General features: G+C 47.0%; 1 protein-coding gene across 1 annotated transcript; it reads left to right on the forward strand.

Annotated features, from left to right (window-relative positions):
• Positions 1–57,744: 57,744 nt before the first annotated feature.
• LOC118848204 (phosphatidylinositol 3-kinase regulatory subunit gamma) lies at positions 57,745–121,550 on the forward strand. The gene is made up of 10 exons (XM_036757017.1): positions 57,745–58,093; positions 101,417–101,528; positions 102,914–103,012; positions 107,077–107,257; positions 107,784–107,909; positions 112,452–112,594; positions 114,677–114,853; positions 115,237–115,311; positions 115,721–115,891; positions 117,280–121,550. The coding sequence occupies exons 1-10, from the start codon at positions 57,946–57,948 to the stop codon at positions 117,476–117,478; spliced, it is 1,431 nt and encodes a 476-aa protein (XP_036612912.1). The 5' UTR covers positions 57,745–57,945; the 3' UTR covers positions 117,479–121,550.
• The last annotated feature ends 9,166 nt before the right edge of the window (positions 121,551–130,716 follow it).

The following is a 130,716-nucleotide window of genomic DNA, read 5'->3' on the forward strand; positions in this document are numbered from 1 at the left end:
AATACAGGTATACAGGTATACAATACCTTTCATGAAATAGAGAACTTTCAAGTATTCCTGATGAAAAGACCAAAGCTGAGTAGGAAATTTGACATTCAAACACAGGACTCAAGAGAAGCATAGGAAGGTAAACATGAGTGAAAAATCATAAGGGATTGAAAACAGTTTAAACTGTTTACATTCTTCTATGGAATATGATACATGTAATCCCTCAAAAGTTTATCATCACCAGGCATCTTAGAGGAAGTCTAATTAGGTAGAGGGTCTAATTAGACAGAAATTCTATTTTGTTTGAATGATCTGAAAAGAAGAATGGAAGAGTGAGGAAGAGGAATGCCCTGGGAGAGAGGGGAGGGGAGAGAAAAAATAGGAGAAATTATCTCATACAAATGGGGCACACATTAAGGGGTAAAGGATAGTTTATACAATGGAGAGTATACTGGGGGTCGGGGGGTACACTTAAACCTCACTCTCATCCAAACTGGCTAAAGGAGGGGAGAATAGACATACACACAAAGTTGTGTACAGAAATTCATCTTACCCAACAGGGAAGTAGGAGGGAAAGTGGTGGACCAGATGGATTTACAAGTGAATCCCACCAAAAATGTAAAGAACAATTAATTTCAATCCTACATAAACTATTTGGAAAAATAAAGAAGGGATCCTGCCAAATTCCTTCTATGACAAAAATGTGGTCTTGATACCTAAACCAGGGAGAGTAAAAATTGAGAAAGAAAACTAAAAACCAATTTCCCTAGTTAATATTAATACAAAAAATTTTAAATAAAATGCTAACAGGAAGATCACAGCAATATATCACAAAGATCATACCCTGAGACAAGGCTACATTTATACAAGGAATTCAGGAGTGGTTTAATATTAGGAAAAATATAAGTATATTTAATCATATTAATAATGAAAACAACAATAATTATATGATCATTTTAATAGATGTAGAAAAACCTTTTGACAAAACACCCATTTCTACAAAAAACAAAACACTAGAAGCCATAGGAATAAATAGAGCTTTCCCTAAAATGATAAGTAGTGTCTATCTGAAATCAAGAGCAAACATCTGTAATGGGGATAGGCTAGAAGCCTTTCCAGTAAAAAAAGGGGTGAAGCAAAGATGTCCATTATCACCATTACTATTCAATATTATACTAGAAATGCCACCTATAGCAATAAGACAAGAACTGGAAATTGAAGGAGTAAGTATAGGCAAAGTGGAAACAAAATTAACACGTTTTTTGTTTTTTTTTTGGCAGGGCAATTGGGGTTAAGCGACTTGCCCAAGGTCACATAGCTAGTACGTGTCAAGTGTCTGAGGCCACATTTGAACTCAGGTCCTCCTGACTCCAGGGTCAGTGCTCTACTCACTGAGCCACCTAGCTGCCCCTAAAATTAACACTTTTTGCAAATGATGAGGTAGTTTACTTTGAGAATTCCAGAGATTCACCTAAAACACTAATTGAAACAATTCAGCAAAATTGCAGGATATAAAATAAACACACACAAATCATCATCATTTCTGTATATTGCTAATAAAACTCATCAGGGAGAGACAGAAAGAGAAATTCTGATTTAAATAACCATGGACAATGTAAAATATTTGAGAGTCAATCTGTCAAGACACAAAACAAAATTCTATGAAACCAATTACAAAACATTCTTCATACAAATAAGGACAGATCTAAATAATTGGAGAAATATTAATTGCTCATGGGTAGGTCAGACCAATATAACAAAAATGACCATGCCACTTAAATTAGTTTACTCATTCAGTGACATGCTAATCAAACTACCAAAGAATTGCTTTATAGAGCTACACAAATGATAACAAAGTTCATCTGGAGGAACAAAAGGTCAAGAATACCAAAGAAGTCAATGGAAAAAAATGTGAAGTAAGGGAGCCTAGCAATACCAGAAGTCAAACTATAGTACAAAGTTGTAATCATCAAAACAGTTTGGTACTGGGTTAAAAATAGAGAGGTTGATCAGAGGAACAGATTAGCTATACAATATACAGAAGCAAATGGGTGCACTAATATACTGTTTAATAAGCCCAAAGAGTCAAACTATTGGGGCAAAACTCACTATTCAACAAAAACTGTTTGGAAAACTGAAAAACAGTGTAGCAGAAACTATGTTTAGACGAACATCTCACACCACATAACAAGTTAAGCTCAAAATAGGTACATGATTTAGACATAAAGGGTGATATTTTAAGCAAATTAATGGAGGATGGAAAAAATTACCTATCAGATCTATGGATAGGGGAAGAGTTTGTGACCAAATAAGAGATAGAGAAGTTTGTGGGAGCTAAAATGGATAATTTTGACTATATAAAATTTAAAAGTTTTTGCCTATATAAAGCAATGCAACTAAAATTAGAAGAGAAGCAGGAAACTGGGGTGGGGGGGATCTTTGAATTAAGTTTCTCTGATACAGGTATCATTTCTAGGATATATAGAGAACTGAGACAAATTTATAAGAATAAGAGCCATTCTCCAATTGATAAATGGTCAAAAGACATAAATAGGCGATTTTCAGAGGCAGAAATCAAAGCTACTAATAGCCATGTCGAAAAAAAATACTCTAAATCATTAATAATTAAAGAAGCACAAATTAAAAGAACTCTGAGGTACCACTTTACGCCCATCAGGTTGGCTAGGATGACAAAAAAGGAAAATGACAAATGTTAGAGGGCATGTGAGAAAATAGGCATATTAATGCACTGTTGGTGGAGCTCTGAACTCCACCAATCTGGAAAGTAATATGGAAGCATATCCAAAAAGTTATTAAACTATGCATACTCTTTGACCTAGTGATACTATTACTAGGTCTATACTGCAAATAGATCAAATAAAGAGGGAAAGGACTCATATGTACAAAAATATTTATAACACTTGTTTTTGTAGTGGCAAAGAATTGGAAACCAGAGAATCCCATCCAAGAAATGGCTGAACAAGTCATGGTATACAAATGTAATGGAATACTATTGTGCTGTAAGAAATTATAAAGAGGATGGTTTAAGAAAATCCTGAGAAAACTTGTATGAACTGATGCAAAATGAGGCAAGTGGAACCAGAACAGTTTATACAACAGCAGCAATATTATAAAGATAATTAACTTTGAAAGACCTAGGGACACCGATCAACACAATGACTCACTATAATTCCAAAAGACTGATGATGAAATATGCTAAGAAACCTTCATATAGAGAGCTGATGGACTCAATACAACATTAAAGCATGTTTTCTTCCTTCCTTCCTTCCTTCTTTCCTTCCTTCCTTCCTCCTCCTCCTCCTCCTTTTTCTTGTTCTTCTTCTTCTTCTTCTTCTTCTTCTTCTTCTCCTTCTCCTTCTCCTTCTTCTTCTTCTTCTTCTCCTTCTCCTTCTCCTTCTTCTTCTTCTTCTCCTTCTCCTTCTCCTTCTTCTTCTTCTTCTCCTTCTCCTTCTCCTTCTCCTTCTCCTTCTCCTTCTTCTTCTTCTTCTTCTTCTTCTTCTTCTTCTTCTTCTTCTTCTTCTTCACAGGGGTAATGCAGGAATTTTTTTCATGACCATACATATTTCTAATGGGTTTTGTTTTTCCTGACTTCTCCATGGGTGGGGTAGAGAGGAAGAGGAAGGGAAAGAATTTGGAACTGAAAATAAAATTGATTTTTTAAAAAAAGATCACTCGATTGGAACAGTTACCTGCACTTCTAGAAGACTAGAAAATGAAGAAGGAGGCAGGTTGTGAAGGGCTTTTAATACTAGAGGATTTTATATTTGATCTTAGAGGTAATAGTGAGTGATTGGAATTTATTGACCAGAGTGGAGGTGGGGTGATAGGTTTAAATCTGCATTTTAGGAAGATCAATTTGATGCTGAGGGGAAGATTGATTGGAGTAGGGAAAGACTTGAGATAGGATACCAACCAACTGGCCATTGCAATATTCCAGGTGTGAGGTGATAAGGTGCTGCACAAGGGTGGTGGCAACGTAAGTGGAGAGAAGGAGGCATAGAGATGTTACAAATTTAGAAATGATAGGACTTGACAACAGATTGGATGGTGATAGATGAGAAGAAATGAAGGGTAAAGGATAACATCTCTGTTACAAGAATGGGTGACTGAGAGGATGGTGCCCTGGACAGCGATAGTAAAGTCAGGAAGAGAGGAAGGTTTTGGTGAAAAGATAATGAATGAGTATTGTTTTAGACATGTTGAGTTTATGGGACATCTAGTTCAAGATATCAAAAAGGCAGTTGGAAATGTGAGAATGGAGGTCAGTAGAGAGGGTAGGGTTGGATTAGTAGATATTAAGAGTTATCTGCATAGACATGAGAGTTGAATACATGGTCACTGATGATCCCAGGTGCTTTAGGGTTGTTTGAGACTAGGTGGACCCTGATTTATGGAGTTGTAAGAGTCTTTGCTGTGTCTCAATTGCCTGGCCAGTACCGAGAGCATAGCCTGGGGTTATCTTCTCAAGTGAGGATTAAAGGGCTCCCCAATGACAGAGTTATTGCTTTGCATTTTAGGGATTCCACATGTGAGCGCTAACTCAGATTATTAGGGAAGGGAGATTCCTATCTAATGCACTGAGATCTTAACATGGAAAAAAGGCTTCAGTTATGAAAATTGCTCTGTATAAACATGTGAACGCATGTATACATTCTCTAGCAAGCTGTACCGGTTCATTTGCATTCCCCAGAGGAAGGATGCGCCCTGAAGGCACAGAATTCTAAGAAACCTATGTGTCCTTATGCACATCATTAGAAGGGTCCTAGAAACCACAAACGAGACACTGAAATGAATTGCAGCAGTCAGTGTTTAAGAGGTCCTAAAGGCAGTCCTGCTTTGGTCCAAACTGCTGCTGGGCACAGAGGCCCAGGACTGAGCTTGTCAAGATTTCCAGCACCTCAGACAGCGACAAGAGCAGCTCCCCCTATGTCCGTGCAGGTCCATGCAGGGCCCCTCAGTGAGGACACTGCCTAGGAGCACCTGGAAGCCTTGTGCTTGGGGAGACATTGCGACTGAGTGGAGACACTCAGGACCTCAGCTGGAATCTTGTCTCAGCTGCCTCCTACCAGTATGACCTTGTTCCAGTCTTTTTTCTATTCTAGGTCTCCCCTTCACCAACAGCAAAGTGAGGGGGCAGAATTAGCTATCTCCTAGGTTCTTTCTGGCTCTAGATTCAGTAACCCCTAATGTGGTGAGGGGACTGGAGGCTAGATCATACGAGGATCCAACAAAAGAACTAGGAATATTTAGCCTGGAGAAGAGAAGACCTAAAGTAGATGGCATAGCTATCTTCAAATATGTGAAGGACTGGTTTGTTGGTTTGTTTGTTTTTGAGAGTGGTGGCTTCCTCTCTTTCCTTTTTCAAAAAAATTTTTTTTCTCTTAGCAAGTCAAAGGAACCTGTGGATATTTGGTGCTAACAGGATCCAGAAATTCTACTGCATAGGCATACCCTCTAAAAGACAGATACCAACATTTCCACGAATGAATGAAAAGATGTTTATTAAATGCTTACTATGTGCCAAGCACTGTGTTAAGCATTAGGGATACAAACATAGCAAAGAAGACAGTCCCTGCCATCGAGGAACCTATATTCCAGAAAGGGGAAACTACAAGTATAGAAGAAAGGGGACCAGGGAAGGGTGCTTTGGTTTAAAAAGTCACAAAAGTGGCAAATGGAGGCATAAGAGAAACTAACGCACTCTTTCCAGTAGCAGCAGCTCCAGAGACTGTCAGGACCTGCTCAGGATGAGACACTTTATCCAGCTCTTGAGGACTGAGCCTCCTAACATTTGGTTGGGCTGGTCCTTGAATACCAGATATAACATTTCTTTTTGGCCTCAGAATCACAGAATCTCAGAGGTGGAAGAGACTTCAGTGACATCTTTTGTTGTTTTTGTTGAGTCATTTTCAGTTGTGTCTGACTCTGTGACCCCATTTGGGTTTTTCTTGGCAAAGATACTGTAGCAGTTTGCCATTTCCTTCTCTAGCGCTTTTTGCATATAAGGAAACTGAGGCAAATAGGGTTAAGTGACTTGCCCAGGTTGGATATAACAATTATCTCTGTGAATGTGAATGAGAATGAGACAAACTCTTCTATAAAATTCAAGAGAATAGCAACATGGATTAAAAAGCCAACTATGACAATATGTTGTTTACAAAAAACACATTTGAAACGCAAAAGATTCACATAGAGTTAAATTGAAGAACTGGAGAAAAAATCTATTATGCTTCAGCTGAGCTAAATACACAAGGATAGCAACCATACACCCAATAATATAGCACCTAAATACTTAAAGGAAAAGTTAATTGAATTGGAAGGAAAAATTAATAGTAAAACTATAGTACTGGGAGATCTTAATGTATCCCTTTCAGATCTAGAAAAATTTAATTAAAATATAAACAAGAATGAAGTTAAGGACCTGAATAGAACTTTAGAAAAATTAGTGATAATAGATTTCTGGTGATTAATTAATGGGAATAGAAAATAATTTACATACTTATATTGTTCCTCTTTCTTTCTCCAAGAGGACTAACGACACTATGATGTGATGGGTGATATCTTGACTTTTGCGGGAATTAGATTTAAGTGAGGCAGAATTGCACAAAGTAATCAGCCTTACTCTCTCTTACTAAGTTATCAAAGTCCAATGGCAAGACAAAAGTCAAGATGACTGGTGATAGCCAGATAAGCAATGGATGATCTTGGCACTTTTGATGTCTGACCAAGCTCTAAAGTTCTACAGGCCTGCTTCAGCAGCCTTCATGGCCATTGGAACAAATTGTTCTCCCCCAAATACTCTGCCTGGGAGGAAGTCTTCGCTTGTTTGGGGTAGACATCCCCCTAACTCACTGATGATTTGAGCCCTGTCAGTTACCTTCTATCTGATTAAGCCTGTCTGCCAGAGACACTTTTACCTGGGTGTGGCCACTGAGCATATTATAGTTTCTTGAAGCCACAGGTGACAGGTGGACACCAAAGGTGGATGAGAAGTCCTGAAAACAGCTCAGCCATCTCTCACACCAGAGGTGCCAGTCCTCCCTGAGGACCCTATGCGCCCCTACATGCTTCTAACCTGTCCATGGCACCTATATGAAAATTGACCAGGTGGTGGGGCATAAAGGCTTCACCAAAAAATGGCAAAAAGCAGAAATACTAAACATATCACTTACTGATCTTAATGCAATTAAAATTATGTTCAATAATGGGCCTTTGAGGAAAGAGTTTAAAATAACTAGAAGAAGCTAGATAACAATTCTAAAGAACTAATGGTTCAAAAAACAAATTACGGAAACAATAGAAAATTTCATCAAAAATTGAAAATAATAAGGCAACATATAAAAATTTATTAAATGTAACTAAGGGGGAAATTTAAATAGTTTTATCACCAAAATAAAGAAAGAAGAAATCAATGAATTGAGCCATCAATTTTTTAAAAAGACATTACCAATAACAAACAAAACAAAAAATAACAAAGTATAAATTATGGAAATTAATGAGATTAATGAAATTGAAAGCAAAAGACCATTGAATTGTTAAAATAAAATTCAGAGCTATTTTTTTAGAAAAGCTAATAAAGTTGATAATTGATAAAATAGCTAATCTTATTTTTAAAAAAGAGAGGAAAATAAAATCATTTATATCAAAAATAAATAAGAATTTACAACAATTAAAGAGAAAATAAATCATCAGAAACTATTTTTCCAATTATATGCTAAGAAAATTGATAATTTAGAGTAAAAATTATACTTACACAAATACAAAATACCCAGATTAACAAAAGAAGAAATGGACTATTTAAATAATCCGTTATCAGAAAAAGAAATTGAACAAGGCGCAGATAAATTTACAAAGAAAAATCACCAGGCCCAGATGGATTTGCAAGTGAATCATATCAAACATTTTAAAATTTAATTTAAATTTTAATTTAATTAATGTTTAAAAATTAATTCTAATACCTCATAAACAAACCTCATAAAATATTAAGAAAAGAAGGCACCCTTCCAATCTCTTTCTATGATACAAATATTGCCTTGATACCCAAGCCAGGAACAAAACAAAGCAGAGAAAGAAAGAAAGAAGCTATATGCCAATATCCTTAATGAATAGTGATGCAACAATTTTAAATAAAATACTTATAAGTGGGCTACTATAACAACATATTAAATTATACACTATGATCAATTTGGGTTTTTCCTGGGAATGCAGGGCTAGATCAACATAAGGAATATTGTAAATATAATAAACCACTTAAATAATATAAATAATAAAAAATATGCTGATATCAACAGATGCTGAAAAGACTTTTGACAATATCTAACAGTAATTTTTATTAAAAACATAGAAATCATAAGAATAAATGGACCTTTTCTTAATGTGGAAAATAATATCTAAATCCGAAAGCAAGCATTATATGTAAAGGATAAAGTTATAGGCCTTTCCAGTAAGATGGGGGTAAACCAAGAATTCCCATTCTTAGCATTACTACTTAACAACAATAAGACAAGAAAAAGAAACTAAGGAAATAAGCATAGGAAAAAGGGAAACCAAATTATTATCTTTGTAGATGATATGAAAGTGTATTTAGCCAATGTTAGAGTCAACTAAAAATAAATTGAAATAATTTCAGCAAAGTTTAGAGTATATCAGATAAATCCACATAAATCATTAATATTACAACATACAACCAACAAAGCCCAGTAGGAAGAGCTAGAAAGAGTAATTCCATTAAAAATGATGGTAGCATTTCTATCATGATTAGGCCAGGAACTACATGAATCTAACTATAAAAAATTCTTTACGGAAATAAAGACCTACCAAAACAAATGGAGAAACATTAATTGCTTGTGGATACATAAAGCCAATAAAACAAAAATAACGATACTGACTAAATTTACTTATTCAATGCTCTGCCAATCAAACTCCCATAAGAATATTTTATAGACCTAGAAAAAAATGCTAACAACATTCATATGGAGGAAAAAAGGCCAAGCATCTCAATAGAAATTGGGTTTCTAGCAACACTTCACATCATACACCCAGATAAATTCCAAATGGGTACATGATCTCGATCTAAAAAGTCACATCATAAACACATTAGAGGAGCAAGGAAGAAATTATCTTTCAGATCTATGGGTAGGGAAGGAATCCATGACTAGTGGAAGAGCAGATTACAAAAGGTAAAATGGACAATTTTTATTACATAAAATTAAAAAGTTTTGGTCCAGGCAAATCTAATTTAGCAAAAATTAGGAGGGAAATGGGTAACTTGGAAAAACACAGTTCCTCTGGTAACAGTCTAGTAACTGAGACATACAAGGAGCTGATTCAAATTTATAGAATGAAGAGCCATTCTCCAGTAGATAAATACACTTAATAATAACTAAAATCATATAGTACTTTAAGGTCTCCAAAGTCTTTTATATACATTATTTCATTTTGACTTCACAACAACCCTAGGAGGGAGGTGTCATTATTATCATCCCTATTTTATAGATAAGGAAACTGAGGCTAGAAGTTAAATGACCGGCCCAAGGTCATACAACTGTTATGTATGTTAGGAAGGATTTGAACTCATGTCTATTCTGATTCCAACTCTAGCAGTCTTACCTACCACACCACCTAGCTGCCTTAAAATCATACTAAAAAGATAGGAACAAAAAGATATAAACAGGAGAGGAAGAAATCCAAGCTATCAACAATCTTATGAAACAATCTCTAGGACACCAATAATTAGAAAAATGAAAATTTAAAAAATTTTAAAGTTATATCTCACATTCTTCAGATTGGCAAAATTGACAAAGGAGGAAAATGACAAATGCTGGAGGGGATGTGGGAAAACAGGCACAATAATGCCCTGTTGGTAAAACAGTGAACCCAGTTTGGAATGATATCCTCAAAGTTACCAAACTGCCCCTACCCTTTGACCAAGCACTGCCACTTACTAGGCCTCTACCCTCAACATCAAAGAAAGAGGAAAAGGACCAAATGTAGAAAAATATTGATAGCATCTCCTTTCATGGCAGACAAAAATAGGGTGTGCTATTGGGGAATAGCTAAACAAATTATAATGTATAATAGAATGTTATTGTGTCACAAAAATGATGAAATGGGCAATTTCAGAGAGCAGAACCAGGAGGATAAATTATAAAGTGATAAAAAAAATTATAGAGAAAAATAGCTTTGAAAGACTTCAGGACTCTGATCAGTAAAATGATAGACCAGGAGCCCAGAGGACCGAAGGTGAAACTTCCACTGACCTCTTGACAGAGAAAAGATGAACTTAAAAGGCATTTTTGGATATTGCTAATATGGAAGTTTATTTTGCTTGGCTATGCAGTTATGTATAGAAGGGTGTGTGTGTGTGTGTGTGTGTGTGTGTGTGTGTGTGTGTGTGTGAGAGAGAGAGAGAGAGAGAGAGAGACAGACAGACAGACAGACAGAGAGACAGAGAGGAGAGGGAGACAGAGAGAGACAGATTTTAATTTGATCAATAAGGAAGTAGGGTGTGGGATAAATTAATTTTTTAAAAATTTGTTACTCAACAAATAAAAATGATGAACTATCCTTAAAAATCAACCAGTTAACAAGCAATTATTAAGTGTTCTGTGCCTCAGCCCTAAAATTCACACAACGGAAGTGCCCTCCCGCCTCTCCTTGAATGACTCCTCCCAGAATCTCCAGTTTTACGGAGAATGCTCCACTCAGCTGTGGCTCATTCCTCTCCAGGTAGCCTCCAATTTTTCTTCATACCATACTCCTGTGCATGACTCCCCAATCCTTATTCTGCTTCCTTCTATACACTGTCTTCCCGTTAGAATCTAAGCTTCTTGAGGGTAGAGATTCTCTTTCTTGTTGTATTTGTATCTCCAGCCCTTGGCTGGTACCTGGCACAAGGTCAACTCTTAATAAGTGCTTGTCAACTTTACTTGCCAGACACTGCTGGGTGGTGCAGCAGTCAATGCCCATGAGGAGCTAACATCCTTGGAGGGGATGCAACGTGTTCACAGAAAAATACATCCAGGATACAAATACAAAATGTCCAGTGATTTGGGGGATGGGAAGGTGTGAATGAACAGCTGGGAAAGTCAGGAGGTAGCACTTAACTTGACCCTTGGAAGGTGTCAAGGAAGAAGGAAACAGTCTTTGGGCAGCAGTTTAAGCAAAAAACATAGAGGTTGGAGGTGGAATGTCATGGGCAGAGAACAGCAAGGAAGCTTGCTGGAATCTAGAGAGTGTGTAAGGAGAAAGAAATGTGTTATCAGCCTAGAAAGATGACCTGGAGGTATATTGGAAGGCCTTGGCACTTTAACCTAAAAGCAATTGGAGGGCACTGAAACTAGGCAGTTCCAGGCTCTGACTTGTGCTTTTCTTGGCAGCTGGGTGGAGGGTGGATTGGAGAAGGCAGAGACTTGAGGCTAGGAGACCAATTAGGGCAAGAGAAGTAATAAGACCCTGGAATAGGGTAATGACTTCATGGATGAAGAGAAGGAGACCCATAGGACACATGGAGGTGACGAGTCAGCAACTGATCGATTAAGTGAGCAGGAAGAGCTGAGGATGAGTCTGACATTGCCAAGCTGGTTAAAGGGAAGATAAAATGGTAGCCATCACAGAAAGAAGAAAGTTAAGCAGAGGACTGTGTCCTGGGGGGAAAAGATATTAAGTTCTTTTTAGGACATATCTGGCAAATGGTCATCCAGATTTTGCTTGAGACCTCCAATAGCTCTACAATTATTTTCAGGAAGTTTTTCCTTATATTGAGCCTAAATCTTCCTCTTGCCATTACTTTCAATCAATCAATAAACATTTATTAAGCACCTACTATGTGCCAGGCACTGTGCTAGGTACTGGGGATACAAAAAGGGGCAAAAGACAATCCCTGTCCCAAAGAAGCTTACAATCTACTGGAGGAAGTAGACAACATGATAAAAACTATGATCTAACAAGCTATAAATAGGATAAAGAGAAAATAATTAACAGAGGATTCTGCCTTCCGGAGTCAAGCAGGCTAAGTCCAACCTATCTTCAACATGGCAGCTCATTAGATGTCCCTCCTAAGTCTTCTTTTTCTCCAAGTGAAATGTTCCCAGGACCTTCAAATTGATCCTTATATAGCACCCCCTCAAGGAAGCCTCCCCGCCCCCAACTTGCATTTGTAGGTTGGGTCCCCTGGGGACAACCACCCTAGGTTCAAGGTACCCTCTGGGTCTGCACCCTGAAACCTTTGCTCCCACGTGCAAAGAGGCACATCTGTGGCCCTAATGCTGCAGCTAGACATCACAGTCTCTGCTGGATGCCCTTTTATTGTTCAGTCCTAGTTATCCCTGGCTCCAGCTTCCAGCTGCGATCAGCCGATGCCTTTGTCTAATGTATTGCTACACATTTGCAGAAAGAACCGGCTTCCACACCCCAGAACAGGAAGGCATCTCTGCTCTGGGGCCTGCTATCCGCTGGGTAGGATTCCAGCTCCAGGAGCCACACTAGACTCCTGTCCCCAATCCAACGGACTCCATTGCATGGTTGGACTCCTCCAGCTTGTTTCTGGCTGGGTACGGCATCTTCTACAGCAATGTGCTTCTGCTGCCAGACCCCATTGCTGGCCGGGGGGGGGGGGGGAGGGGGAGGGGAGGGGACGGCCCACACAGGAAAGAGAGAGAAATTCCTTCCATCCTTTAATTGTGCTCTGAAAGAGGCGCAAGGGAAAAGGGGCCACATTACCTTGTTGACTCTGAGTTTCCAGTTCACTAAAATCCTCAGATCTTTTTCTGTTACAAACTAACCATGCCTTCTATATCTTGCACTTTAGGAACTGATTTTTGAACCCAAGTCACCAAGCATTTATTAAACACTACGTGCCTGGCACTTTGCTAAGCACTGGGGATACAAAGCAAGGCAAAAGACAGGAAAGATTGGGAGGGGGAGGTCAGAAAGGGCTTTGAGCACCAAACAGGCGGTTCTGTATTTTTGCATTGTAATATTTTGTACTGTAATACTCAGCCCTGTTAAAAGTTACCTTGTTAGATTCAATTCTGCATGGTAGCCTGCCAAGATAGTTTTGGATCCTGATTCCATTGTCCAATGTTTTAGCTACTCACTCCCTAGCTCCATGCTATCTGAAACTTTGATAAGTATTCCAATTGGTCACCCAAGTAATTGATAAGAAATATTAAACACCCCAGGACCAAGCACAGATTCTTAGGATATCTAGTAATAAAAAGTAATTCTAACAGCCTGAATTAATGTAGCACTCTAAAGTTTGCACAATGTTTTACAAATTTTAATACTCACAACATCCCTGGAGGGGTCAGTGCTGTAATTAGTCCCATTTCAGAGATGAGGAATTTGAGGCAGACAGGTGAAGTGACTCAGACAAAGAGGCTGAGACAGGATTCGAATGCAGGTTTTGCTGATTTGCTGGTTAGCACTCTAATTATTAAGCCACCTAGCTGCACTTAATTGGAAACTCCCTTCTAAGCTGACAATGAAACATTAAGGACTCCTGGCAGTTCACTTGGTTTTGTATTAATTTCATTGTGTTAGAGCCCACATCTCTCTTTATTTTGTCCATAAAACCGGACATCATCCAGGGGATTAGTTTTGCTTGTACTCATTTCATGCTAATCTATACCCACAGGTTCCGCCCCTCTCCCCCACTTTCTCTGCTTATCTAGTCAGGTTCTGAGAGTTTACTTAAATTGCTAATTCCTCTTTCTTTTATTTAAATAGTTACCTTGGTCTCCTCTCAGGCCCTGCCCAGTTAATTAAGTAGTTCAGAATCTTCTCTCCCCTTCTGCCTCACACAAAAGACATTGATTGATTCTCCAATAGAGGGTCAGGGGGTTTAGTTCAAGGGGTAAGTAGTTCAATACTTCATCTGATTTTTTATATTTACCTTAAATCTTTAGCTCTTGGGTCCTTTTTTATGCCTTGATGGTGCCTCTTCGTTCTTTCTATTGCCCCAAAGATCAATTTTTCTCTTTTTTTTTTTTTTTAAAAATCATAATCTACTGTTATAAGCATGACATAAGTGATTTTATTATTTACTGTTTTCTTAATAATCATATTTCCCTACATTTCATGTGCTTCTATGGTTTAAAGAATTTGCAAAATTAAAAATCTGCTATCCCCCCCCTTTTTTTTTCTTTATAGAAATGCCTCAAATGCCTGTCTTCTGTTGAACATCCATCTTTTCCCAAAGAGGATTGGGCTCAGGTTTTCAAATAAATCATTTGGGGCTGACAGCTAGAAGTCTTAAGCTTTTTAGAGTACAGTAGAATATTCGGTTCCCTCTGGCAATTTCTTGGGAGGGAGGAATAACATTGCTATTCAAATTACCTTCTCTTCATATTTGAAGGTCTTTCTCCTGGCCACTGGTAAAAATTTGTTGTTTGCCTTTGAAATTTAACCACTGCATCTCAGAGATTGAAATGTGTTTTTCTCCCTTCTGCCAGCAATCTGTGTGTTTTGTCTATGTTACTCCCCTACTGAATAAACTTCAATGGTTTTAAACAAAATTTAAACTCCCCTCTTTGGCTTTTAAAGCCCTTCACAATCTGGTCTCAACTAATCTTCCCAGCCTTGTTGGACATTATTCCCTTTCCTGTACTCAACCGTGTAGCCAAACTAGACCTCCACTCTCACCTGCTTCCAGACCCATCATTCAGCAAATTTCACAGCCTCCTTGTCCATGCTAACCCTGCCATCACCCCTGTGGACTTTTCTATTCCCACAAATAACTGTTCCATAGTTTGGCTCTTAGTTCATTCTATGACCCTCCTCTCTCCACCTCATCCTCCCTCCCCTATAACACAGGAGGTCACTCTTCTCCACCAAGGGCTCTCCCTCCAAGATCACTAAAACATAAATTTTGAGCTGAAAGAGAACTTAACAAACATTTCATCCAACCTTTCAACTTACAGATGAGGAAACTGAGGCCTAAAGATATGATGAAACTATTTGCCCAAAGCTAAAAGTACTGTACTAAGTAGTTGAGTCAAAATTTAAACTCAGAACCTCTGACTTGAAACCCAGGGCTCTGTACACTCAACCCACTAAAATGAATGAGTTCAACAAGGGCTTCACTAGCTTTTTCATCTTAGACCACCTGATGAGGTTTGGGGTTGCTGGGGACCCCAAAATGTCAGGGTATAGGGTGAGTCTGCCTAGAAAGAATTCAAGCACTCAAGCCTTTCATAGTCAATGTAGGAAGGTTTAGTAGTGTGGACTAGATTCCTAATGAATTTGCAGCTTGATGGGGGTGAGATTGATACTTATAGACAAAAAAAAGACTGTGAGAAGATCTGGATAGGATTAGGGAGTGGTAAATAGCCTGGGATGTGGGAAAATTCATGGACTGGACTGTTTTCAAAAACAAGGTCTTTTCCTTTCTAAGGGTTTGGGTCGCATCACCCCATCACACCCACCTCCACCACCACCACTACCCCTGATTATCATGAAGAAATTCAAAGCAGTAATATGCTCTAGCCCTTGTATTGCTTAAGAAACAGTGAAAAGAACCAGGTGGGAATATGGTCTAAAGAGAGACCCTCTTTCTTTAGACTTTCTGACTCTCAGTCAGAAGATCTGGGTCCTAATCTCTGGTATTGCCTTTCTGTAACTACTTAATGTCTCCATCAGTTAGAGAGTCAATAAGCACTTATTAAGCCCTCACTGTATGCCAGGCATTGTGCTAAGTGCTGAGGGTATGAAGAAAGGCAAAAATATGGGCCCTGCCTTCAAGGAGTTCACAGTCTAATAGAACAGATGACACAAAAATAACTAGGTGCATACCTAAATACATACATATACATATATATACATATATATATACATATATATAGTGTATATATAGAGATAGATGTGAATGTTTACGTAAATACAAATATTAGAGAAAAAGATAGAGAGAGAAGAGAGAGAGAATCACAAAGGGGAAGATAATAGCCTGATGATCTCATTGCCAGAAATGTCTTCCTGCCTCAGTCCGTCTTCCCTTCACATGTGTCAAAATGATCTCCCTAAAGCATGGGTCTGACTACATCACTCCCCTACCCAATAAACTGTAGTGGCTTCATCTTACCCCCAGGGTCAAATAAAAATTTCTCTGTTTGGCTATTTACCACCTGGCCCCTTCCTACCATTCCAGTCTTCTCACTCTCTGCTCCATTCCACATATACTCCCCTTTTCCACGGGCTGTCCTCCCTGCTTTGAATGTTTTTCCTCCTTGTCTCTGTTTCTTGGCTTCCTTCGAAACACAGCCCAGAACTGACCTCATTCTCCCACCTCCCACCCCATGCCTTCCTTCTTATTTACCCCCTATCTTGGATATACACAGTTGTTTGCATGTTATCTCCCTCATTAGACTGTAACCTCCTTGAGACTTTTCACCTTTCTTTATATTTCTAGCACTTACTGCAATGCTTGGCACATAGTAGGTGTTTAATAAATATTAGTTGACAATGATGGTGATGATGATGATGATGAGGTTCAGTGAAAGGTTTGATGTAGAAGGTGGGAGCTGAGTTGCTTCTTGAAGGATATCAGGAAATGGCAAACCACTCCAGTATCTTTGCCAAGAAAACCCCAAATGGGGTCATGAAGAGTCAGACATGACCAAAAAATGACTGAACAAAAATGCATCATAAACTTACGGTGTCCAAAACTGAACTCTTTCTCTTTCTCCCCAAACTCCTAAAATAAGAGACAGAGTGAGGAGGAAGAGCACTTCAGGCATGGGGGACAGCCAGGGCAAAGGGACGGAAAGGGGAAATAGAGTGCCATTTTCAAGGAACAGCAAGGGAGCCAATGTAGCTCGATTGCAGTGTGCATGGAAGGGAGTCAAGTGTAAGGAATCTGGAAGGGTAGAAAAGGTCCAAATTATGACTAATTTTGGAAACCAGCAGAGGAGTGAGAGGTTATGAGAGCCTGAAATAGGGTGGTGACTGAGTGGAGAGAAGGGGACTTAGACGGGAAATATTGTGGAAGCAGCAGTCATAAGACTTGGCAACAAATTACATATGCAGTAAGAGAGAGTGAGGAGTATGGAATGACACCAAGGTGGAGAGCCTGGGTGATCAGGAAAATGGTGGTGTCTTCCACCTGGGGAATGAGGAGTTTGGGGAGAAAGATAAAGAGTTCAGTTCTGGACAACTTAAGTTTATGATGCCTTTTGGTTCAGTCATTTCTCAGTCATGTCCAACTCTTCATGACCCCATTTGGGGGTCTTCTTGGCAAAGATATTGGAGTGGTTTTTTCCATTTCCTTCTCCAGCTCATTTTACAGATGAGGAAACTGAGGCAAGCAGGATTAAGTGACTTGCCCAGGGTCATACAGCTAGTAAATGTCAGAGGCTAGATTTGACCTCAGGTCCTCCTGACTCCAGGCCCAGTGTTCCATCTACAGGACCACCTAGCTGCCCCTTATGGTGCTCTATGCATCTCTATGATGATAATTGAGCCCTTGGGAGCTGATAAGATCCTCAAGTGACATAGCATAGAGAAAAAAGAGAAGATAGCCCAGAGCAGAGCCTTGGAAACCCACTTAGTGCTTCACCTGGATGAAGAAGGAGGAGTCAGATAGCTAGGAGGAGCACCAGGAGAGAGCGGTCACAAAAATCTAGATGGGAGAGAGCATCTAGAAAGACCCCTATTAACAGCATCCAAGGCTACAGACAGGCTAAGATGGGTGAGAATGGTGAAAAGGCCATTAAGAGACCTTTGCTTACTCTGGAGAGAGCAGTTTCAGTGGAATGAGGAGGTCAGAAGCCTGATTATTGAAGGTTGAGGAGACCAGGAGAAAAGGAGTGAAGAAGATAGGGGGAGAAGATAGATGAATAATGTAAAATTAGCAGGAGGGGAAAAGAGGGAATATGAATGGCCTCATTTTTGTGTGTGTGAAGAATGAGGCAAGGTCCTCCTCTAAGATCTGGTCACAGAGAGTGTTTGGGGAGGTTTGAGGAGAAACTGGAAGGTTTGGAACAGGCTGAATAGGACAGTTGGACAGTTGAATAGTGAACCCATAAGGGAGAAGTCAAAGGATTACCTTGCTGTGGGTGAGGGCCCAGTCGAGATTAGATAACATACAATAGAAGTATTGTTTTGTGATTTCCTACAGCTCCATTCTGCAGCTTTGTGAAAAGAAAGAAAAAAATGAAGAGGAGGAGGAGGAGGGGCAAAGGGCTCCAGAGAAGGAGACCATGTAGAATTAAACTGCCTCACCAAGGGATCACTTTAGGGAATAGAGGAGAGTATTCCCAGTAAAGGAGTGGTGGCTTGGGAAATAACTGAGGGATAGAAGGAATGGATGTCATAGTGAAGAAAAAGAACAGGTTTAGGGATTGTAAGACAGAGGAAGATGGAATGATCAAAGATTTTGATCATATCAGAGATTATGAACTTGGAAGTGGACACTTGTGGGTGATGGCAAGTCACAGGCTATGACCATCTCTGTGTGGGTTTGAGGTAGGATGGAGGAGTAGGTCATGAGTATCCAGTAGATTGAGGACTTGGGAGGTTCGGGTGCTTGAGAGAGCATCAGTTTGCATGGTGAATTCTGCTACTAATAGTGCAAGTGTTGGGGTGGAGACAAGACTGTGAGTCTTGCACTGAATGCATTGAGAAAGTTTTGGGGTAGCCATATGGTGTGATGGAAAGAGCTCCAGATTTGAAGATGGAAGATCCAGTTCAAATTCCAGCTCTGCCTTTCTCTATGTCACTGGGCATTTAATCTTCCTGGCCTCAGTTTCTTCATGTGTAGAAGTATTTGAAGGACTGTCATGTGGAAAAAAGACTTGATTTGTCCTGCTTGACTTTAGAGAGTAGAACTAGGAGCAATGGGTAAAAATAGCAAAGTGGAAAATATAGATTTGCTGTCATGAAAAATTTCCTAACGAGAATTGTCCCAAAGTGGAATGGTTTGTCTTAAGAAGTAATGTGTTATCTCTCAATGGATGCCTTCAAAGGCTCGATGAACTACATATTGGTTATGTTACTGAGTTAGTTACCTTTTGGGACATAAGTTAAAAATCATATTATTTTGAGATTAAAAGTAATACAAAGCTAGAAGAAAGAATAGAAATGAGAAGTAGATACGGCATACAATTAAAACAACTCTTATCCAACTTATTTACACAAGCTATCGAATGCAAATAAATGGGAATTAGAGGAAAGGATGCCAATGCTGAGCATGATAATTTTATGCAGAAGTTTCCTTTATGCAAAGCAATTGCTATAATGATGAAATTTTAAAAAAACTTTTAAAATAATTTTTGTCAGAAAACACTCAACCCATTTGTCAAGTACAGATTTACGGCAGCCAAAGTGACCACCAGTTTAGAATATTTGTTATTCAGTCAGTGTTCAATTGTGTCTGACTCTTCATGACCCTCTTTGGGGTTTTCTTGGCAAAGATACTGAAGCAGTTTGCCATTTCCTTCTCTATCTCATTTTACAAATGAGGAAACTGAGGCAAACAGGATTAAATGACTTGTCCAGGGTCACACAGCCAGAAAGTCTGAAGCTAGATTTTGAACTCAGAAACATGAGTCTTACTGACTCCAAGTCCAGCACTCTATTCATTGCACCACCTAGCTGCCCAGTTTAGAATATAGACTTGGGCTAAAACCTTATGGAGAAGGACAGTGAAAGAGCATGAACATTATCACTTCTTAAGACTGGGAGGGAGGGAATGGGGAGAAAAAGCAAATTTAAAGAAAGCTTGGGGAAGCCCCCAGCTAAGCAAAGTTGCACTAAAGGTATTTAAGGATGAGGTTGGAAAGAAGACAACAAACAGATGAAAGGTAGGAAAAGATCTGCAAAGATGTTTATAACAAACTCTCTACACTATCAAGGTAAAAATTGTCAACTCAGGGATGATTCCCTATTGAGAATTGGCTGAACAAACTGTGATCCACAAATGTGATGGAATATTATTGTGCCACAAGAAATGGCAAAATGGACCATTTCAGAGGAAACTGAGAAGACCTTTATGAGCTTCTGCAGAGTTAAGGGACCCAAATTAGCAGAACAATTTATACAGTGATAACGGCAGAGAGAAAAACAACTTCGAAAGACTTTAGAATTCTGATCAATGAAATAATAATCCCTTATATTTATCTAGAACTTACTGTGTGCCAGGCTCTTTACATTAATTATCTTACTTGATCCTCACTATCACCCTGGGAGGTGGATGCTATTACTATCCCCATTTCATGGATGAGGAAATTGAGGCAGAGGTTAAGTGACTTGCCCAAAGTCACACAACTGGTAAGTATCTGAATCCACGTTTGAACTCAGGTCTTCCTGACTCCAGGCCAGGTATTCTATCTAGCATGCCACTGAGGACTAAAAATGAAATATACCATGAATCTTCTGCCAAAGAGATGATGAATTTAAAACGCTGAAAGAGATATACATTTTCTGGCATAGCCAATATGGGAATTTATTTAAATGAACAAGGCATGTTTATGACAAGGCTTTGATTGTTCATTTTTGTGGTGGTTGTCATTGTTGTTGGGAGAGCATAGGAAGGGTTATCAATACATGTAAAAAATTTTAAATAATTTTTTACAAAAGAATATAAGCATCTTGAGTGTAAGGGCTACCTTGCTTTTTTGTACCTGTGTCACTACTGGTGAAAGTGATAAATGGCACATAGTAGGTGCTTATAAGAAAAATATTCTTTATTCATTCAGAATCATAAAATTTGGGAATTGTCAGGGACCTCAGTGACCATCTAGCCCAACCTGAAAGGAATCCCCATTATGATACATCTGACAAGTGGTTCTCTAACCTCTGCTTGAAGACCTACAAGGAGGAGAAACCTACCACATCTTGAGGCTATCAAGATTTCCCAAACCACGCCTCAATTGACTTCTTTGAAATTTTTGTCAATTGCTTCTGGTTCTGTCCTCTGGGGTCTTCATACAAGAGCCCTTCAAATACTTGAAGACAGCTGTTCCATCACCCACCCTTAGTTTTCTCTTCTCCAGGCTAAGCATGCCCAACTTCTTCAAATAATCCTAATATGACATGAACCCAAGGCACTCCGCTACCTTGTCTGCCCTTCTTTGGACTCTGACTGATCAATGTCCTACCTAAACCACTCTACCCAGAACCCAACACAAAATTCCACATGAGGTCTGATGAAGGCAGAGAACAATAAGCCCATCGGCTCCTTTTTTTGTTGTTGTTGGAGGGGAGAAGGCAGGGCAATTCGGGTTAAGTGACTTGCCCAAGGTCACACAGCTAGTGTGTCAAGTATCTGAAGCTGGATTTGAGCTCAGGTCTCCTGACTCCAGGGCAGGTGCTCTTAGTTGCCCCCATCAGCTCCTTTTAATACAGACTAAGATGATATTAGCTTTTTTGGCTATCACATCATATGCTGACTCACATGCAGTCCACTGAAACCCCCAGATCTTTTTAAAAATAACTGTTGTCTGTTCATATTTCTCCTATCTTATACTTGTCAAATCAACTTCTTGTAACCAAGTGCAAGACTTCAATCTTATCTTTATAAATTTCATCTTACTACGTTCAGCCCAAGTCTCTTTACAATCCCTGCCCTCAAGGAGCTTATATTCTAACAGAGGGAGACACCATATAGAGGGAAATGGTGGCCAGGGTGGGATATTTTGGTTGAGGGTGTTACAGGGATGGTGATTAGAGCCCACAAAAGAGCAGAATGATTCACTCTTCCCAGCAGCAGTGGTAGAATTGATGCGATTATGGTTCCAGAATTGGGAGGAGGGGAGAGAAGAGCAACACAGGAAGTATATACAGTGGTAAAGTAGCTGTCAAGGAGGTTGCTGGGCAGTAAAGTGAAGTACGATTAGAGCCAGGTTAGTCTGATTTAATAGGCCACAGGCAATTCCCACTTATCAGGACAATGGGTTTCCAGGGTGGGAGTTTTGGAGACGAAAGTGTTAAAGCCCTCAGAGCAGTGGTGTCAAACTCAAATAAAAATGGAGGCATATCTAAGGATCCCTGTGAGTCCCATACTGACTTAGAAAACTACATATTAATATTGTCTATGTTCTGTTGTATTTTTATTTTGTTACATATTTCCCAATTACACTCCAATCTGGTTGGAGCATTCTGGAGAACTGCTGCAGAGTCTTTGACACTTCTGCTCCAGAGCTTAGTCTCTCATCTGGCTGGCAAGGTGGCAGGGAAACTGGCAAGGACACGACCAGAGAGCATTTATTAAGTGCCTACTATGTGCCAGGCACTCTGCTAGTCACTGGAGACACAAACAGAAAGAATGAAACCGGACCTACTCTCAGTGCACTGCCCAGCACCTAGCAAAGTGCCTGGCACATAGAAAGTTCTTATTAAATGCCCTATTAATCTGTCTCTATCCACCTATTTTGATATTATGATTGGTTATTGCATTGACCAGAGTTTAAAATCTCTTAAGGATAGTTTTCCTTCTTATGATTTTCCTTCTCATTATCTTAGTCATTATATAATTCTTCTGGTTCTGCTCATTTCACTCTGTATCAGTTCACACAAATCTTCCCAGGTTCCTCTGAAGCCATACTCTGCTTCATTTCTTACAGCATTATAATATTGCATTGGTTGAGTTATTCTCCTGATGGGCATCTACTTCATTTCCAATTCTTCGTTGCAACGAAAGAAGCTGCTATAATTAATTTGTCCATATGGATTCCTTCCCTCTATCTTTAACTTCATTGGGGTATTTGCCTAATAGAGTAGTACCAAACCAAATGACATTCAGTTTGATGACATGGGGGGCACAGTTCCACACTGCTTTCCAGACTGACTGGACCAATCCACAATTCCACCAAGATCTTTCTTCACCAAGAAACATACTATTGAAGAAATGTCCTCCCTGTAGCTAGCCAGTGTCCAGGCTTTCAAGCTTTGGATGACCAATGTGGTCAGCCCTCAGACTGGGAAAGTTCCTTCTCAGAATCTCTCCACTCAGGCCCCTCCCATGTGCTTCTTTGGGGACTCTGTTCAATATCCTTGCTGTTCCAGCAGGGAAAGTCCATCCTTTGGAACTGGAGTTTCAGAAAAGAAACAGAAAGGCAGTAGACAGCAGTAGCTTAAGGTCCAGGAACATAAGGCCACCTGAGCAAACACATACAGCTTACCATGTACTTCTATAAGAAAGCCTCTTCTTTCACCTCACCCCCATTCCCAAACCCCCATTACCAAGACAAAGAGCTACTGTGCTCTGGCCTGAGAGTCCAAGGAACAGAGAAAAAAATATAATGAATCCCCTTTACAGGAAACAGGAGATGGATGGATCTCCTAATGGAAAATCACACTCCTAACTCCCAGGACTTCAGTGGCCCGCCATCTTGTAGTTAGCCTCAGTCACTAGGGACCAATCAGAGGAGCTCCTTGATTTTTTTCAGTAAGGTATCAGGACTCCACCAAGGGGGATGATCCTCATATGCCTCCAGGCAATAGTCCATGCCCTAGAAATTTAATGGAGACCTTATCCCATTGATCAGCCCCTCTTACAATGAAGATGGATGGACAGCCTATAGAACTGGTCCATCACTATGAATATCTCAGATGAACATTGCAAAAGGGCAGTGATCTGGGTCTAGAATTAAACAGGAAAGGAGAGTAGTTTTGATTGACTTTGGGAAACCACAGAGGTCTCTTTTTTTTTAATTTGCTCAAATGAATCTCATTTAGTTATTTACTTTCATTTTATTCTATTTTATTAATAATGCTAATTTTTTATATCACCTTTATTCCCAGATATATTCATTCCTCCCTGACCCAGTGATTCATCCCTTAAAACATACTTTTTTGGTATCCTCAGCACCTCGGACAGTGCCTGGCACATAGGCCCACTATAAAGACTTCTTGATTGAACACTGGTTTTGTTGTTTGTTTTGGGGGGTTTGTTTGTTTGTTTTTAAGAGAAAAAAGCAGTTCAGCCAAACCAACCAACACATTGACATATCTGATAGTATCCCCATAGCCTCCCACCTCTGCTAAGAAGACAAAAGAGGAACATTTTCTCAGTTCTTCTCCAAGGCCTTAGTAATGATCATTACTAAACATTTAATTACTTTTTTTTGGTATTTTAATTTTCATTGTTGCAGTCTTCATCTATATTGTTTTCTTTGTTCCACTTATCTCTTTGTACATCAATTCATAAAAATATTCTTATGCTTCTCCAAATTCATGTTCATAATTTCTAGTGCCATACTAATATTTTAATCAATCAATCAGTATTTATTAAGTGTGCCTATGTGCCTTGGCCAAAAATATTTCTGTGTGTATCCACTCCCTGTGTGTGCCCTGGCTATATGGATTCCTAGAGTGTGACTCTTCACACATGTTTCAGGTCACATGTATTCTGTACCCGTGTTCCTTGCCTACATGGCTTCTGGTCATAACTGTTTTTACATGTAGGGCTTCTATGTATGTTTCCTCATGATTTATCTTCTTTGAGTGTGTGTCCTCCCCCAATGTGGTGACCTGTGCACATGGGAATTTGGGAGAGGGAGGAAGAGAAGGGAAAAGTATCTTGTCACTTGCTTTGCTGTTTGATTAAATGTCTTGATTCAAACTATCAACCAATCAAAAAACATTTATTAAATGCCTATTATGTGCCAGGCACTAGGCTAAATGCTAGGGACACAAAAAGAGGCAAAAGACATTCCCTACCATCAAGGAGCTTATAATCTAATGTGGAAGACAACATGCAAACAAATATATACAAAGCAAATTATATAGAGGATTAATGAGAAATAATTAACAGAGGGAAGGCACTGAAATTAAGAGGAATTGGGAAAGGCTTCTTGTGAAAGAGGGGATTTTAGATGGGACTTAAAGAAAGCCAGGGAAGTCAATAGATGGAGTTCAGGAGGGACCTAATGGAACTTCTGGCTGGTTGATAAAAATAATCATCGTTAGGGGCTCATGAACTATGTGAGCTGTCCCAGAGAGTGTCTTGAATCCAGGCTGCCTTTTCTGGGAACCCACATGTGAGAGGAGATGCCCCAGGGCTACACTCAAGTGTGGGTTGGATTAGATGGCCTCTGAGGTCTGTTCTAGCTCTGAAGACTTGGGATTCTGGGATTCCTAGTCTATGATTCGTCACTGTCTAAAACCACTTATGAGATACTTATGTATGGCTGCCAATTATGGCCTACCTTATAATTATCTTTTTTCTTTTAAAATCCCACCTGTAATTCTGACTCAATAAGTCTGTCTTCTCTCCATCTACCTGTGGTCTGGGGCCCCTGCAGTAAGTGCATCTGTGGCTAGGGCCCCAGGTCTAACCAGGGTAATAAAGATCCCTTGGCACCAGGTGCCATTAAGTCACCCGGGATAGGTGCATATTACTGTCCACTTGCTTAATGCAAAACGTATCCATTGAACTGTTTAAAATCCTGGCCTTTGTGGCCCTTTAAGAAAAGCAACTTACACTCTCCATCTGTGGTGTCTGAGTTTCAAGACTAATTATTTTAACCTAGAGGGTGTAGACATCCCATAGACTCACAGAACAACTGAGGAAGGGTACATCAGGAGATCATAGGGATGGTGATTGGCAGTGTAGTGCATGGATGGCATGCTAGACCTGGATTGAGGAAGACCTAAATCCTAATCCTGCCTCAGATACTTACTAGCTGTGTGACCCTGCCCAAGTCACTCAACTTCTGAGCTTCCATATGAGATTTCCTTCTGAATTTCCTCCCAAAGGTACATGTCTAAGGTCACATAGGTAATAAGTAGCAGAGACGAGGTTCCACCTGGGTACCCCGAGTACAAATTCAGTGCCCTTTCCACCGGCCCACAGAGACATCCAGCATCTCTTCAACAACACTCACCTCAACAAGCTTGAAGACCTCTGGCAATGGGAAGCTCCCTACCCTGCTAGATAGCTCATACCACCTCGGGACAGTTGTCATTATTAGGAAGGTGTTTTATTTTTCTTATTTCAAGCCTAAATCCCCCTCTTCCATGTGACAGCCTTTGGGATACCTGCAGACAGCCCTCGTGTCCCTCCCGTCTCTCCCCTACTCCTAGTCTTCTTTTCTCCAGGCTAAACACTCCCAGTTCCTTCAACAGATTCTCACATGTGAAGGGGCTTGATCATTTGATGAAGTCACAGGGAAGTGAGTCCTGACGGCCTCTCCCCATGACCGTTGTTGAGGACGGCTTGGGTACGGCTTGGTTGGCAGGGGCATCAGTGCAAGGCACCCATGCACTAGCCTGATAAGAAAGGGGGTCAGTTAGAGAGGTGGCCCTTCTGATCCCTTCTCCTTTTCAGAGAAGTTTAGAGAGGACTGAATAGGAAGAATACACCAGGGTACTAAGGCAGGACTTTGAGGCAGCTAGGTGGCTCAGTACATACATACAGCATTAGGCCATGAGTCAGGTAGACCTGAGTTCAAATCTGACCTCAGGCCTCACTAGCTGAGGGACCTTGGGCATGTCACTTAACCTCTGTCTGACTCAATTTTCTTAACTGTAAAATGGGAATAATATCAGCACCTACCTCCCAGGGTCGTTGTGAGGAACAAATAAGATAGTACTTGTAAAGCTCTGCCTCTTCTCCTCCTCCTCCTCCTCCTTCTCTTTTTCTTCCTTCTCCTCCTTCTCCTTCTCCTCTTCCTTCTTCTCCTCCTTCCCTTCATCTTCTTCCTACTCCTCCTCTCCCTTCTCCTTCTCCTTCTCCTTCTTCTTCTTCTTCTTCTTCTTCTTCTTCTTCTTCTTCTTCTTCTTCTTCTTCTTCTTCTTCTTCTTCTTCTTCTTCTTCTTCTCCTCCTCCTCCTCCTCCTCCTCCTCCTCCTCTTTCTCCTCCTTCTACTCCTCCTCCTCCTCTTCCTCCCTCTCCTCTTCCTCCTTCTCATTTTTCTCTTACTCCTTGTTTTCATCTTCTTCCTACTCCCCTTTCTTCTTCTCCTTCTTCTTCTTCATCTTTTCCTCCTCTTTCTCCTCCTCTTCCTCCTCCTCTTTCTTCTCCTCCTCCATCTCTTTGTCTTCTTCCTACTCCCCTTTCTTCTTCTTCTTCTTTTTTCTTCATCTTCTCCTCCTCTTTCTCCTTCTTTTCCTCCTCCTTTGCCTTTTCTTCTTCTCCCTCCTTCTCCTCCTCCATCTTTTCTTCCTCTCCCTCCTCCTCCTCCTCCTCCTCCTTCTTCTTCTTATGATCATGACCATTATCATCATCATTATGCCACAAGGTCTCAGAACGTTGGCTGCCCCAAAACAGTTTCCTAGAGAGAAACAGGCCAAGTCCTCAATAAAAGCCCAGTCAACTCGTGTAGACAATCAGGGAACTCCCTTGTCTCCTTTTTCCTTCTCTCCTCCACACATGAGGGTTCACCAAAGAAGAGAAAACTCAGGAGGGACATCAGAACTCTCTTCAGGGATTCCAAGGCTGGAGCCTCTGGCCCCAGAAGGTAGGATTATGTGTGGTGGTGGTGGGAAGTTACTAAAAGGAAGATTTAGGTTTGATATCAGGAAGAGCATTTTAACATAACAAAAAACAAAAAAAAGGCTGCGCACCAGTAAGGGCTGTCCCAAAGGGGAATGAATGGCTGCTCCAGGTGGGAGAGGCGCCCTCACCCTGAGCTGAATGACCACTAGTTAGGATGCCTGCTCAGCTGTCAGGGGCACTAGGAGCTTCTGAGGTCACCTCTGGCTCTGGGATCCAGCCTTCTGGGATTGTACCTCCAAGTTCCATCAGCAGCCCAGCCAGACCTGGCCTCAGGTAAGTGTTTTGAATGAGATCCACTGGGGCTTCTGTGTGTATGTACATGTGTGTGGCCATGTGCATATCCACGTGCACGAGTGCAAGTGTGTGTCTCTGCGTGCTTATGTGCCACAGGGGGACCTTGGGACAGACAGCTGATGGCCAGACGTCCCTAAAAACAAGAAAAACTGAAACAGAAAATGCTGCGATTCCATGAAGGTCCTGGAGAGAGGGTTTGCCACACCCTAGACTTGGGATGGAGTAGAAAAACACCTGGACTGGAGGCAAGTGGCTTGGATTCCCATCTTGGGCCTCTTACCAGCTATGTGCCTTTGGGTGAGTCACTTAACTTGGGCTCAGTTTCCTCTTCTATAAAATGGAGCTAAGAGCAGCTAGGTGGCACAGTAGATTGAGGACCAGGCCTGGAGCCAGGAAATCTGGCCTCAGACACTTAGTAGCTGTGTGACCCTGGGCAAGTCACTTCATCCTGCTTGCCTCAGTTTCCTCATCTGTAAAATGAGCTGGAGAAGGAAATGGCAAAGCACTCCAGTATCTTTGCCAAAAAAAAAAACCCTCAAAAGGGGTCACATGGAGTCAGACACAACTGAAACTATTGAACAACGACGACCAAATAGAATCCTCAGATGGAGAGGAAACAACGTTAGGGATCATCCGGTCCAGGCCCCTGATTCTCTTGAGTAATAATGACATAATAGTGAGGAGGAGGAGGATTACAATTACACTGCTTTAAGGTGTCCAAAGCTCTTTAAACAAGTTATCTTCTTTGAACCTCACGACAATGCTGGGAGGTGGCTGCTATATTAGCCTCCTTTTACAGATGAGGACAGAGGCTAACAGGGGTGAGGGACCTGCAGGAGATCTTAAGTGATTTGCTCCAGGCTATACAGGTCGTGTATGAGTGTACCAAGGGTCAGATTTGAACTCAAGTCTTCCTGACTTTGAGTCGGCATTCTGTCTACCAAGTCACCCAGCTGGGTTTTACGGAATACAGCGACTCTTCTGAGGTGACCCAAGGTAAGCATTAGAGGCGAGATCCAGACCGAGCTCTCCTGACTCCTCGCCTTCAGAACACTTTCCATTACACTCCCCAGCTGCTGCCTCGTGGGCTGCGGTGAGAGAAGTCCCAGAAACCTCAAGGTGGACTGGAGACAGGCAGTCGAGCCATTCCTTAGCTTTGCATTCCTCTGCTCAAAGAACGGACCTGCCCTGGTGACACCATAGCTCATGAACAGACAGGGGGGTTGGGAAAAAGAAGAGGCCCAGAGACCTTAGCAAATAATTATCATAATAACACAGCACTGTTGGTTTTCATCTTCTGCCATCCTTATAAACATTAGCTAATGATTTAAGTGCTTATCCTGGTGGTGGTGAGGGCTGGAGGCGGCTGGAGGCTTATAACCGATGAGGCATCAGACGCTCTTTGGGGTCCTGATGGTTTGTCAGCAAGGGTCAGCAGGGGTCCGCACAGGGCTAAAGGGACAACCGATCTCACAGATGCTGCCCAGCTGGCTGGCAGGCCCACGGGTCAGCTGATGTATGAGTAATCATCTGACAAACACCCTATTCAACACTGGGACAGAGCAGCCTCCCTGAGAGTGTGTTATAGAGCTTCCCAGCACTGTGGGGATGACAGACACGTGGTCATCATTCCATGCCACCAGCACATTTCATGCCCCAGGCAGCATCTCAGTTCAAGCTCTGAGGCTGGGACGAAACTGACCGTGGTCAGAAATGGGATACAGGAATTGTGTTTAAGGGCCTCTTCATGTAGACACTCCCTTGGCTGTGAGTACCCTCAGTCTAAGGGACCGGTCCCAGCTGATCCTGCCAGGCAAACCAAGGAGGGTGTCCAGGTGGGTAGAAGTATTTCCACAGTTTTTAACTGTGGAAATTCACCTAAAAGAGCAAACCAAGCTTGAAAGTTGTCTCAGCCCCATACAGAGAATTACACGTTCCTGGGATCTCAGAACCAGGAGGGACTTCACTGAATTGCAAGGCTACTTGTACCTAAGCAGGGGGCCTGGGCCCTCACTGACTTTATAGACTGCTAACACTGAATTCTAGGTCTGTTCTCTATGGCCAAAGAGGATAAGACAACGGAGTCTAATGTTACATCCCCAGCTCTTACTTAGCTCAGGCTCAGAGTAAGTGCTTGATAAATGCTTACTGATTGACTGACAGATGGCAGCAAAAAGCACACTTGGGGATGAATTTAAGCTCTTCTACTGGTCAGGTGTGACCTCTCCAAGCCTAGGTTCCCTCATCCATAGAGAGACAGGCTTAGACTAAACCATCTCAGAAATCTCTTCCAGCTCTAAACCCATCGTCCTATAAGCCTAATTCTTCATCCATATGATAGCTCTTCAAATATTTGTGAACATTGCCCCAAATTACCACCCCAAGAATGAACCTGACTTTGGGATCAAAACTACCTACAATGAAGCTGCAGAACCCCCACCCACAAAACTTCCTATTGTTAGAGTAGCTATTAGAAGGCTTGACATAAGGCAACTTTTTCAAAGTAGAAAACATTGTAATATCAAGAAACCCCAAGCAGCAGATACAAGCAACATGGCGATCACTTTCTTTTTTTTTTTCTTTTGAATACCACTTTATTTTCCCCAATTACATGTAAAAGCAATTTTTAACATTCATTTTTTAAAAATTTTGGGTTCCAAATTCTCTCCCCCGCTTCCCTTCCCCTTCCCTAAGATAATTATCAATTTGATATAGGTTATACACGTGTAATCATGCAAAACATATTTCCATGTTAGTCATGTTGTAAAAGAAAACACAGACCAAAGAAACGCCACAAATTTGATTGGCATTCAGACTCCATCAGTTCTTTCCTTGGAGGTGGATAGCATTTTTCATCATGAGTCCTTTGGAATTGTCTTGAATCATTGTTTGTCGAGAATATTCATAGTTGATCCTTGTATGATATTGCTGTTACTGAGTGCAATGTTCTGGTTCTGTTCATTTCACTTTGCATCAGTTCATATAAGTCTTTCCAGGTTTTTCTGAAAGCATCTTGCTCATCATTCCTTATAGCACAACAGTATTCCATTACAATTATATACCACAACTGGTCCAATTGATAGACATCCCCTCAATTTCTAATTCTTTGCCACCACACACACAAAAAAAGTTGCTATAAATATTTTTGTACAAATGGGTCCTTTTCACGTTTTAAAAAATCGCTTTGGGATACAGATCTAGTAGTACTATTGCTGGATCAAAGGGTATGCACACCATTTTATAGCCCTTTTAACACAGTTCCAAATTGATCTCCAGAATGGTTGGATCAATTCACAACTCCTCCAACAGTGCATTAGTCTCCCAATTTTCCTACATCCCCTCCAACATTTATCATTTTCCTTTTCTGTCATATTAGTCAATCTGATAGGTGTGAGGTGGTACCTCGAAGTTGTTTTAATTTCCATTTTTCTAATCAGTAGTGATTTAGAGTATTTTTATGTACTTATAGATAGCTTTGATTTATTAATTCGAAAACTGCCTGTTCATATCTTTTGACCATTTATCAATTGGGGGATGACTTGTATTCTTATAAATTTGACTCAATTCTCTATATATTTGAGAAACAAGGCCTTTATCAGAGACGCTGGCTATAAAATTTTTTACTCCTTTCTGTCTAATCTTGGTTGCATTGGTTTTGTTTGTGCAAAACCTTTTTAATTTAATATAATAAAAATTATCCATTTTACATCTTGTAACACTCTCTATTTCTTATTTGGTCATAAATTCTTCCCTTATTTATAAATCTGGCAGGTAAACTATTCCATGCTCCCCTCATGGCCATCAGTTTCACATCAATGCCCAAAGTGCCCATTCCGTCCCAGCCTTTAGCTGCACCCCTCACTTTTCCAGGCCACTTCAAAGTGATGGACAGTGGTTTTGCTGCCATTATTTTTGCCCCTCTTTTCCCAATGCTAGAAGAGAAGAGACCACTCTCTCCTGGAGAGTAGTAGAAGACATTGTGACAATTTTTGGCATACAGATGGCCCTCCAAGCATGTGTCACAGAGACTCTCCATTGGCCATTTTCTTGTGTTTTCCCTAGACACCAAGATTTTTTAGCGGGGCTCTGTCCCCTGCCTGAATTTCTCGACAGCAAACTTAAGCATCATACCCAGTTCTACTTCCTAGCCAAGTCCTATTGAATTGAAGTCATGCCTATGGGGGAGGAGTACACATCCCCACATCTTCACTTGCCAAGACTCCAAAGCACAAATCAGTAGGCAGATGTGAGGTGAAGCCAGTGGCATCATTCCTGGTGGCATTATATGCATGTACTAGAAATAGAACATGTTGACTCTATTGAGTCTTTCACTCCAGCCTCAGGGTGTTCCATGTGTTCTGAAATGGGCAACAAAATAATCTTCCTAAAGCATAGGCAGGTCTGCCCATGTCCCTCCCTTGCTCAAATAATGTCAGTGGTGGCTGCTCTTAGTTCTGTGACCCCAGTGTAGGCTGGGTGAGTAATAAGTGGGTAACCCAGGCAGCTAAGTGGTGCAGTGGATAAAGTAACTGCCCTGAAGTCAGGAGATCTGAGTTAAAATCCAACCTCAGATACTTACTAGCTGTGTGACTCTGGACAAGTCACTTAACCCCTGTTTGCCTCAGTTTCCTCAACTGAAAAATGAGGATCACAATAGTACATACTTTGCAGGATTATGGTCAGGATCAAATGAGATAATATTTGTAAAACTTTTAGCCCAGTGCCTGGCATGCAATAGGCGCTAAACAAATGCTGATTCTCCCATGTGTGTGTGTGATCATTTAACCTTGCTAAGCTATGAAACTTCAAATGACTATCAAGGAATGAACCCTCTCTATGTTATGTTATTCAAGCTTAAGAGTTGATATTATGTGAGACGGTCAAAATAGCAAGCTTTAGAGCCTCTATCCCAAGCTAATAAATTTCCTAATTCAGTACTGACTCCATAGTTATGTTACATAGGCAATCAATTTCCTGTGGTTATGTAGTTGTCTTTTTTTAACAGTGGGAAAAGATACAACCAAGATGGTGAAAGAGTAGGAAGAAATACAGCTGAGCTCTACCCAACACAACCCCACAAAGATCTAGAAAATGCACCAAACTGAGTCCTGATCAGGAAAACCAAGGAAAAAATTGCAGTGAGTCATTCTTCTAGCTCAGATCAACGTAAGACAGACAGAGAAGTCCATGAACACTGGGGATGGGGTCTGTCCTGGAGGTTCACTGTCCAGTGCTCAGGACGCGAAAGAAGAGCTAGGCTACACCCCAGGACAAGAGAAGTTACCAAATCCAGACTGGGGAACTCCAACCTTGTGCAAAGCACTGGAATGCATGCCCATTGGCATGTGTCACTCACTATCTAGTTCTGGGTCACAGATCTAGGGCAGAATGAGAAGGGGGTGGCATTCCAGGTGAGAAGTGGTTGCACAATCTACACTGTGTCAGTGAGCAAAGAAGTTCAGATGCAAACCTGTATGGCTCAGATCCCAGAAGCACAGGACCTCACTTCCAGGCTCCAGCTTAATCTAAAGCCAGCTATGGAATAACCAGAGCAAGAATACCAGACCAAAGGGGAGTCAGCAGTTCTGTCACTAAGAATCTGCAGAGTTTTCTAGCCAGCTAATAGTTACTGTCCAGCAGCTGTCTACTGGAACTTCCAATCAGGGGCAAGCCAAGAGGAGTGTTATGTAGACCCACATCTAAATGGGGAACTTTCAGAGCTTAGACCAGGAGGGCAGTGATCAAACTTTGCCCTGGATCAGAAACATTTGGGGTCTGAAAACTTTTAGGTCCCCAACTTTAGCTGTCCCTGTAATTCTGAAATAAAACTACATTCAATTCTTCAAGAAAGCAACAGAAAGGCACAAAAAACAAAAATTCAGTTCAGAATTCCCCTCAAAATGCACAGAGTCCAGCACTAAAATAAAATCAAAGTCAGGTAGTAGGTTAGAAGAATGAGCAAAGAACAAAAAAAAGAACTCCATCATAAAGAGGTGTTATGGTGACAGGGACACTCAAGACACAAATCCAGAAGAGAATGTCTCCAAAACATCTATATGCAAAGCCACAAAGAAAAACATAACTTGGGCACAAGTTCAGCTAGAATTCCTGGAAGACATGAAACAAGAATTTCTTTTTTTTTTTAACAGCTAAGAATGATTTTTTAAAATGAATGAGAGTGCTAAAGGGAGGAAAATAAGGAAAGAAATGAGAACCATGGAAGAAAGATTTGGGAAGAGAATTAACAGCATGGAACAAGAAAAACACTCCCTGAAAATTAGAAGTGACTGATTAGAAGCCAATGATTCCATTAAAAAATAATGCCAACAGTCTGAAAAAAAAGAATAAAAGAAAATGTAAGATATTTCATGACAAAACCAACTGACCTGACTTGGAAAACAGATTGAGGAGAGATAATTTAAGAATTACCAAACTAGAAGTCCATGACTGAAAAAAAAAGGAAAAAAAAAGAGCATAGACATCTTATTTCAAGAAATTATAAGAGAAAACTGCCCAGATCTCTTAGAATCAGAGAGCAAAGTAGAAATAGAAACAATATACTAATTCTTTCCTGAAAGAAACTTAAGAATTTAAACTCTCAGGAATATTATAGCCAAAATCTAAGGCTTCTAGGTCAAAGAAAAGTACTGCAAGTAGCCAAAAAAGAAAGAATTCAGATGCTGGGAGTCCACAGTCTTGATCACAAAACAGTAGCCACCACCTTAAAGGAGCAAAGAACTTGGAATAAGACAGAAGGCAAAAGATATAAGCTTACAACCAAGAATAATTTAGCTAGAAAAATGTAGTATAATTCTGTGGACCTTTGGCGAAATAGAGGTCTCACAAGCATTCCTGATTTAAAAAAAAAGACTGAAGATGAGTAAAAACTTTGAAAGATAAATGTAAGAGTCAAGAGAAATAGAAATAGTTAATAAAAATTAACTATTTACATTCTAATATGGGGAGATGACAAATGTGTCCCTTTTGAACCTTATCATCATCATCAGGGGTCATAGAGGAAGTTTAATTAGACAAGACCTAGGTATGGTTCTGCTATATCTTGATTATATTGAAGGAAGAATAGAAAGAGAGGAAAGAGGAACATACTGGAGTGGTGAGGAGCAGGAGGTGAAGGATAGGGAAGTTTATCTTGCATAACTGGAGTACATATTTTGTACAAATGTGGAGGGAGAGGTTGGGGTGTGGGGCAAGTAGGTTTCACTTAGACCTCACTCCATCTGAATTGATCAAAGGAAGAACATACACATACACAATGTACAGAAATATATTTCATTCAAAAGGGAAAGGGGAGAAGGGAAAAGGAGAATATAAAAGAGGTTAGATTAAGGGAGGGATTGGTCTTCAGCAAAACAAACTAAGATGGGTAGATTTTGAAGAAGGGCTTAAAGGAAAATAAAGAAAGGCCTGTTAGGCTCCAGGCGAGGTAAAGAGAAAAGGGAAAGGGGAACAGAGGCATATTACACCAAACCTAGAACACTGGTGCTTAGCTGGTTCCTCTCATTACCCTCTTCTTCTTTATAAAGGAGGTGAGGAAACAAAGAGTAAGAAAATTATAGGAAAATAGGATGGAGGGAAGTAACACAACTGAATTTGAATGGGATAAACTCACCCATAAAATAGAAGATAGTAGAATAGATTAAAAAGTAGAATTCCATGATAGGTTGTTTTCAAGAAACACACTTGAAATAGAAAGATACATGTACAGTTGAATAAGAGCTAGAGAAAAATCTGTTATGCTGGATAAATATATGTGAGAATTATCTACGTAGAAATGATAATTGAATCAATGGAAATCAATGAGATCATCAAGTGAAACAGTATAAAGGAAGGAAAAAAGAAGGACCAGACAGAGCCTAGATGAAGATCCAGCAAAAGAGACAACAGTCAGATGGTTGGAGAACCAGGAGGGAGCAGTACTGAAATAATCTGGAGAGGTGAATATATCCTGGAGGAGGGGGCAATCGAAAGTGTCAAAACTTGCAGAGAGGTCAAGAAGGATGAAGACTGAGAAAACACCATTAGATTTGGCAATTAAGGGATTGCTGCCAACTCGGCTCGTCTTTGGGATCAAACTTGGTCATTAAAATTACCCAGTGTTCAGTCTTGGGTTGTTGTTTTTTTTTTTTGAATTTACATTATTTTAGTATCTGTGTATATTATTTTCTTGGTTCTGCTTACTTTACCCTGCATCAGGCCATATAAATCTTTCCATGTTTCTCTGAATTAATAATAACTATCATTTATATAACACTTTACAATTTGCAAAGCACTTTACAGATATAATTCAGATATATTTTCTCCTCATGGCAACCCTGGGAGGCAGGTGCTGTTGTTATCCTCCCTCATTTACCGATGAGGAACTTGGGACAGAGAGAGGTTAAGCATGTCAACCTCTAACCCTGGTCACTTCACTTAGCTTCTTTCTGCCTCAGTTTCCTCAACTGTAAAATGGGGATATTTGGGGAGTTTCTTCTCAACTCCATGGAACAAGATACCCCCTGGTCTCCATCCCTCCCCCCAAACCCAACTCCCATGCTACTTTCCTTTCTCCTTTTGTGAGCTGTCTCTCCCATTAGACTGCAGGGTCCTTGAAGGCAGAGCCTGTCTTCCTTTTTATTAATTGTATTCCCATTGCTTAGCACAGTGCTGGCACATAGTAGGCACTTTACAAACGTTTATTGAATTGGATTAGATAACACTAACACCTCTTTCACAGGGTTGTTGTGAGGATAAAATGAGATATTTGTAAAACTCTTAACACAGTGCCTGGCACATAGTAAGCACCATATAAATCTTTATTCCATTATCCATCCCTTAAGTGACTTGCCTAGGATCACACAGCCAATAAGTATCTGAGGCAGGCTTTAAATTCATGTCTTCCTGACTCCAGGTCCAGCACTCTATCTACTGAGCAACCTAGCTGCCTCCATAGTCTTTACATTTGACATAATTCATTACTTTCATATTCAACAATTTGTTTAGCCATTCCACAAATGAAGGGTATTTAGTTTGTTTCCAATTCTTTGCTACTAGAAAAGGTGCTGCTACAAATATTTTTGGATATATTGGACTTTTTTCCTTTTCTGTCCTTGAGCTTCTTGGTGTGAATGCCTATCAATGGGATCTCTGGTTCAGAAGATATGGACATTTTAGTCACTTTCTTTGCATACTTCCAGATTAATTTACAGAATGATGACCAGTTCACAGTTCCACCAACAATGTATTGGTGTCATGCAAATACATTTCCAAAAGCCCTTGTTAGGTCTACTACCATCCTGGCTGTTCTTATGGATCAAACCAGTGTACATAAATACAAACTTGTCCTTAGATACCATCTTTTTAACCAGCTGATTATTTCCCAGATCTGCCTTCCTCTTCCTTCAGAAGTTACTGCTTCAGATCAGTTGCTGCTGCTGCTGCTGCTAGTCTTTCATTTTCAAATAGGACCAATGACATCACAAGCATGATGTCTTGACTTGTGCATGAATTGGATTTAAGTGAGGCAGAGTTGTGCAAAGTCATCACCTTCACTCTCTCCTCCAGGGTCATTTTAGTCCAATGGCAAAACAAAAGTCAAGACAACTGGCTGACCTCCGCCTTTCTAAATCAAGGTCTTTGCCAGTCCTCAGACTGTCTCAAGATCAGTTAGATCAGTTGTATCAAAGAAAACACCCCCTTGTGCCTACACATTCTTCTTGCCTAGAACTCCATAAGAATTGAAAGTGTTCTCTTGTTTCCTTCTGGTGGTATAATTTGTGTCTAGGGGAATCCTGAGAAATGAGCTGGCTTCATCTGGTTTGTCAGATCTGACTTTGGTGGTTCCTGACACATCCTGAGTGTTGTATGGGACACAGGTTGTCAACATCCGATCAGCAAAATGTCACCTCAGCAGGTGTCCTCACTTCCTTCTTCTTCCTCTGTCCTTTCCACAGATGGTGATTGTGGATGGACCTCATCATTCCTTAGCAGACATGCAGCTGCTGCATGACTCTGTCCACTAGTGGAGAAGCTCCCTTTGTTTGCTCATCTGTATGAGAAGAGGATAGATGGTCTCTAAGTGCCACACTACCTGCCCCCCCCCAGCTATAGTCTGATTCACCTTGCTCCCCCAAGCTCCATTACCCTTTGCGATAGATGGATGCATCTGGCTTTACAGCCTTCAAGGGAGATTTCTCTCCCAGCTCTGCTTCTGACTTTCTGGAGTTTCCCGCCATGCCTCAGCTGCCTTCACACACTAGAAGATCCCTCTGCCCCTGTGGCCCCCTTCTCTCATTGGCAAGTCAAGACAATAACTATTGTGTGCTTACTGTGTGCTGGGCACTGTGCTAAACCCTGGGGATGTGAATACAAGCAAAAAGAAAGGCAGTCCCTGCCTTCAGGGAGCTTATACTCTAACCAGAGAGAAGAAAATATAGAAAAGAGCTGGCGGTGGGGGGCCCAGGAGGGACAGTATGAAGTCTGTGATGGCCAAGTCCAGGAGAGTCAGGAGCACAGCCAGGAGGCAAATGAAATATGGCCAGCCAGGTTCCATCCCCTCTGCATGGAGGGCCCCCATGAATCAATGGGAGAAGGGGGCCAGCATGGCTGAGAGATGTTTCAGTGTGAGAAGGCCTCAGGCTCTGAAAGAAGCTCAGGTACCAGAAGGTGGCTGAGTCATGGTAGCAAAATCCAGGACAGTCAGAAGCACAACTAAGAGGGGAATGAAGCCCTGACAGCATGGGGACTGCCCCTATCAGAACAGAAGCTCTCTGAGGGCAGGGCCTGTCTTTCTTTTTGATCCTTTCTGTTTCTCTAACACCCAACACAATGCCTGGCTATGGCAAGCACTTCATAAAGGAACTACTTATTGGCTTGGCCACACTCCCACCCTCATCCTTCACCCCCCACCCCAACAGTGGGATGAGTTCTGGGCTGGGAGCCCAGAGCCTGTAGTCAGAGTCCTTGCTGAGTCGCTGTGCTCCCTGGGGGACCCAGGACAAGTCCTCTCTGCCCCCCATTTGCCTCTACAAGGGAGGAATTCAACAACCTTTTAGGTTCCTTTCAGCCCTAAATTTCCAGAACCTATGAGACTCACCTCTAAAATGGGGGTTTTCTCCATTAGGTTAATGTATGGAAAATGTTTTGTAGGCCTATAGACATTTGGATTGTTGTAATTATTATCCCAAAGCCCTCGGGGGTCCTGGTTTCAACTGTTTGCATGGAAGAAGTTATTGACCTCTTTAGACCTGTTTCCTCCTCTGTAGGATGACTAGGTTGGGCTCATCCTGTTCTCTATGTGCCTATGACTTAGAGCCTGACATGGTGAAGTCGCTGCATGCCCAGCAGAACTGTCCACTCAGGACAGGAGAGGATGCCTCTGTGTCACAAGCAAACACACAAAAGCCACTTGGGGAGGCCAGCATCCAGGGGCCAGCCTGGGCTGCACAGTTATTGTTCATTCCAGGAAGGAGGCCCCATCCCAGCTACAGATTGTCCCAAAGAATAGAAATCGGGTCTACAGGAAGCCAGAGGGCCGGAAAACCCAGTATGGGTGGGCGTGACGTGGCAGAAATGAACTCCTTTCAGAAAGCCCAGCCCAGCTCCTTTCCTGGCTGCAGAGTTTCCCTGGATTTCCCACAGACCTCATGGAATTCTTCAGACAATTAATTTGTCCCTGTCAAAATTAAAAGCTCTGATCAGAGCCCAGTGACCAGATAGATGGAGACCATTGTGGCAGCAAGAGAAGGGAAAAGGGGTCACTTTGGTGGCAGGCAAGATAGAAGAAGGAAGGAAGAAAGGAAGGAGGGAGGGAGGAGGGAAGAAGGAAGAAGGGAGGAAGGGAAGAGGGAGGGAAGGAAGAAAGGAAGGGAGGGAGGAAGGAAGGAAGGAAGGAAGGAAGGAGGGAGGGAGGAAGGGACAAAGAAAGAAGGGAGGGAGGAAGAAGGGAAGAAGGGAGAGAAGGAAGAGGGAAGAGAGGAAGGAAGAGAGGAAGGAAGAAAGGAAGGAAGGCAGTAAGGAAGGAAGTAAGGAAGGAAGGAAGGAAGGAAGGAAAGAGGGAAGGAGCTTTTATTAAGTCCTTACTATATGCTGAGAGCTATGCTTAGCACGGGGTGGGGAGGGAGCTGGGGGGGCGGGCTTACACATATAAAAGTGAGATTGCCCCTGCTCTTGGGAAGCTCACTTTCTAAAAGGAAGAGAGGAACACACACACAGGGGAGCGGAGGCCATGGAAAGGAGAGAATCTGGTGTTCTGGGGATGGTGAGGTAAGCTGTTAGTGGGTCAACTGATATAACCTTCCCAAGAACAACGGCAGAGCTGATCTGATTACTGTGCTGACAAGATCAGGGGATGGGGGTGGGATGGGTCGGTAGACAGCTGGATATGAAAGTGTACTGACTGGTCATGGGGGCCTTCTTCAAGTATCTGAAGGACTGTTGTGTGAAGGAAAGTCCACCTTATTCTAAATGGCCCCAGAGGGCAGACCTTGGAGCAATAGGGGAAGGTTGCTGAGAGGCCTATTTAGGCCTATTTAGGCTTTCCCACTATGAAAGTGCTCCCAGAATGGAGGGGCTGCTGCCAGAGTTGGCGAACGCCCCCTCCCTGGATGCCTTCAAGCCGAGCTTGGGAGTGTTATGGAGAGCTTTTGGTTCAAGTTGGAGATCCCTCCCTCCCAACAGGCAAATTCTTTGACTCTCTTGTTTCCAAATCTGGTCTGAACCCAAGGACAGGACAGATAGTGTGGGCTGGTGGAGTTAGGGATGAGTCATTCCTTGGCCTCTCTGGGCAGTTTTTCCCTGGGATAGGCCAGGAGTTCCAAAGCACAGCAGATTCACTTTGGGTCTGGTGTGGAGGTGCTGGTCCTGGTGGGGAGAAGCCAAAAAGTGACCAGGGCAGGGAACTGGATCTAATGCCTCTAACCACCTAGTGGACTTGAATCCAAAGCTTTGAAGGCATTTGCTGAGGTTCAGTCGTTCTCAAAAAGGAAGTGTCAGCAAACTTGTCCATTTCTTCTCTTCATTGGAGGGGTGTGGGCCTGGAGCCTTACACAGGTTGTCTATCCCTATGTTAATTAGTTTTGCTGAACTTGTTTTTTCTTATTTTTTCATATTTTGTTACCTGGAATGGCTTGCTGAGCAGGGGAGCAGAGGTAATTATTCCTAAATGGTGGTAATAGAAAAGGAGAAGTCTAAAGAGCAAATTCTTAGGGGGATCAGGGAAGGCCTAATGTGGGAAATGCTACTTGATTTGAGTTTTAAAGAACCTTTAAGGCCCCGGGTGAAGAAGAGCTGGATTCATCTATTCATTCAATAAGCATATATTAATCACCTATTGTTATTGTTGTTCATTGTTTGAGTCATGTCCAACTGTTGGTGACCCCATTCGGGGTTTAATTGGCAAAAATACTGAAGGGGTTTGCCATTTCCTTATTAAGTACCTACTATGTTCCTGATTGACTAGCTAGGTGGCACAACGGATAAAACACTGGGCCTGGAGTCAGGAAGACCTGAGTGCAAATCTGGCCTCAAACACCTACTAGCTGTGTGACCCTGGGCAAGTCACATAATCCTATTTGCCTCAGTTTCCTCATCTGTAAAATGAGTTGAAGAAAATGGCGAATCATTCTAGTATCTTTGCCCAAAAAAACCCCAAATGGGGTCACCAAGAGTTGGACATGATTGGAAAACTACTAAACTAATGTTTCTAATACTGCTTTAGAGGCTGGAAAGACAGAGACAAAACCAAAATGGTCCCCACCCTCAAAGAACTTACGCTAAAGCATCCCGCTACCCCAGGCTCAAGCTCAAAGACTTCATTCAGTCCTGGAGGAGCCTGGTGACTAAAGGGGGGATGCTCAGGCTCTCTTGTTTTCTCATACTCTCTGGCTTTTTACATCCTCAAGACCAGAGCCTCAGGAAAATCACTTAAAACCTGGGTTTGGCTCACAGCTAGGCCATTCCCAAAAAGAGGGGAGTAGAGAGGTACTCAGTGCACACCATGAATCTGGTTTTAGACAGTTATCTATTTCCTCCACACAAAAGAAATGCTTAACTCAAAACACTTACAAAAGAACATTAATAAAGACTCCAACAAGCGGCAGCAAGAACTTTTTACTACTGTTACCCTCTCCCTAGAGATCAAGACTTAAAACACTAAAACAGGAGACATTTTGTGAGGCTGCTGAATTGGCATTTCCATTTCACCTCGACCCTGCACTGTTCAAACAAATCCTTCAAAGTCCATGTCTCCTGGCAAGCCAGGACAGGGCTTGGGCTCAGCAGCCTCTCCACGGCCATCTTTCCCTCAAAGAAACAGATGTAGGAAGCACTTTCCTTAGTGTAGTTGGCACCGTCTGAAGGACCTAAGAGTTCCCCAACCTGTTGAACTCTCAAGTTTGCCTCCAAGGCTGAAAACATCCATGTTATGATGCAACCTGGGCTCAAGAAGTAGCTTTGAGATATGGTCTTAAGCTTACCTAGGCCAGCTTCCATGCACAAGGGTATTACTGCTTCTGTTAGATTGGGAAAGGCCCTCCCTACTCGTACCCTTCATGGAAAATTCAGGAAGAAGCTCAAATGAAAGATCCAGAGAAACAGAGAAAAAAAGACAGACATGGGGTTGGGGTAAGGTCTAGAGGGTGGGTCCACTCCCTTTAAGGTCTACTGAGTGGGCAGCTGTTTCTGGTTTAGTGACTAAACCTCTATGAGGCAGTTATACCAGTAGTAAGTGATAGAATAAGGACTAGAATCCAGGGCTTCTGTCTCTTAGATCACTCACTACCCCAGGCTTTGGGCATCATGTCTAAGATCCCCTGACTGGGTGGAAAGGCCCTCTGAGCTCTGCCTTCACCCTGTCCATCCAGCCTTAATTCATTCATACTCATGCCCATTCTTCAAGGTCCTTTCTCCAAGGCCCATCTCGAACCTCACTTCTTCTAGAAAGTTTTTCCCAACTTTTCCCAACCCCAGTGGTTTCTCCTCTAGTTCCCCAAGTCCTCTTAACACAGCCTAGGACCACAATAGTTTTCTTGGTTTCTATGTTTCATTTTTCATAGATGGCTAAGACCCTTAGATTCTTTTCAGGTTTTTTGAAATGAATGAATGAAAAAAATTACTAATATTAATGTCATTTATTAATGGCATCAGTGTTGGAGATACAAATACAAAAATAAGACAGTCCCTGCCCTCAAGGAGCTTATATTCTAAAATAGAGGAAGACAACATACAGGGAGAGGTGGCTAGAGAGTCTGGGCGGTGCCAGAGATGGTGAGTGGAGTAATAGGGAAGCCAATTGACACAAAAGCAGGGGTAGTATTGATTTGATGACTGTGCCCAGAGCAGTAGGTGGAGGCAGGGGGTCTGAAGCACATAGTGTGGCAGCAGGGCATTTGGCAAGATGGCCCTGGGTAAGCAGCTAGATGAATTTTGAAGAGTTCATTCATTCACCTAATCATGCCTAGCTTTGTGTCATCTACATAAAGCTTGCAAAGGTCACCTCCACTCTTCAAGGAAGCGTGTTAGTCAGTCAAAAAGCATTTATTAAGGGCTTGCTACATGTTGGGCATTAGAATAGTACTTTAATGGATTATTGTCATTATTAACCATTCAAATAAGCAACTGAAAATGAAGAAATTTTAAAACAGACTTTGAATTCTAATGGAATTAGAAATTCTAATGGAAATTTAGTGATCATCACAATGGGGAGGCCAAAGGGGCCTAAGAACCATATCAGCCAAGAAGCATTTGCTTTCCTCACCATACTGAGAGATACGGCAGCCAAAGGCAATACAAGTCTAGAATATGAAACTCATTTATAAAACGTTATGGGAAAATATGGCAGAAGGATACCAGAAATATTATTTCACAAAATAGCAAAGACCAGAAGAGAGGAAAATGGACCTGAAAACAGGTTGGCATTAGACTCCCTAAGCCAGATCACCTAAAGAACATTCATTGATGAAACAGAAAGAGGGGACATCAAAGAGAAGGAAAACAGAACAGATCTGCCGGTATTTCTACGGCAACCTAGTCTCACGATCCACATTTGGAGTCTTAACCCCTCAGTGCCCAGTGATGGAGAGTATGATTGAGAGGAGATGGTATGAGATGGTATGGATCTGAGCAAGTAGAAAGGAATTTAGCCAGAACTGGAAGTTTTGAGAACACTGACAGATTGATTCTTAAAGTATCTGAACCAAATATGAAATGCCTTGAAAAACTCAAGGGCCATAGTCCTGCCACAGAAAAACAATAGAAAAGATATCAATATTTACTGACCTTTGCTGGATTTCTCAGTTCTGTAAAATCCTTATGAGAATGAGCCCAAAACATGTCTAGATATCCTTGAAGAAAAGATGAGAAAGGAACAGACAAACTTTTGTAAACGATTTTCAATAGCACACATTTTTAGTTAACAATTGACTAAAAGGTAAGCAGAATATAAATGTGATCCCACTCTTTATTGATTGTTAATTATATAGAAGCATTTGATTTTGTTGAACAAAACGTATCTCTTCTCCAATCAGGTGTCTCCTGCACTCAAAGATCTATGAGCTCTTCCATATGGATGTAGCCCATCCGTTGATGTCAAGTGCAGCTCATCCCTGTCTGCCTAATCTGAGCCTTGATTGTCAATGTCCTCCTATAAACTCCCCATAGGGGGGCCATTCAGTAAACTGAAAGCTGGAGAGGTCTTGCTTGCCTTCTCTTGATATCCTGAGGAGACCAGTAGAGCATATAGCCTGTCCATTGACTTTCCCCCCATCTTACCAAGTGACCCACTTCATTTTCATCCACAGCCTTCTCTGATAGCATCCTTCACTTTAGTTCCTCTTCATAGTTGGTTATTAGTCATAGGTTGTAACCTGCTCTTATCTACCCCACATCCACAAAAATCACAGAAGATGCCTTGAAAGCTGTAACAACAGAGGTCATGTGCCTATGGGAAAACCAGACCAGATTCCTGGATAGATGTGATCCCAGAGTCAATTTTCTTCAATGATTTCAGGAAGGCAGTGACGGGAAGAATCAGGAAAGACTTGTGAAAAAAGTGGTCCTTCAGCTGAGCCTTGAAGGAAACTAAGGGGTCCAAGTGGCAGCTTAAAGAGAGCATTCCAGATACAGGGGATAATCTAAGCCGGAGGTTCCCAAACTATTTTATTTGCCTACCACCCCATTTTCAAAAAAATATTACTCAGCACCCCATTGGAAATCTACTTTCTTTATCCCTTTAATGATTTTTAAAAATTTGAGTCATTTCAAAAAATATAATTTAAATTTAATATAATATTATTATATATTATATTATAATTGTTATGTGTTGTTAAATATATAAGATATTTTATTAAAATAATAAAAACATAATTTAAATTTATATTAAAAATATAATTTAAATGAAACATCTTGAATTTAATAATTTACTGTAAATTTGTAAGTTTTTTCATGTAACCATATAATATTGTATTGTAAACAAGTCATTACATGCACATATTCCTGCCTATGCATGCTGGACAATGTGAGACACTGTTGTTTGTCTACCAGCACTTGCTTGTTAAGACCTGTTGGTAGACTTAAGCACTGATAAGTTATAACTTGCATTTTGTGTGTTTATTTGGAAAATCATGTAATCATTATGACTTTAATTCTGTTACACAACAGATGAAATGTGTAGGAACAGTTTTTCAAAATTTTCTTCTCTTCTTTCCTTATGCTTCCACTGCCCCCTTATTTTTATTCAATGCCCCCCAATTGCACCCAAGGCTACTACTGCCCCCTCGATCTTTCCAGTGCCCCCCAGGCGGTGGTATCACCCACTTTGAGAACCTCTGCAAAGATACAAAGATGGTAGATGACATATTGTGTAAGAGGGAAAAACAATCATGGCTGGAGCCCAATGCGTAATCAACCCAGAAAGGGAGGCTGGAGCCAAATTGTAAAGAGCTTTAAATGTCAAATACAGGAGTTTTTTATTGGAACCTAGAGACAACAGGGAGTCACTGGAGGTTTTGGGGAAAGGGGGGGCATAGTCAGACCTGCACTTTAGGAATATCGATTTGGCAGCAATGTGGATGGATTGGAGAGGTAAAGGACTAGAGACAAAGAGACCAGTCAATAGTCTAAGGCATAAGGGTCTGAACTAGAGTGAATGGGATGAGAAACGGACAGATGCTAGAGACAGCAAGGAGGAAGAATCCCAAGACTTGACATCTGATTGGTTGTGGAGGAGGGAGGAGGTAGAGGAGGAGGTGTTGAGCTGAGGCAACAAGCACCAGGATAAGTCTGCTCTTGTGCCCAGCTCTGGGCTAAGCACCAAGGACACAAAGAAATGCAAAAGACAGTCCCCACTCTCAAGGAGCTCGTAGGGGAGACAACATACAAAGTCAGGAACAAATAGGATAGATTAGAAATAATCCCCAGAGGGAAAACACTGTCATTAAGGGGAATCAGGAAAGGCATTTAGGGTTAGAGCTAAAAAACAGAAGAATAATGGCACCCTGGAAAGAAACAAGGAAATTAGGAGAATTTACTCACCTGTGGACATGTTGTTTTGTTGTTGTTCAGTCATCTTTGTTGTGTCTGACTCTTCATGACTCCTTTGGGGGCGGGGGATCCTTGGCAAAGATACTAGAGTGATTTGCCATTTCCTTCTCCAGCTCATTTTACAAATGAGGAAACTGAGACAAATAGGGTTAAATGACTTGTCCAGGGTCACACAGCTAGTAAACATCTGAAGTGGGATTTGAACTCAGGAAGATGAGTCTCCCTGACTGCAAGCCCGGTGCTCCATCCATTTTGCCATCTAGGTGCTTCATATAACATACATGTTGTATCCTCCTGGAGGTCAGTCTCATTCTTGCTTTTGTATTCCTGGTCCAGTCAAATGAACAAGCATTTATCCATGTGCTAAGCTTTGGGAATATAATAAATAGAAAAAGGGAAGTCCCTGCCCTCAAGGAGCTTATATTCAAATAGGGGAAGACCACATCTAAAAGAGAACTGAAAGAAGAGGAGAGAAAGGCATCTGCATGGGTGAATGGTAGAGAAAGAAGTCTGGAGAGTCAAGAGCAGAGACAAGAGAGGGATGAAGGAGTGAACATGGCTGGCCTGGCAGCGCCTGACATATACCTGGTACATAGTACACACTTAATAAATGCTTTCAATTGATTGAAGAGGAGTGGGAGAAAGATAATGAGTTTTGTTTGGGACATATTGAGTTTGAGCTGCTAACAGGACCTGCAGATGGAGATTCCAGTGGACCATTGGAAAATGAGGACTGGCACATGGAAGAGAGACTGAGGCTGGGTATAAGGGTCTGGGAGGCATCTGCCTAGAGCTGTGAATCCATGGGAGCTGATGAGATAACTTACTGAGAGAATGTAGAGAAAGGAAGGAAGAGGGGCAAGGACAGTCTCGGGGAGCACCCACAGCAGGGACGTGACATGAATGAAGATTCCGTCGAGGAGACAGAGAAGGAGTGATCAGATAGGCAGGAGGAAAACCAGGAGATGATCATGTCATGAAAACTCTGGGAGAGGGACAGGTGAGCAGCAGCATCAGAGGCTGCAGAGAGGCCAAGAAGGAGGGAGGTGGAGAAAGGACCATTACATCGGGCAGTTGAGAGATCATGCTCAGATCAGAGACATCGGATGTCATTCAAGTGATGAGTTGGAAGTCAGGTTGCAAGGGAATGAGAAGTGATTGGAAGGTGAGAGTAGAGGTAGTGAGCATGGACAGCTCTTTCTAGGTGGAACAGGACGATCAGGGGAATTCAATTTGCTGGACTGGGCGCTTCCTTCCCATGGAGCTGCACGTGGGCTCTGCTACCTTTTTGAAGGGCATGCACCTTATTGGGATAAACCACCAACTTCCAATTGTTCCTCAATGACTAGGGACTGTCTTGAAGACAGAGCCTAAACAAGGAGGTAAACTCTTGTGGAAGCCCTTTCCCATCATGGGCTCTAAGAGTTGTGAAATGACCCTGTCCGCCATCTCTTGAGGCCCTGATCCACTGGGACTCTTTTCTAACACATTTCTTCTCTTGGGCTTCTGGCAATGGAGGGGGAGGTGAGGAGACATTGTGGCATACTTGAGAAGCACATACTGATGGAAATCAGCCTGTCCTTGCCTAGGCAGGCCCAAGATGGGGCCTCAAGTCCCTGGCTGTCCTCTTTGGCTTTCTGTCCCCTCCTCCATGCAGATTTCATTGACTGGCAATCTTGAGGAATGAATGCTTCCAGCTTTGGCATGAACCTCATGGGTGCAGAGGTACTGGATTCCTAGGTTAGGAGCCAGCTGCTAGGGGGAGAAGAAAGATTTCATCAAAATTACAATGCTTCTTGGAGAAAAAGGAGACCACTGACAAGAGAAATCGGTAGCGCCACATAAAAGAAAGCCCAGTGGTTAGGACCTGGATAGCTGCTCAACCAGTCCAGTTCTGAGGCGAATGTGAAAGAGCTGTCCTTTCAGGTCCACGTTACCACCTGGGGAGGATGAGAAGTGTAAGAGCTGGCCGAAATGTTTTATGTTTCTGTATTGCTTCAAGCACACCTTTGGGTTGCTTGGCATCTTATGTACTTTGGTGGGGTGAGGGGCAGGAAGAGGAAACAAACAAATGTCAAATACCTCTGTTGTACGTTGAGTATTTTTCCTAAGAGGGACCATCTGATCCATGTTGGGGGACACCCCTAGGTATAAGCTACACCTACATTTTATTTTAGGAATTTCCTCAGAATTTTACTCTGGGTTTGGGGCAGAAGTAAAGCACGAGAAACCTTTTGGAGCTCCCCCCAGCATGAACCTGTGTTTTTGTGAACCCAGAGTCTCACTCACCTTGTTGGGGGCACCACAAGACACAGGTTGGCATACTGTAGAAGTATGGCTATGAAAGGGAAGAAAGATATAGGAAGAGAGTTTAAGGGGATAGTAGGGTCAAGTGAAAGTTTTGTAAGGATAGGAGAGATCTGAGCATCTTTGTGGGCAGTAGGGAAGGAGCCAGTGAACAAGGAGAGGTTGGAAGAGAGACAGAGAAGGAGAGGGGAGAGACAGAGAGAGGGAAGGAGTGGAGAGAAAGAGATAAGAGGAAGAGGAAAAGGAGAGAGGAGAGAGAGAGAGAGAGAGAGAGAGAGAGAGAGAGAGAGAGAGAGAGAGAATAAGAGGAGGAGACAGAGAAAGAGACAGAGAGAGGGTAGGAGTGGAGAGAAAGAGATGAGGAGGAAAAGAAAAGAGAGCCAGAGACAAAGAGAGAGAGACAGAAACAAAGACAGAGACAGAGAATGAGAGGAGAGACAGAAAGACAGAGAGAGAAATTGAAGTCAATATTTATTAAGTGCCTGCTTTGTGCCAGGCACTGTGCTAAGCACTGGGGATACAAAAAGAGGCAAACGACAGTTCCTGACCTCAAGGAGCTCATAATCTAATGGGGAGACAACATAGAAACAAAGGTATACAAAGTAAGCTATCTACAGGTTAAATAGGAAATGATTAACAGGGAAGGTTCCATTTGTCAAGACAGTCCTTAGTCATTGAGTACTAATTGGGAGCTGCTGATTTATCCCAATAATTAACCCCAGACTTAAGAGGGATTGGGAAAGCCTTTCTGTAAAAAAAGTGGGGTTTTAGTTGGGATTTAATGGAAGTCAGGAAGGTCAGTAGTAGAAGCTGAAGAGGGAGAGTGTTTCAGGTGTGGGGGACAGCCAGAGAGAATGCCCAGAGCTGAGAGAGGAAGTGTCCTGTTTGTGGAATATTCAGGAGGGCAGTGTCACTGGATGGAAAAGTACATGTTGAGGAGTAAGGTGTAACAAGTCTAGAAAGGTAGGAGGGGACCAGGTTTGAATGCCAAACAGAATAACCTGGTAGGTGGAAGAAAAGTAGATTCTAAGCACATTTACTGCTCAAGGAGATCTTGAGTTTCTGGGAAATAGGCGGTGGTACCCAGACAGGGAAGGGAGGGGAGTCCTTCTATGGAGAGATATGCTAATCCTGTGGTTCCAATAAGAGCCAGGGTCATTCCAAAGAGATCGGTCCAGCAAACCAGGCAGGAAAAGCTAAGTGGGTAGAGAATAAGTGTTCTCCAGGTCACAGCATACTCATCTGAGTCCATAGCAAGGCAAGGCTCTGCAATGGAAAATGAATGAGCCGGGCCCCAAACTGAACCAGAGGAGAAGGAGGAGGAGGTCAGGGTGTGTCATGTATGGAAATTGAATTGTTTTCAGTGATCCCACACAGCTTCCTGACACAAAAGCCCATCCTCTTAATCCCAGTATTCTCCCAATAAGGCCAGTACGGCCTGAAATGATGCAATATCCAGGACAATGGGGAAACTCTGCAGGCATCAGCAGAGGGCGCCACATTTCCTACGATGACTTGCATGGAGGAAGTGGTGGGAAAGACCTTCTCTTGATTATGGTCATTAAGGGAGGTGAGGTGACCGTGTGATAGGAACAGACTAGTGTTTCACTGGTATCCATGAAATCCTAAAAGTCCTCCAGAAAGGCCTCCCTGTAGATCAGTTATGGAGGGTTCATGGAAGGCTGTGGACCATAATGGCACAGGATAAAGTATGTGAAATCAAGAGGCCATTATTGAATTATATAGCCTGCCTCTCAGCCACTCAGGTTCAGATTATTGGTTGGAACATCATCTCTTTAAATTTACATATCATAGCCCCCACCAATGTATCTCTATTCTAAACCAAACTAGATGACCCATGAATTCAGAGCAAAAGGCATTTAATGAAATAGAACAGCAAGGTCAATGCTAAGGAATTGAATCTCAGAATAAACATTCTCTGTACCTGCCATTTCCCATGCCTACAGGAGAACTCTTGTCAGCTCCCCAGTGAATCCCTCTGCCTCCCCAGCTTAGGAAGGAGAGAACACAGATAGATCACTGAAAGCACTAGAGTTGAAGATTAGAGTCCAAAGCTGCTTTGTTTAATCATTCTCTTTCAATCATGATGTAGCAATCTAGAAAGCCATGACTTCCCTAAGAATGGCAGTCTAGAGTGCAGTGACTTGTGGGGTTTCTAGATGCCATTTCCAGGTCTGTGCTTCCTATGTCATATCTCACTATGTCTCTTACTGCTCCCACCTCTGCTGCTACTGGCCTTCCTGACACACTCTCAGGGGCTTCTTTTCTATCTTTATAAACCCACTGTACTGGACTGGCACTTACTGATGCCACCATGTTAGACTTGTACACAGCCTTTTGGGAAACATAGTCCAGAGAATTTGCCCCAGTGAATGAGGCTTTCCTGGCTCACGAGTATTTTGTACGGAATGAAGCCCATCCACACGCATATCCTGTATACAAATTAGGAACAAAATGGTCCTCTCTGAAATTCTTGGCTGACATCTCTGACCTTAACTTTTACATTTACTAATCTCGGGGCAATCGACTTCATCTATCCGAGTCCCATTTTTCTAATTCTTAAAATGGGGTTAATAATCCTTGTCCTAGTTCTCATACGGGGTGCTTTGGAGGAAAGAACTTTGCAGATCATGTAAGATCTAAAAATGGGAGCTAGTGTTATTAATGTTAGAGCCCATTGTAGCAACAACAAAAACACTACACCACCGCCACCACCACCACTACCACCACTACCACCATCACTACTACTACTACCACCACCAGAACCACCATTGCTACTACTACTACTACTACTACCAGCACCACCATCACTATTACTACAACAACAACTACTACTACATTTCTATAGTGCTTTATGGTTTGCAAAGTATTTTACATGTTATCTCATCTGATCCTCTTTGAAGTAGGTGATATGGTTATTATTCCCATTTTTCAGATGAGAAAACTGAGGCTGGGAAGTAACTTGCCCAGGATCACGAAGCTAGTAAGTATCTGAGACAGGAAATGAACTCGGGTCTTCCTGACTCCAAGTCTGATGTTCTCCCCACTCCACTCTGAGGTGAAGCCCAATGGGGCTAGATAAAGTCTGTATTGTATGATAAGGAATCTGGAGGGCCCTGAGGCAGCCTCACACTGCCATCCAGCCAAAATGGACTTCTTCCTGTTCCTCACATGGAACACCCCATTTCCCATCTCCACACCTTTGAATTGGCCTTTCCCCATGCTTGGAAAGCCCTCCCTCTTTACCTGAATCTCTCTTCTTTCAAGATGAAGCTTAAGCACTACCTTCTGAATGAAACCTTTCCTGATCCTGTCAGCAGCAGTCTCCTCCCTCCCAAATTAACTAGTATTTAACTAGGCTGTGTGTATTATGTTTAACACCCTCTTAGAATAATTAGCTTGTTTTAAGCATGGGGGGGGAGGGTTCCTTCTTCAACTTTAGAGAGTGCATTTTAGTTGAAAAGTTTTGAGTTTAGTCACAATCTTTCTGAGCCCACAGTTAGGAAAATTCCTAACATCCAGGCAAGGTTGGACTCTCTGCCTACCATCACATTTATATCAGTAGGTGAGGCAAAACTCAGTTTACTGGAAACATTTAAGTAATGAAACAGCAGGTTCTATTATAGTGTCTATGGCTAGAAAGGCATTGAATGGGAGGAGAACTTGGGGAATGAACAGATCTCTTCTAAGGGCTTCCCTCAGCCTGGGTCCCCCTCTCTGAGGTGCCTGTAGAGCCAATGACTGTCCTTGGTAGCCCCCTTCTCTGCCACAGCTCAGTTCTCCCTTTGCTCCGTGCATGCTTTCTCCAACTTTCAGAATCTACACACTCAGCAGCTCCCCTTCCTCTCTTCTTCTCTCCCTCTCCACTCTGAGATAGCTTCTCCCTTTTATACGAATTGCTTAGGGGGTGACCCAGTCTCCCACACAGGGGCTGTGATTGATTCAAGGAGGTATACAGGGCCTGTTCCTATCCAGTTCTGATTGAGCCAACCCAAAAGTGTTTCTCACCCACTCAAAGCCTCAGAGCCAAATGGAATGGTTACCACCCCACCCTTATCGGTGTTTGTTCATTAACTTTCTGTTTATGTTTTATATAGTATTTGATATTTCCTTGCTGACTCTCTTATTAGGATGTCCAATCCTTTTGAGTATAGGGACTGCTTCACTCTGCCTTGTAGCCTAGCACACAGTAAGTACTGCTTGCTAATGGATTGATTGGTTTACTCAGAGCATCCCAACCCCTTCCCTGGCCCTGGAAATGAGATCTTTAGCCATTCACTGTTAGTATCTTCATGATTCTGAAGGCCTTAGATGATCTCCATGGAGCTTCATCAGCAGGTCCTTCTCATTTGGAAGGCACAGCTGGGCCTTTCCCAGATCCAGTGGGCTCATCGTGCTCCACAGAGTCTGCCTGCCCAAGAGAAGTTGGGGCAGGGGCCTGAGTTGTGCAGAAGAGAAAAGGGGCTGGAGTGGGGAGACACAAGGCCCTGGAACCAGCTGTGGTCTTCAAAAGCAATAGCATGGAGAAGCCCCAAGCAAAAGGAGAGACAGTGGGGGGGTGAGGTGGAAAAAGCCCTGAGTCTGAGATTCACAGACCTGAGCTTGAATCTTGCCTCTGTGGCTGGATTACCTGGGGGAGTCTGAGCTCCCTTAACATCCCCAGGCTTCAGATTCTCCCTCTTTAAAATGAGGGTCTTGAACTAGATGCCCAATGAAGTTCCTTTCAGCTCTAGACTAAAATCAGTGGTATGATGTGTGTTTCTATCTGGCACATCTCACAAATAAACTGCATTTAAAATGGCACCTTTATCAGACCCTTCTGGCTCATTTGGGGGGAGTCCAGAGAGCATGGGAGTAATCAGCAGAATCCAGAGGGCACGTCCCAAGCATCTCTGAAGGTGAGCAAGACACTGGGGGAGGGGGAGGGGAGAGTGGGAAGGGGGAGGGAAGTGCTGCAATCGCTTAACTTTTCACAGAAAGCCCAGACAATAGGCCAGGCCAGTAAAGGGCAGTTTATCCCCGTGGAATTACAGGAAGATGCTATTATTCATTCTCTGGACTTAAGTCGTACATTTTTTAACTTTCAAAGGACTGCCTGGTCAACAGCAATATAATCCTATGGTATAAATAGGTAAATGAAGGCAGAAGGAGGGGAAAGAAGAGAAGGGGAGGAAGAGAGAGAGAGAAGAAGAAAGAGAGATGGAGAGGGGAAGGAGGGAGGGAAGGAGGAAAAGAGAGAAAGAGGGGGGAAAGAGAAGGAGAGAGGAAAGGAGAAGAGGGGAGAGGGGGAAGGGAGTGAGTGAGAGGCAGCTCCCAAATTACCAGCCTTGTGACCCAGGACTTGGCACTCTGGGAGCTGAATTTGCTCCACGCCCAGGCCAAATATAATTCCCTAGCATGGAGAGGAGCCAGAACACCAGAGCTAACAGTTCCTACCTTTGCCAAAAGTCCCTGGGGCTGCTTAGGGACAAGCAGTGAGAACCTCACTTTTATCTCTCAACCCAAGGCAAAGAGGTAGCCTCTTCCCGGGGCTGTGAGCGGTCATCATTTAATTTTGTCCCAGAAGGAAACTCCTCCCCGACCCCCAACTCACCCCCAAAAAGGAGAAAAGCTTTGTAACAAATATACCTTGTCAAGCAAAACAAATTCCAGCATTAACCCTGTCCAAAAATGTACGTCTCATTGTGCCCCCTGAGTCTACCACCTTGGGGGGGGGGGTGCAGAGGTAGCCTGTTTCATTGGCCCTCTGGAATCATGATTGATCGCTGCACTGATCAGCATTCCTAAAGTCTTTCCAAGGCTTTGATTGTTGTCATCATTGTATAAATTGTTCTCTTGGTTCTGCTCACTCCACTTTGCATCAGTTCATACAAGACTTCTCTTGTTTTTCTAAAATGATCCCCTTCATCATTTCTTATAGAACGAAAGTATTCCATCCATGACCTCCATGAACAATATTTCCCCAACTGATACCATCCCTTTTGTGTTCTCCAGAGGTCTCCTGGGCCAGGACTTAGGGTCAGGAAGGGGAGGGGGGAGGAGGGGGAGGAAAGGGGAATAAATATTTATTAAGCATCTCTTATGCGTCAGGGACTGTGTTAAATGCTTCACAATTATTCTCTTATGTGATGCTCACAACAGTCTTACGAAGTAGGTGCTATTCCTATCATCTCTATTTTACAGATGCAGAAATTGAGGCAGACAGGGGTTAAATTACTTGCCCCAGATCACACAGCTAGTGTCTATGGCGGGATTTAAACTCGGGTCTTTTTGACGGCAGGCCGGCCCTCTATCAAACAGAGCCTTTCTAATTGGGAGGTGAGCATGGACAACCGCTCCCGAAGGACTTTTCCGTTAGTCAAAGTATCAGCCCGAGTGCCTTCTGCTCTCCCGGTCAAGAGAATGAGGGTCGAAAGAGCCGTCGGAGAGCATTTAGCCAAAGTCCCGCCCCCTCACTTTAAGGAGGAGGCACCTGAGACCCGGAGGGAGGAGGGAACTTGTCCAAGATCACCTGGGGACCGGGCGGCAGAGCTAAGGTTTGAACCCAAGCCTTCTGGATTTCCCAACTTGGAAAGGGCTCGGCTCTCAGGGAGAGCCTTTGTTTAGTGGAGTGGGGATGGGGGCACCAGGAAACAGAGACGGACTGGGCCAAGGGGCCAGCAGCTGCCTGGAGATTCTCCTCTTTTGCCTGCTTTTTTTCTTTCTCCCTCATTTTTCCAGAGTGAACAGGGACGTGGTTGGGATAAAAGAACCCCACTGGCTTGGTGGGTCAGCATGCTCTCCCTGGTGTGCTGCCCAAGCCTAGCTCTGGAGGCTGGCGGGGAGGCAAGCGGCCATCAGGGCAGGCTAGGACCTCGGCCAGGGACACTGCCAAAGCCTAGAGCCCGTGGCTCCCGTCTGGGTCTCAGAGCCCTGCTACTTCAGTCCATGGTTTCTTACCTCCCCCACACCCCTCATCCCTGAGCCCCCACCCCCACCCTCACCCCAGGAAGCTCAGTGGCTAGTCAGGACTGAAGGCAAAATGGGGAAGAAAAATGGGGGGGGGGCGCGATTGCTTGCCCCCCCCACCTCAACACTGCCCAGCAGCCCAGGGTAGGAGGGGCAGGAGGCGCGGCGGCCTCCAGGCCGGCGGCGGCTGCCAACAGGAGCACAATGGGCTTTGTTACTCCTGAGGAAAGAGGAAATATAGTCGTTCTCGCCTCCTCGCACGGCATTGTCCTGGGGGCCCCAGTCGCAGTTCTGGACACAGTACACATGCTATACGCGGGGTCTTGCCCTGCTAGCCGTTCTAATTATACCTCTGCCTCTGGGCCGCCACTGATCCATTGAGACTGGGACACTTGGGCGTGCCTGGAGTATTAACTGGAGTCATGGGGTGGGGGGCGGGGGGTGGCTCGAGGGTTCGAAGTACCCCTGCCAGAGGCTTAGTTCCCAAAGTCCACGCCTCCGTTCCGGGCTGGACAGGGTCAGGCTCTCTATCTCTGCGTGTGTGTGTGTGTGTGTGTGTGTCTGCGTGTGTCTGTGTGTCTCTCTGTCAGTCTATCTTCTGTCTCTGTCTCTGTCTCTGTCTCTCTTCTACAAGACTTTTTCTGGTTTCGGGAACCCGCCAGGGGAGCCCAGAGGTTAGGAAAAATGATTGGGGTTCTCGGTTCAGGCCACCCCGCCTTCCCCAGCTAGTGGACAGCTCCAGTTGGGAAGCCTTTCGGAACACCCAGCCAGTTCAGGACTTCTGTCCAGAGCTGAGCTGGGAGCCTTATTCTCATACGGGGCCTCTTCGAGAAGAATGGCGGGCTGGTCCTAGCGGTTCTGACACCTGGATCGAGGAAAAGTCCCAGGGCCCCAGGGGCAAGAGACTTTGTGGGCTAGTGTGTAATGTATGTGTGTGTGTGTGTGTGTTGTTGTTGTTACAGTTGTGCTTATACCGTGTATATGCTCTTGGTGCTGGCTGTACCTGCACACGCGTAGTATAGACGTTGTGATGTTTGTACTCACCGGTGTGGAGTATGTACGTGTGTGTGTGCATACATGCTTGTAAGTGTTGGGTGTGCGCCCGTGTACCTGTACAAGGCGCAGTGTGCAGGAACCTGTGCACAGCGAGGGGAGAAGTGTCTGGACAGTGCACACCGGTGGTGGCATGGAGTGCGGATGTGTGTTCGTGCACATGTGTCAGTACACAGCTGGGGGGACACGTCTGGACAATGTACAAGTGTGGGCACGGTGTGGGCGTTCAGGAGCCCATGTACAGGCTTGTGTCATGCGTGTGCAATGCACAGCAGAAGGGTGCCTGGACAATGCACAATGTGTCATCATGGTGTTCTGCAGTTGTGCACATGCGTGTGTCATGTGTGCAGTACACAGGGGATGTACATGCACGTACATGTCTGTGTGCTGGGGGATGGGGGGGCTGCCTCTCTTACTCCCGCCCCTCAGCCTCTGTCTCCAGGCTGCACTGGCACGAGCTCTGCTCCTCCGCTAGCTCCACCCCGTCCTGCCCCGCCCGGCCCGGCCCGGATCCGGCCGGCCCCGCCCCCTCTGCTGCTCGCTGTCTCCGGGCAGCCGGAGCCCCCAGCGCGTTGGGCAGAGCCAGCAGAGCTGAGCCGCGCGCTCAGGGCCGGGCCGCCTCCCCCGCCCCCTCCCAGGGCCCGCCCCTTCTGCCTTTGTCCCGCTTGGTAACTGGGATCCCCACCAATCAGCGACACACCGGCCGGCGCCGGCCGCCTTTTGATTGGCTCACTGCCGGGCGCGCAGCCGCCTCGCGCGGCCTCTCCTGGAGCAAGGCAGACAAAAGACGCAGGCTCCCGGCTCCGGCAACCAGCTTCTACCAATCACTGCGCTTCGCTTTGCCCCCGCCCTCCCCCCATGGCTCACAGTCTCCCGGCCCCAGCGCCCGGCTCCCAGCCAGTTCTTGGGTCGTACCAACATACTCCATTGTAGGGGGAAGAGCCGCGGGAAGAGGTGACTGATAGGGGAGGAAGTCCTGAAAAGCCCCCTCTTTGGCGGACGTCTCCGTACTTATCCTTCTATTTGAACTTCTAATGTGGCCCTCTCGAAGGGCTTCTGCAGTTCGAGACAGGGGCAGCCCGTGCTCCCCTCCCCCCATTGCCCCCGGCCGGTGCAGCATTGGTCTTTCCCAGGCGGGAGGCGGGGCCGGGCCGGGGGGAGGGCAGGCGGGCTGTCCACTCCCCTCCCTCCCCTCCCTCCGCGCCGTTAAAATGAAACTCTAGTGGCCGGGGCCGGAGCCGGAGCTGGGGCTGCAGCCGGGCCGGGGCCGATAGCGGGCGGCGAGCCCGGGGTGGCGTACGTGTGGGGAGCGGAGCAGCACGGCCAGCCCCCGCGGGACAGCGATGTACACGCCGCCGTGGGGCATGGAGCGCGAGGACGGCGGGGAAGGCGAAGGCGAAGGTGGCGAGGGCGGCGAAGGCGAGGACTGGAGGGACGTGACCATGCCCTACTCCACTGAGCTCATCTTCTACATCGAGATGGACCCCCCAGGTGCGGGGGAGGGGGGCCGTGCGGGGAGAGGGGGGCCGGGGGCTGCCTGCAGGGGGAGGGGGCAGGGGGAGAGGAGACGCCGTCCTGCCCCGCCGAGCTCTTCAAATGCTGCGAGATGGACCCCCCAGGTGCTGGGGAGGGAGGGGACCGGGGGCTAGAAGGGGAGGGGGACAGCGGGAGGGAAAAAGGGGACGACGTCCTGCCCCGCCGAGCTCTTCTAAGAAATCGAGATGGAACCCCCCCCCCCCCAGGTGCGGAGGGGAGGAGGGAGGAGGGACAGACGGGGTACCGTGCGGGGGGAGAGGGACGGGGGCTGCTGGGGGGAGGACAAGGTCCTGCTCCGCCGGGCTCATCTAATACAGCGAAGTGGACCCCCCCCCCCTCAGGTGAGGGGAGGAGGATGGGGGATGGGGACCAGCTGGAGGGGGAGGGGACAATGTCCTACTCGGCTTAGCTCATCTCCGACATCGAGATGGACCCCCCCCTTTTCAGGTGCGGGGGTGGGGCGAGGACGACGATGTCTTGCTCTGCCCAGCTCGTCTTTTAGGTCGAGATGGACCTCCCTCCCCCAGGTGCGGGGAGGGGGCTGCTGGAGGGAGGAACCGGCTGGAAGGGGAGGGGAGGAGGGTGCAGTGCTCCGCTGAGCTCATCTTCTACATCGAAAGGGACCCCCCCAGGTGCAGGGAGCGGGGGAGAGATTGGGACGGGGACTAAGGCTGGGCGGAGGGGGGGCACAACGATGCACAATCTGCTCTTCTAGATTGAAATGAACACCCCCCAAGTTCGGGGAGGGGGCTGTTGGAGGGGGGCGACTGGCTGGAAGGGGAGGGAGAAGGATGCTGTGCTCGGATGAGCTCATCTACTCTGAGACGGAACCCCCCCACCCAGGTGCAGGGGGAGCGGGCTGCGGAGGGGGAGGGGGAAGGATACCCTGCTTTCCTGAGCTCATCTTTTACGTTGAGAAGGACTGGGGGGGGGGGGGGAGAAAGCGGGCTGCAGGGGGGAGGGGGACCGGCTGCGGGGAGGCGGGGAGAATGCCCTGCTGCTCCTAAGAGTTCGTTCAGTTCATCTTATACGTTGAGATGGACACCCCCACTCCCAGGTGCAGGGCCAAGGGAAGCGAGTGCCCTGCTACGATGAGCTCATCTTCTGCATCGAGATGCCCGCCCCCCTTCACTGTGCGGTGGGGAGGGGGCTCGGGGTATATGATGCCCAGCTCCTCCGACCTCTTTTTCTGCATCGAGATGGACACCCCCTCCCTCAGGGGGTTGGGACAGAAGGAGAATGATGCAGGGCTTGTTTAGATGCCCCTCCTCAGCTTCGGAGAGGGGGGAAGGGCTTGGGGGGGGATTATCCATAGAGGGGGTTGGGGACTGGCTGGAGGGGGCAATGCCAGGCTCCTTGGAGCTTGTCTACTTCACGATTGGTGTGGGATAGGGGCTACTCCGGGAGGGCGATGACCGGGCCGGACGAGCTCATTTTCTTCCTCGACATATACCTTCCAGGCGCAGGGGATGGGACTGGGAACCAGTTGGGGGGGGGGTGTGAAACCCTACTCATCCGCCTTGAAATTGCCCCCCGGCCCCAGGTTCTAGGAGAGCGCTGGGGACTAGCGGGGAGGGCGTAGACGATGCCCTCCCTGCTCCGCCCGCCCGCGGGGCTTCCACGACCAGATAGAGCCTCCCAGGGGGCCCGGGACAGACTGTTGGGAGGGAGGAAAGGGTGCCCCAGCTCTTTTGAGCTACCCCCCTCCTCAGGGAGGTGGGGAGTTCAGGTGCACGGCCGCCGGCCGCTCCTTCCTTTCTTTCTCCTGCGTCCCCAGGGGCTGTAGTTAGAGAGCAGCCTGCCGCCCCGCACCGCGCTCCCAAAGTTTGAAGGAAGATCCTGGACTTCGACTGTGCTGGGGTTTTCGGCAGGCTGGGCAGGGCACGGCAGAACTGGGAGTCTGGGGTGGGGGTGGGTGGGCGCGGCTTTCCCCCTCCCCCCCCTTTTTCCATTTGCCACCTCCTCTCCTGATCCTAAGATCTACCTGTCCCAAGCTCTTGTATTTGACAATCTCACGGGTGGGGGGGGGGGCTGGGGCGGGGCACGTCTTCGGGCAGGGGTGTGGCAATAGCCCACCCCCCCTTCTTTCTTTAGCTTTCTTAAGTGCTTGCTCGTACGTGCAGTTGGGCGCTGACTTCTTTCCTTTGTGGGGTGCAGGGGGAGTAAGCTCTCGGCTGAGACTGGTGATAGTGGAAGGGTTTTTCTCCGGAGCGGTCTCCTCCTTCTGCCACCTCCCCTCCCCCTCCCTGCTCCCCCTCCGACGTCCTCCCCAGGATCCGCCTGCCATCCGGGGCTCCCAATTCAGCCTGGGGCCCCACCTGACATTCATGCCACTTTGATTCTTCCGGAGGTCGGGAGAGGCGCGGAGACCTTTGCAGCGGCCCATGGCCAGCCCAGCCGGTCACCATGGGCACTTTGTAAAGCTTTGTCCCAGGCCCTCCCTTCTAGGTTCTCTTTCTTTATGGGTCTCTCCACTAGGAGGGGGACAGGAAAGGGAATCTGAAAAGTGGCCGGCGAGGGGAATTGGGGAAGGAGGGGGGAGTTTCCTTTTCTTTTTCCAGCCTATATCCACGGTACAGTCAGATGTTAAACCTCATCTGCCTCTGTCCGTGGCACTCGATTCTTTCGATTTTGGACAAGTGGGGGGGCCCTCCTGACGCCTTGTTTTTGTTCCCCATGAGTTGTGTGTGTGTTTTAATGTCCCGAGGCTAAGCTTGCAGGATAGAGGAACTTCATTGAGTCTAATACTGTAGCAGAGCAGGTGCCTTTGCGTGGTTTTCTCGAGAGGTCTGAAAGAGGTATAGATGTCCAAGGGATGGGAGCGCCCCCAAAACCTTTCTCCTGGCCTCGCTGGCCATCGGTGACACATGAGAATTATGCTAGCTTTGTTTGTTTGTTTGTTTAGTTGTCTGCCTAGTCATAAAATGGGTCAGTCTGTAATTTGTATTTCAGAACGATATAAATGGCCCCTGGCTTTAAATTAATCTTCCTTTTTTCATTCCTGTCGGGCATTTTGCTTTTTCTCTAGCTTGAGCCCTAGAATTCTCCTTTATTCAATCTCCAATCGTGGATTGATGGCAGGGACAGCTCAGGAATGTTTAGTCAGGTTTGCAAGAGCTATTGGTCATTGTGGGTATTTTCCTTCTTTGTTTTCTCCCAACAGAAAAGACTCTGGTCTCTTAAATGTATTTGTGGTTTATAGGACCAGAAATGAGCGTATCATTGGTGTGTGCCCCGGCTAATAAAGCAAGGTTAGGGACTCCAGCTTTACATTGCGTAAGCTGCATTGTTCCCTCTCTGTCCTTTATAGACTTAGCAAAGAAAGCAGTTGGGGGAGGGGGGGAAAGAGACAAAAAGTGCCCCCAGGAATTGTTGAAAATAGGAGCCTAGTTACAGGGTCTGAAAAGGGTTTGGAAGCCAGGCTGCCACAATCAAGGTTGTATACCTGGTGGAAACTCAGTGGTTGAGGCTAGATAAAAATTTCATGGCTAGCTTGGTCATCGTCAGAGATCACAGCTTCGATAGTAATGTCGGCTAGCATTCGTGTAAAGCTTTAAGGTTTGTAAAGCACTTTACAGATGTTATTTATCTCATTTGATCCTCACGGAAACCCTGGGAGCTAGGTGCTATTATGATCCCCATTTTACAGATAAGGAAACTAAGGCAGGCAGAGGGAAATAGGCTTGCCCAGGGTCACACAGTAAGTGTCTGAGACAGGATTTGACCTCAGATCTTCCGGAGCTCCATTTACCGTGCCACAGGAAAGGTAGCAGCTGTTACATTGGAGAAGGCAGGACTTGAGTCAGACCCGGTGTCAAATCCTTCCCACCTCTAATACTTATTAGCTGTGTGATCCTAGGGAAGCCACTGATCCCTTCATAGCCGGGGTATATGGCAGGGTTGCCTCTTGAAGGGAGCAGAGAGCCCAGCTTATCTACGGCTCTTTCTAAGCCTGTCTCAACTACATGTACTTCTCTGCTTCAGGTGAGGTAAATACTTCTAAACTGAGCCAGATGGTTTAGGAGGAGCCTTAAACAATTCCACCCCAGAGGGAAGTGACTTGTCTAAGGTCACCAAGTTAGCGGTAGAGCCAGGATTCCACCTAGGTCTTTTGACGTCTAGTTCAGTGCTTTCATCACCCATCACCCCTATTTATGGTTGTGCAGTCGGAGGCTCCGGATAGGCAGATGACTGCATCCGGCTCTTTGTTGGTGATTTGGATGCATTTGCAGAAGGCCTTGTAATTCTCATGATTCTCAAATCTCCTTGTCCAGCTCTAAGCTCTCTGCTGACCTCCAGTCTCCCATCTCCAAATGCTCATTAGACATCTTGAACAGGATGTCTGGTAGACTTCTTAACCTCAGCTTGACCAAAAGAGAACTCATTATCTTTCCCCCAAATTTCCCCACTTCCAAACTGCCCCTTATTGTTGAGGGCAACACCACCCTTCCAGACCCCTCTTATCCCATCTGTTGTCAAGACCTGTCCATTTCATCTTCACAGCATCTCTGCTTTGACTCTGCCACCCCAGGTACAGGCTCCATCACCTCCAGCCTGGACCATTGTAGTGGCTGACCTTCCTCAATTCTCACCCTACTCTGGTCCACCCTCCATTCAGCCACCGAAGGGATATTCCTCAAGCACAGATCCAATTATGTCACACACACACACACACACACACACACACACACACACACCCCATTCACTAACTTCCAGGGACTCAGGATAAGTGATAAAATCCTCTATTTGGTGTTCCAAGGCTTTCAAAACCTCCCCCCCACACACACACAAACATACTTTTTTAGTCCAACCCTTACACCACCGCAGCACCCCCCGAAACACACACACACACACCCCTGTAGAAGATGCGGTTTTAGGTGGGACTTGGAGGTAGCTAGGGAAGTGGCAGCCAGGTGGAGTCGAAAAGGAAATTCATGGATTCTCTGCCTGGTTGGTAAAAAATCATTCTTGTCAGGGGCTTACAAGCTAGATGTGCTGACCCATCTTGTACAGGAAGCCTTTCTCAACTCCTCTTAATTCCAGGGCTTTCCCTCTGTGGATTGTTTGCAATTTATCCCGTCTGTATCTTGTTTGGATGCACTTAGCCTGTTGTCTCCCCTTACTTAATTATGAGCTCCTCAGGAGCCGGGACTGTCTTTTGCTTCATTGTATCTTCAGTGCCTAGCACAGAGCAGGTGCTTGTAACAAGTGCTTGCTGACTGACTAATGGACCCTCTCCCCTTTTTTGGCTCCCACTCCCTACTTACTTGTCGGCTGTGGGATCTCAAATAGATCCCTTCAAATCTCTGGACCTCCATTTTTTTCTTTGTCAAATGAGGGAGCCGGATGAGCCAATCTTAGGGGCCGGTCCCTTGCAGCTCCAAAGTCTGTGATTATGAGACCTGGACCTCAAATGCCAGCTGGATTGGGGGCTGTGGTCAGGCGTGGGTGGTGGGCAGACTTGGGAGCTTAGTGTGAGTCAGTAGCAGAGTATGGCAGCCCAGAAAGCCGGTGTGATTATTTTTTAAGGTTGCCTCATTCAGACAAGGCCTCCAGTCCAGAACCTGAGCAGTGAAAGTCCCAAGCTGCTCCTTCCTGGTCGGAATGGATCTGGAGCGTGACATTTGAAGAAGGACAAGGACAAGTGACCTCAAGAGCCCAGACCCTGGAGGCCCCAGCTGAAGGCACTGGGATGTGTGGGGCTGGGTCAGAAGAGGCCACAAGAGCTAGCCCCTAGTGCTTGGAGGGCCACTCTAGGGAAGAAACCATCCCCAGCAGGTTGGCTCATTTGGGGAGGCCAGCTGGGCCAGGCCCAGTGAGGACCTTTCATCAGTGGGAGCTCCTTATTGGCCAGGCCTGGGACTGTGTCCACCTTTCTTGATGGCCTCAGCCCTGATGATTCTTTATTTAGTTTGTTAACTAAATCTCAAAATTTCATTGGGTGTTTTTACTGTGTGCCGGTTACAGATTAGCTGGCACCAGTGCAATGACTTAGTAGCAGCATTCTATTACTTACTAATAGAGCCATGGGGTTACGAAAACCTGCATTCAAATCCAGCCTCAGATCTTTCCAGGCTATGTGACCCTGGACAAGCCACTTTCCCCTGCCTGGTTCAGTTTCTTCAACAATGAAATGAGGATCGTAGTAACACCAGCCTCCTACAGTCATCGTGAGGATCAAATCAAATGAAATAATATTTGTAAGTGCTTAGCACAGGCAGGCACATAGTAGGTGCTTATTAATTACTTAATTCCATGGGTGGGGGTGGGGGTGGGGGTGTAGGTATGTCCGTACATATGTATGCCGTACCTTATGGTTCCAGAGTTCCTGGATCTCTGCATGGTGACATCTCAGTTTACAAAGTACTTTCCTCAGATCAGCCCTGTGGATGCTGCAAACACTGTCATTATTTTTAATCAAATGAGGTAACCTATGTAAAGTGTTTTAGGAACCTAGATCCACTCTAGAAATGCCAGCTAGTGTTTTCCAGATGAGGAAATTGAGACCCAGATAGGATGGCTGGTAAGTGGCCTAGCCAGAACCGGCCCCCGGGGCCTGGCTCTAATGTGGGGCTCTATCCTGGCTGAAGCCCTGCTCAACGACACGGTGCCTAGTGTCTGGGATCTTCTTAGAGACTCTCTCCTTGTTCCTCTGGGACTTCAGAGAGAATTTACCTGACTTAAGCCAGCCCTTGAGGGGCTAGACCAGCCAGAGAGAAGGGCTTCCCTCCCAGTACCTCAAAAGCCAGACAAAAGGCTGTGGGGGAGCATTGACTCAGGTGTCCTGGAGCCCTCCATCAGCAGGGGCCTACATGGTGCCAGAGGGTGGGCAGGCTGCATAGAGAGCCCAGGCCCTACTAGCTGTTGAGGCTCCCGTTGAAGAACCAGGCCACCTGCAATCGGGTTCAGCTGCAACTCTCGAGGAGGATCCGGTGTAGCTTTTCCCCTCTGTTCAAGGGTAGGATTGTTTTCCTGTGAAAAGGGGGAGGCTTCTTCATGAGGCTGCAGACTGTGAGGGTGGGAGGTTGGATTCTGGGGCAGCAGGGGGTATCACAATATGTCTGCCATACAAAGCATCCTCTAATAAGGGAAAGGGAGCAGCCATTGTACTCAGAAGCTGCTCTCCCCGGGCCATGGCCTGGGGAACCAGGCTGCTGCCCAGAGGTGTTTCTGCTGAATGCCACCCTGGGCCTAGTCCTTAGCCCTCCTTGCCAGCAAAAGCCTACCAGGAGAGGCCTCTTAAAAATGGCAAGCTAAGCCCTCTTGGAGCAAGCCACACGAAGAAAGTTTGTTCAGTAAAGTGAGACAGGATTGTGAGTTCATGGGGAAGTTATGGCACTACAGTAGTCTTTCCCTCTACCTCATCCCTTTTCTTTGTCCCTTCTAGCCCAGGAGCTGGTGGTCCAGGCTGTCTTCATGGCAGCCAACTGGCCAGCCTGCCCAGGGTCGTTGCAGTTCCAAAAGTCTCTGGTCCTCTGTCAGCCATCCTTCCCTTTATCATGCCACCACCCCTCCCAGCCACCTCCCCGCCAGTGAGGGCAGAAAGGAGCCTTTTGTCTGCTGTCCCTCATCTCTCACCGTCGAAGACCTTCAGCGACGGCAGGGGCCTCAGGAGACCAGGCCTCACAGCCCAGGTGCCCGGCAGCCGTCTATCCAGCTTTTTTGAGGGACATCAGCAGAGGCTATCTGTGCCTTCACAGGCAGCCCAGCCCTTTGGGGACAGCTCTAAGTTGTTTGAAGTTTTTCCTATCATCTAGCCTAAATCTGCTTCTTTGCAGTTTCTGCCCACTATTCCTAGTTCTAAAGAATCTTGGGGCAAATAAGTTAATTTCTTCTAGGCAACAGCTTTCAGACACCTGAAGATAGCTCTCATAGCCCCCTGGATTTGTCTTCAGACTCAATTTTGCCCCCCACCTCACACCTGATTCCTTCCATGTATAAATCTGATTGTTCTCTGGCTTAAACTCCTAGCCATCTCCATCTGATCCGTTCTCCAGCTTGTCCTAAATGGGAGTGCCCAGAACTGAAGCCCATGTCCAGAGGTGGGCCGACAGGCCCAGGCGGGGCCCCTGCATCTCAAGATCACACTCGATTTCCTCAGCATCCTGTCAGACTGATCCGTTGGGTTGCTAGTCGCTTAAAACCCCCTGATCTTTTTCAGACAAGTTGCTATCAAGTCACATCTCCCCTACCTTACTTACACTTGTGAATTCAAATTTTAACCCCAATATAAGACTTTATCCTTATTAAATTTCACCTTATTAGATTCTTCCTGTGTCACAACCTGGCAGGATTTTTTGTGTCCTGTGATCCATTGTATCAATTATCCCTTCTAGCTTTGTCCTTCCCAAATTGTAGAAGTCTGATATCTCTGCTTTTGTCCTAGTCATTGATTAACGGTGTAAAGTGGCCCAGAGCCAGGCAGGAGGCCTGGGGTTGCCCCTCGGCCCTGGAGTGACTTGCCTCCTCACTGCCTTTCCTCATCTCTGCTTTTCTGCTGGGATTTCGGTGGGAATCCTTTCCTGACCCTCTCCCCCCACCTCTTCATTGATGCTTTCTCCCTCTTCTTCCAGTTATCACACACACACACACACACACACACACACACACACCTACACCTGTTTATATATTGTAATTTCCTTGAGGGCAGGCATTGTTTTTTATTTGTTCTTTGTTCGCCACCAGTGCCAGACCCTTGCTCCATGTGTATTAGATTGGAGCACTCATAGATAAGTTGACATTGAGTGTTAATGCTCAGGAAACCTTCCTCCCTGTGGTAGGTAGCTAAAATTGAGGGGCAGCCACTGCCACCTCCTTAAGCAGGGATGGGCTCCTGCTCACTGGAGGCCTTTCCAAAGGGAGGATAGAACATCTGGGATGCCATCAAGGCAAGACTTGGTCAGAGGTCCAGGTTGCACATGGCTTTTGAGGCCCTTTCAATTCTGATTTGGGCCCAGGGAGAGGAACAGGAGCTTTGTGCCGTGATCAGAGAGGGTGGGCATTATGGAAAAGGGGACACCTAGGCCCAAAGGAATGGTTGGACTACCACAGGCAGAGATGAAAGGCAGGGAAGGAGTCAGAAAGGGCAAAGAGGAGCTTCGCAGGAGCTAATAGCAATTCCAAGCATCAAGAACTTGGCGTGTTTGAGTGGTGGGAGGTTACTTGGGGTGGTGGGGTCAAAGAAGCCCTTGAATGTTCAGCCTCTGGGTCCCTCAGTCCAGGCTGTTCAGGTTCACTTCCTTGGATTATCCTCTCCCATCTCCGTGTTGGCTAGAGAGTGGCATGAGTAACCTTCTCAGGTGTTTTATTAAAAATTGGGGCATCACCTAGATTGACAGCATTCTCATGATCCACCAGTTTAGGAATCTTCTAAGAAAGAAAGGGTCCGCCTGACATGATCTGTTCTTGGGGAAGCTGGACTGGCTCTTGGTGGGCACTGCTTTCTTTCATTTTTAAAGAAGCTTTACGAATACCTTTTAAAAGCTCTCCCGGTCATTTTCTGTCTTATGCTTCCCCCTCCCTCAAAATGAAGAAAAGCAGTTCTAAAAACCGAGCTCACAGCATCTCCATCTGATGGTCTCTGTCAAGAGGGGAGGGGGGTTTTCATCCAGAACCAGACTGAGCCCCTATATTTAATCCAACATCAGCTGCCTTGTCCTCATTTATATTATTGGGATCGTTAGATAAGTTCTTATACTTTCATTGCTCTGCATTGCTTATGTTGGCAAATTCCTCAACCCAGAGGTCAAAGGATCCTCCTGGAGAGTTAATTCCTCCCACCTTGGTTCTTGTAACTGGAGGTCAGGAAATCCAGAAGCAAGCTAGAAGATAAAAATCTTAATTGGCATCAGTTGATGGGTTTGGCAGGTGGATGACAACCTGCCAAAGAGAGAGAGGGACACATAGAGAGTTTTACACAGCCTTAGAGCCGACATGGTAGGCAAAAGGAGCTTGTCACTGAGGCTGCTCATCTTCCTTCCTTCTTTCCTTTCTATCAGGGTGTCAGGTGTGATGCCCAGGGTCACACAGCTGGTGTCTGAGGCCAGATTTGAACTCGAGTCCTCCTGACTCCAGAGCCAGTGCTCATCCACTCCTTCACCCACTTTCCTAACTTGGACACCTTGGGTAGTAGGGACAGGGTGATTTGGAGGAGAACGTATTAACGTTAGGCTTAGAACTTGTCTACGTTGGAGTCTCAGGAGTTGCAAAAATTCAGTTTGTTCCAGCGGGCAATGCATTTCTCCGCTGTTAGCCTTATCAGAATATCCTGGTGGGGCTGGGAATCTCCAAGACTCTGGAGGCTTCCTTCTAGATCGATTCACTAGGGCTCATCTTGTTGAATAAAATACCAGCTGAGGGTCTGTCTATTTTTTTGACCTTTTCTGGGGAGATGTTTTCCCCGAAGTCGCAGGCAGCCTCCTCTACACTTCACACATTTCCCTGAATTCTCCACCTCTTGCTTCTCAATCAGTGAGCACCCCTTTGTGGCCAGGTTTCTGCTGCCGCCAGAAGGGCTGCTATCTCTCCACCTTTGAGATGGAGCCTCTTGGTTTGACCTCCTCAGATGGATCAGTTTCATTAACTTCCCCCACAGAATTCCAGATGGCTTCCCATCCTTCGTTGCTAGAGTCAGACTCCTTGTGCCTGTCTTCCCACAGCCCCTCCAGCGTGTTTTTTGGTGCTTTATAGTTTCTTCACAGCTTTGAAGAGGAACCTCAGCCTCATTCTCATTTGCATTTCTCTTCTCACTAACTTGGACCACTTTTCCATGTATTTGTTGATAATTTGCATACCTTTTTATTAAAAACGTTCCTTTCTCCTCCCCCTCCCCCCATCTCTTGAGGAATGGGTTATGTTCATTTTTGTGCCAGTTTCCTTGGTACTCTCAATGTCCAGTGTTGGATGAAAACTTCTATCCCTGCTCCACAACCTCTTTCATTGGGTTCTTTTCTAAATATCCATTTTTTTATTCTTGGAATGGAAATCCAGAATTCTGCCTTTATGGAAGGACAGATAGACATCAAGCTCAATGGCCTGGGGATTGCCAATTTTTCCATTCTGGAGCCTGCAGTACTTCTCCCATACCTCCCTGCTTGTTGTTACTTTGAGCTTTTTTTTTTTAAATTAAGAATTTATTTTATTTTCCCTTCCAAGTTGAAAAAAAAAGGAAAAAAATTCTTGTAACAAAATATGCACAGTCAAGTAAGACCAATGCCCCATTGGCCACAGCCAAAAGTGCCTGTCTTACTCTGCACCATGAATCTATCCACCCTTCATCATTGGTCCCATTGTGATCATTGCATTGATCAGACTTGCAAAGTCTTCCCACATTGTTTGCCTTTACATTGTTGTTGGTACTGTATACATTCTGTTCCTGTTCTGCTTACTTTAATCAGCATCAGTTCACACAAGTCTTCCCAGACTTCTCTGAAACCATCCCCTTCATCATTTCTTATGCAACAGTAGCATTATATCATGTTCATATAACATGAATTCATTCAGTCATTCCCCAATTCAAGGATACCCTCTTAGTTCCCAATTCTTTGCCACCACCAAAGAGCTGCCATAAATACTTTTGCATATGTAGGTCATTTTCCTCCTTGGTTTCTGTTGGGGCTAGGCTTAGGAGTAGCATCTTTAGGTCAAAGGGTAGGCATGGTTTGGTGACTTTTAGGGCATAGTTACAAATTGGCTTTCCAGGATAGCTAGACCAGTTCACAGCTCCGCCAACCATGCATTAGTGTGCCTATTTTCTCACAGCCCCTCCAGCATTTTCATTTTCTTTTTTGACCTCTCTGCCAATCTTATGGGTTCTGAGGTAGAACCTCAGAGTTGCTTTAGGTTGCATTTCTCTAATTATTAGTAATTTGGAACATTTTTTTCTATGTATCTTTTGAAAGCTTGGATTTCTTTCTTTGAAAACTGCTTCTTCATTCCCTTAGACAATTTATCAAATGGGGAATGGCTCTTGTTTTTATAAACTTTAATCGGTTCCTTATATATCTTGCAAATGTCAGAGAAACATGAAGATATTTAAAATCCTGTTAACTCTTTCTTTTCTAATTTTAACTGCATTGCTTTTGTGCAAAAACCTTTTAATTTTGGGCAATCGAAAGTATCCATTTTCCCTTTTGTGATCTTCTTTGTCCCTTGTTTGGTCATGAACGCTTCCCTCATCCCCTAGATCTGACAGAGGATTTCTCCTCTGTTCCTCTAGCTTGTGGATAATGTGACCTTTTATGCTAACTCATGTATCCCACATCTTTTGTTTATCCTTGCTTGAAGGACCTGTGATTTCATCCATGTAGGTGCTTCCACTGACACACATTGCCATCCCCTTGGTGACTTTGACCATAGCTTCACATAACCATTTATCACCTGCTGGAGAACCCTCTGGGCTTTTGAGCATTTTGGCTGGTCCTGGGGTGCCAGGTAGACTGGGGCTGGACCTTCCATGTGTTGTCTTTACAGATTGCTAAGAGGACCAGCAGTGTAGGTCCCAATTAGTGTGAATAAGGAGTCCTTGAAGTGGCCGCATTATTTGAGTTCTCTTTGCATCTCTCCATTGGGCTGGAACCAACAACTATATTTTATATAATTATACGTATATATAATTAGACACACACACACACACACACACATATAATTATAACATAGGTACACGTGACCCCTCCCGGGATTCCTTGCTTGCACTAATGGGGACCTAGCTGTGATGGCAAAGATCCCTGGCTTTGGCCTTGGCAGAACTGGGATTGGCTCTTGCCATTTGTGTGACCCCAATCTCTCTCGGCCTCAGTTTCCACACCAAAATCAATAGATGACCTCCAATGCAGTTCCTTCCTTTCTTCCCTCACCCCCAGGTCTGAATTCATGACTGTGCTCTATTAGCTTTGTTTTGGCTAACATTTCTTTACTTCTTAGGTTATGTTGGTCTCATTTTATTATCAATAGCCATGATCTTTGCTGGACTAAAGAGAGAATTTGTTCTCTCAGAGCAAGTAGGTCATGGAAAATATACATTTGAATCTCAAATATGTAGATATTGGCAAAATTCCCAGGCTTGTGACAGCGTGGAGTTGAGTCAGAGGTTGCAGTATAGATAGGGCCAAACGTGACTTTTAGGAGAGTACAGTGGCTACTTCAGGGACTTTGAGGGTCCTGAGCATACCCAGAGAAGTCGAATACAGGTGACCCCTTTTAGCTCATTTGTTGAGGGTACATTGTCAGGTTCATGTGCTGAGTGAGTCTGGTCTGCTGGGCTGTTTTGTTTGGGCTTCAATCTTCTTGCCAGTGAGGAGAGTCTATCCTCTGACCAGGTGCTGGCACTTGATATCGGGCCCACTAGGTCCTGCTAGGTCCTGCTAGCTGATTCAGCTCTGCCCTCCTCAGCCTGCCCTCAGCTTCTTGGACCTAACATGCTCCTCATGGCAAGCTGCCCCCAGCCTAGCCCCACTGGCTGTGGTGTGGTTCCTAAGAGGGGGTGCCAAGTTTCAGAACAAAGCACTAGGCCTGATGGAACAGAGCTCCTGCCTTTAAGGCCTGGCTGGAGGTTCTAGTACATAGAGGGTACAAGGGTGATTGCTCACCTGAGCTAGGAGCTTCTCCAGAGTCAGCTGGGAGTTGGCCTAGATTTTGTCAAGGCTGCAGACCTGCCCCACTGTTGTCTTGGGGGTTCAGTCATTCAGTGATTAAACATTTAGTAAGCTCCTTCGATGTGACCGGCAGTGTGCTAAGTGCTGGGGATTCAAACAGGCAAAAGACAAACAGAGAAATGGGGGAGACATGCAAACAATTATGTGCAAGCCAGATATATAGAGGCTAAAGGGGAAATGAAACAGAAAAGCACCAGCATTGAGGGGCATTGGGAATGATTTCCTACAGAAGGAGGGATTTCTCCTAGACTTGATGGAGAATTGTCTACTTAATCCTGAAGGAAAGAAGGAGCCACTGGAGTTTTTTGAGTAGAGAGATGATGTAGTCAGACCTGTGCTTCTGGAAGGTCCCTTTGGCAGCTGAGTGGAGGGTAAACTGAGGCAGGGAGACCCCCCCCCCTCAGCTGCTGGTACAATAATTCAGGCATGAGATGAGGAGGGTCTGCACCAGGGTGGAAGGGCAGTGTCAGACAAGAGAAGGGAGTGTACTTGAGAGATGTTCTGAAGGTAAACCCACAGGCCCTGGCAACAGATTGGGTGGGTGGTGAGCATAAGGGGTTGAGGATGACACCTAGATTTGTGCCTTTTTTATTGGGAGGACTACAGTGCCCTCCATAGTAATAGGGAAGTTAAGAAGAGAGGGTTTTAGAGGAAAGTTAATGAACTCACTTGGGGGCATCTGGACTTTAAGATATCTGTGGAAGATCCAACTCCAAATGGTCAGTAGGCAGTTGGAGACGCAAGACTAGAGGTCAGCAGAGAAGTTAGGGCAGGATAGGTAGATCTGATGACTGACAAAGAGATGGTAATTGAATCCAGGGGATTCAATCCATGGAATCACCAAGTGATGCAGTACAGAGGGAGGAGAGAAGAGGATGCAGGACAGAATCCCGAGGAACACCTCCCATTGGACAGTGTGTTCTGGAGGAGGATCCAGCAAAGGAGACTGGGAAGGAGCAGTCAAAGAGGGAAGAAGAGAACCAGGAGAGAGAAGGGGTGTCCTGAAAAACCTAGAAAGAGGAGAGTGATCAACAGTGTCAGAGGCTGCAGAGGGGTCAGGGAGAACCAGGATGGAGAAAAGGCCGCTGGATTTAGCAACCAAGATATCAGTCTCTTAATAGGTACTTCATATAGAAAGAAGAATTTCTGGTTCTTTATGTTAAAATTTCTAAAAAAGCTTTGGCATCCCACACTTCTGTAAAAGAGGCTCTTTAAAAACTGGAGAAGCAGTAGCGTGGGTGTTTCTATCTGTCTTTCTCTCTTTCTTCCAGCCACCAAATCTCCGAAATCTGGGTCACTGCTCAGAGAGGGCCGTTGGGATCTTTGTTGTGGTGTATTCTGTTTTTGAGTAAAGGTTCCTCCTAGCGTGTCGGGATGTCCTGATCGGCCTCTGGTCAGATCACTGGGAGGCCCCTGGCTGGGGGAACAGGGTGGCCCTTAGGGTCTCAGCCCAGAGCCCTGGAGCTCCAAGGCAGGTTCCCTTTTTCTTTGCAGGTGGAGTAGGGAAGGGCAGGGGACATCTAAAGGAGAAAAAGTCCCATTGGAGAGAGAATGTCAGATTCCAGAGGGGACACTTTGGAGAAAGGGTCAGGGTTGAGAGGGGAAAACTTGATGAAAAAGTCACCTTGTTGCTGATAGGTGGGAGGGGAAGGTTCTCCCCCAGGGAAAATCCTCTAAGATTTGTGACATGAAATGAATTAGAAAGCTGACTTTCTGCAAAGAAAGTTTTTCATAGCATCAGTAAATTTATAACCACACTATTTATAATATTAAATGTAGGAAATGGAAGGTTTGATTAGGGCTATTGGTCCACACAGAAGGAGGAAGACTCTCCCTGCCCATGGAGATGTTTCAGGAAAGGCCTCTTAGGAATTAAGGCCCCCACCGTTGGGTTCTTCCTTTGGAGCTCTGTGCTGATGGCTCAGCTATGGGGGAAGGGCGATGCCCTCCATCGGCCCCATGAGAAGGCCTCCTCCTGAGGCCCAGGGCGGGAGGGCGATTCTTCCCAGCTCCTTGCTTGTCTTTGTTATCTGCTCTTGGAAAGGGTTTTTATCAGAGAAGTTTTTTTTCTCTTATGAGATACTAATTTTCAGTGAGGGAGTATGACGTCAAACACAGGAACATGTCTCTGTTCTTCATGCTTTTGATCTGGATGGTGATCGCTCACTGCCTCTTTTCATTGAAAAGAATACTGAGATTGGAATAATTGCCAGAGAAATGTGGGGAGCTGGGCCTGGGCCGCAGGACAGCCTAGTTACAAGTTGGACTAATCAGACTCCCCAAGGGGGCCGTGCATCGTCCTCAGTGCTGGGCATCCAGATAGTAGCCTCTGGCCCTGCCTTGAGAAGTGTCCATCCTGCAAGAGAGTGGTGATGTTTGTAAGGAAAAAGATGTGTGGGGCATGAGAGAGTGTGTGTGTGTGTGTGTGTGTGTGTGTGTGTGTGTGTGTGTGTGTGTGTATGCCTGCATACACGTGCATGTGTGAGCATCATGCGAGTATAACATTGCAGTATACGTGTGTACACTGCATGCATGTGTATATGTTGTATGTGTGTGTTGTGTGTCTGTGCATGGATATGTGTGTGTCCATGTGTGTACGTACATATGAGATATAGAGGTGAGAAAGGGAAACACAAGAACTTGGGGTGTGGGGAATGCAGGGTTACTGGAGATGTGTGAGATGATACCTGAATTGAGCTTTGAAGGAAGCTAGGGATTCTGAGAGACAGAGACAGAGAGGGAAGGGGAGACAGAGAGAAAAAGAGAGGGGGCAGGAGAGGGGAGGGAGAGAGAGAAGGGGAGACAGAGAGAAGGAAAGAGAGGAAAGAGAAAGAGAGAGGGGAGCAAGAGAAGGGGAGAGGGAGAGAGAGAGGTAAGAGAGAAAATGAGAGGGGGAGAGAAAGAGATAGGGGGAAGAGAGAGAGGGGGAGAGAGAAAAGGAGAGAGAAAGAGAGGGGAGGAGAGAGAGAAGGAAAGAGAGAAGGAGAGAGAAAGAGAGGGGGAGAGAGAGAAAGAGAGAGAAGGAAAGAGAGAAAATGAGAGAGGGGGGAGAAAGAGATGGGGGAAGAGAGAGAGGGGGAGAGAGAGGAGGAGAGAGAGGGGGGAGAGAGAAGGAGTGGAGAGAGAAATGAGGAGAGGGGGGGAGAGAGGGAGAGAGAAAGAGAGAGAGAAGGAAAGATAGAGAAAATGAGAGAGGGGGAGAGAAAGGGGGGGAAGAGAGAGAGGGGGAGAGAGAAAAGGAGAGAGAAAGAGAGAGAGGGAGAGAGAGAGAGCAAGCATCCTTGCTTGCTGGGAGACAGTCTATACAAAGGTGTGGAGACAGGAATGTGGCCGGTTGAGAAGGAGCAAGCCAGGCGGCTCAGCGCTGCTGGAGTGTGGGGGGCAGGACACGGAGTTAAGTGTGGTCAGTGTGACAAGGTCAGCGGGAGCCAGGCTGGGGGTGGGGCGCCTCCCAAGGCCAGCCAGAGGAATCTGTACCAGCTCCTAGAGACAAGAGTGAAGCTGGAGGAATGGCCGGGGACACACTCATGTCTCTTGTGGGAAATTCAGTTTGTATTTTCCATTAGCTAAAGAATGTATTCTTTCTTACTGACATGTGAATATAGCTCATGATTCTCCATCAGGGATTAATGAACTTATTTAAAAAAAATATTCTGATCCCTGCATTTCCATATCATGCTTTCCTGTGTAATCCCATACATTTTCTCTTCTGTATTTAAAAACCTCATTCTTAGGCTTTGCTGGATTGACTGCTGGAGGGCTAATTAAGGCTGTGGAGAGAGGAAATGCTATGGCTCTGGTCCTAGGAAATGTTGACAAAGCACTCACTGGCCTTGCCTGCTGTCCTTGTGGATAAGAAAAGGGAAAAAACGGTCCACCAGAACTAGCAAACATCAAAAAGTCTGGTATTATAAGCAGTATTCCCCACCCGTAGCCCCCCACCTCAGCAGAGAAATGGGAGAAGGTGCTTTCTGGGGCCCAGCACAGTCATGGAGTTCTGCGTGTGCTCCGGCTTCGGCCCACTGCCGTCTTTGGGCATTGTTCCCCAGGCCCTGCTCATTTCCCTTTGCGACAGCTCATGTCAGGCTTCCCACGTTTCTCCAGTCACCATGTTTTTATTTCCGTTAGACTCACAGCGTGTTTAGCCATTTCTCAGTCGATGGGCATCTCCTTTAATACCTTTCTGTGTGTATGTGGAGCCTCTTTTTGGTCATTGACCTCCTTGGGGCGTGCGCTCAGCCCCAGTGGAACCTCTGAGTCAAAGGGGATGGATGTTTCAGTCCCTTTCTTCACGTAATCCCAGTTTGCTTTTCCGATTGGTTGGACCCACTCAGCTCCACCAACAATGTGTCAGTATGCTTGTTTTTCCACTCCAACACTGACCTATGTGTACTGGCCAAGGGTAGGGAGTAAAATGAAACATAGCTGGCCTGGGCAGTAGTACAGTAGAGGGGAGAGGGAGGGGTCTTTATTTCAGACATTGATAAAAATGCTAAATAGCACAGGTCCCAGCACAGATCCCTGGGGCACCTCACTGGAGACCTTCTGCCTGCCAAACTGATAGCAAACCATTAATGACTACCCTTTGGGAAATCTCCATGTTTTCCACAAGAACGGCCCGAGGGTGCTTTACCAAATGCTTCACCTGTTGGTCAGTAGATTTACCAAAACTTGTTAAATTTCATCTCCCAGTGATGTAGCCCTCAAAAATGGGGAATAAGAAGGGAGGGGGTGACCTGTGCTCGGGAAAGCCACACCATGTCCACTCCTTTTGAATGGAGCGACAGGTCTGGCTCCTCTACGTGCCGAAGCCTGAGGCTGAGTCTAATCAGATGAAGTCACTCAGGAAAAAGGCTCGGTCTTATACCACAGAGAGATCAAGTTAATGAGTTCAGGATGGTGAAGTGTAGTTATTTGGAGGCTTGTCTTAAAAGATTTGGGATCCTAGTGTATGGTAAGCCCACATGAGTTTGAAGTGCAGCCCAGCTGCTCCCAAAGGGCAGATGACCTTGGGCTGGGTGAAGAGAGGCCTAGAGAGCTGAGAGTCTGGCTGCCCTCTGGCCTGGGCAGGACTCACTGGAGGCCGGGGGTCAGTTCTAGGCCACAGCTTAGGGAGGTTGTCTGTTAGCCAGAGGGCAACTGGGATGGGTTAGGGCCTCAAGGTCATGGTGTGAGGGAGGAACTGGGGAAGAAGGCTTCTCCCTGTTCTGTTTGGCCTGCAGGAGCAGAGGCAGCCACAGCAGTAGCATCCAAGGGCCACCAGAGGCAGGGGAGGTAGGGCAGACTGTCAGAAGAGGACACTGGCTAGGGTAGATGTGGGGAATCCAGTTTGGATTTAATCAGAGGACCACACTTGAGGATTTAGAGGTCCACATGTGGCCTCGAAGCCACAGGTTCCCCATCCCTGGACTTGGGGCTCGCCAAATGTGCCTCCTTGGAGGTCTTCAGGCAGAGCCTGGATGGTCACGTGTTGGGGCTGTAGGAGACAGGAAGAGATTCTGGCCTAGAAGGCCCCTGAGAGCTTCTGATTCTCTTGTTATGTGATTTTTGAGATCTGGGCTCCAGCTCTTCTCTGGCTCTTCCTAGCTTTGTGACCCTGTGGTGAGGTACCATCATTGCTCTGGGCCTTGGTTTCTTTATCTGTTAAATGGGGTAATACTTTCCCTACTTACCCTATAGGGTTATTATAAGGAAAGGGTGATATAAGTGTGAGAAGCAGCTGTGGTCATCATTCCTAATTCTGCCCTTTTAGACCTGAAAAAATCATAGAAAACATGTCTATCCCTTTATTTTACACATGAAGAAACCAAGGCTGAGAGACCTCCAGAGACTTGGCTCGGGTCACAGCGCTAATGAATGGCAGAGGAGCAATCAGCCCAGACGCGATCGTCACCAGCGATTCCCCTTTTCATCTCCTTCCCGGCGGGGGGGGGGGGGGGGGGGGGGGGGGGGGGCGCAGTGCAGTGTGGAAGGGGGAGGGTCAGCCCAGACACAATTGTCACCAGCGACTCCCCTTTTCATCTCCTTCCAGGAGGGGGGGGGGGCAGGGGGCAGAGTGGAAGGGAGGGGTCAGCCCAGACACAATCGTCACCTTTTCATCTCCTTTCCCAGGGCAGGGGCAGAGGTGGGGGTCAGCCTCCATCCTCTCGCAGCCCTGGACATTGTAGTGGCCTCCTGAGCACCACTTTGTCCACCTTCACTCGGCTGCTCCAGTGACTTTCCTAAAGAATGAGTCCGCTTCCCTTCCTCGGGGATTCCAGTGACTTCTCTTGCTTCCCTGTGTGGCCCCCAGAGCTCCGTGCCGCCCACCTTTCCAGCCTTGCTCCTCTAATCTGAGGCCCAGCCAAATCATTCTTCCTCTGTTTGTGGCATAGGCTTCTCAGTCCCTGAGCCTGCAACCTCCTCTTCTCACCTCTGCCTCCATGAGAGGCCCTTCCCAGTCTCCCAGGGGCTTCCTCCATCTCATCTGCTGGTGTTCTCTCTCCTGTGAGAACCTAAGAGGGCTGGCCTGTCTTTGCTTAGTGCTTAGGGCCTGCTGCTTGGGAAAAGGCTTCCATGAGATGCTTTGGATTTGTTGGGTGGTTGGTTCAGCAAAGTACAGTCGGGTTGCCCCATTATGTGGTAGAGCAGAGGACCAGCCTTGGGAGAAGCCTGGGTTCACTGGGTACACTGAATGCACCTGGGTGTCCTTGGCCAGGGCTGCTTACCTGCTGCTTTTTGGATGCCTTAGCTCCGTAATCTGGCTTACAGGATTGTTCTCAGGTAGAGCATTGGGGTGAAAGTGGAGAAGGCCTAGGATCAAGACCCGTCTCTGACTCTTCACTCCCTGGGTCACCTTGGTTGGGCCAGTTACATCCCTACCCTAGGCCTCAGTTTCCACATTGGTAACTGAAGGGGCTGGTCTCAATGGCTGCCAAAGTCCTTCTAGGTCTAGGTCTGCAGCATGATGGCCCTGAGTGAAGCCCTTTGCATGAGAGCAACTCTGGGGGCCCCAGGCTGGCTGCACCCCAGTCTGGTCTAGGACAGTGGGACCTTTCAGGCCTCCATGGTAGGGGCAGGCTTAGGCTCCATGTTAGCTTGGGGGTTGCCCCAGGGGCCTTTCCCTCGTGTTTAGATGAAGCTTTGATTCAGAACAAAGCAGGCTTACTGGAGAACTGGTCAGAATAGTTTCCCAGAATCCCTGAGTTGGCAGGGAATCCCTGAGGTCGGCCTTACCTGAGCGTGACTCCCATTAACACCATTCCTAGCTAGCGACCAGCCTGGCCACCTTTCCAGGAGACTCATTCGGTCTGTCTCTTTCTGGATAGCTCCAAGTATTAGGAAATATTTCTTTCTCTACTCTCTACTATTAATAAAACAGCTTGGGGCCAAGCACAGATCCCTGGGCTCCTCCACTGGAGACCTCCGGTTGCAATGACACCAGACTATTAATTACTCTTTGGGTCTGGTTGTTGAGCCAACTCCAATTTACTTAGCTGTAGTCTTAGCACACATTGCTTTGTATTGTCCAGACCCAGTCACCTCCTCAAGATAGCCAATATCTATGGGGTTCCTTTCCTCATCGAGTTTGTTAACAAAAGTGGAAGTGAGGTGACTGGTCTGAGCTGGCCTTGATTTGGGTGTTCTTCTGGGACACACATCCACAGACATTTATTGGGCACCTTACACGGGCAAGCCATTCTGTAATTGGCATATGCCTTGAATGCAGGGAGATATGGCATGCAAGTTTGGGGTCTTTTGCCAGCTGGCTGGGCAATCCTTAGGGACTCCCAGCTTCTTAAGCCTTGGTTTCCTCCTCTGCCAAATGAAGGGGTTGGCCTAGGTGGTCACCCAGGAGGCCATTAGAGCAAGCTGGAAGAGAGGTGGGGGTCTTTGTGAGGGTGGAGGCCTTGTGAGCAGAGAGAGGAAGCCCGTTCAGGATCTGTGGCAGAGTTAGAATCAGAGACACCGCAGAAGTGTGGGAGGCATCAGGAAGCCTCCATGGGAGGCTAGAAAGTCAGGGCCCTGATGCTTATCACCTGTGGGCCCATGTGCTTCAGTTTTCTCTTCTGGAAAATGCAGAGGTTAGAGGTCTTCTGAGGTCCTTCCTGGGTTTATTTTAAAATGTTGATTGTCCAGCCATGACCTGAGATGACCTGTCAAAACGAGCTGGAGGCCTTGAAGGAACCTACTGTCACCATCCTGTCACCTCTGCTTAAACGGCCTCATTTACCAGAGAGTCTTTGCTCCTCCCAGGGGGCCAGTGCCCAAGCGGTGCACCCTTGTGTTGGGTTTGCATCTTCCGGTGATACGGGCTGGTTATCTCTCGTATCCGAATGTCAGCTTTGCGCTCAGGTGAACAAGGGGCGAGCGGTGATTCAAACTCTGCTTCCAGGGGCCCATGGGTGTTGGAGCGATGCTCACTCTTCCTTTCAGGCCCATGAACAGACTAGGGGGAAGGAGGGGGCCGGTCTGTGCCTGATGTGATTGAGAGCTTTTCTAGACTGCATTACAGGGCTCTGTAAAAGGATCCTCTCAGCTCCATTTAGTGCCCTTAAAGGAACTTGGCAGTTAGCGGGGTTAGGTGCCCCCGCACCCCACTGGCCTACCAGAGAAGGGCCAGCCCAGGAAGTCTTGGGATTCAAATTCCACCTCTGACACTGACTAGATGAGTAACCACGGGCACGTTCCTTTTCTGCTCTCAGCCTCAGTTTGCTCCTCTGTAAAAAGAGAGTAACAGTGCCTCTTAGACCTGTATCTGGTAAGGATCAGATGAGATAATGCCGATAAAGAAGGAGCTCTGCAAACCGGAAAGGGCCCTCCCAGGGTTGGTTAGGCATTAAAGCCAGGGGCCGCCCACATTGTGGAACTTGGGGGTTGTGACCAAGTGCCTGGTGACTGAGGCCAGAGTTTGGGTTATTCCGAGGGGAATCTGGGTAGGGTGGGGTGAATAAAAGTGGGAATGGCTCATTTTAAAGAAGAGACGTTGATTTACTCACTGCCTTGGCAAAAAATAAGGCTAGCCCAGCCTCAGAGTGTCTTTTAAAAAGTACCATTTTTATTGACTTTTTTTGCTAATTATGTCATTTATTCACAAATATCTCTCTTCCGCTCCTGAAAGCCATTCTTTTAACAAAGTTAAAGGGAGTGGTGATGTTGGGATAGTTCAGCAAAACCGCCCGATACCTCAGCCATGTCCTACAAGCCTATGCTATATTCCACACCCATAGCCACCCAACTCTGCAGAGAGGATACATTTTCTCAGCTCTTCCTGGGGGTGGGGCAGGGCTTGAGACCTGACTTGGCTTTTAGGTTTGTGTAGCATTCAATTTCAATTATTTTATTCTTTCTGTTTATACTTTTAATCAGCCGGCACTTACCAAGTGCCTACTAGTGCCAAGCCCCCTGCTAGACCCTAGGGATACAAAGGTATAATAATCCCTGCCCTCAAGGAACTAACATTCTATTGGAGGGAGTATAGCCTAAGATATATCATTTATTATATTTACCAGAAAAACGAAAGCACTAGCTTTCACAGGGGGCAGGATAAAGGGGAAAGAGTCAGAAAAGGATAGAAGGTGTCACTTGAAGGATTTGAAGATCCCAGCGAGAAGGGAATGAATTCCAAAGCATGGTGGGCAACCTGGAGAAAGACACAGAAATAGGTGATAGAATGTAGCAAGGAGGCTGGTGGTGCTGGGCCTGGAGGACATGAAGGACAGTGATGTATTATCACCTTGGGAAGGAAGGTGGGAGCCAAGGGGTCAAGGGCTTTCGATGTCAGGCACTGGGGAGCCGCTGGAGTTTAAGGGGTGAGGGTGTCCTGTGAGCCCTGCACTTTGGCAGCTTTGTGGAGGACGGATTGGGGAGGGGAGAGGCTGCCAAGAGAGAGATTCATTAGGAAGCTGCTGCAATAGTCAGGTTTGAGGTGATGAGGGGTGGCTGTGGGAGTGAGGAGAGAAGAGGGGACAGATGAGAGAGTTGCCCTGAGGTAGAAGCCAGATTGGGCCACTGATTAGAGGTTTGTTGTTCGCCTGGCTCTGTAGCAGCTCAGCCAAGTCTTCCCCAACTTTTTCCTCTTTGTCGTTTCTTCTATCCCGTTTGTTCCCAGTGATCCCCCCTTGATGGCACTCACTCTGTTTCAGGTTCTTTGCCAACCCCAAAGGCGCTGCTCTGACCTTTCTTGGCTCTTTTTGTGTACCTTTGGGCCCTAGGTGGAGGCCACTGCATTTGGTCAGGCCCAGATGGGGCCCAGGACCTCCTGCCTCTCCCTTTGTGCCCATTGGGCGTCTCCACCTCTCTGCTTTTCCTCTTTGGGCCTTTTTCTGCACTTGGACCAGTTCCTGTGCAGCTGTTCCGGCCTGATCCCTCTCGGCTCCTCACTTCCTCTGAGCCCCGAGCCTCCTCCCGAACACCTTCCCCCCGCTCCTCGTTCTGTTTGCCCTCGATCAGGCTAGAAGTGATTCTGTTCAAAGGATCCTTCTTGACCCCTGATTTTAAGCTGTCGTTTCCTCAGAATCCTGTCCTGAACTCTGGTTGCCTTTAATCAAATGTCAGCTACCTATGATTTGGCTCCAGGCCTGTCCAGCTCACCTTTCTTCTATTACCCTGCTTATTCTTGGCCTGAAATGACATCAGACTTGCTCTTTCTCCAGACTTGTTAAATAGAGAACACATTTGGGTGCAGGGGGATGGAAGGGGGGAGGGGGCAGTCCCACAATATTCCAGGATTTTCTGGCACAGGCCAGTGCCCTTCTTTTGCTCATAACTTATGTGGCTCTCTGGCATGTGCCAAATCCTAAGGCACTCCCAACCCATGGCCCTGGAATCTGGGCTGGTACCACCAACAGGTCAGCACTTGTGCCAGGAGATCCAAGCCAGAGGGCTGCTGGGAGGCTGAGCCAGTGCCAAGAAACCCCTCCAATAAATTAGAATTTTCAGGCAAACCTGGGGCTCATTGACCTAGCCAGAAGGCCAAACACAGCTGCCACCGATGGGCTCAACCACTAGGACCCTGAGCTTCAGGGAGCCAGAGGGTGAGGGCCTTACCACAAGGAACTTGGAGATCGAGAGCCTCGTCTCCTACCATCTTGGAACAAGATGAACTGCCTGGCTCATTTTGAGTATCAGTTTGGCCTGTTTAGGACAAAAACTTTGTTTTGTTTTGTTTTTTAATTATGTTTTATTAGTGCCTATTTGTATTTATAAAACATAGTTGTTTGTACATAGCTAGGTCCAAATGAATACAATAATGAATCCCTGGAAGTGGCTGCATATATTTGGATTTGCACTCTTAAAGTTATAATTATGTAAAAACATGGTCATCGATTCCAGCCGATTGGAAATATGCAGTGCTCTGATAATGTGCTCAGTTCAGGGGATTCCATATTCACACTCGTTGCTCCAGTGACTGCACTTGACAACCCAGGTGGCCTGTGGTCCCCCTCCTGCCTGCCAGAAGGAGGGGGCCATGTTTCATTGGCTTCTGGGGCCAAGGTCCATCATTACAGTCAGTTATCTGATGCCCCAGGTGTTCCAGCAGAACCCCAGCCACCTGACCTCTACTCTGGAGTCCCTGTCCATGGAAGCTGGGGCCTGACCCAGAGATTTGTGCAGGAGGGTGTTGTCAGTGATAATAACATTTTATAGCGGGCTTCAGGGCTTGGAAATTATTCTCCTTTGATGTTCCGAATAGCCTGGTGAGGCAGGCACAACAGGGGTTTTATCTCCATTTGATGGGTAAGGAAATGGGCCCCTTGAGGGAAACGTCTTGCCCATAGTAATGTCCAGTAGGAGAGGCCAGATGTGATCTCAGGTCTTCCAGAGTCTATGCTCAGCTCCATAAGCTGCCTGTCAGCACAAGAGTCTTGGGCGGGGGGGGAGGGGGGGGGTGTTGAGGCCAGCACTAACAAATGGACCTTTCCCAGCCTGAAAGAGGCAGACTTCTGGCCCTTCACCTCCGTGATTCAGCATCGCTGTCTGACAAGGCAAGAATCCCCTATGTCTTCTCTCCATTGTGCTCTCTGAGGGCCCCACCCCCACCTCCCCCTGCTGATAACCAACTCCCTTTGATAACTTAGTGGTACCCTCCCTTTCCCAGCCCCTCTCTCCTTCCCTGAGCCCAGCAGGGCCTGCAGGAGTGGGCACACTGCCCACTCCTGTCTCTTTGCCAACCTCGATGTAGGGAGGCTCGCTCCTTTTGACGATGGCCCCACTTCCAGCTCAGGGGCTCTCTGGAAGCTGCTGGGTCTCGATGGGAGAGCTGTAAGGGACATCCTCAACGGTTGTGCTGAGCAAGAGTCCCCTTGATGACATGCCTAACCATGATGGTCAGCCAGCCACTGCACCCCTTCCTCTAGGACACTGCACCCTGCAGCAGCCTGGCTTGCTTCCCTGAGGCCTACTGGCCTCTCAGGCACCGCCTCCACCCTTAGCTTCCTGGCTTCCTCATCCTCTGGCCATTCCCACCTCCACTCCTGGGGAAAAGCACAGCTGTGGGCACTCAGCCCACTGGACTTGGTCAAGGCTAGGCCTTCCCTCCCTCCACTGCCTGGCCCAGTTTGATTCTGCCCCATACTCTGCATAGTGATTACTCAGAAACTCTTCTCTGGACTCCTTCAGTAATTCTTCCTCTTCCCACTGAGGAGAGAGGCAGGCTTCCCTGAGCTCTGAGTCCTTCCGCATCCCTCACTGCTCCTTTTGCTTGAGTCTCTGAGGAAGAGGGGGTCCTACTCCTGTCCCCCTGCAGCCCTTCTCTCCTTGGGACCTTGATCCCCTTCCCTCTTCAGCTGACCTGCTCAGATCATGCCCTGTTTCTCTCTCTCTCTCTCTCTCCCTCTCTCTCTCTCTCTTTCTTTCTTTCTTTAACTTTCTTTCTTTCCTTCTTTCCTTCTTTCTTTCTCTTTCTTTCTTTTTCCTTCTTTCTTCTTTCTGTCTTCCCCCCCCCCCACTTCCTTCTTTTCATTCTTTCTGGCTTTTTCTTCCTTCCTTTACCTTCTGTTGTCTACAAACACACTCCAGAAAGCCCCCAAGCTGGAGATGGGACCATTGTCAAAGGGAGTAAGCCTCCCTACATTGAGGTTGGCAAAGAGACAGTCTTTAAACAAAGCAGAACCCAGATCCTTCACTGATTCCAACTGTCCTCAGGCCCACAGCGAAGGAAGCAATGCTGGTCTCCTTGCCTCCTCCCCCATGCATCAGTTAAAACAGCCCAATGAGTTCTGATAAGCTGAGTAAGGTCAAGCAACCAGGATGGAGGAGAGCCTTGAGCTCCTGCCCTACAAGCATTAATGAAAGGCATTGAGGACATCTAGAGCCTACAGACAGAAAGAAAAGATTGGGGGTGGGGGTGGAGGGTAGAGCATGAGACCTGGCTTCAGGTATTTGAGAGGCTGTCCTGTGGATGAGAATGAGTTTTGTTCTCTTTTCTGCCGTCTGGTGCTGAGCAGGGAGGCCAGCTCAGGCTGAGTGACTTGGTGTGCTATTCCAAACTGGGACAGGCCACTTGTCACGGCCACAGATGGCTTCTTGTGGTGGGCTCTTTGAGCCTTAATAGCTGGGAGATTCTGTGATTCTTCCCTCTCTCACAACCAAATGCGTACAAAAACTCTCCTTACCTCCTGCCCCCTTCTCCACATGCTCAGCTCCTCTGCCAGTCACCAGGGGGTGATCTCCTGGTCCTGAACCAGAAGAGATGCTCTTAGACAATCTTGAAGGGCCCCTGCCGACCCAGGGAAGGCACGAAGATTGAGGAAAGACCTCAGGAAGTCTGCGTTCAGAAAGTAGGACTTTAGCTGAGACTCCAAGGAAGCCAGGGAAGTCAAGAGGAGGCAAGCAGGAGGGCCGGCTGGTACAAATGCCTGGAGTCAGGAGCAGAGCCAGGGGAGCACATTCATTGGACATCCAGTGTTCATGGTTTAATGTCCTTTCCTGCTCGGCCACTTCCAGTCCTGTTGGGCTGCTCCATGGCCCTCAATGCTGGGCCAGGCCTCCAGAGGTGCCTGGCTTTGTTACTCTGGGAGCCCAGCGATGTCACTGAGCTCCCTGTCCCCATCTGCCTTGAAAGAGCACCCAGATAGTCCTAGGTGACTGCTGTTTCCCTTTTTTCAAGATTTTTCAAGAGCTAATGTAAATTGCCAGTTGAAGCCCAGAGGGTTGAAATGGTCCCCCAGGATCTCAGGACTAGCACATATCATTTTTGACTCTGGGTTGATAAGAACAGATACCCAAAGCTTAGTCTTGATTACTTAAAGACCCCTTGTCCTTGGAGGGAAGAACTGGTTTCATCTTCACCAGGCTGTGGTTTGTTTTTTCTTGGAACTCTGTGTTCTGTGGTGCAGTCTGGCCATAAGCCCTGTTCTGTCCCCCTCACGTTACCTTCTGTTTGTTTGTAAAAGGACAGTGTGGCTCAGTGGAGAGGGTTGGGTCCAGAGTCGGAGGACCCGGCCCCATCCTGCCTGAGTAACTTGGCCAAGCTCCCTGGGCCTGGGCTGCTGCTTCTTCCCCAGTAGAACAAAGGGGTCAGGCTCTCCCCCAGCAGCATGTCAGCTCCCAGGAGAAAGGCTTGGTTGGTTCTCTTTGGTCCGTGTTGTGTCCCTGCCATCTCCTTGACCCCCTTGTGCACATAGACATGTAATAACATTGAATGGAATGCCTGAGCACCTCTGGTCTACATTCTTCATCTGATCAGAAAATGTTTGTCTGGAGGAGACGGACGGGGTTTAGAATGAGAAGCTCTGGGTCTGAATCCAGAGGCTAGTGAGTATACCAAGTTGGGAGGACCTGAGTTCGAATCTTTCTCACACAGTTACTATCTGAGCCACCCTGGGAAAAGTTGTCCTCTCTGGGCCACAGTTTCCTCATCTGTAAGAGGAGGGGATTGGACTTGGCCCCTCCAGCTCTAGTCTGTGATCCTGTGTGGCCTTGGGCAAGTCACTTTACTTGGTCAGGTTTCAAGTTTCCTGCCTAGGAAATGAGGCGGTGGGGCATCCCCTTCATTGCCACCAGGCCAGGAGGCTTTGTTCCCATGGGTTCTGATTGCCCTGTTGCCTGAATTACAATTTCTGAGTCTGTTAAAAAGTAGACGTAGCAGTTTACAGTTTTGAAGTCAATGATCTCAAGGTATTTTGGAGTATTAGCAAACTGGCCCGTGCAGTGTAATACCACATTTGTACTTTAAGGCCCGGAAGCTGGTTTTTGCTTATGATTAATCCCTGCATTAGGCTCATTATGAGCAGGCCTTGTATTCTTCACTAAGACTTAGATATTTTCTTTTTGAGGAGCAGCTAAGTTAAAAAAGAAATAAAGAATTGGCCTTGTAACTCTGTAAAAAACATTTTAGCCAAGTTTCCAGAGGCAAGCTTGGACTTGGGTTTGCTGAGCCAAAAGGCTCATCTGAATGACCTGCTGAAAATGGCTTTGCTCCGTCCAGCATCCGAGGGAGAAGCCTGTGAGCTCCCAGCCTGGCTGGGATTGGCCACTCGGGCTGTCTCCATTCAGAGGGTGGCTTTGCCAACAACAATGACGACATTTGATTTGGGGTTGGGATTTAGCTCCAAATGCAAGTTGGCTGGTGGGGCTGAGGAAGGAACTCAGGCTACTAATGAGCAAGCTGCAGGCCTTGAGCTGGCTTTCTCCAACGGCTTTTGCGTCTGCAAATCAGTGATGCCCCCTCAGCTAGTTCGCATAGCCCAGGTCCAATGCACCCCTTCACAGATGCGAAGGGAACACTGACAAGCTCCATCATGGTTTCCCCTTTCTGCTTTTTAGAAGGAAGTTAATTAAAGCTTTGAGTTGCCATGTGGGTGCCTAATAAAGTCTGAGCAAAATTTAAAAGTACAACCTCCTTCCTCTTCCTCTTCCTCCTCTCCCCTACTGCCAGGCTGCTGAGTTTTAGACTCAGAAAGCCAGAAGTCCAAATAACTATTCCTTGCCTGTATTATTCCTTCTCTGGTGAAACCTGCCATTTTTCTAGGCCTTGCCCCACATTTGGAGATTCTAGCACGTGAACATCATAGTCAGATTTGAGGTTTGTGACTTTGTCACTGCTTCTGGAAGTCCCTTTGAATCCCTGCCAGACAGGCAGTCAGTGCCATGTCTGAGCTCTTGTTCCTGTGGGCTGATAGGCCCAGTCCTAAGGCCATCACTGTCCAAATCGAGGAGTCCCTTTGTCCTAATGTAGCTAGAACACAAAGACCACATTTGATTTTCAAGCAAGCAGTGAATGCTGATGCTCACTTGTGAAAGGAGAGAAGGGTGCAAGCTCGCTCTTGTCATCCTGGCTTTGGCCACCATGGTTTCCACATGTGCCCCATGTTTTAGATGATGGCTTGGGCACCCTCCTTCACTGACAGTGAAGCATGCATTGGCTCCCGTGAGTCCCCAGAGCAGCTTTGTGCACAACACCCCAAAATCTCTACATCTGTTTTCATTCTCAAGGTCCCTGGCTGTATTACTGTCAGTCTGCTGCTTATCTTCCCAGGAATGATACAGCAAATTCAGCGTATCCACAACAGACCTCATTCTTTTTCCCCCAAATTCTTCTTGCCTCAGTTTCCCTATTTCTGTTGAGTACACCACCATCCTCTGGTTTGCAACTTTAGAGACATTGTCATTTCTTCCCCCACCCCCAAGTCCTACCACTGTCTAAGTCTCGCTGTGTTTGCTCAGTAAATACCAGTGTATGGATTTGTTGTCTTCTCCAGAGAGGAGGGACTGCTGCTGTTTTTTCCTATTTGTCCTCCTAAACACCTGGCACACAGTAAGTGTTTACTAAATGCTTGTTGAGTCATTCAGTTGATGGGTTGTTCTCTGTATACACATCGCTTGTATCTGTCTTACCTGCTAACACTGGTACCGTCTGAGGTCAAGTCTTGCATCGTCTCCCCTTGACCCTCACGGTGGCACTCAGTGCTTTCGGTCCCCTCCCCCCTTCAGTTCCTTCCCCACACGGCAGCTGCCAAATGATTTTCTTGGAGCACAGGTCTGGCCGTGGCCCTCTGTGGCTTAGCAATCTTCACTGGTCCCTATTGCCTCTAATATGACCCATAAACCCCCTGTTTGTTATATGAAGCTCTTCACCGTCTGGGTCTTACCTCCCTCTCCAGCTCATTTCTTGTCGCTCCCCTCATGCAGGAGGAGTCCAGGAGACGTGATGAAGGGTCGTGGCCGTGAGAGAGGAAAGAGTGAGTCAAGTCCAGCACATTTCATTCTAGACAATTCATTTGGGAACCAAGAGGTGGAAGGGTTTAGCAAAGATCTCCCGTGAGGAAGAGCCAAGGCTGGCCACGGCAGATGTGCCCTTTCATAGAGTAAAGAGTCGAGCCTGATGCCAGATTCAGTGAGCAGCCTCTGGTACACACCTGCTTTGTGATCAGCCAGTGCTGGTGTTCTAAGGTGAAACATGAAAACCGCCTCTGCTCGGGGCGCATTGCCGCAGGTCAGCTGGTCAGTTGGTGGGGATGGTGCTTTTTCTCATTTTCCTTTTTAAATTGCTTTGGAGCAGTGATTTGGATGGGTGCAGACAAAGCCAAAGGGAGAGAAGGGGTGAAGAGAGGCCAGCGTGTGGCACAGACACTGCCTGGCAGGCAAGCAGGCAGGCCCGGCTGGCTTCGTCCAGCTCCTCCCTGGCCTCCTGGGTTGGGGTCACTGTCACACAGTCGCTCCATCTTTGGAGATGGCTGAGTTCTTCACACACTGAAGTGCCTACTAAATACCAGGTAGGTGATAAGTGTAGCTCAGGCAGCTCTGTCTCAGCTATCCAGGAGATTGGGCTTTCTTGGGAAAAGCCCTCTCACCTCCTGGCTGTCTTTTCTGAGGGCGGGCTGCCCAAAGGCCCCGTCCTTCAAAATTCAGTTATTGGACAGATAGATCTCTTAAGGGTTTCTTTAAGTGTCTGCCCTGGCCAAGGCCCTCTTCTCTCCTGGCTCACTTTGCAGGGTCCAGAGATGCCACTACATCCTCCTTGAGGATCTCTGAGTCCTATCTACAGATACGTAAATAGAATCAGGTGTCGGAGATGTTGTGGAATGTGGAATGAGGAGGAAGGGATCACTTCTGCAGTTTTCATTTAGTCTTTTAGGTGTTGTAAAGCAGTGTGGTGTAGTGGCTAGAGGCCAAGGAGACCCGGATTCAAACCCTGATCCTTATGTATGCTGGCTGCGGGACCCTGGGAATGTCCCTTAGGCCAAGAAAAAGGATTTTTAAAGCTATACTGGGGGTGGAGGAGGGTTGGACCAGTGTTGTAGGTGGGTAGGACAGGGAGAAGATCAAACTACTCAAATCTTACTTTGTTCCTCTTTTCTGCACCATAGAGAATGACCTTTGAAGGGAAAAGTACAGTGCAAAAATGGCCAGAAGGATGTTACTACGTTCCTCCATATCTTAGTTATCAAGAGAGTACTTGGCTGTACTTAATGAACTCAAATGACCAGGCCCAGATGAACTGTATTCAGGGGTAATGAAAGGGTTGGCTGTTGTGGTTGCTAAGCCACTGGGAATCATAGGATTGGAGAAAGGCAAATGCCCTGATTGCAAAAAAAGAAAGTGAAGGGAACGGAGTCATTAAACCACAGACCAGTGACCTGCCCGCCGAACCTTGGCCAGAGGTGTTAGAAATGGAAGTAGTGACAGGACCCAGCCTTCCAGACTCAGTTCATTCCCTGTTTTCAGAATTAGCAGAAGTAGAACAGGAGGGTGTCACCCTCACCCTGGGACTTAGGGTAGGCAGGTGGTATTATCCTGACTTATACAGACAAGGGCCCCAAGACTTGTCCGGTGTCGTATAGCTAGTGAGCGGCAGAAGTGGGTTCAAACTTGGGTCTTCTGGCTCATTCTATGAGGTGGTGGTTGGAGTGCTGTGTAAAAAGGGTACAGACTGGGTCATCCTAATTGGTGGTCAGTGTGGAGTGTCAATGGCATCTAAGAGATAATGAGAAAGGGAAGAGGTTGGATGGGCCAGCCTAAATGTAGAGAGAAAACGTTTGAGCTGGATAAGAATGGCATTGACACAGCAGGAGAGGTGCCATCAAGGATTTGGAAGCTGTGCTGTCTACCATCTTGTGACTCTCAATGCAGCTCAAGATCCCATTTGCTTTTCTGGAGGCCTTATTATACCATGGTTTCAATGGGCTTGCAGGCCACTAAAACCTCCAGATCGTTTTCAGATGAGCTACTATCTAACCAGACTTTCCCCATCTTCTGGGATTTAAGCCAGTGTTCTAGTTGGGCAAAAACTTTTGGATCTCGACTCTGTCATTCTGTGCGTTAGCTCTTCTTGTCAATTTTGTTCATCCGCAAAGTCATTTGTCAATGACTCTGTCAAAGTCATTGATAAGAATATTAATTAAACAGCCCAGAGCCAAGAATGGATGCCTCAGGCACTGTCCTGGAGATCAGCCACCACACTGACATTGAATCACGAAGGGCCAGTTCTGAATCCATCTCATTGTGTTATCATATGGGCTGCCTGTCTCCATCCTTTGCACAGGAAGACTGAGATACTTCATTAAATGCTCTCCTAAAGCCTAAGTTAATTATATCTACAACCTGTTCCCCTCATCTGCCAGTTTAGTACTCCATCAAGAAAAGAAAACCAGATGAGTCCGGCCTGACTTGTCTTCGATGAAGCCATTTTAGCTTGACATAGTCCCTGCCTCACTGCCTCTTTAATGACCTGGTGTCTGATTCTTCCAGGAACCGAAGTCAAGCTCCCTGGCTTCTTGTTTGCAGCCCCCTTGCTCAGCTCAGCAGGCACAACTGCCAGGCCTTTCACCTGAGCCAGGGCAGGTAGTACCATCTCATAGCTTATATTTTGTTATGAACTCCCTGTAGATCACTTTGGTCCTGGCCTTCCAGGAAAAAGGACCTTCTCCTCATCAGGGGAAATGGAAGCCAGGTTACAATTTGGCAGTTCTGCTTCCTCTCCATTGTCAAGTGTCACAGTCCTGTCCATCCTCCTTTTTATCAGCTCCTTTTCTAGGACCATGCCACACCTTTCTGTTCCTCCTCTGTGACCTGGCCTGACTTCCATCTTCTATATATTTCTTGTCAAAATCCCAGTTTGTTAGGGATGTGCATTCACATCAGTCTCTTCAGACAAATACCATTGGGATTGTTTACCTTTATGTCTTTAGAATTTCATGCCTCAGTGCCCCCCATCCCTCATTTCCTCTGCAGAACTTTAGTCCATGGGATCTTGCCTATCTTTCCCATGAATCCTTTGAAATCTGCTTTTCTGCAATCCGGGGTACCTGTCAGACTATGCCCAGATTACTTCTCCTCTATCACTCACTCGGGGGTGGAGGGGTTTACTTCCCTCATAAGGTTCCTATCATTTCTACCCCAGCAGAGGGGTCCTCTTTGCTAGTAAGATTCAGATTCAGAATGGGATTTTCCCTGCTGGTTCTTTTATCTTTTAAAGGATAAATTTATCAAGTCAGGTTGTGAAGTATTTAGCTCTTCTGCCTTTGGCAGAGAGAGTGTCCAGGGATAACTGAAGTCAGCACCACTATTCTAACCTGCCTGTGTCAAGCTTCTGAGATGCTTCCCAAACTCTTCATCTATTTCTTCTCTCTGCCCCGATGTTCCATAGTGTAGTCCAGTCACCAGATCATAGTCATGTTGGAGAATTGGTTCCTTTCAGGATATTGATATGAAAAGTTGGTCACTTTTCATCTAGAATGACACCATAGAATTTAGCAAACCACTAGCATGGAGATAGATAGTCATGGAGCACCACTGTGTCTGTGAGGAGGCCCATGGTGTTAGTAGCCACATTGCCCTTCTTTATCAGGCTAGCAGAGTTATTTTTCCGTAGGTAACTGAAGACCTTTCAGGCCATCTCTTAGGTAGAACCTGCCTGGCTGGAGAGGCTGGTAATTACCTGAGTTCTCAAGCTCAGCCACAGGGACAGAGGGACAGAATTCTAGGGTACAATCAAAAAGCAAGATAAAGAAGACAGTCCTAGAGGTCTAGATAACTGCATTAGAAGAGAGGATGTGCAATTGTAGGCCTAACAAAGAAACTTAGTGATATGAAAAGTGTGAAAACCATACTTCAAGATATCAATCAGAAAAATTTCCCAGAGCAAAGGATTAAAATTTATAAAACCCACAGAAAGAAACCCAAAGTTTCACTCACCAGGAAATGTTGTGGCCAAAATGTAGGACTATACTGTCCAACAACAAATAATACAGTTGCCAAAAGAAAATCCTTCCCATACCAAGGAACAGACCTCTGAATTATAGAGAATTGCTACGTCATATGACGTTAAGGGAAGGAATGACATATGATATCCTAAAAAGCAAAACTAATTTGTGACCTAAAACAACATGTCATGGAAAGCTGAGCTTAATTATTAGCAAAGTAAGATGGGTTTCAGCTAAATAGGGAGGAATTAAAATTATTCCTTAAAAAGAAACCAAAGCTAAACTATAGAAATATAATGTTAAGTAGTCAAAGTTTGCAAGAAAATTCTAGGCAATGAAACTAAATCTTGTATGTAACTAGACAAGGTTAATTTTTTTTATTTGTGTAAAAAAAATCCATATGGTTTGTGAAAGAGTTGATGTCCCCATGATAGGAAATCAGTATTTTAGAAGGTATGATTCTATAGAGGAAAATTCTTTGTGGTCTCACTAGAGCCAGGCTTGGGGTGAAGGGGCCAGGATAAGGTTTTGGCAGTCTTGAGTCGAGTCTTGGGAAATGTGAGAGAAAGGGGAGAGAGGAGAGGTCAGGACACAGATCTGGGACTGGATCCCATTCAAGGACTGGACAGGCTCTGAGGCCAGAGCTGTACATTCCCACAGAAGTAGAGGCAGAATAAGGATCTTGTAATAGGGTGCATTCTGGGGTGGAGGGAGGGGAAGGTCACTTCATCAACCAGACAAGCCAACAGAGGCACTTACCAAGCTCCTTCTGCGGGTTAAGAACTGAACATATCCCCTATTAGTGACTGTGTCAGACTCTCAAGGACCTCAGAAGCATCTGGTCCAACCTAAGTCAGGAAAAATCCATAAATCAAGAGACTTTCATTAAGTGACTATTATGTGTAAGGCACTAGCAGTGGGGGTGGGGGGTGGGGTGTGGCGGGTGGGGGGGACCAGGAAAGGCTTCTTGCAGAAGCTACGATTTTAGCTGAGAAGGAAGCCAGAAGGCAGAGATGAGGAGAGAGACAGCTCCCTGCATTTCTGGACAGCCAGAGAAAATGCTCGAAGCAGAGATGGAGTATCATGTAGGAGGAGCAGAGAAGAGAGCAGTGCCCCTAGATTGCAGAATAAATGTAGGGGAGTAAGGTGCAAGAAGAGGCCAGGTTATGGAGGGCTTTGACTGTTGGATATTGGAGGCAAGAGGAAGCTACTGGAGTTGATTAAATATGTGGGGGGAAGCTCATTTAACAGCTGAGTAGAGGATGGCCTGAAGTGGGGGGAGCCTGGAGGCAGGCACAACCCCTACCCCCAGCAGCTGCTGCAGTAGTCCAGGTATGAGATGATGAGGGCCTACACCAGGGGGTGGCACTCTCAGAACAGAAGAAGGAGAGATGCTACAAGGTAAAATTGATAGGACTTGGTGACAGATTGGATAGGGGGTAAGAGTGAGTGAGGAGTTGAGGATGACACCTAGGTTGTGACTAGGACCCTGGGTGACTGGGAAAGGATGGTGTCCTTGAGAGTAATGGGGAAGTTAGGAAGAGGGGAGGGTTCGAGGGGAAAGATAATGAGCCCGGTTTTGACCAAGTTGAATTTTAAGAGATCTCTATCCACTTCAGTGGATACACAATGGCGGTCAAAGAAGGAAGGCCAGGTCTACAGAGGGGTTAGGGCCTGGTACATGGATCTGGGACTTATCTGCATAAAGATAATTGATTGACGGAGCTGGTGAGATCACCAAGTAAAATGGTGCAGAGAGTGAAGAGAAGAGGGCCCAGGACAGAGGTTTGGGGGAACCCCGCTGGGAGCCAGTGCAGCCTGGATGAGGATGCAGCAAGGGAGATGGGAGAAGAGCCAGGGAAACCCAGAGAGAGGAGAGGACCCAGTAGCCTCACTTGGTTCTAAGAGAAGAGGAGCCATTCTTCAGGGCAGTAAGAGGAAACTCATGGCAGTAGGGATGAGAATGTGTGGGGGGAGCGGGGAGCAGGGGGAGCTTGTGGGTGTTTATAAAGACAGTGGGATCAGATGAATGTGAGGAAAACCTACCACGGGGACTGGTTTTAGAGTGAGGGGAGAGCTAATTTAATCGGGGGAAGGGACAAAACATGACATCACAGACCTAAATGTGGATGGATTTAATCCCCAATTTAAAGAGGGAAGAATAGATAAGAAAACCAGTTCTCACTGAGTTGCATGTAAGAAACACATTTAAAACAAACTGAATCAAAGTGAGGGGATAGAACACAAGTTGGCTATGTGTCCAAAAGTAAGGAGGCAGTGGTGAGGCCAAGGCAGGCAGCAGCACAAACGGACGACGTCAGTTTATTCTGTTTATAGGCGCCATAGAATAGGGAAGCGCTGCCACTGCTGAGGTCACATCCAGCGGTGCAGTCTGCTTCCAGATTTGTTTTCAAAAGCAAAGGGAATTGCAAAAAGAAAGATGCTGAGCAGTAACAGCTCACATTCATGCAGTACTCATAGGCTTGCAAAACCATTATCGTGTTTGAGTGGCACGACAAGCTTGTGAGCCAGGCGCTCTTAGCGTCCCCATTTTTCAGACAAGCGTCGGATATCTGGTCAGCGTCTGAGGTAGGATTCCGAACTCCAAGGCCAACTCTCTGTCCACAACCCCATCTAGCAGCCTCTAGGACAGTTACAGAATACCATTGGTATTCTTCTCTCAGAACTGGGTCAATCTATTAGAAAAATCAATTAGAAGGAAACTATATAAAGATGAACAAAATAATGGGAAAATTGTTTTTGCAAACACTGTTGGTGATTTCTCAATGAGAATACATTAAGGATTATGAGTATTTTTCAGCATTTCATGGAATCTTTCACAAAAACAATGTGTGCTAGGGCTTGGATCATAAATAAAAGGCTGTCTCATCACTTTTTAAAAGTTAGAAGAGAATGGAAATAAGCACTTCATAACTGTGGGAAGAGAATGTTTTAACCAAAGAAGAGCTAGAGGTGATTGTGAAAGATAAAATAGGCAACTTCAATTATATGCAATTAAGATATTTTGCAGAAACCATATCAATGCCAAGTGAGTTGAAAAACTTGATATCTATGAAAAACAGATATCTCTGAAAGCCCTAGATTCAGTACAGTTCAACAAGCAAAAGCATTTGCCTGTGGTGAAGTAGGGAGGATGCAAAACCAAAAAACATTCAAGAGACTTAATGTTTTAGTGAAATGGGTACAAAGTAAGGCAGAAAGGCTTCAGGAGTCAGTGCCTACGTGACAGTGAAATTACGGCCCCCAAGATGCTTGGTCAGAGTTCACAATATTTACCCTTGATCCGCCTGTCCGGGGTCTTGTAGACTGAGTGCCATTCATAAGGAGCTAAATGGCCAACATGCAGACACAGAATTTTCAGAAGGAGAAATGCAAAACATCAATAACCATGAGAAAAATGCCACAAATCCCTAATAATAAAAGAAATAGAAGCTAAAATAGCTCTGAGATTTTACTTTGTTCTTATCAAATTAGCAAAAATAAAAGTCAGGAAAAAAATCAATGTTACAAGCAGCTGGGTGAAGACAGACACCCCCTAATGCACTGTTGATGGAACTATATATTGGACCAGCCATTCTGGGCAGTAATTTGGATCTGTGTCCCCAAAGTCAGTAAACCCAGGGCTGCCTCTGCCTGGGCCTAGAGACAGGCAGGCAACAAGCATTCATTAAACCCTTAATATGTGCCAGGAACTGTGCAAAGAGCTGAGGACATAAATAAATACAAGCAAAAAGAGAGTTCCTGCCTTCAAGGAGTTTACCGTCTAATGAGGGAAGACTACACGCAAAAGGGGGAGGGGAGGTAATCACAAAGGGGTGTGGTTCCAGGATAAGAGGCAGCTGAGGCAGGGTGGCAAAGTCTGGGAAGTCAGAAGCGGAGCTGAGAGGAGCCATACCCCCAAGAGATCAAAGACTTATAGGTACAAAAGTATTTATGGAAGCTCCTTTTGTTGTAGCTAAGAACGAGAAAGTAAAGGGGTGGCTGGCCAAATTATTGTATATGAATGTGATAGAATATTATTGTGCCATAAAAAATGATAAAAGGGACAGGCTTACGGACTCCAGGAAGATTTGTATGAACTGATGCAGAAGGAAGAGGGCAGAACGAGAACAACTTATACAATGACAACAATATTGTAAAAAAAAAAAAAACCAACCTATACAAGATCAAAAACCATTCCCCAATTGAGAGTGGTTAGAGCATATAAATAGTTCTCAAAGGAAGAATTACAGAGTATTCACAAACAAATGAGAGAATGCTCCAAATCACTAATGACAAGAGAAATGCAAATCAAAACAGCCCTGAGGTTTCACTTCATGCCCAGCAAATTGGTAAAAATTACCAAAGATGGAAATAGTTAAAGTTGGGGGAATTGTAGAGAGATAGTTCCACCAATGCATTTTTGGTGGAGCTGTGAATTGGTCTGATCATCCTGAAAAGCAGCTTGTAATTATGAAAATAAAATAGATATGATGTCTGTCCCCTTTGACCCAGAGACCCCACAGCTAAGCATGTGCCCCAAGGGGATCAAAGACAGAAGGTAAGATGGCATAGACACTAAAATATTCCCATCAGCACTTTCTGTGGTAGCAAAGAACTGGAAACAAAGTGAATGTCCATCGTCCGGGGAGTGTTGAAACAGATGGTGGCACATGAAGTTAAGTGAAACATTGTAGTGTGGTAAGAAATTATAAATATGACGAGGAATACGGAAAAGCATGGAAAGATTTACATGAATGGATGCAGAATGAAGTGAGCAAAGCCCGGACCACAGCATCCATAATGACTACAGTAATGCAAACAGAACAGCAACCACAATTATCACAAATTTGGCCCCAAAGAGGAGATGGAAAAAAAACACCAACTCCTGCTCCTTTGTAGATATGGGACTCCATGGATGTGGAACATGGCATAAAACATCAGATTCCTTTTTTTTTATGTGCTCACTGGTTTTGCTGATCCCCCCCCCCCCGTTTCCTTAAACAACAATCTTTGCTGTAAGGAATGGCTCTTCAGGAACAGAAGGGGGTGAGATATGAGAGAAATTTAGGCACTATAATTTTTAAAAAGCTATCAATCCAAATCTTTTTTTTTTCAAACCATTACTCAGGAGCACTGATAACAAAGGTACACTATCTTTTTCCTGTCATAGAAGACTCTGGAGGCAAAATAAGGCATACTTTTATTTTTTAACATGGCCAACATAGTGATTTGTTTTTGCTCACCAATGCATATTTGCTACAAGGGTTCTCCCCCCTCCTTTTTTTTTCAATGGGAGGGGCTTGGGGAAAAGAAAAGACTTACCAATGAGGTTGTTGTCCCCCTCCCCAATAAAAACAAGACAAGAGGCTCATTGAAGCATTTTAAATGCACGTTGGAAATCAAGGAATGCTAGAAGAAACATGCAGGACGGCTTTGAAAGAGACATGTTAAAATTATTAGATACTTAAAAGGAAAAGCAGGCTTTATATAATAGAGACTTGTGGTTTTGTACACAGTCTTTTTCTTTTCTGTTTTGTAGATAGTAATGCTCATTTTATCTGGTGTGAAGTCCAAAATTCAGAAAGAAAGAAAATCCAAAATATTCATAGCAACACTTGTTTGTTCTATAAAAACAAAGTGGGTTTCTGTTGCTTGGGAATACTCAGGTGGATCTGTGGTCTCATGCATTCCCTTGAACAGTACAGTTCACAGTCCATTCATGCTGTCCATCGCTTGTCCTTGTCTTCTCAAAACTTCTTGACGGTAGGTGTCGAGCCCTCCTGCTTCCACAGGGGCTCCCTTGCTCTTGCCACGTGACCGGCCCATTTCTCTTCCTCTCCTATGTTTTGTTTCCTCCTTTCTCCCACGGAACTCCTCCTGGCTCTGGCTTTCAGCCAGCTCCTCTCTCCATGCACCTTCCCGTTGCCTGCTGTGCAATGTTCATTTTTGGTCCTCATCTTCACATGAGCTGCTCATCTCTAGTTATGTCTTCTGTAAGCCCCCTCCACTTCTCCTCTCTACTTTATGCACTAATACTACTCATAATCATCCAGACGGGTTTGTTCTAACCTGACATTGCCTTGGGCAGACATCTCTCCCTTTGGCAAGTGAGGCAGATGTTTGCTGTAGATGGTGCTTTCTGAGATCTTTTGGCTTCCTTGCTGTTGTCATTAATTTACATGGGTTTAACTCCAGATGAAATTATGACAGTCAGTGTCAGTTTCATTTCTGTTGTCCATTTCCCAATTTTTATTTTCAATCACTTGTTGAAATAATTCAGAGATAAGGCTTCTTAATTGAACACCATATCCTTTCTCATGACTATTCTTGTTTATTTAAAATTTTTTTAATCTTAGTTCTGCTGAGTCAGCAGCCTGACTATGCACAGATAGCTGGCTGAGGGATAACTTTGATGTCCATAGTAAATATTTTCCTGTCTTTTACGAAGTATTCTATGTCACTGTGTTTGGTGCTTACAAGGTCCAGGGCCTATTAATCTTTTAGAATGCATTCATGGTCCAGCGGTGAGGAAGCTGCCAGTTTGGGGCCTCCCTCATTTCTATCTCTTGGGACACACTTTCCCATGTTTCTTCCCATCTTTTCCTTTTACCACATTTGCATGAAATCATCAAGTTCCTGTAGAATTTCTGGACTACTTTGTCCTTGGTAACCAGTGTTGGCTCATAAGTTATAAGTATTTTCATGGTGGACTTTTTGCAAATACTTATCATTAGTACTACAACATATGATGACCCATAAAATAGTATTTTCTGTGACCCATCCCCCCAACTCCTTTCTTTGCCTTTCCAAGATCCACCTGTGAGGCATCCTTCCATTGAGTTTCAATGTCCTTCTAAATTCATTTACAACAAAAATGTCATCATTGATAGGATCCACGTCCTCCAGCAATATTTCCACTCGGTCCTTGGGAAAGGATCTTACACTTAGTTTGATAGTTAAGTTTGTGGATAGTCTAAAAGCTGTGTTGTTTTTAGCCCTCTTGACCCTCTTCAGAAGCAGAAGGGGATGCACAGAAATGAGAGCCACTTTGTCTTCTTTTCATTGGTTTCCATGACTAAAAAATGTTTATCACCAGTTGACCAGCCTCCTAGTGTCAAAGAAACAAACCAGGACTCAGGTGCTAGCTAATCAATTGACTTGCTGGAGGGGAGACAGCTGGGAGCCTGGGAGAGTTGGGGGACTAACAGTGGGTCAGTCAGGAAACCTTCTGTAGGAGGTATCTACCAGCTGAGCCTGGAAGAGAGGCGGGTGTATTGTAGGACTAGCAGGACAGGAGGAACCTTCCCCAAGGGGAGACCAAGGAGAGATGGGGACAGGCTACAGAAGCTCTTCCTCACCCTCACAGTGGGATGGGCTGCTCTGGGAGGTGGCAGGCCTAAGTTCTGGCCATTCATCAGGTGTGTTGCAGAGGCAGAGACTCTCCAGGCCCAAGTGAGTCTTCAACAGGAACCTTCCAGCTCAAAGGCTGAAAGAGAATTCTCTGGTTAGAACTCAGATGAAAAAAGCACTCACTCTCTTGGAGGAGTAGATTGAAAAATTCAGGTTTTAGGAAGTTGCTGCTTCTTAAAATGTCTTGACAATTGCAGTGTGCATTTTGTTTGTGGGTAACATCTGAGTTGCCATGGGGCATTTGCCAAGAATCTTGCCCATTTTAGGGACCTGTGGTTTCAGGGGGATTCTAGCCAACAGTGTTTGAAAGACCAACATCTGCTCTGGTAGAGTTAAAACTCTGTTTTTAGGGAGGAGAAAATTAGTTACTCCCAAATCATTCCTTATCCCCCAGCTGAATTCTAGGGTGCTTCTTTTTCCCCATTTGGCATTAAATAGCCCGAGGTCCAGAAAGGCGGAGAAGGTCCTTAGAATAATACTTTGTATGAAGAAGACCTGGAGATCCTAGTGGCCTGGAAGTTCAGCAGGAGTTAGCAGCATGACAAAATAGTTCTAAATGCCAATGTCATTTTGGCCAGTATGGTCCGTGCCATGCCATGTGTGGTCTAAACAAGGAGGTATGGCCAGGTCTGTGGAACAGACAGTAGGTAGAAAACCATGGCGTGTGACTACCAGTCACAAGAAGAGGGACCCATAGGGTGGCCGTCTGCAGGGATTTGGAGACGGGCTAATGCGCAGAGTGGAAGAGAGACAGACTTATTTTACTCTGCCCCACAAGACAGAGGTCCAGGCAGGGTGGGGCGTGACATTTGAACTTGCAGAGATACAGACTTCATTTCAATAACAGGAATACTGCCTAAAGACTAGGACTGTCCCAAAAAGAGGGTGAGGCTGCCCTGGAGGGGCCTGGAGGAGCCCCTGCCCCGGGGTGAGTGGGCCTTTCCGAGGCTCATGCATCTGTAGATTCTATGTTGAGCACCTGGTTTTTCACATGTATTGGTTGATGGGCTCACCCGAGGTGAGGGAAATCAAGAGCCAGCAGCAAACAGAGTATGGCCCTTAAATCCTTTCTCTTTCTTCTCTCCTAGCTCTTCCGCCAAAGCCACCCAAATCCTTGACTCAAGCCGGTGCCAATGGGATGAAGGACAGCTCGGGTTTTTCCCTTCCTGACGCAGAGTGGTACTGGGGAGACATCTCAAGGTGAGCAGAAGTACCTGGCACCAAAGTCGTGTTACCTCTTCTCCCTTTGGAAGATGGGCATTGGATCCCAAGGTGTCCCAGGGGGCTCTTGGCTTCTCCAAGATGGTGGCAGTGCCCGAGCTGCGTGGGGGCTTCTGGGAGTTCACGTTCAGAATTTAGGGTTCACCCCATTGGCCAAAGCTGCCCTTATAAGAGCTTCTTGGGTCTCAGAAGGCCTGGACTCTTTTCTGCAGTGACGAGGGACTCTCTGAGGCCACCTTAGTTGGAAGCAGCTCCTCCCAGCAAACCTTGTCTTTGAGCAGAGTGGAGGGGGGTGGGGTGACGTGGCCCACAGCTATTTGTTGTTTGCTGCCGTGTCTTTCACATCAAAGGAGGACTCCAAGCTTCCGGGGATCGCGGACATAAAACTCCAGTGCTCAGATCTCTCCAAGGCTTTGCTTGTACATCTCAGGATAAGAGCAAGGTCGACTTTGGTTTGGTTTGGTTCTGACAATGCTCACATCTGTGGAAAGAGATGACTGAGTCAGAGGATCTCAGATGTGGCCGTCCAGCCCAGCCCATACTGTGCCTATAGACCCCCAGGGAGGAAGAGCCCACCGTTGAAACTCCAGACCTTTCTCAGACAGTCTGCTATCTAAGCCTGCCTCTCCCATCTTGTCCTTGGAAAGCTGATTTTTTTTAAAACCTAAGTGTAAAATGTTACATTTCTCCCTGTTGACCTTCATCTTCTCAAACTGGGTCCAATGTCCTAGCCTGATGAAAGGGATTTTTCCTTGTCTTCCTCTCCCTGTAAGACAGGCAGGTCTTGGTTACAAACATGGTGGCTTCCCTAAGATCAGGTGATTATCCTGTTGGGACTCTGACACCTTCCTGTCCTACCCTGCCCAGCTTCTGAGAAAAGGAGCCTGATCTTTAAACCCCTGAGCTAAAAGGCAAACCTCACTCAGCCCCAGGCCTCCCACCACTCTGGACTCTGAGTCTTCCTTGGCTTCCAAGATGCCACCACCCCAGCTGTTCCAGGTTGCTGAGGATGGCTGCTGGTTCTTGGGTGGCTGTGCAAGTTCAGACCTGTCTGAGAAAGCCCCAAAGGCTACAGAGAAACAATGGCCCCCCACATCCCAGGCTTCTGAAATCTGAGCCAGTTTAAAGGGCATATAGTCTGCCCTTGGGTTATACAACAGAGCAAAAAGAAACAGAGATAATCCTGGGGGGGGGGGGTGGATCGGTGTCAATGAGGATGCCCATGAGATGAGGAGCCACCAGGCCAAGAGTGCCTTCTTCAGGCCCTGCTTCTGTCACCTTGGGCCACCCCTTAGATCCGCCTGCTTCTCACTGGCTGGGATTGACTTCCTGTTCCCTCTATCTTTGCTGCCCTTTTTCTCCAGGGAAGAGGTCAATGACAAACTACGCGACATGCCCGATGGCACTTTCTTGGTGCGTGATGCATCCACCAAGGTGCAGGGAGACTACACTCTGACTCTGCGGTGAGTTGGGAGCACTCTGTCTTCTTTGCCTGTGGGTGGGAAGGGGGCTGCATGGTGACCTTTCTGGTGAAGAGAGTGGGGCCCATCCATGTTTCCTCACATAGCCTCCAGGTCCTGGTGGGTGCCTTGTGCTGGTGGGATGGTAGGCACTAATTGGCCCCCTCTGCCATCAAGCTTTGCCCTCACCTTCCCATCAGTGTCTCTGCCAGAGCACCTCCTTCCCCTGGGCTCCTGTCTCCTGTAAAATGTGGCTGAGATTGGTGCCCATGGGGCCTCTTACCCAGGACCAAGGACAAGAGCTAGGTGCAGACTGCTCTGCACACCCTGGAGTGCAGGGAAATGTTAGCTGGAGCTTTTAGACAGCATGGACAGGGCTCGTGAACTCCTGACTCCCTCTACTGATGCAAGTCGGCAGCTGCTCTGTCTTAAAGACTTGCCTGGGTGCTAGAAAGGGAGGTGACTTGGCCAGCGTCACACAGCCAGGATGGGATGGGATGGAAAGGCATTTATTAAGCACCAACCACATGCCAAACACTGGGCTAGATGCCAGGGACCAGATAAAAAGTGGAGCCTTTCCCTGCTCTCAGGAAGCTCTTTCTGACTATTTGTGATCTCTGGGGGACAGCAGGCGAGGCCCAGCAGCTGTTGGGGAGGGTCATCCCTCTACAGAGGTGCCAAGCAGCAGCCCCAAGTCTCTCTGATGGTGAGGCCAGCTCTCCATCCACTAGGCTACACTGCCTCCCTGAGTCACTACTGTGATGATCTTGGCACTCCAGGTATGGCTCAGATCACTCCTCCTTAGCAGAGGAGCCAGCAGCTCACCTCTGATATATCCCCTTACTAATAAGAAACAGAATGCCCTGAGATTTCAGAGAAGAGGAGTGCCCTCCCTCCAAGGCCCCTTCCAGCCCGAAGGCTGTGACTCACTCTGTGGGAAGTGGCCCTGGGCAGAACCAACAGTCAGCACCGGTGCTGGGGAGAAGATCAGCGTGGCCTGTGGTGAAGGTGCCATTCCAATTACAAAACAACTTACAGACATTTGTTAGGGGCTTAGGGGCTGAAAGATTCTGCAGAGGAAAGTCTGAAGAAAGGTCTGCCCGTTGGGGCCTCCATGTTTTACTCCAATCGTCCTCCTTATTTCCTTCCTGGCTGCAGCATCTCTATGGCCCCTCTACAGCAGCCAAAGGCAGCAAGTGGGTGCACGTGACACTGCCACCTCTCCTGGAGCACAGCTGTGGCCTGTTCCCCAGCCCCCCAGTCCGCAGCCTTCCCTCGGTTCCACCCCTGCTTCTTCCTGTGCTCTCCTCTTGTGGGCCAGACAATGGCAGGGCTTCCTCTGGCTTCAGGATCGGGCTCTTCAAGGAGCACAAAGGGAAGCCGGAGGTGGGGGGGTTGCTTTGTGCAGTCTTGAAAGCACCAGGAAGGACAGACTCTTTCTCTTTCCTGACAGTAAACTGGGTCAGTTGCAGGTCCTCTGATGAGGCCAACCAGGTGTGCTAGTGGTCTTCACCTCTGCCCCTACGGTGGCCGCCTTGGCGAGGGCCTAACCTTGTTATACCTTAGTGCACTTTGCCTCTTGGTGGGAGCAGGAAGTTCCCCTCACTGCACCTTGGGGACTGGGGACCCGTATAGAGGTGTCACTGCAGACAGTATTGAAAGACTGTTTCTTAGTTGTGACACAAAGAACTAGTTCAGTTTCATAAGCACTTATTAAACACCAGCTGTGTGCAGAGTACTATACTAGGTGCTGGGGGAGAAAGATGAAATCTCTGACATTCACAGAATCTCAGAGATGGACGGGTCCTCCATGGCATCTAGTCCAGCCCATTCCAGCCTCCATGCAATGGCCTTCTGGGAACTCCCCATACCTGGAGGCAGCCTTCTCGCCTGTCTATCTGTGACTCTTGTCCATTGTTTCTAGCTCTGCCCTCTGTGATCCAGCCAGGTCCACCCTGCTCTCACAGCACCACTGGTTCTCCTGGCCCAAGCCAGGCTTCTCTCCTCAAGGCCCTTCAGCTCTGCCTCATGCAGGAGGGCCTTGAGGCCCCTCCAGCTGGTCAATGTCCATCCTAAGGGATGCTCTCCAGGCAATGTCTGACCAGGCCAGGGGAGAGGCACCATTGCCTTCCTTATCCGGCAATCAGAGGCTTCTCTTAACGTGGCCCGAGTTCCTTCCCAGTGCCTGCCCTCATGGAGCTTCAGCAGCCTGGGTGGAGGGAAACAGAACCCAAAGACAAACACCAGCCACAGAATAGAGCAGGTCTGACTATGCCACTATTCCCCTCATGAAGTTTCAGTGGCTCCCCATTGCCTTTAGGATTAAGTCCTTGGTCACACAGCTAACAAGTGGCACAGCTGCTCTCGGTTCACTGGGGCATGCCCACCAGAAGCTGTGTTGGGACGTCCTTCCCCTGCTTCTTCAAACATTAAAATTAAAAATGGAGCCCAATGGAGATGGCTGAGTCTTCAGGCACCTCAGAGGCTGTTGTAGCAGGAGCTCAGCAGGCCTCCGATCACCACATTTAGCTGTGGCTAGACATTGTCCTATAAATTTAAATCTGACTCCTAAGTAAAGGTGATCTAACACCAGTCAAATGTATATGAAACTTCAAAAGCCCCAACTAGGGAAGGAGTTAAATGACAGGAGAATTGCCCACGTGTGTTAGTGGTTTAAACAGTCGTTTCTGGGCACTCTTAGCACGTCTGTGACAAGATAATGACAGTGAGCAGAATTAACTACCCTGATCTTCGTCATTCTGGGCGCTTAATTAACAAGCATACCCAAGCATGCCCTCAATTGTCTGGCAAGGGCACCTCAGGTCACATTTTGAGTCCTCTGTGGAGGACCCCACGGAGCCTTCTTGTCTTGTCCTCACCCTGCCCCAGGACTCTTTGAAAGATGCAACATAAGAGAGAACTTTATTACAAACACAAGCCTCTGATTATTAATAGCAGTTATGGCACGAAACAGAAGAATGGATGCTCACCCAGGAGTTTTGCCACTGACATCGTACTGTCCAAGGAGACCAAAGGGTTGAAGGATTCCCGGGGGGGCAGGGGGATCTGCAGTGACACTTTGCCAGTTGCAGGATTCCTACTTCATGATCATTCCAAAGAGTTCAGCTTGACCATCCACAAAGGAAAAACCAAGTGGATGACAAGTGCTAATTGTCCAGACCATGATATGCTATTGGATGGACCATCTTTAGTGCTAGTATATGAGTATGGACAGATACTGCAAATGGACAGTGAGCTGCCCTAGAATTGAAGTAGGGGAGGAGAATGGGTTAGATTATTTTGAGGAAATGACCAAAAGCTCTTAATGCCCAGAAGCTTCTCTCTGAAAGGCCTACCTTTTCACCTATTGATTCTGCTCCTACTACATGCCAGCCCTTGGGGATAACAGGGACAAAAATGCTCCTGAGCATCCAGGAGCCCGGGGCCTTCTCCCCCTAGGGATGTCTCCACACTCATGGCCTCTTCCAGTCCAGGAGGGAGTGCCCGGGTCATCCACGGTCACCTGTCTCCCAACTCTTCCTGACTCTCTGGACTTTCCCAGCTCCCAACAGCCTCCCCCCAGATTCCTTTTTTGTCTCATCTTCCTCATTAGAACAGAAGCTCCTGGAGGGCAAGAACTGTCATTTTTGCTTATATTTGCATTTCTAGCATTTAGAAAAGTGCCTGGCACATAGTAAGAGTTTAATAAATGCTTGTGGACCGACTGACTGATGGAGAACAGGAGAAGCCACCAGCATGAGGGCTGGATGCCCTGTGGCAAATTCTTGAGAGAACAGGATCCTACAGAGTAGGAAGGCATGGAGGGGATGTGACCTGCACAGGCCCACCGGATAAGTAGGAAGGCGGCGGCGTGATGATCCCCACATGAGCTGAGATTCATGGACCACTTTCCATATCGGCTCCCTGGGGTGGAGTCAGAGGCTCGGCCCTCCCGCCCTCCCCATCATTCCCACCTGTGGGCCGACTGACCGGGTGACTCATTGTATGAGGCCGGCCTCCTTCTGTGTGTGGCCGCTCACACAAGAGGGTATCGCTATGTTTTGCAGGAAGGGAGGCAATAATAAATTGATTAAGATTTATCATCGGGATGGCAAATATGGCTTCTCTGACCCGCTGACCTTCGCTTCGGTGGTGGAGCTGATCAACCACTACCGCCACGAGTCTCTGGCCCAGTACAACCCCAAGCTCGATGTGAAGCTGATGTACCCCATCTCCAGGTACCAGCAGGTGAGCCTGTGCAGGTGGCGCCTGGGCCACTTCTGGGTCACCACAAAGGGCGTGCCTGAGCCCTGTGTGGCCACACACATGGCATCGAGGGCCAAGTGCAAGCTCTCAGCATCTTTGTTGAATGGAGATTGAATTAAAGTGACAGGATACACGTGAGTGTTAAAGAAACGATACCAGAGATGACCATGTAAAATAATTAGAACATGTGAGGGCTGCAGTGCTCAGACAAATCGTATGTGAATTCAGAGGAACAGGATGGGCATGGGCAGAGGGGGTGCAGGACGGGCGCGGGCAGGGGGGCTCAGGACAAGCATGAGCAGGGGATGCAGGATGGGCATGGGCAGGGGGACACAGGGCACACTCTTTCACGTGTGGCCTGTTGTTGGCTGTTGGGTTTGGTTGACTTCTTAAGGGTAAGCATTCAGGGCTGGAGGTGAGGTGAGGAGTCATTGGGGAGTTCTGCCACTGTGGGTTCAGAAAGAAGCAGTGTGTCACACTGTCAGCATCACCTCCTTCCTTTGTGCAGGATCAGCTGGTGAAAGAAGACAACATCGATGCCGTTGGCACCAAACTGCAGGAATACCACTCCCAGTACCAAGAGAAGAGCAAAGAGTATGACCGGCTGTATGAGGAGTACACCAGGACCTCCCAGGTGGGTCCCTGGCCCGTGGAGCGCCCGGCAGAGCCTCTGCGTAGCCTCGAGGTGTGAGGCCCCTCTGTCCTCAGGGTCCTAGATGAGTCATTTGTTCAGGGTCTGCCTGAGTTGTCAGTCCCTTTTAAGCTTAGACCCCACTCTGGGCAGCAGCCTTTTAAAAGGACATTCACAAGCCAAAGAAGGTCCCCAGGCCAGGCAGCAGATCTGGGAAGAAGGGCCTGGAATCCAGGTCATAGGAGGGCTGGTAGAAGCCTAGGAAAGAGACACTGGGTGATGCAGTCCCTGCCTTCCATTTGTGAAGGATCACAACATGGCAGATGGGAGGACTGAGGGCAAGCCATGATGGGCTGAGCAGAGGAAGCCCTGAGGCACATCTAGGCCCAAGGGGCAAGCTCCGCACAAGGGAAGTAGCTGCCTCTGGAGCCCAGGAGGGGTGGGGAGGGGTGCCTCATGGAGGTCTTTGAGCAAGGTGGACATCCACTTGTTAGACAGTAGAAGGCCCCAGCTCGGAAGCTGGCAGAGACCCCAGAGGCAGGGAATCTGGCCCCCTCCTTTGACAGGTCCCAGGAACATAAGGATACCCTTTTCTGGGCCTTGGGTTGGACCAGATTCCTCTCAAGTCCCTGAGAGCCTGAGAGAGGGATGTGTGCAGGTCCTGGCTCGGGCAGGGACTCAGAAGTGATAGCAACAGTAATAGAATCATGTGGTGTGGTACATCAGAGGCACAGCATTGATGGGAGACAGACAGCACCCGGCTTGTCTTCCCCTTTCTACAGCTGAGCAGACTGACTGCACGCACGTTATGACCCTCAGGTCCCAGAGCTCTGGCCAAAACATTCAGCTGCCAACAGCCCCTTGGCAGGGACCTTCGGCCCTCCTGTGTCCTCTAAATTAACATTTGGTAATTTGAATCCAAGCCACCAATAGGTACATTTTTCTTTGGTGACGGATCACTCTGTTGCAGAGAGAGTTAATGTTTTGGCCTGACCCAGCCCCCTCTTGCTTCCTGGTTCCTTTTTATTCTTTCCTAGTTAGGGCCAACTTGGTTTTATTTGACCCATGTTGAAGCCTGGTATGTGGAAGATGCTAGGAATTTTTATGACGCCTGGGACTGTTTGCGGGCATTGCTTTATAAACTTCTGGACAAGCACAGATCCAAGAAAATGCTTTCAAACACGTTCCCTAGGTGTATTTTCTTATTCCTTTAGATAGTGACTGATGCTCGGATCTAAGCCATTTTTACTCATTATACCATAGCCTGGCTCCTAAGTGGGGGTCAGCACTGGGGTCACCAACTGGGGGACCCTCCAGTGGGCTGTGCCTTAAATTTCCAGGAAAAAAGGATTCTTTTTAATAACCCTGCCACCCCCGCCACACACACACACACACACACACACACACACTCTGTTATAGGAGCCAACCTTCAGGAAATGAGTGAGTCGTTTATTCAATCAATCCTTCACTTGAGCCCAAGTTTTAGGCCAGCCTTCCCGACCAGGCTTCAGGCATCCCCCAGCCCTTCCTTCCTGGGGAGTCTGATAGCGATGTCCAGGCAACATTCAGCAGCAATGAGGTGGTGCCATTAAGGCACTGAGCATTAGAGCTGATACTTGGGGCACCCACAAAACAGATGTGACTCCATTTGTCCAAGACGCTCCCTAGGAAGACCATATTTAGGAATGTGACCAACAGGAATTTGGCATGTCCATCCACACAGAAAAGACCAAGTGGATTAAAAAAAAAGATCTATTGATCAGATTTCAATGTCCTAGATGGACAGACACCCCATGGAGCTCCTCTGGGACAGACAGTATGAATGAGCAGTGAGCTGGGCCCAGCTCTGAAAGGCAGGGGATAGCTTTACCATCAAGAACCCCAGGCTTCCCATGAGAGTAAAGCCCAGCTTTTCAGTACTAACACTCGCTGGAATACGCCTGCCTAAAGAACTCAGGATGAAGACACCAGACAGCAAGTGTAGAATGGGTGGGAACAGGCTCCTTCATTGATGGGATGGCAGCTCCAGTGGAGAAGAAAGGGATGAAGGGTGTTAACAGGAAGAGGGGCTGGTCACCTGTCAAGGGGTGCCCAAGGCATCTGGAGCCATCCATCTGCCCCAGGGAGAGGTGAAGGAGCGCCCCCAGAGCATCTTGAGGTAAATGGATTGGAGAGGGGGGAGCTGGAGGCAGGAAGACCAGTCAGGAGGGGACGGCAGTAGTCTGGGACAGAGGTCATGCAGGTGGGGACCAGGGTGGTTGTAGAGGACAGAGAGCCACGGGAAGGAGGCAGATTAAACAAGAAATGGCCATTTACTGGATGTGGAGGGTGAGGAAGAGGGTAGAATTTAGGATGACAGTCTGGGTGACTGGAAGGGTGGTAGGCCATTCCTCTCCATTGGGAATAGCTACTTGGGGAGGAGAGGGGGAGATGTATGCCTTGGGGATATCCAGGTGAAGGTGACTGGCAGGCCAGCAAGCATTGTGAGGCAGGGGCGCAGGAGAGCTGGCTCCAGCCATCTGGGAGTCATCCGCATAGAGACGATGGTCAAGCCTATGGCAGTTGATGAGATCACCAAGAGGGAGAGAGTAGAGAGAGAAGGGAAGTAGGGTCCAGGGCAGCCTTGGGGTACAACCACACTTAGGAGTCTAATGGCATCCTATAAAGGAAAAGAAAGTTCCATCCAACAGGAGGGAAAAGAATCGGGAGAAAGTAATGTCCTGACAACCCAGCGAGGAGGGAAGGGCGTCCACAGTGTCCGAAACTGCAAAGACGTCATAAGAATGGGGACTGAGAAAAGGCCGTTGGACCCATCGACAGAGAGAGGATCAGCTCCTTAGGGAGGGCAGTTAGTTACTGGCCAGCAGTGGGGATGGCAGCCGGCCTGCCAGGTAAAGAAGGGAGGGGGCGGGAGGAAGTGTAGACAGCCACCCAGACGCTGACTTGGAGGGAGCTGAGGTCAAGGTTTTCGAGGATGGGGGACATTGGAACAAGTCTGAAGAAAGCAAGGAAGGAGCAGGCGGATGGGAGAGGGTGAAAGTCAGAACAAGGAGATACCATCATTTGCAAGGGAAAGAGCCCCCTGTGAGGAGAGAGATCCATTTCACCTCTGAGCCCTTGGCAAAGGTGGAGGCACTGGGGTTTGGTCCTGGGGGAGGGTGAAGCGTGAAGTTAGGGAGGAGAGGGAACCCATGACTAAAAGTCTCCATTTTTTCCCCAGTAGAATATGAGGGGAGGTCCCCTGCTGGGAGAAGGAGGGTGAGGGGACTCGGTTTCCTCATCTGTAAGATGGAAGTGATCAGAGCTGCTGGGGGCATCAGAGGAGGTAGCTTGGTAAAGCGGCTTGGAAGCTCACTGACTTGGTTTTGGGACTTCCCTGATGCCTCTTGGTGTCACATGAGCGAATGTAGAGAAGGCTGGTGTTGGGATGAGGAGAGGGGTGAATGGAGAAGAGACAAGGAGGCCAGAGACTGGGTGGTTGGTGACGGAGAGGAAGCAGGAAGGGGCGGGAAGACTGGCGCATGGGAGGAGGACGGTGGCAGCGTGGGCAGAGAAGGAATTTCAAGAGGATGGACTGTGGAGGTGGACCAGGTGTGAGTGACTTCCAGAGTGCGGGACGTGCCCAGCTCTGTGTGGGGCCACCATGGAGGTGAAGGGCAGGTGGTGGGAGTTGAGAGGCCTGGGACAAGGGGAGGATATGTCTGAGGGGCTGTGAGGACGGGGTGGGGACAGAGAGGGGCCCGGGAGCCGGGGGCCAAACTCCTCGAGAGCCATCTTCTTAAATACTGCGATAAGGAAGACCAGAGAGGAGCACAGACACACAGAACAGCTGTGAAAGCTCCAGGTGGAATTTCTGATACTGAGAATGGAGTAATGGACTCTTCTTTTTCTGTTCTGCTCCATACATGGAAGTGCCCATTTTATTGGGTGTTTGTTAAGTTTGGAATAAAACAAACAAACATACATACATACATACATACATACATACACGCATACACGCACACATACACATCCAAAACAAAAGCCGGGGCGGGGTAGCACAGCCCCGCAGAGGCTCCAGACCAAGCCCCCTCTGTAACTTTGCGTTTAAGGCCTGATCTCCATGGCTTTTGGGGGAACCTCCTTTCTCCCTCTTCCTCTTGCCCTTAGTTACTTCTCCATCTCTCCCCTCAAGCACCACAAATAATCCCAGCTGACCACAGAGCAGGCTCGGTTTGCAGACCGAGGTCAGATTGTCCCCTTAGGCAGTCAGGTGGATCTAGGCTTGAAACTCGCCTCAGACACTTAATAGCTGTGGGACCTTTAACCTTTCTTAGCCTCAGCTTTCTCATCTGTATAATGGGGTTAGTAAGAGCATTTACCTCCCAGTTGTTGTGAAGATCAGAGGACATAGTATAGGTAAAGTGATCTGTAAACCTTTAGGAGATGTAAATGTATTATCATTGTTATTATCTGAAGATGTGTGAGAAGCCCCCAGCACGGGGCAGGCAGGGCCCTGCTCTTACCCACCAAACATATTCCATTTTCTTCCTTTTCCCCTTATAGGAAATTCAGATGAAGAGGACAGCAATCGAAGCTTTTAATGAAACAATTAAGATCTTTGAGGAGCAGTGCCAGACCCAGGAGCGCCAAAGCAAAGACTACATTGAGCGGTTTCGGAGAGAGGGGAATGAAAAGGAGATTGAGCGGTGAGTGTCCTCTTGGCCTGGTGAGCACCCTCGGGCCTGTGGCCAGTGCCACCCTTGGCCCCACCCAGATGGAGGCATTAGGAGGGTCTGCCTAAAGGCTGCTTCCCTCAGGGAGGTTGCACTGGTGAATTCTGAGGAGCTGTCAGTCAGGCTTAGGAGAGGGAGGAAGAGGGAGGCCAGCCAAGGTGGGACTGGATTGTAGAGGGTGTAGGCAAAGGAGACAAGAGGCTCCGATGCTGGAGGAGGTGTCTTGGTGGTAGCACACACAGTCATGGAGGGCCTGGGTGCCCAGGCACCTGGAGGTGACCTGGAAATGGAGAGAAGGGTATTGACAGACCTTGGCGATCAGCTGATTAGAGGGAGATGAGGGTGAGTCAGGGACAACTCCCAGGTTGGACAGTGATGTCAGTGACCAGGTCAGGGAAGCAGACAAGGGAGGGATACGGCTTGGCTGGGAGGGCTTGGAGCGATGGCATTGGGTCCTCTGGATTCTAGTAAGTGGACTAGACCTTGGGTCAAAGCAGGCTGTCCACTCCTTGAGAGCAGGGACTGGTTGGTTTGTGTTTCTGTAGCTTCAGCACCCAGCACGTAGAAGGTTTGAATTAAACCAGAGGCCGGGCCTAAAGAGCAACAGCGAGGGGTCAGCCAGGGAGGAGGCTGGGAAAGGCCCAGCAAAGGAGGGGGAGTTCCTGATGACCTCGGGAGAGTCCTTGGAGCAGAGGCCAGGGACCATCTTCCCTGGAGGGAGAGGGCTGGGCTGGGGGGCATTTTAGAGCTATAGACCACAGGCATGGACTACCACAAGAAATGTGTCAGGAAAGGAAGGGGACGTGGGGGAGGTGGAAGCTTTCTGGAACAAAGTTGGAATAAGGTGTGAGGCCTCTCCATCGGCCAGAGATGCCGATGGCCTCCCACTGCCAGAGGTCAAGGACAGAGGGAAAGGTCCATATGCACCAGAACATTTATGGCGACTGACACTTTCTGTGATGGCAGAGGCCTAGAAATAATAACGATAGTGATGGACATTTGCAAAGTCTGCAGAGCACATTTCAGACATCCTCTCCTCAGAGCTTCCCAAGAAGCCTGGAAGGACAGTCCTGCAGGCATGATCCTCTCCATTCTACAGATGGGAAACTGAGGCTCAGAGAGGGATGTGACCTACAGGTGACTCAGCTCAGTCAGTGTCAGAGGCCAGAGTCAAACCCACAGCTCTGTTGAAACCACACCCAGCACCCTGCCCCCAGCACACAGCCGGCGCCAAGCTGTCATGGGGCTGTGGCTTGTGGTCCATGAGTGGGACGTGGGAAGACTTGTCTGAACTGATCCAGAACACAGGAAGCTCATGCCATCATGGCGACAAGAATGTACATTTTTGCTCCCAAAGGCCAGTCTCAGAAGTCTTGGTGAATCCCTCCTCCTTCCTCTCTCTCTCCTTCCCCCTCACTTCCCTCCCCCCTTCCTCCTTCCTCTCTCTCCCTCTCATCCTCCCTCCTCCTGCATCCATACACACCATCAGTCACTGCCAGCTGTGCTGAAATTAATTTCTTTGTCACCATGAAAGGTTCTCTGAAAAGGCAGTAATAAAACTTGGGGGGGTGGCAGCTTGAGGGGGCACAGGAGCACCTGCAGACCTTTGGTAAGAAAAGGGAAGCAGACAGTTAGCCAGCGCCCCCTGTTTGTCGGGCACCAGGAGCATAGAGACAAGGGGAGCTGAGGCATGAGAAAAGGTGGCAGTGGGGTGCGAGGGCAAAAGGGCAAAAAACTTTGTTGGCACCTTTCTTTGCATCCTCAGCACCTACTAGCCTGGCACACAGTAGGCACTTAACAAGCATTAGTTGGAATAGATCAGATTGGCTGGGCTCGGCACCATCCTGGGCCCTTCGGGGCTGGCGGTGATGAAAACAGGCATGAGGAGTCTTCATCCTGGGTGAGAAGCAAGGTTGCTCCCAGGGCCCCTGCAGCCTTTCCATTGAGGCTCTAATAGGGTGTCCTTGGAATAGCCATGGCACAGTCCCCACCCACTGGGCACCCCCAACTCTCCTACCCACTCCTCTGTCCATAACACACCCCCTGTTTTCCCAGGATAATGATGAATTATGAGAAACTGAAATCACGTCTGGGTGAGATTCATGACAGCAAAATGCGCTTGGAGCAGGATTTGAAGAAGCAAGCTTTGGATAACCGAGAAACTGACAAAAAAATGAACAGCATCAAACCCGACCTGATTCAGCTGCGCAAGATTCGTGACCAGTACCTAGTGTAAGTGTCTGGGACCTCCCTGGGTGGGAGCCAATCCTAGGCTCCCATGGGCCATCAGAGGAGTGTGGCTAGAGCTGAAGTAGAAGGCTCAGCTGCTTCTGTGGTTCCTGGAAGCAGGAGAAATGGGTGCTGGGCAGCAGGGGAGAGTCCTGGCCACTGGGGACACTGGGGACCTGCAGCCAGGAGCTTCTGTGGGAAGGTCAGGAAAGGGGGGCTAGTCAGGCACACTCTCCAGCCCATGTGGCTCCACCCTTCTGTCCCGTCTGAACAGAGGCAGGGCTTGGGGTGGACAGCATGGGCCCAGGGGCCTGAACCGGACTGTGAGACCATCTAAACAGGAGCCAGAGCCCGTCTTTAGACACTGTCTCTTCTCCCTCCTGCAGATGGCTCAGTCACAAAGGGGTGAGACAGAAACGACTGAATGACTGGCTGGGAATCAAAAACGACCACATTGATGAGTAAGTGCCCATCGGGTTCTCACTGGAGGGGAGGACCCTGGCCTAGCATGCGGGCAAGGGGCCCCGCCTGGGACAGGAGCTCGTGGCTCTGCCTGGGCTGTGCTGTGGCTACAGAGGCTGGGCAGGGCTGCCTGGGCAGGGCCCCCTCACCAGTGTCCTCTCGGCAGGGCCACCTGGGCAGTGCCCTGTCAGCAAGGCCCCCTGGCAGGGCCACCTGGGCAGTGCCCCCTCAGCAGGGCCTCATGGGCAGCACAGGGCCGCCTGGGCAGCACCCCTTCAGCAGGGCCTCGTGGGCAGCACAGGGCCACCTGGGCAGTGCCCCCTCAGCAGGGCCGCCTGGGCAGGGCTCTGGGCCAGCGGGCACGCCCTGCCTGCCTGATGGGGTTGCATTTTCCCATCTCCTTCATAGGACCTATTTTATGAATGAGGAAGATGAAAATCTGCCACATTATGATGAGAAAACATGGTTTGTCGGGGATCTCAATCGACTCCAAGCAGAGGACCTGCTCCATGGGAAGCCCGATGGAGCCTTTTTAATTCGCGAGAGTAGCAAGAAAGGATGCTATGCCTGCTCTGTGGTGTGAGTCTCTTAGCCTGTTGCCATCTGAGCTGGCAGCTAGCTGGGTTTGAAGGCCCTGCAGAGGGCCCCAAGCCTGGGCACTGGGGCAGGGGGACTTTTAGGGTCTCTGCCTCAGCTGCTCCCCTCCAAGGCCCTGGCCTCCCCAGCATCGGCCGGGGGCAGGCAGAGCAGAGTCATGGTGGGGAATGGGCAGGAGCCTTTGATCCTTGTATGGCCCCAGCTGAGCTTTGGCTCTGCATTTCTAGATGTGAGAGAGACAAGAGCAGAGATCATGGGCCCTTATCGACCACTTACATCATCCAAGTCTTCATTTTGCAAATGGGGAAGCTGAGGCTCAGAGAGGGGAGGTTTGGACTAGTTAGTGTAGATGCAGTTGTTCCTACTTCATGAGGAAAATCCCAGGTCTGGGCCCAGTGAATGAGTCCTTCTTGCTGCAGTCAGGAAGCCGCTCCCTTGGCCAGTCTTGGTGCCAGGAGCTGGTCCATCTTGGTTGTCCTTCCCACAGAAGGCAGAAGCCTAGGGCCCACAGAGCAGGCCCTACTGCCTCCCACCCAGATTCAGGATTGAGAGAAGCCGGGAAGAAGCAGCGTCCACACCCAGCTCAGCTGCAGGGACAGACTACATTCACTTGCCATGCTTGCCCATCTCTGGAGATAGTGGAAGGGATGGTGCCAAGGAGGAGTCAGGGAAGCCTTCAGAGGCCCAGCCTCCACCACCCATGTGCTCTGGCCACCTCTGGCCCAGGGTCAGCTCACTTTGGCAGCTGTCCAGGAAATGCAGGCCAGAGGTGTCCTTTTCCCTAGGCACTGGGTCCCTGAGCCAGGGCAGGTACAGGGCACAGGTGGCCCAAGTTGTCCTCACCGCTCCCCCGGAGCCTCTGTCCTCCTACCACAGGCTGCTTGGGGGACAGCAGGCAGGCAGGCAGCATCCAGAGGTTCCTGTCCTTCCCTTAAGTCCAGCCTTGGGTGGTCCCGGCCCTTCTGTAGCTGCTGGCTCTGTGGGCCACTCACACTGGCTTCCCAAAGCCTCTCTCCTGCTGCACCTTCCCAGTGGGCCTCAGCGTCAGGTGGGTTAAAATCTTTACTGAGCATGATAATTGAAATGGTCTCTCTTAGCAGTGTAGTTCAGTGAGCCAAGTAGCCAGCCAGCAGTCAGACAACCCAGCTGCCAGGCCTCTACCTCCTGGTCACACAGCTTTGGTTAAGGATCTTAGGAGCCTCAGTGTCCTCATCCATAAAATGGAGCGTCCAACCCCCTCCTTGCCTTCAGGGGTTCCATTTCTCTGCCATTGAGCTTTGGAGGGGGCTCTTTAGCTGGGAGCTCCTTGGTGGGGGGCCCCCTGATCCTCTCCTCCCCTCACCACTGCCTCTCTCCTGTCTGGGTTGCAGGGCGGATGGGGACGTGAAGCACTGTGTGATCTACAGCACGGCCCGTGGCTATGGCTTTGCGGAGCCCTACAACCTGTATGGCAGCCTGAAGGAGCTGGTTCTGCACTACCAGCACACGTCCCTGGTCCAGCACAACGACTCGCTCAATGTCCGGCTGGCCCACCCAGTCTACGCACAGCTGCCCTCCCACTGCAGATAGACGCAGGCTGGGAGTGCGGCCAGGGCCACGGCCAAGGAGCCGTGGGCTTTTCTGAGGTTTTTATCAGCAGGACGACGATGAGGAGGAGGGTGACAAGGGCATTCTTTCTACTTAGACTGCTTGTTTTGCACAAGAAGTGATTCTGTGAATGTGAAGCAGAGGGGCCTGGGGGCCGGCCGGCCAGGGGTCAGGGCCACCTTCCACCAGGACACTGACGCCTGCCTGTGTGAGCTCTCTGAGCTCTAGGCAGGGAGCTGGCTGGCTGTTTTGTGTTACCACTGATGAGCGCTTTCCCAAAGGGGAATAAACTGAGCTCGAGAAACTGGAGGCAGACAGACCCCATTGGATGGAGAACACAGGTTTTGTGGGTGTGTGTGCGTGTCCATGTCTCCTTGGTGTTTTACTTCTAGCCAGGCACCTTCACAGAGCCAGGCTCAGTTGGGGGTGGGTTGGGGGGTGACAGGCACAGAGCCTCTGCCCAGAGAGGAAAGAGGGTTCTGTCTTCTCCTTCCACTTCAGAGCCCAGGGGGAGGCAGAGCTGACACTGCCGCCACCAGTGGGGGCTCTTAGCCAAACACAAGCCGCTGCTGCTGCTGCTGCTGCTAGCAGAAGGAATTGAGAGAGTGAGCTGACCAAAGGAAAATGTGGAACCTTTTGTTCCTTTTTCAAATATCAGAAACCCTACAAAGGAATCCTCCAAGCACTGTGGCTTGCTTTTGTACCAAGGGTAAAGCAAGCCCCAGCAACAGCAGCACTGCAGACAGGCTCTCCCTCCAGGAAACTTCATCACTAGGACAGAATGGAGCCCTGCTCCCAGAGTCCCTAAGGGCACCAGCCTGGGCCAGTGTTCCTTTCCACACCAAAACTTGAAAGAAAGAAAAGGAAATGGGAAAGTGTATGTGGGTATTTGAGAGCCCTGGGGTTTGGCACTGAGCTCCTGGACCTGCCAAGTTCCCAGGGAGCTTTGGGCTTCCCCAGGGACCCCTGAGCCCCTCCTGGGGTCTTGGCACATGAAGAATTCCCCATCTGAAATCCCTGTAACTCTTGTATGTGTAAAGACAGTGCAATGTTGTGCTTCCTGGTGTCTGGAAAAGACCAAACACCTGCAGAGCCGCCCGACCGTTTAGCATCTCCCCAGAACCTCCAAAATGCCACCTCGGTGGAAGCGGCAACTCCAAGTGAAAACCTGATCCTTCCAAACGGAGATCCTAGGCCTTGGAACAGACACCATGTAGATCCACACTCCCAGACCAGCCTGCTTGGCAAAGTCTCTCTCCTTGGAAGACACAGCCACTGGGAAAGAATGGAGGATCTGTCTGGTTTGCTCATCCCCTCCTTTCCCTGCCTATCATTTCGTGGGCCTGGCCAAGTGCTGGAGGGAGCCTCTAGTCTGTCCTTGGCCTGGTCCTCAGCCCAAAGACCATGAGACATTAGGGAATCTTTTTCCTACAGAGCCCTGCAGGGGGACCCTATGCACTTGCCCCCTTCCTGGGCCCAGCTAAGCCCTTTGCTTGCCCCTGGCTGCCTCCCTTTCTCTACTCCCCTCGCCATAATCAATTTACTTTGTTGTGGGATCCTCTGGCCCCCAGGTCCCCCTTGTCCCTTGGTGCATCCGGGCAGGGCAGAGCCTCCCCTGGGGAGGACCTACCCAGGCCTGGGCAGCACAACACACTAGATTCCCCACCTGCTCAGCAGGCCCTGAAGTGTCTGCTTCTGAGGAGTTTGGAGGGAGGCCTTGGCCCCGGGTTCTCAGGTGGCATTGCCCAGCAGTGTTTCACAACCTTCATCCTTTGAAGGAAATACTTGGTGAGCTGCAAAGCATTTAGGAGTACAATTTTTAATCTCATTTCTAATTTTTGTGGTTGGGACCACATGCAAACTGCCCCCGCCAAAAAAACAAATAAATTTGGTTTCTCACAGCCCTCTTTTACATAAGATTTCAGCCCACAGGCTGGGGGTAAGGGAGGTCACTCCACACTCATTCTTACCTGCTTTCCCAGGTCTGGGAACAAAGACAGCTGCCTTTAGGACCAGCCCAAAAGCCACAGACAGTAGTGGTTTGGTTTCCTGACCAAGGGACCTTTAGCCAAACCTAGTTCATGGCTCCCAGGGTATGGATGCTGCAGGAGGCACTGACTTTGGGGGAGCATGGGTGCCACAGAAGAACACTGTTTTGGGGGAGTAGGAAGAAGTCTTCAATCTTCCATGTGCTTTATCTGTGCTTTTCTCGTAACTGTACCTGATTCAGCCAAGACCCTGTGGCCCATGTTACAGACAAGGAAGCCTTTAAAAGGTAAAGGTGGCAGTTTGCAGTGGCAGTGTGGCTGAGAGGAGAAAAGGCCAGGAGCAAAGGGAGCACAGCTTAGAAATGTTCTAGGCTATGTTGTTAGAACCCTCTCTGGGGGAACTCTCAGGAGGCAGATCCTCCTCCTGGCTGCCCACTGAGCTTCCAGGCCCAGGCTCCATGTGCATCCTCAATCAGCAAGATGGTGAAGGGGCTACCAGAAGACTCCTTGGCATGGGGTCCTCACCAGCCTGCCTGCGTGGCATCTTGCATCTGTGCCTTCAGGGAACAAGTGTGAGATGGGGAAACTGGCCCCAACATAAGCCCCAAGACAGTGCCCTCTTAGAAAGCCCCTAAGAAAGAAGAGCTGTGGGCCTGGTCTGGGGTCTGACCCCTCACTTGGCTGACGGGGTTGGGGATTCTCAGCATCTCCTTGTGCACCGGCTCCTGACAAACATCTGAAAGGATTCCCTGGCAGCAGGGGTGGAGGAAGATTGGAGGCACAGCTTTACCAGCGAGAGTTGGCTGATGCCCATTGTCTTGTGCCACTGGGGGCACTGGGCCACCTGAGGGAGGAGAGAAGAATGGGAGTCACTCAAGCAGTAGCAAGGGTGAATTCAGTGGTTGAGTCCAGCTTTGGGACAGCTGTGGGATGAGCAGGGCTAACGTCTGTCTGTCAGGGGACCCCAGCCTGGCTTTTCTCAACTGCAGACAGCACATCAGCCCCCAAACATGTTTTGCCTCCAGGATGATTGTTGCTGTTCTCTTCTGGGAATGGGGTGGTTTGGGAGCTTGGCTTCTTGCTGCTAACCCTGTGGGGCCAAAGTGTATTGGGCCTGGTGCTTGGAGCTGCCTGGCGTGGGAGAGGAGAGAGGTCCTTGAGACCTCAGTGGGAAGGCCAAGCTGCAGGAAGCTTCTTTCAGAAAGAGGAATGACCTTGTGGGTGCCTGGTTCGAGCTCTCCAAGCTGCTGAGGATGGCCTGGATGAGGATGAAGGGATCTCCAGCTTCTCCTGGTGACTATGGCAGGGCCAGCCAGCAGTGGCAGTGACCCAAAAGGGGCCATGGGGGAGCTGAGGACATGCAGATATGCCCAGATCAGTGCCAGCCAAGCAAGGTAGCATTGGCTGGGCGCCAAAGGCCCAGAGAAAGTGCAGAGGCCCTGGTGATGAGCCCAGTCAGGGTCAGGGTGGCTGTATATCCTGTTCCCCACCTCTGGTCTGTGGTGGTTAGCCCAGGACCAGCCCACTGCTAGACTCAGTCTCTACCACAGCACTGGCTCCTTTTCCCACCGGAAGACCCCACCCCAGCCTGTCTCCGAAGGTAGGCTGTGCACAGATGGAACTGGGCTGCCCTGCCTCAGCCCTCCTGGCCCCCAGGAGGGAGGGGGGAGGGGAGGGGCCTCCTTCCCTTCCTCTTTCCCTCCCTCCCTCCCTCGCTCCCCACTAGAACTGTCGTTTGCCTGGGTGAATTCCAGCATGTGACTCCAGCGCTCTGTCTCCCTGTTGTTACTTGTGTAAAACCTCTTCTGTCTTCTTTGATGTAGTCAAGAGAAATTCATGTAGTTAATGTGAAAAGGAAAAAGCCCAACTGCTTCACAAGGAAACCAGTCAGTCATATGTTAGTGTGCGTGGACAACTCCTGCTGTGCGTGCGTAGCTGCTAGACCGATCGTGACAGTTGTACTTGTCCCCACGTGTGCGTGTCGCGACGGCCAGGGGAGGTGCCCTTTGGCCTTTGGGCCAATTTGCTCCAGGTTAAAATGCAATAAACAGTTGCAATAAAGCACATTCCCTGTGTGATGTGGTGTGGTGGGCCCACAGGTGTAGACAGATTCTCCTCTGAGAGCCCCAGGTAAAAGGGCAAAGTGGAACACTCCATTTCTCCCCTTTCCACACCCTCACCCCCACCCCACCCCATTGACATGGTGGTCTCTGGAGAAAGCAAAGGGCTCTTGATGGGTGCCCCTGCCCCACAGTGATGGCTGGGCTGAGATACTGGGATCTGGCTGTAGGGGAGCTGTGATTCAGGCTTTCCAAGAGGCTGAGGAGAGCCTTAGGAAGAGACATCAGACAGCTGCCTCCCCTCCTATATCCAGGCTCAGATGAGGACTCCCTCCCCTCTTGAAACTTTCCAGTGGGCTACTTCAGGCAACAGGCAGGCAGGATCATGACTCAGACTTCAGCCTCTCCTAACAATCAGAAGAAGAATCCCTTAGGCTCACACACACAGTCCCCACTCCTGTGTTCTGCTAGATCCTGGGGGTGGGCAAAGGGGCCCTTTGAGACTGAATGTTGGGTGCCCCAGAATGGGGTAAAGAGAGTTGCCATTCCTCAAACAGAGGCTGAGGTGGAGGAGTTTTTACCTCCGGAAAATGATAGGGGAGGCCAATAGCAAAGGAAACAAGAATTACGGCATCAAGAAGGGGGCAGCACTGCTTGTGGGGAGAGGCACAAGGGTTCACCGGTTCCCTGCTGAGGACAATTAGTGACCACAAGAGAAAGCAGAGGTTTGGCCATGGGTTGGGACAACTATTTGCCCCAAATCATTAAAATAAGATATAGGAGGTTTTTTTTTGGGGGGGGGGGAGTAAAACCCTTGACTTTGGGGAAAACTGCTGGCAGCACAGCCCCCACTCCCTTCCCTCAGAGACTTTCAACTGTTTTTCACTGATTCTCGTGGTGAGGGGGAGGTGGGGGGTACCACAAAGGGAAAGGAGGCCAAAGGCAGTGGGGGAAGCTGTCAGACGGATTAAGGCTGGACCTCAGGAAAAACTTCCTGCTAATTAGAGATTTCCCAAATTCGTTAGGAAGTAGTGAGCTCTCCCCATATAAAGGTGCTCAGACTGAGGCTGGATAACCCAGCCTCAGGATGGGGAAGAAATAAAAGAGATTGCTGTTAATGTTATGGGTTCCACTGGATGACCTCTGATTCCAGAATGTCTGAACTGGAAGGAACCTGCAGAATATGTCACGATCTCCCTTTATAATAAATTCTAATAGTCTGCAACTTATGACTAATAGTCTTTAACTGTTCTAGATGGGGAAACTGAGACCCACAGTGGGGAAGGGCTTTGCCCCGGGCTAGGCTTCATCCTTTCTCCCTGACCATGAGTGATAGGAGAGACTTGAGGGACCTCAGGTGGAGTTGTGGAGGAACAATAGAAGTCTGTCCCAGAGGCGGAGCTTTGGGACACGATTGCCATCCACCAGCTCCAAACAGCCAAGTGGCTCAGTGGATAGAGCACTGGGCCTGAAGTCAGGAAAATCTAAGTTCAAATCCAGCCTCAGACACTTAATAGCTGTGTGACCCTGGGCAAGTCATTTAACCCTGTTTGCCTCACTTTCCTCATCTGTAAAAATGAGCTAGAGAAGAAAACAGCAAACCATTCCAGTATCTTTGCCAAGAAAATCCCAAATGGGGTTAGTCAGACACAACTGAAATGACTGAACAACCACAAAAGGCCCAAACGGAGGCCTCCTCAAGATCAGGCACCAACAGGCCAACACAAGCCTTGTATCCCTTTCCCACTCCTTTGTTTACACAGCTGCATCGTGCCACCTCCAAGAAGTCCTGACTATCCATGGTCACCCCCTTCAGACTAGGAGTTCTCTGAGGTTAGGGGCCATGGCTTGGCACCGTCCCTGTGGCATCTACCCTGGGCTCTGTCCAAGCATATCAGGACCAACAGGTTACATGTTCCCAACTCTAGAGAAGCCTCCTTCTCCCCAACCTCTCTCCCATCGGCCCCCTGGCCCCACCTGGGGCCTCTGCTGATCTGGGCACTCCAATGGGCCTATACACCCGCGTACAAGGCATACATAGCTCGCACGTCTGCCCACACACAATCTCTTCTTGTCTGTCCCAGTCTCAAGCCCACAAGATACCAAGCTGAAAGGGAGAGGACACAGGTGGGGTGAATGGACTAGGATCCAAAGATAACTGTTGCTCAGGAGGTCAAAGCACTTGGCTCTGAACTCAAAAGAGATGAAACAATCAGGATCAATGACTCACACCTGGGCTCAAAAAGTTGATTTTTAGAAGCATAAGATGGGGAGGGTGCACTTGTCCTGACAACAGTTCCCCTGAAAATATATGAGTTTAAGTTAAATCAAGTCAAAAAATATTGATTAAGTGTCTACTATGTGCCAGGCACTGTGCTAAGTTCTGGGAATACAAAGAAAGACAAGATGGTAAGACAATCCCTGTCCTCAAGGAGCTTACAGTCAAACAGGGGGAGACAACATGCAAACAACTACGTACAAACAAGCTATAAACTATATAACTTTGATATAATCAACAGAGGGAAAGCATTGTAATTAAGAGGAATTGGGAAAGGCTTTCTGTGGAAGGTGGGATTTTAGGACTTGAAGGAAGCCAAGAGACAGAGATGAGGAGGGAGAGCATTCCAGGCATAAGGGACAGCCAAAGAAAATATCTAAGTCAGGAGACGAGTGTCTTCTTCAAGCAACAGTAAAGAAGCCAGTGTCATTAGGGGGAATAAAGTGTAAGAAGATTGAAAAGGTAGGAAAGGGTTTGGTTGTTACAGGAATTTAAATGCAAAGATTCTGTATTTGGTCGGGAAGTAATAGGAAGCCACTGGAATTTACTGAGGAGGTGGGTGACATGGTCAGATCTACACTTGAGGCAGCTAAGCAGAGGATGGATTAGAATGAAGAGAGACTTGAGGCAGAGATACCAATTAGATAGTCCAGGCATGAGGTGATGAGGCCCTGTACTGGGGGGGGAAGGGTGGCAGTGTCAGAGGAGAGAAGGATGCAGGTGACTGGAAAGATGCTGCAGAGGTGAAATACTGGTGAAGGAGCAGAGATACTGGTGAAGGTAACAAGAGATGCTACAGAAATCAACAAGAGATACTACAAGAGTGAACTTGACAAGAGATGCTACAAGATGATGCAAAGGTGAAAGGGACAAGAGATGATGCAGAGATGAAATCAAAAGGCCTCAGCAACAGCCTGGATGTGGGGCTGAGAGAGAGAGCCCAGTGGACTGAGAGGATGGTGGTGTCCTTAACAATAACAATAAGAAGGGAGAGTTTGGGGGGTAAGATGCTCCCCATGCATCAACCATACGATAACAGCAGCTTTGAAAGCTAATGCAATCTTGGGCTGCTTAGGAGTCAATCAATCCATCCACCCATCAATATACACTTATTAAATGCTCCCAGGCTCTGACCTAGCCTCTGGGTATATGCAAAGACAGAAGTAGAATGTTACTTGTCCCCAGAGAGCTTACATTCCATCAGGGAAAACTATTTGCCCATAAAATAACTAAAATAATTTGGAGTGGAGTTGAGGTCAGGGTGAGGTATTAGTGGTTGGGAGATATCAAGGAAAGCCTGCGGCTGGAGTGGTATTTGAGCTGAGCTTTGGAGGAAATTAGGGATTCTACAAGATAGAGGTGAGGAGGGAGTGCATTCCAGGGGTAGAGGATGGCCTGTGCACAGAGACAGGAGATGGGACCCATCCTGCCTGGAGCCCAGGGACTCACAAAGATCCAAATCCAAGATAAGTCCATGCAATCCCAAAAGTTCTATAGGTTGGAAACCCAAGCCCAGTGAAGCCAAATGGCATGGTAGATAGAGCATTGGGCCTGGAGTTAGGGTGACCTGAGTTCAAATCCAGCCTTAGACATATCCTAGCTGTGTGACTTTCTAATCTTCAGCCTCTCCCTATATACTGGCTGGCTTCACTCCTTAAGAAAGGTGTCCCTACTTTCTCTCCTCTTACACTCTTCTAAAACCCACTATAGTCCAGCCTCCAAACTTCATCATCCAACTGAAATCACTGTCTCCAAAATTACTAATGATTCCTGAATTGCCAAATCCAATGGCCTTATCTCAACCCTCATCCTTCTTGACCTCACTGCAGCCTCTGATGCTGTTGACCACTCTCCTCCTGGACACTCTCCTCTCCAAGGTTTTTGAGACGCTCCTCCCTCTCTACCGATTCTTCTACCTATCCGATCGCTCCTCCTCAGTCTCCTTTGCCATCTTCATCCAGGTCATGCCCACTAACTGTAGATGTCCCACAGGGCTCTGACCTGGGTCTTCTCCTTTTCTTCCTCCATATTGTCTTGTTAATGATCTTATTAGCTTCCCTGGATTCAATCATCTCTGTATAGATGATTCCCAGATCTATACATCTCTCCTGAGCTCCAGTCTTCTGCCCCTCTGAAACTAGATGTTGCATAAGCATCTTCAACTTACTATGTTCCTCCTCCCCTCTTCCTTCCTACCTTTCTCATTACTCTCACTGTTGAGGGCACCACCGTCCTCCCACCTATTCACGCTTGCCACCTCACTGTCATTTCCAGTTCCTCACACTTGCTCAGCCCAATTATCACCTAGCCAAGTGGCCAAATCTCGCCCTTTCTCCCTCAAAAGAATCTCTCCCACGTGTCCCCGTCTTGCTAATCACGTTGCCAGGACTTTGTCACCTCGCACCGGGCTCACTGCAATAGTCCCCTAATTGACTCTCTGCCTTAAGCCTCTCCTTTCTAATCCATTCTGTACTCAGCTACCAAAGTGACCTTCCTAAAGCATAGGTCTGATCATGTTCCCTCTCCTCACCCCCAACTTAGTGAACTCCAGTGGCTCCCTATTACCCCCGGGATCAAATATAAAATCTTTTGTTTGGAATTTTAAAGGCCTTCCTAGCTTTCCTGTCTTCTTATTCACACACACACACACACACACACACACACACACACACACGAGGCTGGGGAGGGCCTGGATCCCTGACATTCTTTCTGTCTCACATGCATATTTAGGGCCGAGGCTGGGAGGCCTGAGACCCCCTCACACTGCATCTCTGGCTCTAGGGTTGACTCTCTCAACTACACTAGGGGTGGAGGGACTGTGGGAGTCAATGACGTTAGCCCCTCCAGGCTATTTCTGGCTCCTGCTTCTCTCTTGGCCTCTTTTCCTGAAACCATGTTTAATCCTGGCAGACTGCCTGGGGCGGCAGGAAGGGTGAGAGGAAGGCCCAAAGGACTACAGGACCCAGTTGCCCCTCTCCTAGATATCCTCAGGTCCAGGGATTAGGGATGGGGCAGAGGGGGCAGTTCTTCTTCATCTGGAGTGGGGGGGTGGGGGGACGTGTCACCTACCACTGAGAGAGCTCTGTTCCCATGAGACTTCCTGTAAAGCTGTCCCCTGACCCTGACATTCAAGGCCCTCTGGAGCCTGGCTCCAACCTCCCCATTCGGTCTAGAGTAATGTTTGTTGAATGATTGATTTTATCTCCTTGTTGGACATCTCAAACTGGATGTCCCATAGACATCTCTTCTCCCACCCCCCAAACCCTCCCCCCTTCCAAATGTCCACTATTCTCCCAGACATCCAGGTTCCCAAGCTTGGGACACGTGGGCTGGCTCTGCTCACTCAAACTCCCACCACATCGAAATCGGTTGCCAGATCTTTTTCCTTTCTGTCTTCACGAGATCCATCATCCATGTCCCCTCCTCTTCACTCACATGGCCAACACCTTAGTTCAGGCCCTTGTCACCTCAGGCCTGGACTGTCACAAAAATCTCCTACTGTCTGGTCTCCCCAACTCCAGGCTCTTCCCACTGGGATCCATTGTCCACTCAGCTGCCAAAGTGCAAGTCTAAACCGCTCGAGGTTTAGCAGTTTTCCAGTGCCACTGTTACAAAAACTCCTGGCATTTCAAACTTTAAAATCGGACTCCAATGTGTCTTTGCAGACATTTCCCATTATTCCCCTCATGGACTCTATGTTCCAGTCAAACTGACCTACGTATTCCCTGTACAGGACATTCCATCCCCCAGGTCGGCCCTCATGGCTAGAAGACTTTTCCTCCTCACTTGGAATCCAGAGAGCCTTTCAAGATTCAGCTCCCACACATCTTCCTACCATGGTTGTCAATGTTCTCCCTATCCCACCCAAATTTATTTGTATGTGGTAGTGATCTTGGGGCAGTCTGAAGTAGGAAGTCAGGAAGCTCTGAGTTCAAATCCAGCCTCAGACACTTACTAACTGTGCCTCCCCGAGCAAGTCACTTAACCCTGTTTGCTTCAGGTTCCTCATCTGTAAATATGAACTGGAGAAGGAAATGGCAAACCTCTCCAGTGTCTTTGATGAGAAAATGCCAAATGGGGTCAAGAAGAATCAAACATGACTGAAAATGACTGAACAATGGCGGTCTGACCAATGAGGGCATGGTCCTAGGAGTATGTGTAATGGACTCACATGGGTGCTTGCTGAACTTGCTTCTAGAAGGGCATGATGACGTGTAATGAAGGAGTCTGCCTCTCCCTTTCTGAGTCTGTACAGAGATTCAGAGACTGTTTGCTGCCCCCTTACTGCATGGAGCAAGATGAGTCCCTTGGACTGGCTGCCAAGCTGGAACTGAGAGTGCATTCAAAAGGCACTAATTGGCCAAAACGAGCTCTTTTTTCTGGTTGTGTCCAAGTGAGGAGGAGGAAATGGTGTAAGGTGGGCAGAGACTGGGCTGGTGAAAAGCAACATGTGGGATGCAACTCAGAAGAGAATTGCCCTAGGAGTCGAGAAGCCGTAGCCTACCACAAGAAGCAGCCATGCTGCATTCGGAAGTGAATTGGTGGGGTGGATGCTTTGTAGCAATCGCTTTAAGTTGGAATTCGCTCTCCCCAGGGACTGGGTGGTAGAGGAGAGGGAATGCCCCTACTTGAGGGCTACGTTAGCACTTCTCTTCTTGCTGTTATCCGCTCAGTAAATATCTTTTTGCAAGAGCTAAATTGATTGTGGGATGCTAAGCACTGGGTTGATCAATAATATAGAGAAGATATTAACTGGCCTTGGTGATGGACATTGGAGGGAACACGTCAGAATGAGAAACCAAGCTGATAGCATTAGAAACGACAACAACATGACCCTTCAGGCTTGCCCCAGATCCTACAGGGGAGGTGTAGCCAGGGGTGGGAGTTGGGATGAGAACTCCCAGTGTTTAAAAAGGCTCCTCTGCGTATTTGTTATATTCCTTCCCCCACCCTCACCTGACTGGTAGCTAGGCAGTGAGGTAGATGGAGTCAGGAGGACTGAAGTTCAAATCTGCCCTCAGACACTTACTAGCACTGTGACTCTGGCCAAGTCGTTTCCTGACATCAAGCCTAAATTGGCTTCTTTGAGACTTCCCCCGTTATTCTTGATTCTTCCTTCTAGACCCAAACTGAGTAAGTCTAATCCAGCCCTTCATATACTTGTGGACAACTGTCAAGTCCCCTTTGGACTCCTCTTCTCAAGAGCAGCCATCCCCAGTTCCTTTAGATGATCCGAATATGACATGAATACGAGCCCCTTCGTCATGCTGATTATCTCCTTCCAATGGTCACCAGTTTATCAATGTCCTTCCTAAATTGTGGTGTCTGGAAGCAAACACAATATTCCTGATAATGGCAGAGAACAGAGGGACCATTTCTATTTCTGGAAGTGCTGCCTCTCTTAAAGAATTCCTATATCCCGTGAGCTTTTTTTGGTACCTTGTTGACTCATAGTGAGCTGGTAGTCCACTAAGACCTTTTCCAGATCTTTTTCAGAACACTTTCTGTCTATCCATGTTCCCCCTCATCTTATACTAGTGGGCATTTTTGATGAATACAAGACTTTACATTCAGCCCTACTGAATTTCAATTAATAAGACTGAGCCTAATTCTCTAGACTAAGACCCTTTTGGATCTTGTCACTGCCATGTAGTGTGTTAGCTGTCTCTCCTAGCTTGGTCTCCTACATAAATTTAATGAGCTCAGTGTCTGTGTCTTTATACAAGTCATGAAAACATTGCTGTTCACCCTCCCTCCTCGAAGAGGACCAATGACATCACGAGGGTGATGTCCTGACGTGCGAGTGAATTGGGCTTAAGTGAGACAGGGCTGCACAAAGTCATCAGCCTCCCTCTGTCCTCCACGGTCTTCAGGGTCCAGTGGCAAGACAAAAGTCAGATTTCTTTCCACGAAAATGTGAAATATCACAGGGCCAAGCACAGATTCCCGGGGCACCCTGCTAAAGACCTACCATATTGACATTGAACCATTGACAATTACTCTTTTGGGTCTGGTCACGCAAACAGTTCTGAATCCATTGAATTATGTTATCATCTGATTCATATTTCTCCATCTTTTCCCACAAGAACAGCATGGCGGCTTTGCTAAAATCCAGGTAAACCGTAGCTACAACATTCCCCTCATCTCCCAGGATATTACTCTTGTCAAAAAAGGAAATGAGCTGAGCCTGGCCAGACCGGTCCTTGAGGAAGCCAGACTGGCCTTTCGTAATTGCTGCTTCCCTTTCTAGATGTTCACCAACCATCTCTTTAATGTCCTGCTATAGAATTTTCCCACTGGAATCAAAGTCAAGTTCACTGGCCTGTAGTTTATAGACGCTGTCCTCTTTTTTTAAATTGGGATGCTTACATCTCTTTAGAGATACTCCTTTCCTACTTTCCACAATCCCTCACCTATCATTGACAGAGGCTCAGCCATCACCTCTTCCAGGTTTTCCAGGACCCCCCAGATGTCATTCACCTGGGCCAGGACTCTTTGCATTCATTCATCCAAGCAAGCTAGACGCTGCCTTGCTATCTCTTTTCTTATCTTAATTATTGGCTCCCTCTTAACCATTTTTAGCATCACTTTCAGTGCAAAGTTCATTCTCCTTGCCTGAGAAATCAGAAACAAGTAAGACTTGAGAAGCTCTGTCTTCTTTCCGCCGACAAGTCATTCATCATCTTGTCTACCTCGAGTAAAGGTCCGATCCCTTCTCAGGTCTCCTTTTCCTCCTCCTTTGCTGTTCTTAGCTCCCCCTTGCCAGCCTCAGCTCATTTGGAGCGTGAGATTGGAGCATGGTTATTCTAGGTTCTTATAACCATAAGGTTCTAGACTAAGAAATGAGAGACCCAAAGCTTGTGGGTTACATCAGACCTTCACGGCTCTATCTCA

The sequence above is a fragment of the Trichosurus vulpecula genome, chromosome 4, assembly GCF_011100635.1.
Source record: "Trichosurus vulpecula isolate mTriVul1 chromosome 4, mTriVul1.pri, whole genome shotgun sequence".
Taxonomy (NCBI): Eukaryota; Metazoa; Chordata; class Mammalia; order Diprotodontia; family Phalangeridae; genus Trichosurus; species Trichosurus vulpecula.

What these genes read in the sequence shown, in the direction of transcription:
- LOC118848204 (XM_036757017.1), top strand. Translation starts at nt 57,946, where the DNA reads ATGTACACGCCGCCGTGGGGCATGGAGCGCGAGGACGGCGGGGAAGGC. An exon ending in AATGAAAAGGAGATTGAGCG is followed by an intron (nt 112,595 to 114,676) that starts GTGAGTGTCCTC and finishes CTGTTTTCCCAG; the next exon opens with GATAATGATGAATTATGAGA. An exon ending in ATTCGTGACCAGTACCTAGT is followed by an intron (nt 114,854 to 115,236) that starts GTAAGTGTCTGG and finishes TCCCTCCTGCAG; the next exon opens with ATGGCTCAGTCACAAAGGGG.